This window comes from Canis aureus, chromosome 24, assembly GCF_053574225.1.
Source record: "Canis aureus isolate CA01 chromosome 24, VMU_Caureus_v.1.0, whole genome shotgun sequence".
Lineage (NCBI taxonomy): Eukaryota > Metazoa > Chordata > Mammalia > Carnivora > Canidae > Canis > Canis aureus.
In genome coordinates, this window is record NC_135634.1 from 16134039 (window position 1) to 16255934 (window position 121896).

The 121896-nt window shown below is 40.3% G+C and overlaps 1 protein-coding gene across 3 annotated transcripts; it reads left to right on the forward strand.

The window, feature by feature from the left end:
• Positions 1–30256: 30256 nt before the first annotated feature.
• On the forward strand, positions 30257–120181 carry SACS (sacsin molecular chaperone). 3 transcript variants are annotated; one of them, XM_077868391.1, is made up of 11 exons: positions 30257–30387; positions 40922–41446; positions 72667–72817; positions 76942–77029; positions 77979–78064; positions 86204–86315; positions 91212–91358; positions 93660–95142; positions 95771–95862; positions 103258–103284; positions 107295–120181. In XM_077868391.1, exons 2-11 carry the CDS (start codon positions 41427–41429, stop codon positions 118850–118852), a joined length of 13764 nt encoding a protein of 4587 aa, XP_077724517.1. In that variant the 5' UTR covers positions 30257–30387; positions 40922–41426; the 3' UTR covers positions 118853–120181. The 3 variants fall into 3 exon arrangements, with proteins under 3 accessions (XP_077724517.1, XP_077724519.1, XP_077724518.1); XM_077868393.1 differs by lacking the exon at positions 103258–103284; XM_077868392.1 differs by lacking the exons at positions 30257–30387; positions 40922–41446 and adding an exon at positions 72428–72564.
• Positions 120182–121896: the final 1715 nt, after the last annotated feature.

The window sequence follows — 121896 nt, forward strand, 5'->3', positions numbered from 1 at the left end:
GCTTGAGAATCAAGAGCACTAATGTCTGAAGGCGAGAGAAGATAAAACATCTGCAGAAAGCAAATTCACCCTTCCTCTGTCTGTCTTCTCTTCAGGCCCTCTGTGGTGTGGATGATGCCCACCCACACTGATGAGGACATCTTCTTCACTCAGACTACCAATTCAAATGCTAATCTCTTCTGGAAATACCTTCTCACACACTCAGATGTAATCTCCTACCAGTTTATCTGGGCATCCCTCAGGCTGGTCAAGTGGACACATACATTGAATCATCACAATCGTGTTTGCAAGAGAAATGAGAAGGGAGAGGACCACAGAAATCTTGTCAAATGAATCTTGTTTGAAGGAAAGGAGGCTATTTTGCTAGAAATAGGAACTACTCAAGTTAGACATCATATCTGTGTTCAAATATATGAAGGTGTATTACAGGAAAGAGAAATTAGATGTGCAGTATTATTTCATAGGCTAGACCTTAGACCAATGGTTCTCTGGAAAGAATAGAACCATACTATTGGTTCTATGGAAATTTGAAACTAGAAACCACCTCTTGCCACTACTTACCAGTTATGTGACCTTGGCTAAGCCATGCAACTTCTCTGAGCCTCAATTTCTTCATTTGTAAAGAAGCAACAATCTCAATAATAACTCATTCTTGCAGAGGATTAAATGAGAGTTTATTTGTGATTGTACTTTGCAGATTGTACTACTTAACAACTTTGGCGTAATAATGGAGGAGTCAGATTTCTGTTCAATTTACGAAGAGGGTCTCAAGAGTCAGGATAGCTGCCTTGGGAGGAGACCAGACTTTCTAAGCTGGTTGAAGTTCACTGGAAAACTCTGGCAGAGATGTTGTAGAGAGGTATCAAGCAATGCATGAATCCTCAACCAGATTATCATGAAGGTTCCTCTCATCCCAGGGAGTCTATGATTCTGTTGAAGGAAAGCATTGTGTGAACCCCAATATGTGGCCTGCGATGAAGATTCAGGAAATTAGGGTGAATAATTTTAAAAAGAGCTGTAATTTTATCGTCCTGGCAACATTTTGTGTTATTAGACAGTGTCCATACTCTTTATAAGAAGGCCTGCTTTATGTCTGAAAAACACCCATTGACCTGCCATTCTGCCTAAAATGTTACTTTTTATTTTGAAGATGCATTTCAGGCAGTAAATGTAAGTGAGAAAAGTAGGTTGGATGAACATTGTGGTGAACAGAAACCAATGCAACCCATTTAAAGAGGCATACCTGCTTCTCAGCCCGGGCTACTTGTCGACCATCAGAACATGGGTCATGTGTTCTCAGATCTTCCCAATTGTCAAGAGAAGGCAGAAATCTGGACTGTAAGTGAAATCTTCCAAGTTTTAAATGTTGATAAATATTTTTAATGTTGAAATTATTTATTAAATACCATGCTGGCCAAAAAAACAAAGGTCAAACGGAACTGGAGGAGTAGTAGAAGGAATGGTCAAACCTCTGTGTAAGGCCACTTGGAAAGTGACCTTTTTCTGGTACCACCGTTAAGACCACATTTATTGCAGACACATCACATCACAAATGCCACTTAATCTTCTTGTTAACTGGTGAGGAAGGCACTATTAATACAGGAAATATTTAACCTTGATGAAATATAAGTTATATGTCAGTAATAACATATTACAGATGAGGAAAACGAAATTCAGAGCAGTGAGGAACTTGCTCAGGGTCAGGTAGATAGGATTTGAATCCAAGTCTGTTGGATTCCAGTCTGTTCTGCTCACTAGACCTTTTTCCTTCCTCAATCTTCTAGCAAAAGGAAATCATTGTATTTGTAAATTGCTTAAAATGTAATTAAATGCTTTTATCTCACATTTTCTCAGTACTAACCTTTGAATTATGTAGACTCATGATCATTTCTAAATAGTACTAAATAACACTAAAACTTTAAGTTCCCTTACCTCATTGGTGGTTTAGCTACATCATGGTGTCATCCATTCCCTGAAAAAAGATAAGGCAAAGCACTCAGAGAAAGGCTGCATCACATTCAGAGATGCCCCTATTTTTAAAATAATACCTGCGAGTTTTCTCTCTTGTAGGTAAGTTGCTAATATTGTTGTAATTTCGTGGGATGATTGGTGTGAGGTTAAGGATTCAGAGCTAGAAAGACTAATTGTCCTATTATGTTGAGAAAGGAGAGCTACAGAAGATCTTTGAAGTTACCATGTGGATAAAACCTGTGTGAGGAAAGGTGATAAAATTTATTTTCCGAAACAGTTTCCAAACCTACGAAGAACAGCATTTATTACGTTTTGAAACAGAGGATGGAGTCTGGATTCTTCACAGCTTGCCCAAGGGTTTACTACATACTGATGCCAATTTTTGAGCTGATGCCATTTCTGCTTTTCTTGTAAGAGACAATTGTGGCATGTTACATGCTTTCAGTCTTTCTATTAGAAACAAAATGTAGGGGCATCTGGATGGCTTAGCCAGCTGAGTGTCTGCCTTCGGGTCAGGTCATGATCCCAGGGTCCTGGGATCGAACCCCAGTTTGGGCTCCCTGCTCAGTCTGCTTCTCCCTCTCCCTTTGCCACTTCCCCTGCTCATTCTCTCTCTCTCTCAAAAAATTAGTAAAAACTTTTTTTTTAAAAGAAAGAAAATGTATATATAGGATTTAGTTGCATGTGTTGTTTCTGCGTGCCTAACATGCTCATCTTCATCTGGACTTCACAATGGCCTTTATCCCAGAATTCTTGTCCCATGACTAATGCTGGGCCTTTATCCCAGAATTCTTGTCCCATGACTAAGACCAGGTTAGAGTGGGGCTATGGCTGCATTATTCTGAGTTACAATAGCATGGGGAATCTGAAAACAGCCACTGTGCCCTCGTAAAAACATGGGTAATGGGTTCAGTTATTTAGGTATTCTAGGAATTTTCAGAGTCATGCTGGATTTCTCCATGCTAAATTTTACTCACTAAGCTGGTGTGTACATGCATGTTGCCACTCTAGAAGGTAAAAAAAATTCTTAAAAGAATACTGGAGCTCTTCCAGAATCATTTGGGCAACCACAGGTCATGGGTTTCTTAGTACCCATGGAACAATTTTAATAGCATCAACTGTCAACTTCCTTGTCATTCAGGGTTCTAAATTTTTTTTAAAGATCTTATTTATTTATTCATGAGAGACAGAGAGAGAGAGAGAGAGAGAGAGAGGCAGAGACACAGGCAGAGGGAGAAGCAGGCTCCATGCAGGGAGCCTGACGCGGGATTCGATCCTGGGTCTCCAGGATCACGCCCTAGGCTGAAGGCAGGCACTAAACCGCTGAGCCACCCGAGCTGCCCTCAGGGCTCTTATACAACAACATAATCATACCATGAAATGTGATTTCACTATTAAACACTATACATTTAAAGCATATGTAATAACCTGGAGACATATTTTTGAATAGTCAATACAAAAATGTCAATTCAAATTGAAATTGAGTCAAGTGTCTTTCGGTTGCAGTATCACTGACCCAATCCAGATAAAAGGGGCTTCAAGTGTGTTTCAGAAATCTCAAGAGAATCAAAATGCAGGAATCAAGGACAGATAGATTTCTTGGAAATTCAATCTGGAAGATTACTGAGCATAAGGCTCCTTTCTTGGGCTACTGGATTCTCCTCTTGAGCCTTCTCCCTGCATGCTGTTCCCTATTTCTCTCTCATGCTAACCTCCTCTCCTCATAGTTTCTATTGTCTAGAACTTCAGTGTGCATATAGCCCAAAGCATTTTCTTAGCTTCTATTATATCTCATATCTCTTCATCTCAACTTCATTGCTCACTGCTTCAGCTCTCGGTCTCCCAATTTCAAATTCCTAGACTGATTGGCTCAGCTTGTCTTTGCAAGTCAGACCACATCTTGTAGGTCCTTAGTCTAAGAACAGGCTATTTTTAATTTTATTTTTTTAAAAAAAGATTTTATTTATTTGAGAGAGAGAGAGGGAGCACATGAGAGCACAAGTGGGGTGGGGAGGGACGAAAAGAGAAGGAGAAGCAGACTCCCTGTTGAGTGGGGAGCCCAATGTGGGGCTTAATCCCAGAACCCTGAGATCATGACCTGAGCCAAAGGCAGACACTTAATTGACTGTGCCATCCAGATGCCCCTAAAGTGGCCTTTTAAAAAAGGGAATAATAGGTTTGCTTGTTGGTCTTTAAGATTACGACCAACAACAAAACCAAAAAGATACTAGAGAGTGCCATGGAAAGCTAGATATCAAGACAACAAGAGAGGGTCCCAGAGAGTGACACTTAAATTATAATCTGTTCAGACCATGCTATGGAAGATTCCTCCTCTTTCAGCTTGCCTGTAAATACCTGTTACTGATATCTTAATGTGATTTAGTTAATCCATCATTACTTTAGTGTTTTCCCTGAAAGAAAGTAGTACAAAGTTCTGGAATACTCTGACTTGGCATAGACCAAATTTGGTTGGCAGAAGAGAATAATCAACTGCTTGATCTGGAATACAGAGCTTGAGCAGAGGTTGCAAGACTGACTGGAGAAACACCAACCGTACAGTAGACCTCTTATCCATGGGGCCTATGTTCCAAGACCCCCAGCAGATGCTTGAACCTGTGGATGAGACTGAACCCTATATATACTATCTTTTTCTTATGTATATATACAGAACTATGATAAGGTTTAATTTATAAGCTAGGCATATTAAAAATCAACAATAATAATAACTAATAATAAAATAGAATAATTGTAATGATGTACTGCAATACAAGTTATATGAATGTGGTCTTTCTCAAATTATCCTATTGTACTCTACTCACCCTTCTTCTTGTGATGGTGTGAGGTGATAAGATGTCTACATGATGAAATGAAGGGAAGTGGATGACAGGCATTGTGATCTAGTGTTAGGCTACTGCTGACCTCTGACCCTACATCACAGGAGGATCATCCGCTTCCAGACTGTGGTTGGCTGCAGGTGACCAAAACCATGGAAGGCTAAGGTATGGATAAGGGGGTGACTACTGTGTGCTGGTGAGTATTTAACAACTAGCTTCCTGAAGGTGCATGTTCATAGTATCTATCCATTTTCACGGTGTAAACACTCCCATTATGGCTGATTTCGAGCTACCAACGAGATATCACTGGACATGGGCCTGGGGAGGAGATGTATGCAACTACCTCCAGCATCCCACAGGGTCACACAGTGGGGCCCTGGATACTGAGCAGACAGCAAGAAGGCATTAGGCACCAGAAAGGCATGAGGAGGTACCTCTAAATGCAGTCCAGGTGCCTCTCTCTCCACAAAGCCTTCAGTGTTTGTTTTCCTATCTTAACCAACTAGGAAATCAGACACAAAACCTAATTAGGGGATGTAACATCGTGATTGGCAGTTGTAGGCTTCCATGAGAGATTAAAAAAATTAGGTAAGGGGATGAGTCACGTGTAGGTCCAAGAGTGTGGGCTTCCTGAACATCCTTCCTATGAGGTGAAGACGCCATCTTTGTATGGCTCAGCCTGGTAGGTCATAGAAAAATAGGCCTGGAGGTATGAGGCCTCTGAGCTCAGGCTCAGCCTATATCTCCTTGGTGGGCTGTATCCTCCTGTACCCTCACCTCAGCAAGCAGAAGAGTTACATATGAAAATGTTGGATTGCCTTCTTGGTGGGTAAGCATCTTTTAATCCTGAGAAAGTTGAGAATGAAATGAAGAAATATTTAAGGGAATGAAATCCATCAATCGTGTGGTATTTATAGTTGAATGTTGGAAAATACATTGTGTATGTTTGGCATTTTAAGGATTTGTAGCATTTAAAAGAAATTTGTTATTGAAGCAATTAGATTAGCCTTATAATTCTATTAAAAATATATCATTGACTAGTTCACTTTGACTTACTATTTTATACTGAAGTCTTACTAAAATGATATACATCTAGGATAACTTTAGAATCATTACCTTTGAAAATTTATTAGCTTTGTAGGAGCAATTTAAGTACTAAAGAAGATTTTGTTTATTAAATTATAGCCCTTAAAAAAGTGATTTCACATTTATAAATAAGTTTGAACTATTTATGGCAATCTCAATAAATTGTTAGAGTTCCTTTTGCTACAATAATGCTATTAATGACTGTAGAATAAGCTTTGGATGTTGGATTAAAAACTAAAGGAAAATCAAAATTTAAAATTTGTAATTTTAATGAAATTAATGTTATTTTTTAGAATGAAAAAGATATTTGAGTAATATTTTGAGGCACAAAAGCTGCTTTCCCGAATTTCATACTCTCTTTCATTTCACCTGAGTTCTATAGGCAGAGTCATGATCTCCTTCTGTGTCCTGTTCCCCGAGCACTTGGTAACACACCCAGTTGTGTACACACCACAGTCACTGCCCGTCTATGAGCTTCTCCTGAGGGGGTATGCTCCTCTGGGGTATGGGCCGTTCTTATTTCTCTTTCTATTCTCAGAACCCACTGCAGCCTTGGCATTAGGTAGGCAGGTCTTAGGCAGCTTGGGCTTCTATAGCAAATGCCACACACTGGAGTCTTAAATACCAGAAATGTATTTCTCACAGTTATTGAGGCTGAAAATCTGGGATCAGGGTGCCAGGTCAGTTTCAGTTTTGGAGATGGCAGCCTTCATGGTGTGTTCTTACATGGCCAAGAGAGAGATTGTTTCTCTCACATCTCTTCTTATAAGAGTACTAATCCTGTCATGAAGATGGAGCTTTCATGACCTAATTACTTCTCAAAGCTACCTGCCCACCAAATATCACACAGGAGATTAGGGCTTCAATGTATGAATTTTGTGGGACACAAACATTCAGTCCATAGCAGGGAACCTTCAGAAATGTTCATTAAAGTGATAAATAGAAGGGAGAAGGCTGAGCTGGGGGAAGGACATGGCCCAGGATGAACACGGGGCAGGCTGTGGGAGAGGGGCCAGGGGTCGGCCTCATGCTGGCTTTCCCACCTGGCCTCTTACATGCTTCTCTCACATGATCCTGCAGCTGTTTGTGTGTTCTAGAGCTGAGCTCCATGTTGTCACCCATTGCTCTTCTCCACATTCCAAACACTCATTCATGGGGAGGTTATACCAACACTTGTCCCATTGTCATTTGAAGAGGGATTCACTGAATTATGTCACATGTCACCCGTGAGTTGAGGCAGCTGTTTCTGGGCCTTCAGAAGTCACTGTTTCCTGGACAAGGTAGCCTGTGTTGAGCAACAGCTGCTGTGTTCATTGTTTCACAGGGAGCATGGCTAGCCATCAATCTGTGGGCAGAAGCTATTTCTTTTTATTAACAAACAGACTTGAGAGCCAAATAGGCGGCTTTACAGATAAAAGGAAATTTAGAGTCTTGAGAGGCTGTGTCTTTTTCATCTCTAATTCCACCTCGAAGCATCTATCACCATATAGACATGTGATTAAATGTTTAAACAGATGTGAGGATGAATGAATGAGAAAGAAAGGTGTTCCATAAGGGGAGGAGAATGGCTTCTGTAGAAGCCAGCAGTGAGCATGGTAGCAGATGACCCTTTTATCTGTGTGCAAGAGTGCTTCTGTTTCAAGGAGCTTCATAATCTCAGGTTTGAGTAAGAGGTACCACCTACCTCAGATCCTGTCTCCTGTCCATGGGGATTGGTCAGACCAACCTAGGAGCCCAGGTGGGGAATGTCTCTCTCATTGGATCTTCCAGTGAAGAGAATTAGCCTGACTAAAGAGAGCAACAGAAACAAAAGACAAAGAGAGAGTCCTTGTGGCATTTTAAGCTCTTGTTTCTGTACTCCTGAAGCCAAAATTTGCCCTTTTTGCCTAAACTAGTTTGAGTAGTTTTCTGAAAACCAATGGAACGACGATGGTGCTTATAATAGTGCATGTATTGAGTGCTTTCTGCGTGCTAGGCACTTTCCTAATCCCAAAAATTGTGAACCCATTTTGTGTTCACAAAAAATCTTACAAAGGAAGTTTATTATTGTTGAATTTTTCAGATGAAGAATCAGGACAAGCTAATTTACATGTTCTAGTTCATGGAGCTGAGAAGAGATGGGTCTGGAGTTGGCTCAGGTGATTGACTCGAAAACAAGCTACTCCACCTGTGCCAAACTATTTCTCTGTGTGCTAGAGCCTGATGATGATGATGATGATGATGATGATGGACACCGTGCCTCCCTCCACCCCCCATTATGTTGGGAGCAGCTTTTAGCTCACCAGTGGTGGTGGGTGGGGGGTGTTGCTGGGAAGTCCCAAGTATAAGCAGTTATCAAGCTGGAAAAGGTGGGAGTGTGCCAAACTTACAGTGGCCTTTATGTTTGTATTAATTGTTGTTTTTTGTAACATTCTTGGTTTGGGGGGATTTTTCTTGATCATTTCTGGGTCTTCAGCTAGGTTAGGCTAGGCCTAGGGAAGAAGAAGGACAATAATCTGGAATGAACCAGAGACAGGGGGACATCCAAAGAGTCCTAGGCTTGGCAGAGTCCAGATGTTCATGGTGCCTCACACATTTGTATACTGATTCACAGTTGACAAGTGCATTTTGTTTCACTTCATAATTATTACTGTTATCATACAAAAAGGTTGGTTGATATCTGAATGCCTATGAATATATGCCTAATATAGCACAAAGTTTATTAGAAACATAAAAAACCCTAACACACCTAGAGTGAGAAGGAGAGAGAGAGACTTTTAAGCAGGCTCTACGCTTAACATGGAGCCCCACATGGGGCTAGACGTGGGGCTCGATCTTATGACCCCGAGAACATGACCTGAGTCAAAATCAAGAGTTGGAGGCTTGACTGATGAGCTGCCCAGATGCCCCCCACCTTGCAATGTGCATTTTAGATAAAGAACTATGCAGTACAAGAGACATGCCATTCTGTTTGTACAATTGATTTTTGTGTGTGCATGCAATTATTTAAGTGGAAATGGAATTTTGATATAAATGATTTAAAAGCTGCTTTTATTCTTACTTGTTGAATGCCTATGATGAATCTGTCCTGGACATGGTGATATGGTCCCTGAATCCATTTCTGGGTTGGGGTGGGAAAGGGAGGGCCAGGTCACTGAGGAGCTAAGGAAGCAGAGAGTGGGCACCTGCATGGTCTTGGCAGAGCTGGAGATGATTTCCCAGACCAATAGTCTCCAGAGACCCATTTGTTCCTGTAAGGGTTGATGTGTGACCTGTAGATGAGACCAAGATGCGGTAAGAGGGGAGCGTAAAGAAGAGAGCAGTTATGAGAGAACGTATTTAAGAGAGCCGAGGCAGGACGTTTAGAAGCAGGAGAAGACGTTAGTGTGGCCAGATGTAAGCAAGTGAGTGTGCTCAGACTTGAGGCTGGAGAGGCATGTTTGACAGTGTGCAGAGCTAGAATTCCTCACAAGTGAAAAGAAAAATGCAGCATCTGTCACTCAAGGGTCTGTAGACCTATTAATGTAGATTCTTGTTGGGTAAGAATTGCCCTGATGACAGTTTTCAGCCACTCATACAGAATTAGGTCCCTGTCTATACTCCCATGGCAGACACCCCAATGGTCCCTCTATAATATATCATTATCACCTTGTATTTTAAACTTTAACATGCCTGGCTCCCCCCACTAGACTGTAATCCTTTCAATGTAGCAATGCATCTCTTCCCTCACTAACCCCAAGACTTGGTGCAGCACCTGGCATATTGAAGGTCCTCATATAGTTGGGTGAATGTTGCTGTTAAAGCATTGTTCATGCAAGTATTATTAACAATGTGTTGTTTGTATTTAAAGACAACACTACATATCATCTAACCATGAGCTTTACATGCATCAACATCTCTGAGCCTTTGTTTATTACGTTGGAAAAAAGAGATTAAAGAAATTCCTGTATCAGAGTTCTGTGAGCTTTCTAACCATGAATCTTTATGGCTTATCTTAGAATCTTAACTGCTTCTTCATGGCATGCTGTCTTTCAAGGCATCATCTACTCAATGCTCTTGGCTTGATCTTGAGGTCCTAAGTGCTCCTATGGCATGCAATAGTTTTATAAATGAAATAAATTGCTTCAATAAAGGCTCGAACTCCAACCCTGGCTGTATGCGAAAATGCTTTAATCAACTCATAGTCAGTTGTATTATTATAAAGTAATTTTTGCATTTATACAAAAGTGAATTAACATGCCTAGAAAACCCATAGAGTTTTATAGCTTTGCCTAGAAAAATAAAACAGACCACTCAATTTCCATAATTAATCAGATAACTGATACTTATATAATTAGAAATTAATTAATTAATTAGAAAATATTGTGATAGGGATCCCTGGGTGGCGCAGCGGTTTGGCGCCTGCTTGTGGCCCAGGGCGCGATCCTGGAGACCCGGGATCGAATCCCACATCAGGCTCCCGGTGCATGGAGCCTGCTTCTCCCTCTGCCTATGTCTCTGCCTCTCTCTCTCTCTCTGTGACTATCATAAATAAATAAAAAAAAAAAAAAAAAAAAGAAAATATTGTGATAGAATGGGAAGGTTTTCTTCCTTTTGGGAATTGACTAACAAACAGTCCTTGGTCTGGTTTCATACATGGAGAGTTGTTGTCATTTTGTTTCTAAAATTATTCTATCAGAGGAAAAAGTGGTATTTAAACATGAATGATTTTACAATAAACAGCACGAGCTAGAGAAGAGGTAAATTATGGAAGCAATATTGATAGGAAAACTTTGGCTTGCTAGTGTTCTAAATGGACGTGGCCTTTGTTGCTTATGCTGGAAGTTTGATTCTTCATTGGTGGGAAGGATAACTGGAGAGATAAAAATTTCTGTGATGTTGGCCAGTAATATAGAATCAACAGTAATGATAAGAACAACAACATGTATGACAATAATGGTAAATAGTACCCTAAGAATATTAAAAGCAGCTCGCACAAGCACTGTGATAAGGGCATGGGTAGGAGTCAGGTAATACACATTTGAAATATGGCTTGGCCCCTCAATGGTCGTTACATTAGGTAAATTACTTAAATTCTCTGTGCAATGCTTTTCTTACCTGTAAAATGATACCTGTGTTCAAAAGTTGTACTAAGGAATAAAATTTAAATGAAAATGAGCAAAGCATTGGCTCATAAGAGACTAGTAAGTATTGCTAGTAGCTATTATGGCTATTATGTTCAAAATGTTAATGTGAGGAGTAATATATTCCACATCTTTGTTGATATTGTGCAGAGACATGTGACTGAATCATCAAGGTGTCTTGGGACAGATGTGTGCACTGGATCAGGCCCTCTTGGGAAGAAACATGTACTCTTGGTCTTGGTATACCAGATGGCATGCTTTTAGGAGGAGTCTGGAAATCAGAGAGAAAGAAAGGGTAAGTTTTAAGAAGGACAGTGCAGCAAGACATGGTATTGGAGGCAGGGAGGCTACAAACACAAGACAGGGAGTGAGAGGAACCTAGCCAAGGCAGTGGTGGTGAGGAGCCATGCTAAGCTTTCCATCTGAAGACAGGGAGCAATGTGGGCCCAGTTAGTAATAGCTAACCCATGATGGGCATACAAACCATTCTATGGGCATTTCAAGTGCTATTCTGCATGTTTCATAGGCATTATGTTGCTTGATTTTCATACTGGCCTTAGAGATGGGAATCTTCAATATCACCCTGTTACATTTGTACCCAGGGCTTAATTTTTAGAGGTGACCAAGTAACAACAGAGAGATTGATGCCACTGAAAGAAACTTTATACCTCACAGTTTCCAAGTGGAGGGGCATGCGATACCACATGCCACATAGAGAAGTACCAGTGTCAAGAGGCAGAGTATGAAGGAGAAAGCATGGCTCACAGGCTTTAGCACGGTTTCTATGAGGATGAGAAGGAATGTATAAGGAAATGGAGTCAGATTTGAGCAGATTTAGATTTGGATACCTTCAGAAATTTTGGTAGGCCTTGTTCTATAGAGGTGGCCTCCACTTGTCTGGTACCTGGCCCTTGGGTGATATGGGCCAGGGAAATACTGGCTTGGTGTGAGAGAGTCAGATAAAGGAGATGTTTGTGAATACCAGCTTTGGAATGGTTGGTTTGCATACGAAAGGGATGCTTTCAGTGAAGTTGCTTGCTAACTCTAGGAATTAGCTAGCCCTAGAAGGGGCAGTCACCCCCCTGGCCAGCAAGGTCCCCAAGACGTGAAAGGATCATAAAATATGATTGATATATCCCCCTTGACAGATAGGGAAATTCTGACACAGAGAAGGTAAGCAACTTGTAAAAGACCACACAGCTATGTGATGAAGCTGCACATTCAATCAATGCACATTCAAAAAAGAACAGTCTCTTTGCTTAACCACTATGATAACTTGCTCCAGTTAATGTTGATCTTTCTAAAAGTGGTAAAGTGGAAGAGTTCACTTAGTAGGGCAAACAGTTCTTTATTTTTATTTTTTTAAAGGTTTTATTTATTTATTCATGAGAGACACACAGAGAGAGGCAGAGACACAGGCAGAGGGTGTAGGACTCAATCCCAGACCCCGGGGATCACACCTTGGGCTGAAGGCAGACGCTCAACTGCTGAGCCACCCAGGCATCCCCAAACCATTCTTTATAAACCAGTAAAGTTTTCAGGAGGAGGGGTTTTGAGATATCTTATTTTTTTAGTTTATTTTTTAATTGAAGTATAATTGACATGCAATATCCTGTTAGTTTCAGGTGTCCAACATAGTGATCTAATGTTTTCATATACCATGAAATGATTACCAAAATAAGTCTAGTTATCATCACATCACGGAAAGTTATTACAATATTCCCTGTGCTGTTTATCACATCCTTATGACTTATTTTATAACTGGAAGGTCAGCCTCCTTCCAAGCCCCTTCACCTATTTCACCTGCCCCATATATCACGGCGTTACAGAAACTGGGGGCCACTTTCTGAGGTTTCCATGAAGGCATAGTGTGCTACTGCAACCTGACTAAATACATTTCACCGTCATGATCCAAGGAAAAATGCCATCATCATGCACCAGGATGCTTTCCAGAATTCAAGAGGGCACGTTTGACTCCAGATGTCATCCTGATTAATGGGGAGCAGGTGGCATGACAGGCTAGGCGAGCGTTCATCTCCCACAGTGGTTTAGATTCTGGCTGGCCTGAAGCAGAGAGATGGTCTCTGATGACCTTCCAAGGTTCACTAGGGGCATGACGTAATTTTTGCTAGTGTCCCTGTCTCCTGGATCTGTAGCCTCCTCCTAGTCTACACACATGAACTGGTGAGAGTAACTTCTGCCTTTTTCAAGTTGGATGGGCTGGTGTGGCATTCATTGTACATATCTCCTCGACTTGCTCAAAATCTTTCAAAATCTGTCATTAAGGGGAAATGTATATTTAGATGCAAATTCACAAACAATAATGCTCTCTCCTCTTTGTGAAAAATAAAATTTACCATTGTTTTCCTGGATCAAAAAATACATATATTTTGATTTCCTATGCTTTTATTCATTTGCTCTTATGAAAGGAAAAGACAAACCAAGCTCACAAATAAGTCATTTGCTGGGACGCCTGGGTGGCTCAGTGGTTGAGCATCTGCCTTCAGCCCAAGGCATGATCCTGGGGTGCTGGGATCAAATCCCACATCGGGCTCCGGCATGGAGCCTGCTTCTCCCTCTGCCTGTGTCTCTGCCTCTCTCTCTCTGTCTCTCATGAATAAATAACTAAAATCTTTAAAAAAAAAAAAAAACAACGGTCAGCCATTTGCTTCACATGTGTTGTGGCATCATTTAGGACACATATGCACATATTTCTTGGGCAGCCATCACATGCTGGGCAGTATATTAAAATGCCTTATTTTATATCTTGTTTGTAGATGCATTAGCTCATTGAATTCACATAATAACCTGCTGAGGTAGGCAAGATAGACTTTATGGTGAGTATTGTTTTTGTCTGATCAGCCACATTTCTTGTTCTGCAAATAAGAGAAAACTCACAGAAATCAGCTTGCCCTAGTGAGATCTCAAGTGTTTTTCCCACGTTAAGTAGAGGTCTAGGGGAGGCAGTGGTTGGCACTGGTTTGGCAGCTCAGTGACTCCATTCAGTGTGTAGCTGTCTCCAGTTTTCTGCACTGCCTTCCTCGCTGGGTTGGCTCTTGTCACCAGCCTCACTGCTGCCAACTTGCAACCTCTTGTCTAAATTCTACACAGAGAGCCCTGGCAGGAGTTGACTGTCTGACCCTTCGTCCTGGCAACAACTTTTTATTTTTATCTCTGAAAATAAAAATGTTATGTTGTCTATGGATCTGGGGTATCAGTGACACAGGACTGTTACCACTGTGAGGCCAAAGTGAGAGAAGAAAAACTATCTTTTCCGTTTTTTGGGTTGAAAAGTCAACTCTAGTAAGAGATGAAAAGAACCTGAAGATTGTTTTTATGTTCACTTTTCAACTTACACCTTTGTCAGATTTTACTTGACACATCCTCTCTATTCTTAACCAAGTTTTTCTCGGTCTTGGATTCTAGGTCTGCTGCTCTGGGGACAATGAGTGACGGAGGTTATGGTCAGAACTTTCGGTGGGAGCAATCTCTCTGGAGTGGCTACTGTCCCCAGTTATTTAACCAAATGCCAACCTAGTTCATGCTCTGAGGGTATGTTGCAGATGTGATAAGAGTCCAAAGTCAGCTGACGTTAAGTAAGGGAGCATCATCCTAGATAATTGGGATGGGCCTGATCAACCAGGCCTTAAGAGCTGAGCTGAGAAAGAAGGAAGTCAACCTGAGGACAGCAGTGTCTGTGTGTGCCAAGGGCTCCAGCCTGCCCTCCACATTTCAGACTGTCCCAGCAGGCCCCTATGATTGCACAAGCCCATGCATTCCAACAAATCTCATTGTCTCCTATGGGACTGGCTGAACCCTGACTCATACAGATGCCATTACTCAATGTCTTGAAAGCTATACAAGCCCACACTTTCCAACCTGACAGTGTTTGTTCTTATGCAGTGTATTAGTATCCTAGGGCTACTGTTAAAATTACCACAGACTTTGTGACTTAAAGCAGCAGACATTTATTTTCTCATGCAGAAGTCAATATGGGAAGGCCAGAAGTTTTGGAGGCCAAAAGTCCCAATCCTGGTGTCGGCAGAGATACAACCCCTCTGAAGGCTCTGGGGAAATCCTTCCTTGCCTCTTCTACCTGTTAGTGGCTCTGGGTGTTCCTTCTTCATAGATCCTTGCTCCCATCTTTGCTTTTGTCTTCCCAGGGATTTTCCTCTGTGTCTGTCTCCTCATCTTCTGTCTCTTATAAGGGCACTTGTCATTAGATTTAGGGTCCACCCAAATAATTCAAGATGATCTCAGTTTAAGATCCTAAATTATACCTGCAAGATCCCTTTTCCAAGTAAGGTGACTTTCACAGATTCTGGAAAATACAGACTTTTTTTTTTTCCAGGGAGGAGGGAGTCATCATTCAACTCATGTCATGCAGTTTTCAGTTTCGGTCAATTTCCTAATGACTCTGCAATCGTAAAAAGAATGGAATCTGATATTTGTGACTTAATCGACCTAAATTTAACTTCATTCTGTTCTTCACAATTGCAAATTCTTCCCTGTTCTTCCACGGGTCCTGGCTCACTTCACCACTGTCATAGCATGACTATACTCTGCAGTCTTCGCATGTCTCTTGGGATCTTGTGATCCCTTTGTGTCCTGCTGCTACCGCCACCCAGGCCTCCCCCGATGAGGATGAACAGGGGCTGGCATCTCCTTCCATCACAGCCCTGCCCTACTTCCCTCCACAACTGTCCAGTGAGTCAGTGTACGTTGAATACTACCTCTCCTCCTTCATCCTATCTTCTTCTCCAATGAAGTTACAGCGTCAAGAATTGTTAGTAAGTTAAATATTCAGAAAATATCTGGAGTGCCTTGAGGATCACTTCTACTTGTTGATGTGCTTAAATGAAATTCAAATACAATTTCAAAGTCTTCAAAGTCAAATACTACTTCAAAGAATAATATAGAATATTACTATAGATTTTTTGGAGGGGATTGGCACAGTGCATTCTAACATGTATCACTCCCTTTGAAGGATGCTCAAAAATCTTACTTCTTGTCCCCACCATCTTGCATTCCATGACCCTTCATCTCCTCTCTTCTTTCTTTCCCTTCCTCTTTCTCCATGTAGGGTGGCATCCTACAATTTGGTATTAAAAGTGTCCACTTAATTTCACCAAGTACTGCTGTAATTGATTCACTCACTTATTCACCTGTTTGTTCATTCAGCAAGAATTGGTTGAATTTTTACCATGTGCCAAGCACTATTACCCAGGTTCTGAAGATGCAAGACCACATCTCCTTTTTCCAGGTTCATCTGTGGATGGACACTTGGGCCACTTCCATGCTCTGGCTATTGTAAATAATGCTGCAATAAACATAGAGTGCATATATCTTTTTGAATTAGTGTTTTTGTTTTCTTTAGATAAATAAATACTCACTAGTGGAATTTCTGGATCATATGATAATTCTATTTTTAATTTTTTTGAGGAACCTCCGTGCTGTTCTCCACAGTGGCTTCACCAATTTACATTCCCACCAATGATACACAAGAGTTCCTTTTCTACCATGTCCTCACCAACACTTGGTATTTCCAGTCTTCTTGATTCTAGCCATTCTGACAAGTGTAAAGGGATATCTCATTGTGGTTTTGATTTGCATTTCTCTGATTAGTGATATTGAGGAACTTCTCATGTGGTATATAAATGGAATGTTGCTCAGCCATAGAAAAGAATGAACTCTTGCCATTTGCAACAACATGGATAGATCTAGAGGGTATAAGTCACAGAAAAACAGGGAAAAAACAGGGTATAAGTCAGAGAAAGACAAAAATATGGTTGCACTCATATGTGCAATTTAAAAAACAAAACAAATGAACAAACAAAGGAAAAAAAGACAGACAAAAAACAGACTCTTAAGTACAGAGAACTAACTGGTAGTTACCAGAGGGGAGAAGAGGGGGATGGAGGAAATAGGTGATGGGGATTAAGGAGGGTGTTTATCATAATAAGCACTGAGTAATATATAGAATTGCTAAATCACTGTTGTATATTGTACACCAGAAACTAATATAATCCTGTATGTTAACTATACTTCAATTCAAAAAAGAAAAGAAAAGGAAAAGATCTGCATTTGAGTTGGTAGTACAATGCCAATGATAGTGGTGTCATATTCCTTGGTTTCTTGAGTATATGCTACACTTAGGCAGATGTTATCATTGGGGAAGCTGGTAAAGTGTATGCAGGAGCTCTCTACCGTTTTTTTGCAGCTTCCTGTGATTCATAAATAAATTCAAAACATGAAGTTATTTTTTCAAAAGATCTAAAATGGATAAGATGGTCTCTTATAGAGCTGACATTAAGACGGACATGCACAGCATACGCGTAAACAAACATACACACAGGGTCTAGCAGTGAGTGTGTTGAGGCATTTCATTGCCCTTAGTTCTCTGGTGGGGTTCTGGGTAGACTATTTTGTTTTTTTGTTTTTTTGTTTTTTGTTTTTTTTTTGTTTTTGTTTTTCTTTAGATTTTATTTATTTATTCATAGAGATGCAGGGAGAGAAAGAGAGGCAGAGACACAGGCAGAGGGAGAAGCAGGCTCCATGCAGGAGCCTGACCTGGGACCCGATCCTGGGTCTCCAGGATCACGCCCGGGGCTGCAGGCGGCGCTAAACCGCTGCGCCCCCGGGGCTGCCCTGGGTTGATTATTTTGCTGGGATTTTAATATATTTGTGTTTGTCAAGAGCATGTACCAGGAAAGACCAGCTGATCCTGACCAACAGGCAGAAACGAAAATTATTGGAAGATACTGGGCAGCTCATTGCACTGTTGGAAAGACTCAGGAAACAGGCAGGAACCAAGGACTGCTGTGGAGAGGAGGGGTGCAAGAGCCAGGGTTTCATCACAGGAAACCACTTCCTCAACAATCCCCGAGTGCAGGAAGCTAGCTGCGTGCACTGAGGGACTCCCAACCAGCCTTATGGAGAGGTCCATCTGGGCAGGACCTGAGGCCTTCAGGATGTGAAAGAGCATGCCTGGGGGCTCCATGTTGTTTTTTTTTTTTAAGATGTATTTATTTATTTATTCATGATAGACAGAGAGAGAGAGAGCGAGAGAGAGCGAGAGAGAGAGAGAGAGAGAGAGGCAGAGACACAGGCAGAGGGAGAAGCAGGCTCCATGCCGGGAGCCCCACGTGGGACTTGATCCTGGGACTCCAGGATTGCGCCATGGGCCAAAGGCAGGCGCTAAACCGCTGAGCTACCCAGGGATCCCCTCCATGTTTATAGTTTGCAAAAAGAAATGTATTCTTCTTACATAATGTTACTATTGGTCATACAACCAGAATGACACACCTTTTGTAAAGGGAGACAAACCAAACTCTCTCATATAATCACTCAGACCCAGGTTCTGTATGTCTGGCTGATATACTTTCTTCTGTAAAGTCTCTTAAACTCATTTTATCATCTGCACATTGTAGATTTAATTGTAAGGTCCATTATTACCAACATCCTATGTCTTAATACTAAATATGGGTAGAGTGATAGTCCCTGTTTCTGCGACAGCAGAGTTTCCTTCTTTGCTGCCTATCCTGGATTCCCTTTGTCTTTAGCCAGCACCTCTGACAGCTGGGATTATTCTTTCCTCCTTTGAGTTATTCATACCTTTGTTTTTGAGGGATCTGAGCCTGCTTGTGTAGGATAGAAGTCTTTCATTACCCTTTATGGTTTTGCAATCAATGGGAGGAGATGCCCTCAGGTATCACTAGGTTCTACCCTTAGCTTCCCTCCTTCCCCTCCTCCCTGCCCCCACACAGCAGGGACACCATTTTCCTGAAAAATGGAGGGAAAGACATGTAATTTATCCACTTCTTATAGCAGTCTACTATCAACTTCTACCTTAAAGCTGCTACATTGAGAAACAGACATCTAGGTGCGCCATTTAATGTTATAAAGAGGACCACTTACATAATTAATGGCAGAAAATAGCCACATTTTCAGAATGCTTGGCGGGAGAAAATCAAGGACCGTATTGGAAAAGATGAAAATCAACAATGAACAAGTGAAAAGCAGCAACATAAAAACAAAATATACCCAGTTCTGACTCTAGGAAAGCTGTTGGTGCTTCTTCTGTTCTTTACATTCTGCAGCCCCCACAGCCTGCTCCCTATTTTTATTCCATGTCATCAGTGACCATTTGTTCAGAAGTGGGTTTCAAGGGTCATTTGTCATTCTTGGTTTTTTTACCTCCTCCCAACTACCAGCATATAACATAATTAGAAACAAGTTGAAGATTTAAAAAATTACGGAAACTATTTTGCAAGACCGTATGCAATTACATCTGGAAACGTTCATCACTGGAAGTGTTAGCTCGGTTTAAAAACAACAACAAAAGGAATAGTGTAGTGTGTTTCAGGTAAATCTGGACAATAGAGTAACCTCTATTGTGAATACCTAACATTGTCTATTTCGCTACATGGTGGTGGTGGTGGTGGTGGTGGTGTGTGTGTGGTGCATCCTGGAGGAATACAAGAAAAATGTCCTGGACTAGGAATCACAAGGTAGAGCTCCAAGTAGAGCTCTTTGGATATTTATTTGACACTTAATAACCATGTTACTCTTAGGAAGTCACTCCTTTTCTCTGTACCTCATTTTTATGTCCATAATATTAAAAGATTTGTGATCGTCTGATTCTACAACAGTGAGCCTGAAGAAGCCTAAAGTGAGGTATATAAAGATTTCTCAAAAACGTGCAATCAAAAGTTATCCTCTTTCTGAGTCAGCAATTTTTTAGTGAAAGGTGGAAAATCCAATTATGTGACTTAAGACCTAACTAAGGATGAAGTGGGAAGTGTTTATGATGTGGCTGTGAAATATGGAAGTGGCTTCCAGGAATAGTCAACCAGCTTTACCAGAGAGGGCCACCCACACTCCAGAGGAGAGGCTGGTGGGAGAGAGAGGCCAAGAAGGAGTCGATTGGTCATGATGGCCGTTCAGCTGGTAGTGACTCAGTTCAGTCAGCTGGTCAGGAGTCTGCAGTGGGAAGACAGAGAGCCTAAATAGATCTTGAATGTCTTACTTCAATGGGGTGTCCACTGCAGGGAAAGAGAATGGAAATATTCCAGAAACAATCTGTTAGAGAAGAGCTTGAGGCTTGAGGCACTCAGAAATGACTCAGCATTCCAAATCCAGTGGGCAGAGATGGTGGCTGAGGGTGGTGGGTGCTGTTTACACAGACGAGGGTCAGAGCCCTGGCTCTATGTGTTCTTGCAAACTGGGCAAGCTTGTTAATACTTCCGATGATAGAGCAGCAAGCGCACTGTCAGCTGTTAGGAAGCAGCTGGGCTGGGTCCACACATTTGGTTGTGTTGCATTCACCTTGTGAAATGTCATGTGGTAAAAATTAAATCGCCTACAAAGTCCAAATCCAGCTCCAACTGTGTAGTTATTGGCAGTTCCTATTTTTTTTGACTCTTAAAGCATGGAATGGCCAACATCTGAGGAGAAAGCCGTCCTGCAGAATGCTCTAGGGGAAGCCTGGTTTGGTCTGAAATACTGACCCCATTCACCCTATAGTGAAGACTTTGTTCAATTAGCCCCCAGCATACTAGCCTTGCTGCCGAACAAAAATATGTGCCCCCACAGTCTCATGCATGATTCAGTTTTGTTTTACAAGCCTTCCAGCAGACCATGTGTTTGTTTTACTTTCCTGGCTCTGCTCCTCTTGGTGGATGTTCTGGATAAGTGGCTTGATGGCTCCCAGGCCCGGTTCACATCCCATGTGTGACAGAAGGTCTGAATACAAGCTCCCTCGGCCAGGGAACCATCACCATACACTCTAGTGATTAGCTTTGTACAGCTGCAGACACCAAAGAGCCAATACCCTGTGGTGAATATGGTTAATATAAATGCCCAGGGAGCCTGGGCACACATGGTACAAGGCACAGAACTGCCTGAGCCTCAGAAGATCACTTGATAACACCATGCCAGGAAGGTCAGGACCAAGACTGAGACATTTTCTTAAGTTTATGTCTTATAAGTTTATAAGTTTATGTCTTATACGTTTATAAGTTTATGTCTTATAAATCAGCCTGTTGATTTTATAGTTTGTGCCAAACCATTCTCAACCAATTTATTGGTTGTTGTCTTACTGGACATGAGTAAAAAGAACCCTTCAGGTAGCATATCAGATAGGAACCTGGACCTGGTAGGCTCCTGATGACAAAGATAGTTCAGGACAATTATGGTCACAAACATGGTGGCCATAAGCAGATTGGCACTTGGATGCCGTCTCTTCCTGGGACCTCAGGCCACAGCAAGCTGACCTGAGTGGGGATGGCCAAGCAACTGTCAGAGGAGGCATACAGTTCTGCAGAGGCTGTGGATCTCATAAATCATTATTCTGTTTCTATAGATATGAATTCCTTAGCCTATCTGCTTTATTTTTTAAAAAGCAACTTTTTCATCCACAAAATTGTATAGTGAAAATATTAAGGAAGATTTTTCTCCATCATCTGACCACCTTAACAACTATTTTGATTATTTGCAGTTAATTCTCATATATATTCCATGGAATCACAATTGTGGTACACTTACCTCATGTATTTTCTCCCCTGCATAACTTATTGTGAACATTTTCTGTTTCTACTAAGATCAGCTTCACGAAGTCCCACTGGATCCCATGCTCCTAGTTTAAGGATCTGTTGTGAACATCTTGAAATTCTTCATAATTTTGAGCAAGGTGACTGATGTTTTTATTTGATTGTGGGACCTGTAAGTTATATAGCTGGTCCTAGGTTCTCTTTTTATTTTATTTTTATGACTATATAATTTTGTAATTTACCCTATGTTCATTTAAGGTGTGCAGAATACAAATGATGCTGCAAAAATATCTTCATATCTATAGAGTTTTGTTTTGTTAAATTAATCAAGATAAATTCTAGCTGTGGGCTTCATGGACCACAGCACATACATCTTTATGTCTCATATTACTATATTCTGATATGATATCTACATTTCTCCATATTCCTTATAAAAATAAGTATTACACAGCCTACTTCTTTTAAGCCAGTAATGAGGATTACTCGGCTTCAGGCCTCTTGAAGAGAGCCCTGCCCTTGTCTCTCTTCTTGCCCAGCCCTGGGTGTGACAGGAGATGCCAGCATGTTACTCCTTACTGAGAATGGGGGTGGCAATTACAGAGACCTTGGAATGAATCATTCCAGACATCAGCTTCTTCATCTACTTGGGGAGTAATACCTACCCCGAAGGACTATTTTTGTGAAGACCAAGCATTAGAGTAATCAGTGCCTGGAACTCTGCAGATGCAAAATAAATATGAGGTTCTGTTCCTGCTTAAAATCAGTTTCCACTGCTTACTGGCTCAGGCACCCAAGAAACCAAAGGTCTGGAGTTTCAAGCCCCCACCCCATTTTTTATTCTTTTCCAAACTTATATAGATGCATATCACAAAAATCAGCTCTGACTCTTTTTATTTAGTATTCTTTGTAGTTTGTACTTTGTTACACTTTCCACTTTTGGCCCCTTTTCTGAAAACTCTGTATCTGTTTCTTTTTCAAATTTATTTTAATTTTTAAATTTTTTAGGTTGTTTTTCATTTTTTAATTTAAATTCATCTAATTAACAAACAATGTATAATTAGTTTCAGAGGTAGAATTCAGTGACTTATCAGTCTTATATAACACCCCATGCTCATTACATCATGTGCCCTCCTTAATGCCCATCACCCAGTTACCCCATCCCCCCACCTCCCCTTCCATATATGTTTAAGTGAAAAGTTTCCTTATTCATAACTTAAAATGTACAGGTGTTTAAGTAAAAGTATATGGTTGTATATGGTTGTATATCTATAGAAAAGTGACTCTAAGCAAGGCCACTGATTGTGAAATGGAAAGTGAAAAATGTATCAGAATGAGAAAGAAATCAATATACTAAATCAATAAACCAATAGTATCAGTATTATTATAATAGAGGATTAAGCTTTGCTCTGAACTTCCCAAGAACAAAGGCAAAAAGGCAAACGCATATATATATATATAATTTTTTTAAAAGATTTTATTTATTTATTCATAGAGACAGAGAGAGAGAGAGAGAGGCAGAAACACAGGCAGAGGGAGAAGCAGGCTCCACGCAGAGAGCTTGATGCGGGACTTGATCCCGGGTCTCCAGAATCACGCCCTGGGCTGCCCTATATATATATATAATTGCTACAGCTCACAAGAGGCAGTGCTTCTTCTAGTGGATAGTCTTTCTAATAAATTCTCAAATAGATTTGTCACATGGGCAAGGATACTTATTTATCACTGTCCGGTCCACAGGAATTACTCAATAAACATGTTGAACAAATGAATATGAAACTTTATATTGCTGGCATTGAACACCATGGAAAAACAGCAAACCTATAATCTCTTCCTAATATTTATGAGAGAGCTGAACCAAGTGCTGTGCTAAAAGCTTTATATATATGTATATATAAAAGCTCATTTATTCTGCACAAACACCTACTAGGTTTTATTAACATCCCTATTTTACATTCGAAGAAGCTGAGGCACGAAGACAGCAAGTCATGTTTCTAGGGCCCACAGTGGGAAGTGGGAAGCCAGGGCTTGAGCATAGATGGCACATCCACTCACTCCTTCTGCCACGCTGTGCCACATCGTGGCGTGCGGCCCGTCCACTGTGGGCAGTCTAGCACCTTCAGGAAGTCCTTTGTGACTTCTCACACCATATAAATCCTGAGAAACACCTGGGATGCTCACCTAAACATAAATGTGGTTATTCTTACCACCTGCTGGTGGCAATATCAACTGGTGAAGTCTTTCTGGAGGTCAATTTGGCAACTCTTGTGTAAGATGCTTTAAACATGTCCATCCTCTTTGGTCCAGTATTAACTTCAAAGAATGTGGCATAAAGAAACTATCCCAAATGCATAAAGATTATAGCTGCAACTGGATATATCTGAAATATCCAATGGTGGGGAAATCAATTTAAAAAAACAGTTTGATACAACTGAGATGAGATAATACACCTCCATTAAAAATTGTCTTTTAAAAAGACACTTAAATACATCGAAAAATGTTCATATTCATAGTGTTTTGTTATGTAAGAGAAAATATAGTCTTAAATGGTAAGTATATTGTGGCTCTAATTTTGCAGAAGGCATACCTCTGGTGGAAGTTTAAACCAATACAAACCCTTTATTTTTTATTTAAAGATTTTATTTATTTGAGAGAGAGAGAGAGAGAATGTTAGCAAGGGGAGGGGCAGAAAGAGGAAGAGGGAGACAGACTTTCCACTGAGCAGACTTACCCCGTAGTCATGGGGCTCAATCCCAGGCCCCTAGTGTGATGACCTGAGCTGAAGACAGATGCTTAACCGACTGAGCCACCTAGGTGCTCCCAATACAAGCACTTTAAATGCTAGAGTCATTAGACAGTATATATTAAAATTTAGGGGTGCCTGGGTGGCTCAGTCGGCTAAGCATCCAACTCTTGATTTTGCTCAGGTCGTGATCTCAGGGTTGTGAGATCAAGTCCCGAGTTGGGTTCCATGCTGCGCATGGAGCCTGCTTAAGATTTTCTCTCTCCCTCTGTGACTCCCCACTTGCACTTTCACTCTCTTTAAAATAAGAACTAAATAACTAAATAACTAAAATAAAAGTTAAAGCCTATGACCTAGCAATTCCACTCCATGTTACCTGAGTCCCATGGACATAAAGAGACAAGTACAGTTTTATTTTTTAATAATACAAATTGGAAGTCACCTTAATATCTATCAGAATGGAAGGGTTAAATACACTGTGATGTGTCCTAACTATGGAATAGTATTTGATAGTTAGAGAGAATGGAGTACTGGCATGGAAATATAAGAATATTTGCTGATAGGGATCCCTGGGTGGCGCAGCGGTTTGGCGCCTGCCTTTGGCCCAGGGCGCGATCCTGGAGACCCGGGATCGAATCCCACGTCGGGCTCCCGGTGCATGGAGCCTGCTTCTCTCTCTGCCTGTGTCTCTGCCTCTCTCTCTCTCTGTAACTATCATAAATAAATAAAAAATTTAAAAAAAAAGAATATTTGCTGATAGATTATTAGGTACAAAAAGCAAGTTGCAGGAAGGAAAGTATAATTTATGTTCTTTTGAAATGCAATACAGTATGTTGCTATGTCCGTTTGAGTATGCATTACTGAAAAGATTTACTCTGGAAGGGGACATATGGTAATGATTACTTATTCCGAGACGAGAAATGGAGGATGGGCAGGTTATAATGGAAAGTTGGTATTAGCTGTAGTGTTCAAATCATGTCCAAACAGAATGCAATTATATGTGACCTGTGCAATTAAAAAAAAACTAATTTTGAGTATTAAAGAAAAAAAGAAAAATATATGAAAACGTTGAGTGACTTTTTTTTGATGTTTTTTTTTAGTTATTATTGAATCTCACTAAATTAGGAATTGTTGCTCTGGATCTAAACCTGAAAATTCTGTATTTTCTAACTCTGGCATATGATGAGTGTCTGATAGATAACTTTTGGTTGAATTCTTTCTCTGTCTAAAGTAGCACCTCTCTAGGGCACCTGTGTGGCTCAATTGGATAAACCGTCTGCCTTTGGCTCAGGTCATGATCCCGGGGGAGTCTGCTTCTCCCTGGCCCTCTGCCTGCCCTGCCCCCACGCGCGCACACACACACACACACACACACACACACACACACACACAAACATACACACACACTCTCAAATAATTACATAAAGTCTTTAAAAAAAAATAAAGTAGCACCTCCCAGCACCATTAGTACCTTCTTCTTACAGGACTTAATTTCCTTGGTAACGTTTATCTTACCACTTGGCATACAGGTTTGTTTGTGTCTATTTGGTCTCTGGTCATTGCAGTGTAAGCTCCTCATGGCAGGGCCCCTGCCTGTTTGGTTTTCTACCATTTATTTACTGCAACAGGTGGCAAAGGGCCTTGTACATAGAAGCCACATGATAAATTAATAAATTGTTGTGGATGCACACATACGCCTAGGAAATGACATGGAATGATCTATACCCACTGAAACACCAACCGCATTTATTTGCTTGTTTTCTGAATGGCAGGATGGTTGATTTTTACACATTTAAAATGCATTGATTTTCAAGGTTTTCTTTTTTAAATGTGGGAGCAGGGAGGCTCATCTGAGACAATTCCTACTTGTTTAGACTCTGTTCTGTGGTCTCAGTGAAGTTTGGGTTATTGATGATAGTATTCCTTTTCTTGTGAGTTGATGATCCTGTAAATTGGTATGGAATTGTTTTTAGGTGGCCAGGGTGGCTTTAAGCATCACCTTAAAAATTAATTGTTATTTTGCCTGCACTGCATCCTGTGGCAGAATTGGGTACGTTGTAATTAAGATGCACCTGTCTGTTGATGCTTCATTGTAATATTGTTACATCGTGAAGCAAAGACAAAGGAGCACCACCTTGCCTTTGTACAGAAAGCTACTTCCTTGGACGCTATGTGGTGTGGTGTGGTGTTGGTCTACATGTCTGTGTGACTGTGCTTCAGAAAGCTTGTTTTTTCTGGACCATCACAGGACTGGAAAATTGCAGGGAGTGTTGTCACAGCCAAGCTCTAGGCACTGACTTCTTAGAAAAAATTTAGGGAACCAGCGGCAGGTCTGCAATTGTAGCAAGGGAGAAGGATCCCTCTTCTTCCATCCTTCTGTGTTCTGCAGACAGGACTCTGGAAATTGAACTGACAAAAGACAGATTAACAAAATTAAAGCACATCGATTTTTAATAATGTGAGCAACATGCATTAATACCAGAGAAACTCAACGACGAGCTGTAGCTCAAAGGGATAGTTAGAACCATCAGCATGTGACTCTTGTTTTCAGCACAGGTCATGATCTTGGAGTCCTAGGATGGAGTCGCACGTGTTCAGCATGGAGTCGGCTTGAGATTCTCTCTCTCCCCCTTTGCCCCTCCCCCTGCTTCCTCACTCACGTTTTTTCTTTCTCAAATAAATAAATACAATTTTTTTAAAGATGCTATTTATTTATTCATGAGAGACACAGAGACAGGTAGAGACATAGGCAGAGGGAGAAGCAGGCTCTCAGCAGGGAGCCGAATGCAGGACTTGATCCCAGGACCCTGAAATCATGCCCTGAGCCAAAGGCAGACACTCAACCAATTTACAACATGGTAGATGCGTTTACTCTGACTGCCTATATGTAGTGAGGAGCCACAATGCTTATGAGGTCATTTTTCTGTTAATTGTTACCTTCTACCTTCCATATTTTCATAACCCAGAGCCTGTGTGTCCTCTCTAGGACATGTCATAGGATCATTTTGCTGCTGTGATTTAGAAATATAGTTGGGGATTTTCTGAAATTCTTGAGTTGAGTTTACATAGGTAGCTTTAAAGGGCAAGTGTCTGGCTCTCACTTCCAAAATTACTTCTCAAATTGGGAAGGTGACTTAAAACAGAAAAAATACTATAAAAATTTAATAACTTCTATAATTTGGATACCTGATCTACGCCAAGAACTGTGTGTGCCTATATTGGAAGGTGATATTGCCATTTCACAGAAGGCGAAACTAGAGGTTAAAAAGCATAGATGCTTTCTGCCTAGACATTTACTGGTTTATAGGGATCAAATCTATGGCTGCCCCACTAAATTGCTAAAAGCAGTTATTGTGATCGAGAGACTGCTGGCTTTATACACAGGTGAGTTAACAGAATCTGTGATGAAGATATCAAGTCTAAGACTAGGTTATGAGTAGATGCTGAAATTGAGCGGACATCTCTCAGATTGAACAATGGCCAGTTCTGAGTTGATAAAAATCTGACACTCATACAGCTTTATGGAAAAAAAGGCCACATGGGCTCCCGGCTATATGATGGGGCTGGAAAGGAAGAGTGGGCCATGGTGCGAGCCATCCAGGAGTCATCCAGGAGAGGAAGCTGGGAGTCATCCAGGAGAGGAGGCCAGAGAGTTGGTGGTGCCAGCTCTTTAAAAGTCCCAGATGAGTGACAAAGACTTATCCCTCTAGTTAAGTTTTCATGATTCTGGGTGGGGGTTTGGGGGGGGGTATTAGATAATACTTTCTCACACCATTTGCTTGGGGTCGCTTAAGGTGAGGGACGATGCGCTGACCTCTAAACTGTGTACATCAACAGTCAATCTTTGGCTGCAACATGGAAGATTTGCGATTCCCTAATTATCTAGATACTTTAGGTTTCTTACCATTTTTAGGACAAAGTCTAAATCTTTTGACAACAATGTTCAAAACCATCAATAGAACCACAGATTTAAGTGAACCTGTACAGTTTCTTGAGTGTGCGAGTGTGGGTGGAACCACACATGCATGTGCAAATCCTTGTGACAACACAAGAGCAGGCCATGCACAGTGTTCATGAGGACCTGAAGTGTTAACCTCTGCATCATCTGGCCATTTCTACATAACCAATATGTCACTGGGTAGTTTTGTGCAGTATGAGTAGGTAGGCAAAATGGTATAATCTTTCTGAAAATAATGTACATCAATCTAAAAGAACAACAATAGGGAAGTAGTTAGATATGCTATGGTATAACGCTAAGAAGGGTTTTCATGCAGGCATTAAAAAGTATGTCCTCAAAGAATGAAAGAGGAAAATATTTTCAATATAATGTTAAGTGGGAGAACCAGATATAAAACATACAATGTGTGTGATGTATATATATCAAATACCAAAGACTAAAAACAGCTATTTCAGATGGTATGTTTATGGGTTATATTTCTCATATTTTCTAAAATAAACACATTGTCTTTCTAATTAGCATAAAACAGTACTGTAATTATTATTTTGTGCCTGCTGCTTGCATCCCAGCATGGCTACCTTGAATGTTACAAAATGATCTCATTAGGGACCCATTTTCCTTGGAAGGTGGAGGAATGGGGAACTATAGATACTTATAGTTTATAACATTTGCCCTCCTAGGGTTCTAACAGTTCCAAGTTGTTAGTATGCAGATGATCACATTCTGTGAACAAGAAACTGAGGATTGGCCTTGCAGTGCCCTGTGCCTACCTGAGTGCCAGCTCTCCACAGATGTGTGCTTAATTAATTTGATGATGACTGAGATGGTGCTGTTAGAATTGAGACACCTGTGGAGGGGAACGCTCACCTCATGGGGCATACCATTCGGGCTAGACTGCTGGTGGCCCATGCATCCCTGGGGTGAGAATCAGATAACAGGTACTCAGGATGCTATTTCTCCCTTGTTGTTATTTAGTGATTTTTTTGGAATAAGACATTTCCCTACTCTTTTCTAGGACGTTATATATGTGCATCTGAATTGGTGAGTCTAGGACACCAAGGAAATTAGATTTGGAGTCTTAAGTAGCAGCCCTATGGGGGCCCATGCTGTGGAGAGGCAGGTGGCAGTGCTGCTGAACTGGATGCTGACATGTTGGGTCTCCCTTGGCCTTCTCTGGAAAGATTGGTTTAGCCTTTTGAGGTCTGGAGTTTGCAGAGCTGAATTAGGTATTGTGCTCAGATGTAAAGCAACCAGGAGTTTCAAAGCTCCAGTAGTTCTAGATAAGCCTCTGTTCTAGGTTTCTATTGACGTAGGCAGTTCTGCTAGAAGGCTGTGAGGAATATGGTGCACCCAAGGGCCGCAGGGGAAGGGCTATTTACAAAAACAGGCTCTCTTGGTATTTCACGTCCTCCATGTGTAGGAAGCAAGAAGATAGAACTCTAATTTATTGTTACAGTACTTTTATTACTAAACTGACAGTAACAATGAAAACTTAGAACATTTTACAACTCTGACATTTCACAATTCACAAAACATTTTAGGTAAATGATCTTTTTTTAAACCTTGGGAACATCATACCTAAATCCAAATAAAATACAAAAAGTGCTTTGTGAGCTCTTAACCTGCAATGCAAACATAGCATGTTACTCTATTTTATCAGCGAGTGCGTGGCTGATGTTTTTGTATTTAATTCTAGTAAATTACAGGATTTCCAGAGCATTACCTGGTCACAACTCCTCATTTGCAAAGGGCTAAATGAGACCCACGAGTGACTTGTCTGAGGACACACGGCTAGTGATAAACAGAACCGGTCTTCTGTTTGCCATGCCTCCTTCCTAAAATTAATCTTTGCAACTTCATGAGAGTGGAAACTGCACCTGCTGTTCTTTTGCACCACCAGCCTGAGCAACTGTGCTGTATGTACTCTGCAGCATTATTCAAACCTGAGGTGGATGATGGTCCCTATCTCTTTAAAAAGAAAAAAAAAAAAAAAAAAAAGGCTGCTGGCGGGGCGGGGTGGCTGCTGACTGCGGCAGAGGCATCCAGTCCCCGGACCCAGTGCGGCTGCGGTGGCAGTCACTAGCTGGAACCTGCTGATGGGACAAAAGGAAAACAAAGGGTCCGAGGTGGACGCTGACAGCTACCGGTAAGTATTTGAGGATGCAGCTAGACACCCAACGGGAAGGGAAGAGGAAGGAGCTTAGGGAAATGAACGGGCCTGCAGTTTGATTGGTTCCCCAATCCTCTGAGAGCCGGGCTGCAGCCAGGTCGGTCAGTCACTGCAGTTGTTTGCGGAGATCATTGCCCCCTCTGCTCCGATACCCGCCTTCCGTGGAAGATAGAGAATCTCCTTTCACGTGAGGGGCAGCTGTGAGTAATAGGTTCTTGTAAAAATGCACAGTTTGGGCTGGCAGCCTGTGGGTTTGTGGGTGAGGCGCCAGCTGCCTTGTTACTAGAGAGATCGCTGTGGTCGAGATGCTCAGACCACCCGGCTTTGTCATTTTAATTTCCACCCTGGGTTGCAGTGTGGGTCACAATGGCTCTATTGCTGTAGCACCGAGTGTGGGATTAAGAGCCCTGTTGAATAACAAAGTGGGATTCTCAAAGTGGCTTATCGTTTAATTTATAGTGATTGTCCTCATTTCAAACAGCACACCCTTAAATGATTCCGCAGATGATAGTTATACAATGATATTTGAAAATCCTGTTTTTTAGTTAAAAGTGTTTTGTTATTCAATTTTATTCGAATAAGTGATCATTACATTCTTAGAAAGAGTAGCTCCGTTTTAACAACAGGAATCTCTGTCTTGTTCTTTTTTTTCTTGAAACAAGGTTAATACTTAAGTAAAGACTGCTGGATGTGTTTCGAACATGACAATCGTTTTGGCTTTAATTTTATCCTTCTCTGTGTAATTAAGAGTGAATGCAGGTTAATTCCATGTGTTTCCCAAGCACGAGCTGCCCTAAAGTTATATGGAAGGGGAGCTCTTTATTTCTCCACCAATGCAGATAAAATAGTTGACATTTAGTCCCATTATATTTGTCACAAGAAAAGTGGATCTCCTATATTGTTTTTTTTTAAGCTATCCATTGATAACCAGGGACGTAGCAAATTAAAGTGTGATTATTATGTCCTGGTGGTTTTGGTTATGACTAACCAGCTTTCTTTCCCTAACCCTGACTCCAGGTCTTTCTTCATCCTTTCTTTACCTTCTCTGGCCTGTGGGCTGGCCAATTACCCCTTCTTTTTTTCTGGAGATGAGGCCCCTTCGATCTCCCTTTCAAACATACCAAGCTGGATGCTCCATATTTCCATCTTTTCCTTGTACCTTGCTCGGTTTGTAAGATCCTTTCTATAATTAAGACGATGTTTTCTGTCCTTCCCATGATAGGAAGAAAAGCCCAATCATAGCTTTTTGGGACTAAAGTTTGCTTGCCTCCGAAGCATCTGGGGTATTGCTGCTTTATGCTGGATTTGTTCTCAGAAGCTTTAGGTTCTGATCTCATTCATCTCTGCCACATCTTAGATCTGCAACCACTGAAAACTCACTTGACTTCTCTGAGTCTCAGTTCCTTCCTACGGTAGAGAAGTTGGCAGTTGTTTTCCACACTACTGTCATGGGGTGGGAATGAGGTATTGCAAATGAAGGCACCAGCACAGAACTTGGCACAATGTTGCTATTTAGCAGGAGTTTTGACTTTTCCCATTCAGTCTCCCCACCTTCCTATCCTCCCACCCATGGGGAGGAAGACTGAAGTGGTGTCTTGTACCATTTCCCTAAAGGAAGGAATTGTGAAATGATCTTTTGACCAACTGCATCTCAATACTTACTAAGGATCTCTTATGTATAAAAGTAACACTGGTGCTTCCATGTTGCCACAAGACTGTTCTATTGGAGAAGGGAAAGCCAACTGTCTTAGTACAGCTCCCATTAAATCCTTTATGATGGCAGAAGCCATTATGATATTGACTGTCCTGCTGTGAGGCCAAGTGAGGACCGCTAAATGTGATTGACACAAAGGATGCCAAATTGGAAACCAGAACGATTCCCGTTGCTATTCTGATCTTGGACAACCTGGAGAGTAATTTGCTTTTTGTATTGCCAATCCTATTACTATTTTAATTTCTATTTTATGTGCTTTCCTCCTTTCTCCTCGCCACCTTTCCTTTCCTTAAATTCTACACTTAGCACATTGTGTCTGACTTGAACACCTAGGATGGAGCCACTGTGCTGATACCTAAAGAGGAACATAATGAAATTGGAAGAAGCACTAGGTGGGAATCAAGGGGTGTGGTGCTAGCTCCGCCTTGGCTTCTCTTTGCGCTATCTAGAAAGTCATTTACCCTCATATCTGAGACAGGAGATATAGAGTAGATACTCTTTGAGTTTCCTTCAAGTGCTGGGTACATAGTTAATATAGCCTGTCTCAGGAGTACCCTTGGTTTATAACAATTATTTGTTCAACTAATGTGTCTGCATTGCCACATTATGTCTGTTGTCATTCTCACCATAACCTCCTGGAATAGGCAATACCATTTTGCAGATCATAAAATATAAGGTTAAGAGAGAGGAGAGCCCCAACTATTTCTTATTTGTAAAAAGGGGAGGTTGACTAGATGATATCCATGTTCACTTTTCTTGCTTTGTGAGTCCTCAGACTGCGAACCTGAGCTCTAGTTTCCTTACCTTGGTGTCTCTCCTCTCGTGGCATTTAGACTTTATGGTGACATGAAGCCCAAGCTACACCAGTTCTTGCTTTTGTAAGGGGGCATGTATGGTCTAGTTATAGTAACATTGCATCCAGACAAACATTTGATTTAAATATTCTGCTCTGGATTAGAAAATGAGAAAATAGGAACTCTGCAGTCCACATATTCCTTTTCATGTGTCCTGAAACTATAGCATTTCTAAAAAGTCAAAGATATCTAAATAATGTTATGGGTGATCACTTAAACTTCATAGATCTTCTTATTTCATTTAAGTAGTAAGTACTAAGGAGGCATATGTATTTGAAATTTTTAGGTGTCTGGAATTTGTGCACTTATTTACATAGTAGTAAAGGTTTAGCCATTTTTCCTTGTTTTTAATGTGATGATAAATTTAATCACTAAAAAAGTCCTAATAGGATACCAGATAAATTATAGGCAATATTGCACAAAATAAACATATACTAAAAACAAAATTTGTTATTTAGTTGAAATTCAAACTTAACTAGGCATATTTTTATTTGCTAAATCTAGCAACTCAGTATAAACAGAACCTTGATAAATTAGATAATCATTTACTTTGAGCATAAAGATTAATTTGTTGGTTTTTAAGCTTAACAGAAATTAAATCCAGTCTTTATCAGTTTTTCATAATATGCAAACATCTCCCTAGTTTTATGTATTAATGCTTTTATTAAATGATTAAGCTAAGTGACCATTCTAAGAAAATATTGATCCTGAAGAGTGTATTGTGTCCAATGTACCTCATATTCCCTAGGGGCCTTGCTAAAGAATGAAAAAAATCCAAGATTTTAAATATGTTTGTTTGGAGTCAGGTAAATTTGGTTTTGAAAAGTGACTGTACATCATACTAGTTCTGATATTTCACCTCCTGGAACTTTAGTTCTCTCCTTCTTAAATGGGACTGACTATAGGCTAATAAACCCTACCACCAATTTGATCCAAGATATGCTATAAAAATATGTGGTTTTTTATTACCTGGAAATTGACCAAAGTGACTAAAGTACTCAATCTTTATTGAATAACTTCTGTATCCATGGCCCAGAGTCTGACTGAGTAGGAGATGAACAAGCCATTCTTGAGGAGCATTCAGCAAAGTAGAGGAGGAGGATTTGTATAACACAGAGGAGACTTGGAATATTGAGAGAGTAATTTATATTGTTTTCTTATTAAATCTGAAATATAATATCTTCTCTGTTGTACATTTTACATGGAAATCTTTAATTATACCATACATACACATGCATACACACACCCAACCAATTAAGTATCATTCATCTCTAACTTTATTTTTGGTGCTTTGCAAAGTACATTGATGTGCACCTTCAATTACAGGGATGTATATTAGCGGCCAAAGAAATGGCTGTAGAGACCATGACCTTTCCCATAGCAGATTGTGCCAATACTGTTCTGCCATTAGTGACATTTGTAATTCTTGCTATGTCTTAGCATCTTAATTTTGCCCTATTGATTTATAGGGTGAATAATCTGACTTCTCCATTTTGCAAAGATGCCATTTTAAAGTCTTTGCTGACTCATGTTTTGTTCTGACATTAAGGAGGGCAAGACAGTTTTTTTCTGAGGGTAATTCCACTGGAGGCTTTCTGTGGGCCTGAAGTCTGTCTGTATTGGGCTCCCTGTTTTTGTAATGTTAGGGACTTTCAAGGGTAAATTTTTACTGCATCACAGAGGATTTAGCTCCCTATGAGAAAGTAATGTTGATTTTTAAATCCCATTTTCAGACAAATGTGTATGCCATTCTCAGGAGATTGCTATATGGGCAATTCTAGCTCTATTCTTTGCTATAAATGGGTTGAAAGCCTGTTTCTAGGGAAACGAAAGCTATTAAGGTAGGTAAAGCTGCAGAGAGTGGTGCCTGTGAATCCTGACAGTACTGAGAGGAGTAGAAAGGGGGAAGGACCATCCCTGATATCCTTGCTTCTTCCCGACCTTGGACCCCTTCCTCCCCCTCTGTGAGAAGGGGTTTTTACTATCAATGCAGAAAGCATGCAGTTCTGCAATTTAATAGACATACAAACCAAAAAAGAAGTGACATCGTATTGAGGATAACATTTTGGGGGTAGCTCCTTATTATATTTTTATCTCATCTCTGCAGGAGAGAACTTTCTTCTCATTCACGTAGGTGGCAGTCAGGCATCTGTATTCTATTTCCTGGGAAGTTTCTCTTGTCCTCTTTCTTTCTGGTGAAGTCTACTTTCTTCCACCTTAGAGATCCTTTCGTCTTCCCGCACTCCTCCCTGCCTACTTGCCAAAGGACAGCTTTTGGCTGAGGGGACCGTCACCTCCTATTTACACCAGGGTCATGATTTACTCCTTGAGTCTCTGGGCTGTTTCTGTTTCAAGTAGCATAACTCAAAGAGAGTTTCAACTCAGTGAGTTTTTTTCCTCCTCCTTAAATGGGATCATACACGGTGCCAAATTCACCTGCTATAGGGAAAACCCAGGTTGCCAAAATAGGGTGTTTTTGCCAGGGAGGCGAAGAGGTCACTGAATGGCACACTGTGCCCTATATGGGCAGCAGCTTCAGGTTTCCAAGCCAAATGAACGGACTCCACAGCTGGCAGGGCTGGATGTCCAAGCCCCATTCTCAAATGACAAGTTATAGAGCACCGATTGTTTGTGGCCCCAATGAGTGAGACAAGGACCTGAATCTGTGGTCAGAAAATATTCTGAATGCGTTTTATGTCACTTCATGTGTTAAAGAATATTGCATGAACACGAAGAGTGACATCCAATACTTGCAGAAACTAAGCACTGCAGTTTGCTAAGCACTTTTAGACATAGTGCAGGGTAGTCTTTATGATGAATCTACATTATCAGATGAAAGCATTATCAGATAAAGATTTCTATACAAGAGAAGCATTAGACATACAAGTATAAAAATCCTATGTAATGTTAATCTTGCAATCAGTAAGGAACAAAAAGCATTTCTGTAGTTTAAAATAATGAATGTGAAATAAAAGTATATATTTAATTACAGGCAGGGATGTGTTCATATATCTGCATATTTAAAATGTTAAATTATGGCACACCAAGAAATAGATGTTTGTTGAATTGAATAAAGGGGTGTGTATGTGTGTGTGTGCAATCATGAAATGAGACTAAAAAAGACATATATATATTTCCTATATATTTTGATCTTGGATTAGTACAAAGTAATCATGAGAATACAGAAAAGAATATATAATAAATGCTTTGTGAATGTTGATGCACTCCATATATTTCAGTATCATTATGTGAGAAGCAGTCTAGTTTATTGGAGAAACCTCTTGAACTATAAGGTTCTAGAGCTTGTATTGGAGCTGTGTCACTTCCTTACAGTGTGACCTTGCAGTATCCTTATGGCCCCAAGAGACACTGTGATGGTATGTGATGGTCCGTTCAACATCGCCACTGCAGAGCATGGTTTTACAAAGATTAATATCTCTGTAAACTAACATTTCCATATTTATATACTAACATTTACATTTGCTACAGACAGCCCTGGGGACTTTTGTCAACCTTGTACCCTTCTATTCTATATTCTCTTGTGGCTTGGGCGCATGCTTTAACTTTCTTGAGCTTCAATCTCTTAACCTGTAAAAAGGGGAAACTATCTGGTCTACCTCTTTGATCAAATAGTCTTGTGGATTGCATGACACCGTATATGGAATTGTAAAGGACTAGAGAAATGTAAGGTACTGTCATTTAAATGACATACACAGGATTTCTAATTGATTAAGAAGGGCTTACTGGTACCATATGGATCTTTGGAACTTTGAGGAATACTTTGGAATGCTTAGGGAGTAGGTTCTCACAGAGTATTTCACAAGGTGGAGGACTATTATATGATAATAAATGAAAGATATTAAAAACTATTTTAAGCAAGGATGTCATTATATACTCTTCAATGTTTTATAAACCTATTTTCAATATTATTCCATGTATGAGACACAATTTATAGCACAAAGTGAATTTTTATTATCTTTAAATGGAAATACTGTGCATACAAAAGAATATATATAAATTAGAACACTTTGCCTGCCTTTTTTTTTTTTTTTTAGATCATTTCCTTTTTTATTTTCAAGAGTTCTTTATGTATTCTGGACACAAACTTTTGTCAATTATCTGTATGGCAAATATGTCTGCTGATTTTTGTAGCTTGCCTTAGGTGACCAGAAGTATTGATTTTAATGTGGTTTGACTGTAATCATCTTTTGTCTTATGGTTAGTGCCTTCTATTTGTTCTTTAAAGAATTCTTTACTTTGAAGTCATAAAGATACTGTGTTATATTTCTTTCTAAAGACTTTAAGGTTTGATTTTCTCATTTATGTGTGGCATTGATATTTGTGTACCATGGGAGGTACAGATATGTTTTGTTTTTATGTAGATAACCAACTGTCCCAGTAACATTTTCTGAATGGTCTGCTTTCCCAACTGAATTCTCTAAACACTTCTTCATGTATCAGGTTTCCGTGAATGCAGGGCTCTGTTGCTAAGCTTTTATTCTAATTGTTCCTGTGTGAATGCCCTATTAACTTAGTTATAATAGTTTTACATTAAGATTCAATATTTAGGGGTGCCTGGGTGCCTCAGTTGCTAGGCATCTGTCTTTGGCTTGGGTCCTCATCCCAGGATCCTGGGATTGAGCCCTGAGTTGGGCTCTCTGCTCACCCAGGGAGTTTATTTCTCCCTCCCTCTCTGTCCTTTCCCCTGCTCATGCTCTCTCTTTCAAATAAATAAATAAATAAAATCTTTTAAAAAAGTTTTATAAAGAAAGATTCAATGTCTAGAAAAGCAAGTCTTTCCCCTTACTCTTCTGAAGGAGTGTCTTTTTAAAAATATTCTTGTCCTTTTGTTCTTCCACAAAACTTGTCCAGCTTTATTTTAAAAACTTACTGGGTCTTTGGTCAGAATTCCTTTGAATGAAAAGATCAATTTGAGGAGAGTTGACATTTCAATGATATGGAGCCTTTTTTGTCATCATGTGCATTATCTCTGTTTTTATAAGGGCCTCTTATATGTTTATATGACACAGCTATCAGTCTAAAATGTTGTCAAAGAAGAAAGTGTATTAACATGACATGACATTTTCTTGATGAACCTGTGGTAGGGAAAACTGTGTCCTCGTCTAGCAGCTCCTTAATTCTCTCTAGTAATAAAATTTTCAATTTTAATATTGCCTCTTTAATTAACATCTAGCCCACAACTTAGAATTCCAAAAACCATTATTCCCTTTTGGACACTGGAAACTTTGTACATGTGCATCTCCTCAGGACTTGTCTTCTCTAATTGTTCTGAAATTACCCCTGTGAAGAGGTGTAGCATAGGCAGTATGGTTGATACTGTCTGTTTTTATGTTTTCTGGGAGAATCTGTAAGATATTAGAGTTAGCTGTTTGGTGAACATTTGGTGCAGCTCACCAATGAAACTGGCCAGCCTCCTGCTTTCCCTATGAGGAGAGTTTCCATATTAGTGATGGAATCTATTGCATAGGATGGACTTAGTTCTTAAATTAGTTGTGTCGAGGGATCAGGAGAAAGACTGTATCTTGGCTTTGGTGATATATTGCTCAAAGTCGTCATATCCTGCTAGCATTGATAGAAATAAATGTACTTGATGATAGTACTTTCATTAGGGTTCAGAGTTTTATAGGAAAAACAATTCAAAGATTGTTTTTTATGATGGATGTATTATTGTCCATCTGTAGGAAGGTTATAGTGATTTATACAACAGGGTTCTACATTGTGTAGCCATTTTACTAAACATGTCAGGTGATGTAAAGCTAACATTTCAGAATGTGTTTTTTAAAAGATATCAACAAATTGGAAATAGAGATGGAAACTCATTCAATGAGGTTAATAAGCATGAATGTGCAGTGTTCCACTGAAATCAATGGTTCTGTTTCTCTCTAATGCTCCCATGGAAGCAGAACATCATGAGCAGAGAAATTGTGCTGAAGGCAAGGGCCTGGAGGGTCTCTATTCAAGTATAACTAATCCTGGATTTCCTTTGGAATTTCATATTTTATTTTTTAAAGATTTTATTTATTTATTCACGAGAGAGAGAGAGAGAGAGAGAGAGGCAGAGACACAGGCAGAGGGAGAAGCAGGCTCCATGCAGGGAGCCCGACGTGGGACTGGATCCCAGGTATCCAGGATCATGCCCTGGGCTAAAGGCAGTGCTAAACCCCTAAGCCACCTGGGCTGCCCTATCATAAATATTTATATAAAACCTGTGTCTGTTCTATGACACGTTTATACTTTATAACTATACTTAGAATGACAATTGACAAAATCTTTTTTATTTAGAAAGACATAATTTGGATGAATTTCTATTCTCAGAATTTGTTTATGAGTTAGATCATAGAATGAATCATAGAATTTTACAGGTGTTAATAACTTGGAACGCTTATTCCAACCCCTTGTTTCACAGATAAAGAAATTGACTCTTATCTTCCACTTTATTACACATAACTTCTCTTAATCTGAACATTTCAAATTGAAGAGTCTAATTTTTGAAATTCATTGTCATAGGCTTTCATTTTCATGCTACATAATTTCTTAATTTAATTTCAATTCTTTATTTTTAAAATTAAATTAAATTTTAATTCTTTAATTATAAATTTCAATCTAGAATTTCTCTAATCCTTTTTTTTTTAAGATTTTATTTATTTATTCATGAGAGACATAGAGAGAAGGAAAAAGACACAGGCAGAGAGAGAAGCAGGCTCCATACAGGGAGCCCAATGTGGGATTTGATCCTGGGAGTCCCGGATCAGGCCCTGGGCGAAAGGGAAGCGCTCAACCACTGAACCACCCAGGCATCCCAAGAATTTCTCTAATTCTTTACCCAAGGCAGTCAAATTTCATTACACATGATTTTATGTGAAAGAATAATCAAGATTTTGGATTGGCTTGTTTTGATTAATCTCACTCCTGATGTCTGGTCACATTTTTATTATAACAAGTTACTGAGGAAGTGATTTCAGGAAATCACGCACTGATTACAGTGCATTTTGAGTTATTTTCCTGGGTTTTCATGAAGCCGAGAATCTATAGTGTTATAAGTCTAGCTTAGTTTACTATCTCTAAATTACATTTGTCTGCAATGAAATATCACTGGTAACAAAAGTAGAATAGGCATTCAGGAGCTGGTTTTGCAGCTTCCAGTGTGTGAGTGCCTAGCTGAGCGAGCCTGAACACTGTTCCTCACTTTACTGCGCCCAAGTTTCTTCAACAGTCTAACTATTCTCTCTCGCTCTGTCCACTTCAAAGAATTGTTTAAGTGTGATACTAAGAGAGTGTCTTGAAAATTATCAAGTGCTTATACGCATGAGAATGTATAAATGGGTAGAAAATTCAATCTCCTGTGTCCTTCTGGCTTATCACTGTTGTCAAAGCGTGTCACTTATTTTCCTAGTTTTTTTTTTTTTCTTAAAATATTAGACTGTTGGTAGTCACTAGGGGTTGCTGAGAATATTACAAAAAGACTTTCTGATAGTTACATTTTATTTTTTTTTCCTGATGTAGATGTTTCACTTTCAAACATGAGCTCTATTATATGTAAAGTCATAGCTTTGGATTTAAAGGCATGGTTTCTGAAAAAGGGCACTCATCTAAAGTACGTATTTCACTTGAAAGAAGCCAGGGAAATGGAGAAATGGGAAGAAATGTGTAGGGAGTGAGAACAGGAAACTAAATTAAATAGATATGTTTTTTTATTTATAGAGTCCACCATGTCTAGTTACATGTGTGTGTTTGTTGGTTGTGAGGTAAGGGATAAATGCCATGCGATTTGGCAGGGCTCTAGTGCAACCAGCAGTTTATAATTAGAAAGTCGCTGGAAATAAGAACCGTGGCTGTCTTCCACAAGGAATTACATTTTTAGTGCATTTACTCAGAGTACTTTTTCCCTACTCCCTCTAACCTTCCTTGGTTTTTCTTCCAGGATCCAAAAGTGATGTGGCAATGCAGGCATTACCAGAGCAAGCAGAAGGGCTCTTGCCGGTGAGTGTTTTATATCTGGTGAGATGAGGGTGAGAAACACGGAGCCCAAGAGCTTCTGCAACATTTTTCCTCACCACCTTCAGAAAGAAAAACAGAAGATTCCCAGATGAAAATTGCTACTTTCTGCTGTGGAGAAAAGCCAAACACCGTTACCTACTTGATACTAGTTTACCTTAAGAACTTCTGTGGGTTGCCAGATCAGAAGGCATAACCCAAAGAGGCAACCACTTTTGGACTGGAGAGTCTTACTTGAAGGAAGACAACAAGACGTAACAATGCTCCCGGGCATCAGATGATGGGTGGTGGACACTGAGGGGAAGATGGGCTTCTCACCGGCCACGCAGAGCTGAGCTCGGAGTATACACTGAAAGGAAATACAAACGAAAGACTTAGAAAACAGAAAAATAGTTTCATGATTTTCACAGACACATATTCCAGAAGTAATAATGGAGACCACGGATAATAGGTAAATGAGTTCATGTTTTAAGTGACAACGATTGGCATTGATATTTTAAGGCTTATTGGGTTTTCCCAAATGAAACATAGATAGGCAAAAACAGATGAAAGCTTTCTAGAGATGAGAGGGAGTCAACTATAGATATTTCAGCTGTAACGGGAATGATGGCTGTAGCAATTCAAGCCAAGGTTGGAAATCATTCCTTACCTTTGTCCAGATGGTTTTTGGATTTTCTGTCTTCTGGTGTGGCTGTTGTAATGGATGGTTGATTAGATGCCCCATCCCCATTTTCTCTTTCCTCAAGTGTATATGCTAGTGCCTCCTACTGGCCATGGGATTATTTGGAAAATATGAAATAAAAAACTGAAGTACCTGAAATTTTATCAAATGACCTGGGAAAGGAAAGAGAGAGAGAGAGACAGAGAGAGAGAGAGATATGGAGAGAGAGAGCAGTGAACTTTGGTAAGAATAAAGTTTACTCCTTTCCTCAAATTTAGTTGTTATTTTGTAAGAACCATACAAGCTTGAGGTTTGAAGCAAAAATATAATGTTTACAATTACCCCTTAAATTTCTATGTGTTTTTTTCTTAAGCATATGACAAAACACTCTTTCATTGATTTTGAATGCTGTATTCAAATAGTATGCTCAATAAATAAAATTTTAGTGCCATAGAGACCAGGTAAGCCTTCACATCTTGTACCCTAATGATATCAACAGATGAAAAGACTTTTCAAATTTGCCTTTCAGATTTGGCTTGTTGAAAAAAACCCCAGTGTTTGCTTTTATTTTTCAGAAATTTCCAAAATAAAAATTTTTAAATGTTGAATTCACTAGACAGAGGAGGTAAGTGTAACTTTTTCAATAGAACTTGCCTCTTAGCAAATGAGGATTACTTTTGTGACTGGTTTGTACTTAAATATGCGAATGCACACAAGTGTTGAGATCACTTAATGGATTTAATTTTTATTGGCCAATTGGAATATTTGACTGTTTTTTAGTATAATAAGAAGACATCTAGAGCATCTAAGATAATATTACTGATGTTAAATTTTTTAAACATGAGAGAAACATACGTGTCACCATACATGCTATCTCACAGTATTTTTGAAGATTTTTCTTTTTTTTACCTTTTAAAGTGCTTCTATATTATGCCTTCTCAGTTGTGAAAGTAGGTGTTTTTCAAACTAAAGGTAAATTCATTTTCATACTACTTGGCAATTGACTGATTTGTTAGACATAATGTCATTTTAAAATTTATTTTATTTTTTTAAAGATTTTATTTATTTTTTGAGAGAGAGTGTGTGTGAGAGAGAGAGAGAGAGAAGGACAGAGGGAGAGAGAGAGAAGCAGACTCCCTACTGAGTGGGGAGCCTGACATGGGGCTCAATCTTGGGACTCCAAGATCATGACCTGAGCTGAAGGCAGGCATTTAACTGACTGAACTACCCAGGCGCCCCTATAAATTTATTTTAAAGAGTGATGTTTATGTAGAATCACTGATACTGTCACTAAAGTATAACTTTTCAACAATCAGGATTGATTTGAAGTAGCTAACAGATGTTGAAAAAATGACAGATTCTGGCTGATAAACTTTTAATTTAATTTAATTTAATTTATTTGAGAGAGAGAGAGAGAGAGAGAGAGAAACATAAGCAGGGAGGAGGGGCAGGGGCAGAGAGAGAGAAACAGACTCCCTGCTGAACAGGGAGCCTGACATGGGGCTGGATCACAGGACCCTGAGATCATGATGTGAGTTGAAGGCAAATGCTTAACCGAGTAAGCCATCTAGGAACCTCTGGCTGATAAATTCTATTTATAGCTTTAAAAAAGTATATTAGCATTGAGTGTGTCTTTGCAGATTCTGTAGTCTTTGGGTACTGTAGGATATTCTCCGAACTGATATATTTATTTACTTAAAGCTTATTTACTTATTTACTTAAAGCCAAAATGCCGGTGACTGGATATAGCAACGTGTGTGACTACACAGAGTGGAATACGTGGGTTGAGGGCCAAAACATCAATCTTAAGGTCATTTTTCTAAGTACACACTTTTATTAAGGCATTTAAAACCTATCTTATTAAGACCATAAATCTATAAAGCTTGATTGCCTGGCTTCTTTGATCCTGGGACAAGATAATAATTTTTATAGGTGAAAAAGATCCAGCTGGGGCTTCTTGAGCTCTGGGGCATAGTATCTTGAGTTCTAAGGGGTATGTGTATGTGGTGGGGCTCATGCAGTCATGGCATCAATAGTTCAGGCCCTTCCTAGGGTATTGGCTTTATGTAGATGTTTTGGGAAAAGAAGTTAGATTGTCTATCTAATAGGCAGTATCAAGCGTTACGCTAAAATAAAGGCAGATGTATTATTGGATATGCCATCTGGATATTTAATTATTTATTTTTAAAGATTTTATTTATTTATTCATTAGACACACACACACATACACAGAGAGAGAGAGAGAGAGAGAGGCAAAGACACAGGCAGAGGGAGAAGCAGACTCCACGCAGGGAGCCCCACGTGGGACTCAATCCTGGGTCTGATAAAATGTAACTGATGTTAAATTTTTTAAACATGAGAGAAACATACGTGTCACCATACATGCTATCTCACAGTATTTTTGAAGATTTTTCTTTTTTTTACCTTTTAAAGTGCTTCTTAGCTAGCTGCTATGAAGGCAGCGCTAAACCACTAAACCACTGAACCACCCGGGCTGCCCTCCATCTGGATATTTAAACTAAAAGTTGAGACTTAATCTCAATTGTTGAAGGATGCTTTGGGATTGGTTCTCTCTCTATGGCCATCAGGAAGACTCTGGAGCTTCAGTATGTGCCAGTGTAAAAGCAGAATCCAGGATGTGGAAGGGCGGACCAGATTTGGAGAAATTGTCCTACACGATGCCTAGGAAACAGTTCTAGTTACAGTGTGCTAAGGAGCTTCACTTATTTGGTATTGATTCAGGCTGGTGGTGATGTCTGAGATCCTTTCTTATGGGTCTTGTTTGATAGATAAGAAAGCTGAAATTATGTGACTTGCTCAAACTCATAGGGTTAGTTAAAGAAAATTTTTTTTCTGACACTTGTTAAAATGGTTAGGAAGACTTCATTCAAGACTATTGAAGGGGTGTCAAGAGCATTGCAACAGGGGAGAGAGATTGTGCTCAAATCTGAATACAGCAAAGATGACTAAGGATTTATAGCCAATGAGCAGAGTGTGGAGACCAGGGGATGTAATATTAATAGAAGGAGATACCCAGTGTAGGGGGATTCTTGCTAAACCATCTTGATAGAATTCTTGCTGAAGGCTGGCAGGGTGATTGGGTATCAGGGGTAGGGATTATGGAATTTGGTTAAATACTGAGGGTAATTGGATGTTAAAAGTAGGGAGATTTTTGCTAAACTGATTTAGCAGGATTCTTGCTAAAGCTGGGTTAGGCAGGTCAAAGACAGAGCTTAAGGGCAAGGCCTCATTGAAAAGAAGGCTCAAAGGTGTCTCCTAAAGTTTGGTCATGGAGAGAGCCCAGGTTCAAGCAGGTTCAAGACCTGTGACTGGTCCTGCCTCTCCCATCTTCCTCCAGAATCTACCCAATGTGTCTGGCTCCACTGACCTGGGGATTACAGGGCAGCCCTTTCAGTTAGGATCCTCCAAATAAATCTCTGTTCTTAAAATTAATCATTCAGCTAACATGTATGGAGCATTTATTATGTGCCTGGGGATATATCAGGGAATTCAACTGATACAGATACTGACTTTTGTGACTCTTACATTCTATCAGGGAAAGACAGAAAATAAGTAGTACATAATTAAGTTATATGGTATCTTGTATGATGGAACAAAAGGAATGGTAAGCCAAAGAAAGGAGGTGGGAGTCTGATGGGGTATAGGAACATGTGTCTCAATTTTAAATAGGAAGGTCAGGATGGTACTCATGAAAAAGATTAAATTTGAGCAAACACTTGAAAGAGAGGAAGGAATAATAATAATTATGAAGGAGAAGAATGTTCCAGACAGAGGAATTCATGCAAAGTGCCTAGGTAGGAGCTGCCTGGCATGTTACAAGAATAGGGAGGTGGTGGGCATGCTGGAGGGAAGTGAATGAAGGCCAGCTGACGATGTGGTTGAAGAGGTACCTGGGCACCAGGTCATCGTGAAGCCAACTGGGAATCCATTGCAGGGTTTTAAGGAGTGACATTCTCTGACATGTGTTTAAAGCAGCCCACTAGCTGCTATGAAGAGGGCCAGGTGTAGAAGTGAGGAGCCCATTATGAGTTGTGACAATCTAGATGAAAGATGATGATGACTCTGGGCAGGATGGAAGGGTGTTGGACGTACCTCTTCACTGATGGCTCTGTGGTGGTTCACACATGTGTTTGTCAGTATCTTCACCAAGGTTGTGAGAACATCATTAGTATCTGACTGTGTGGGAATGTTGAATACACTTAAGATGAATATCAACAACCTGATTATGATGACTGTTATGCCATTTTCCCAAAAATGATCAATTCCCTAATTCCTCACCTGACACTAACTACCAAAAGTTAGCATAGACCCTTGAGGTTAAGGGCTCAGTCCTGCAAGACTGCCCCACTTGAGGGTCCAGCTACAAATGGGATCTCCAGGTTACCCAACTACAGATTCAGGGATTACCATGGTGCCTTTCCTCGGGTTCAGTAATTCACTACAACGACTCTGAACTCAGACTGCTTTACTCATGATTATGGTTTATTGTAAAGGATATGACTCAGTAACCCCCAAGTGGAAGAGATGTATCAGGCAAGATTTGGGGGTAAGGAGTATGCAGTTTCCGGAGCCCTCCTATCACCTTGATGTGTTCACCAGTTGGGGGGCTCCCTTAGCCTTGTTGTTTCAGAGTTTTTATTGGAGTTTGATTCTGTAGGCATGACTGATTGAACTCAGGCTCCAGCCCCTCTCCCTTCTCTGGAGGTCAGGGGGATGCAGCTAAAAGTACCAGTCCTCTAATCACATCACTAATTCCTCTATCTCTAACCACTGATCCTGAAGCTACCTAGAAGCCCTGCCCTGAGTCACCTCATCAGTATACTAAAGACACTACTATCCTCAGGAAATTTAAAAGCTCTGTGCCCCTGGGGCACCTGGGTGGCTCAGTTGGTTGTCTGCTTTCAGTTCAAGTCATGATCTCAGGATCCTGGGATTGAGTCTGCTGTCAGGCTCCCTGCTCAGCAGTAGTCTACTTCTCCCTCTGCCCCTCCCTGCTGCTTGTGCTCTCTCTCATTCACTCTCTGTCTCTCAAATAAAATAAAATAAAATAAAATAAAATAAAAAATAAAAGCCCCCTGTGGCAAGCCCAAGAAGATATATTATATTTAATTACACACACACACACACACACACAGACACACACACACACACACATATATATGTATATAATTTTTTTTTTTTTTTTACGGGAGCATACTAGGAGTAAGAAAGATTCAGATGGGAAAGCAGAGTCCAGGCTTCAGGATAGCAGGCAAAGAAGCTGAGTCCAAGTATGTGAAACTAAGCCCAGACAGGGAAGAGCAAGTAGGCAGTAATGGGCCAGGAAAACAAGCCAGACCTTGTACTTCTCATGAGGGGCAGGAGTGGATTTAGGCTCGAAGCCATGGGTCTAATGGCAGTGACCCAGAACCAGAGCCAGGGTGATAGGGGTCCAAAGAAAGAACAAGTGGATTAGTAATTATTCCACACTCCTTAGTTTCTGTAGTTCATGAGTCTAAATAAAGTCAGTTAATATTTACATCCATATCTCTATGGCTCAAGCCTTCACCCGTTTGACAAGACTTTAACCCCCATGCTCCACTAGTCTGCTTAAATTCTTCCCCAGCTATTTCTGGGTATCCTCAAGGTGGTGATGTCTTATATGGGCTCAGGAATAAATTTGCTCATGTTCTTTCCTCTTGAGCCTCTAAGTCAAGGAGATTGTCAAGGCCTCTGAAAGCTGTTGTTTTGGTAAGTCCCCCATACCCAGTGGACACCCTGAGCCCAAAACCATTCTGAAACCTGGGGATAGGGCAGTAAAGGGAGATGAATGGCTTCTCCTCAAGCCTGTGCCAAATTTGTTTTCTGGGAGGGAAGCAGCACTGCATGGACTAAGTCTTGTCCCATGTTTCATAAACATTGTGCCTGAGTTTCTGTCCTCATAGGCTCAAAACCAGTCCCTTATATACCAGGCAGAAAGGGGAGAATGGGTCCTGTCCTGCCGCCTCTACATCTCCTCCCTCTCTCTTCTCCTTAGATACCTCTGCATCCAAACAAAACAAACTCAGAACAAATATCCTTCCACCTCCTTTCAGAGAAAACAAATTGTGTAATGGAAAGAGTATCAACGTTTGAGCCAGATATACTTGGTTTGAAACTTGGCTTTGCTATTTACTAGTTATGTGGTCTTGAATATGTTCCTTTTTCTTAATAGAGGGATCATAATGCCTACAATAATGTTAGGTTAGAGATCGTGAAGTTAAAACATAGTAGCTGACCCAGAATGCCCAAGAAAAGGTATCACTTGTTACAGTTACTTCTGTTAAGCAGCAAAAATTCAACTGAATAATTTAAAAAATCAAATTGACTTTGTTGAACGATTCATGAACCAGGCAGCCTCCCATCTAGCAGATAGAGAAGAAGTCCATCAGGCTGCAGGAAAGGAAAACATTTTAAAGGTAGAGAGGGAGTGGATAAAGGAAATTATTAGCAAAGAACGCATTGTTTGAGGCAAGGTCACCCTCCTAAGGGGAACAGAAGGGGTCTATCAATATATTTCCTAGTGCTGGCCAGGAAATTCCGTGTTGACTGGTTAAAGGTTACATTCTGGTGGAGGGTGAAACTGCACTTCGGTTAGGTATTAAGTCTTGGTTTGCCAATGTGATGCCCTTAACATAAGTGACTCCATTTTGGGTCTGGTGTTTTCATTTCAATACTCCATTATTGAGAAACTAGCACAAAGCCTAGCCATGTGCGATGGCTTCCACCAGCAAGTGTTACGGGGTGGTGCTGCCTACTGCCATCCCAGCTAACGAGCAGTTGTAAACTGGTCTGTCTTACCCTTCTTGGCTGGTTGCAGGGATTTTCCTTTCTACCATCCTTTCTATCATCCCCTCAACATCTCCAAGTGTGTCAAGATCTGCTCAGGAAGGGCCTTATCCAGTGTCTGGTCAACCAATAGGAAACACAAGATGCAAAGGCAGGGGCTGGCGATAATCTTGGTGAACACCATATAGTATATTTAGGGAAGGAATCATCAAAAGGCAGCAAGATGATTTGGGACAGTTGGTGATCCTCACCGAGTATTAATGAAAAGGCCAACTTGGTTTCCCTGTAGTTTCCTGCCATGGGCTCTGTAGCAATTCCCATTTTCCTGGTTCCTGGGGGAGGGAAAACAGCCTGCATGTGTGATTTTAAGCCCTTCTGTGTAATATACACAGGCTAGAGTTTGGTCTGCAACAGGTGACTCACCATTGCTGTCAGTTTCAGAGCAGTAAGAAATCCATCTTCAATGACCAGGGGAAGGGATTTGGTGAGGGAAGGAGAAAAAGACATACTGATGAATGCTTTGCTGTATTTGCCCATCAGGCACGCTGCTGTTTCTCAAAATAGTTAAGTCTGATTCAGTTTCTCCTTCATGGGTAGAACAGGCAATCATGCTGTGGTGAGCGGGCTATAGATGGGGTCCCCACAGTCAATTTAGGATAAGCCAAAGGTATATGGAAAATGAAAAAGAATCAGTTGCCAAGGAAGCTGGCAAATGAGGCAGTTACCTCCCAAGACCTGAGGGACTAAGGTAGAAGCAGTTGCCTAAATCTTTAAGGACAAAGCATAACTTGGGGCAACACCTCTTGAGAAGGGCAGTGACCTTTTGTTGAAAGACACAGACCATGGTGAGGCTATGTGATGGGTGTTGGGGGAATGAATTCTGTGACATCACTCTCATCTCTCACTTCCCCCTCTGTTGAGGCTGCTGTTGGTCAACTGAACCTGCAGCAAAAGTCTCCTGAGGCCCTCCTGATGCAGTCCAGACAGGTCGGTTGAGGTGAGCAAGGTGGAGAGTGGACCTGAGGGGCAGAGTGATATTTAGTATATGTGGAAAGAATCCTGGGCTTTCACCCTCTTTACCCACGATTGGCAGAAATCCTATGCCTGGTCTTCATACCCCTTTGCCCCCCTTAAAAATATCATGAAAAATTTTAGGCATACGTAGAAGAAACTGTTAAGTCATTGTACCTATATACTCGTTATGCAGATTAAATACTAATTGAAATTATGCCCAATTTGTTCATACCTTTCTCTTTGTTTCAACATGGTAAAGCAAATCCTACCCACTCTATTTTGTGCTGGGGGGGTGCAGCTGTGCAGTGGCATTCTGAAGGACCCCGAAGGCTTTTCCACTCTCAACAGATGTGTGTTGAAGGAAGGAGTTCTGCAATCACCTAAAGCTATTGGAAAGGAGAAGGGGAAGCAGTAACAGCCATAGAAATATATTTGTTATTTAACATTTATAGGTACTGGAATCATTACCCATTAAACACTACTTAGGATGGTCCTCTTCACTGAAAAATCAACTGATAGGTTTTTCTTGAGAAAAATATAAAGTTAATTTATTACCCAGTATAAAACATTAGGGTTTTATTTTTTTATTTAAATACAATTTGCCAACATATAGTACATCATTAGTTTCAGATGTAGTTTTCAATGATTCATTAGTTGCCTATAATACCGAATGCTCATCCCATCACGAGACTCCTTAATGCCTGTCACCCAGTTACCCCATCCTCTCACCCTCCTCCCCTTCTGCAACCCTTTGTTTGTTTCCCAGGTAGAAGTCTCTCATGGTTTGTCTTCCTCTCTAATTTTCCCCCACTCAGTCCCCCTTCCCTTATGGTCCCTTTCACTATTTCTTATTATTCCACATGTGAGTGAAACCTTACGATGATTATCCTTCTCCAATTGACTTATTTCACTCAGCATAATAACCTCCAGTTCCATCCACATCGAAGTAAATGGTACGTATTCATCCTTTCTGATGGCTGAGTAATATTCTATTGTGTGTATGTATGTGTGTGTTTGTGCATGTATGTGTATCACATCTTTTTTTATCCATTCATCTGTTAAAGGACATCTCAGCTGCTTCCACAGGTTTTAAATGATATCATTTACTGAGCCTCCAAGAGGAAAAAAATTTCAAGTAGGAATGATAACTTAGAGTCAAATTGACATGATATATTTTTTAAAATTCAGCAGTAGGAAAAATGTTTTATATATGAATCCTTAATATAAATTATTGTAACTTCTAATTTGTTATGATTGAAAGCCACAGCCATAAGAAAAATAGTGCAGAATCAAAACACTAATTCTTTTCAGAGCTAAACACAGTTTGAAGCCTACAGCATCTCCTAGACCAAGTAAATAGGTTCTGTATAAAATCTGTCATAGAATGTATAGAAAAAAAATCCCTTGAAAAATCTTTGAAAATAAAAAAAAAAAAACAGAAAAGCTTTATAAAAGTGGTTGTATATTATTGTGACCTCTAGCATAGGTAGGTACAGCCAAATAATTTGATGTTTTGACATAAATTAACCTGGTCTCTCCTCCCCAAAAGAATAAAAAAACAAGAGAAAGGAACTGCCTCTTCTCATGTTGCAAGAAAATCCTGGCTAAATGCAGAGTCGAAGGAACAGACTTCAGACACTGTAATTTATTCTTTCTTTTAATCTGTATAGTGAAGAATGGTAGCAAACATGTTCTTTAAAGAGAATGATGCACTACAGAGCCCTTGTACATATTTACTGTCTTTTTTCCTTTTTTAATTAGGGAAGTCTTAGCTCAAAACTTCAGTTGAGTTACAGAAAGAGAGGACAAGTTTACAAGGACAACATGTGCTTTGCAGACATTGTGTTAAGTGCAGTGGCAACTGATTGTTTCTCTCTGCCCACTGACCAGTCACTGAAAAAAGGCAAACATGTCTACATTTTGCTACTTAATGGTACCTTATCATCATATTCTTTGGGTCCATAGGTCCAGTCCCAGTAAAAGCTTATTTTCTATTCTGGAACAGGTAATTATCAGTTTGTGTTTTGGAAGTAAGGACCATGGATATTACCAATTTACTTAAACTTATTTAAGTATTATTATTTAGTGAAGACTGTTCTCAGGGTTAAGTTAAGGATCTTTAGCCAATGTCTTTCATTGGTAAAATGGATTCTCCATGAATCAAGTTGTTTTCTGAATCTCCTCCATCCAGTCAGTTGACTGTCGAAGCCACACCTAGTTGGTAGCACTTCATTTCTACCTTAAGGTCTTTAAAATGGAATAACTAATGTTTTTTAAGTTAATATCTTTCTTATGGGTAGTCATATATTACAAAATGTTAGCTTTAAAATTCATTATTCTCACAATTAAAAGGAATCTTTAAGCTGAAGGAATTTTAAGTTTAAGGAACAAATTAAGTTGCAAGTACATAGTGAGGAAGAACATACTTAGCTGCCTATCAGGGGTCCTCTGCTTCAAAGAGTCTCCCCAGCAGCTGTATCAGCACATCTCAAACCAGCATCCTACACAAATGAATGGTACTTTCACAGATAAGTGAAAAGTTGGGTATTGCCCATATATTAAGACAAAAAAGAAGTGTATAGAGACTCCTGGCTGGCTTAATTGGGAGAACATGTGACCCTCAATCTTGGGGTCATGAGTTTGACCCCCACATAGGATATAGAGATAACTTAAAAAAATGTACAAGGTGAGCAGAGGAACCAGCTGATGTGTAGGAGTCTTTTAGCTCCCGAAGGAAGGCCTTAGAACAGTAAGTGATCAGCAAATGCTAACAACATTGACCATAAAAATTCTTTAGGTTCTGCACAAATTCCAATCACTTCTTCATCCTCTGATCTTTTACAGGCTGAATCCCAATTTCCCTTTGGCTCTGTTGCTTTTTTTTTAACCATTGCTTTTCCAAAAATTAGGTGTTGTGAAGTTCACCTCTTCTCAAGCTGTGAAAAATTTTGGAGTTTGTGATGAAAGATTAGACCAGCTCACAGTTCTATCTAATGACAGTTTACTAATATCTGTCCACTAAGGCAATTATTAAAGAAAAGAAAAAAATGATAAGGACCCACTTTTCTTCTAATTCTTACTTTGTACGGAGGATGCAAAGTGCTTATTAAGGAATGGAATGATTAAGATCACAGCATTCCCATTTTCAGCACTGAAAGTTGTGGGACATAGAATGACATATGAGAGATTGTAAGCAAGAGAGGTTTCAGTAGTCATGAATAAAGAAAATTCATGCCTTCTTCGATCATTCATAAGTGAAAGTTAAGTGTTGAAGTTGTTCAAGGAGATAGAGGTTTCTTCTCATTGGCCTAGCTGGAGGCAGCCTTCTACTCTTCCAGCTGGGTGCTGATTGATTAGTAGGATCTCAGTAGTGTCATTTATCAGGTTCTTCTCATCTCTGAGGTGTTTTATAGATTTATCCCCTGAAATGTGAAGGAGTGTTTCCAACTTCCCATTCATGCACTTCAGAACTTAAATATAAGATCAGTGCTTCCTGGATATGTGATGCAAGTCTGAGGTTCTAGCTTTTCACCAACTCTTCAGAGAAAGAGATCTTATAAGTATCCTGCTTACCCATCTCAGTCCTTGTTCACTCCATAAGCACTGATGAGGTTGTGTGCCAGGCCCTGGGGGTGTGGAAGAGGGATATTGAGACCTGTTTCCTATTCTTAATAGGTTCCCAGTCTCTAGAGGGATACACAGCCATGTAAATACCTGGTTTATGTAGTGTGGGAAGACCTGGGATAGATGGACATGCAAAGCATTATGAGAGAATAAGAAAGGTCACACAAGGCTTATTTGTCATGGACCCATTCCCATTTCTCCTGAAACCATATTGGGTAGAGAAGGAAGATTTCTCAACTGAAGTGGCATTTGAGCTGGGCCACCAAGGATGGGTAATGGGTTTAACATGTAGGGAGGAGGTAGATGCTTCAGGAGGCAACAAAATGTGCGAAAAATGTGCAAAAAAAAAAAAAGTGCAAAAACATGGGCCTACCTGCAGTACTTTGGGGGAATATTCAGGAAGGAGGGGAGGAGACAAGGTTGGGAAAGTGAGCCTGTCTTTAAAGCATTTGAACTTTATCACATGGGTAACTTAAAGTACTGAATATTGTTATGATGGGAAGAGGCTTAGTCCCCCTGCATTTGAAAATAACTCAGTGGCAATATGAAGGATTGACTGAAGCAGAAAGGATTTGGTGCTGAATAGTTAGGGCCCTGATCTCATGGTCTAAGCAAGAGAGAGTAAAGCCTGAACCACTATGAGCATGCAGAAGGAATGGATTCAAGAGATAGTCAGCATGGTGGACCATGGTGGCTGATTGGAGGTATAGGTAGAGGGTTTGCAGAGAAAAACCAGTATTTACTTTTGAGAATATTTATATTATATTCACAATATCTGCAGATTATTTAATCAAAAATGGAAAATATGTAGAAAACAGGAAAGTGACCAAAGGCTTAAATGACAAACACACATAAAATTTTAATTACCAATGAAATTAAAAGTATGTTTTCTGAACTATATTCAATTGCCCTAAGTACTTCTCTAATTGATAAGTTTTAAATGTCAGTTGCTTAGCTATTATACTTATACTATTTATAAGTCAGTTATTTATAAAGAGGATAGAAATAGTAAGCAATCATATGATTTGTTTTAGGTGAACTTAGATTTAGATTTGGGTGAATTCTGAAAAAAGTATACATTTGAATATTAGTTATGCTTTCCTTATTTAAAAATTTTGTCCTTGGTACTTAAGAAATATTAATTTTCATAAGCAGAGAGCAAATAGAAATCTTCTTTTTCAATTTATAACTCTTTAATTTATCCAATGAAATCCTATGAAGAGAAAATTTGAAATGGTTTGAGAAATGAACAAAATGTAGGATTTTAGCAGATTAAGCTTCTATTTAATTGTAGTACTCCTTTAAAGTCTAGTTATTTTGTTTTTTAATGGATCCATTCTCAATTTTCCTTAAGCAACTCCCCTGACCTATTTCTAACTGCATTTTCTTTGTGTCCCCTCCAGTAGAGGTTGCCTGCCAACTACTATAATTGTTCCCCAAGATAGCATGTGTATGCAGCCATTTAGAAGCCCTTCTGTGTGAAGAAGACTGTGGTATGCTCCTCTTTTACTAAAGTGAATAAAAAAATACAGTGTTATTTTTCACAAATCCACACATAATTTTGTAATTTTGTGGATGTGGTTTACATGATTCATATTTTCAAGTTATTATGGCATTGGCTCCGCACAGAGATAAAATAATGTTCACTCTTTGAACTGTTCACTTCAAGTCCAGATATTTAGAAATGGGATACATAAGAAGATGTTTTTTATTTTTCAAAATCATTAGTGAATCTAAGCAAGAAATATTCAAAACAAAGTATGACCAAATAAGTAAGATTTCCATTTCTATTCTAACTGAATAGAAGTGGTTGATTGTAAAATCTCCCCCCTTTTGACTGCATACTTATATCTCTATTCCATAATTCATGCTTGTATATTTATCACATACATTTAGAAGTGTTCTGCAGTGTGTGTGAGAGAGCTTGCATGCGCCTACATCCGGCCAGCCTATAAAATTGCTATGTTTGAAATACAAGACTGTGATCTAGCCCTTAGAAGAGAACCTACCTAGCAGGTGCCTGGATGGCTCAATTGGTTAAGCCTCTGACTTTTTTTTTTTTTTAATTTTTTTTTAAATTTTTATTTATTTATGATAGTCACACACACAGAGAGAGAGAGAGGCAGAGACACAGGCAGAAGGAGAAGCAGGCTCCATGCACCGGGAGCCCGATGTGGGATTCGATCCCGGGTCTCCAGGATCGCGCCCTGGGCCAAAGGCAGGCGCCAAACCGCTGCGCCACCCAGGGATCCCAAGCCTCTGACTTTTGATTTCGACTCAGGTCATGATCTCAGGGTTGTGGGATTGAGCCCTGAGTTGGGCTCTGCACTCATTGAGGAGACTTCTTGAAATTCTTAACTCTCCCTCTGCCCCTTCCCACCTGCTCTCTCACTTTTTCTTTTTCTCTCTGTCTAAAATAGTAAATAAATAAGTCTTTAAAAAAGAAAAAGAGAGAGAAAACCTAGGACACTGTTCACTCTCATCCCTGAGGCATGCTGACCATGCATGGGTTTTAGAATCTTAAGCAAAATGTTTCCCCCCTACTCAATTCTGAAGAGCAGCACAGAATAAGGGGAATTGAGCAGAGATCTAAGTTCCAATGTTGACACTTGCCATTTCTGAGGAAACCTCAGATAGATTATGTATGTTTTCTGGGTCCCGGGTCCTGACTTTTAAGTGTGAGTGAGAATGTCTTCATAGGTTCATTGGAGAACTAATTGTTATAGTGGTTGTAAAGGATTCGACATGTAGTTGGTGGTCAGTGTATAAAAATGAGAATTGTTCTAGTTGTTGTGACATATTTTGTTGGAGTGAGCCCCAAATTTGTCTCTCTCTGGAGCCACAGAAGTATTTATACATGAAAACCATTCCCGTATTTGTATAGTATAAGAGGAGTCATTTTTTTTTCCTCCAGGATAAACATCTCTAGTTCCATCAACAACAACCCCATATGGGGATGTGGGCAGTGATTAAAGACTCAGGTTTTGAGTTTGCTGAGAGTGGGGTTAGATCTTGACCCTGTGTGTAAACCTGGGCAGTTTTGGCCTTTCTGAATCTTACATCATCCATAGGAATAAAAATGCCTCATAGGGTTTTCATGAAGATTAAATACAAAGCATTTGGTGCCTCATAAATTATTAATGGCAGTAATTATTATTAGGCATTGTTTTGAGTGTCTTGCCATCTCCATTGCTGCTTAAAAGAAGTGATTGTGATATGATTTCAGAGGGAGTCAGAGGACTAAACTTCCCAAAATATGAACCCAAGCCCCATACAGAAGCAGAAATGAAAATCTCCTGTTAAAATACAAATATACTTGGGAGAATGGTATTGGCTGTGGAGAATACCCTTTCATTGCCTTCCTGTGTGAAGAAGCATGCAACGATCAAAGGACCATACCATAGCCACTGAGAATAGTTAACCTGGTCTGCACTGTCCTTCCTAAGGAAGGTCCAAAGAGATAGAAAGACAAATTCTCTCTCTAAACACACACAAACACACGAAGACGAAAGAGAAGGGAATGCCAGGGCCACTTTGGAGGGAGACTCTGTTCACACACAGGAAGGGTGAAGAGGAGCTAATGTGTGCCCTAGTTGGGCAGGAGAACCACCACCAAGGCCTTAGATAGATCTGCCTGAAAGCTGAGCAATGCAATATGCTTGGGGGTAAAGGTAATGGGGGAAGAAAAGAAAAAGCAGCTTTCATTCCACATATAAAATCAGCTAGGAATGCAGTCTCTTGCCTGATTGGCTCGTGAAGCCATGGTGTGGGTCCAGGAAAACTGTTAATGGAAGACATGCCTTGGCATTCATAGCGACTAATGGCTTAGGTAGGTTTTCTTTATTTTAGCACTTTTCCTTTTATACGAAAATTATGTTGATTATGTTTGCATGTTGTTCCATTCTCCAGGTTTCTTACAGGCAGTAGGATTGTTACTATCACTAGCATCTTTGATTTGGTAGAGTGACTGCACAAAGAACATGCACAGTTAATGTTTACCAACCTCTCAGAGCTGGGGAAGCGGTGGAGAAAAGGGTAGGGGACATCAGGGTGAGGTGACTGAGATAAGAGGGTTCAAGAGTACCCAAGACACCTGATTCTTGTTTGTTTGTTTTTTTCCTGGCATTGATTTTTGACTGTTCAGATGCCCATATAAGAGAGAAGGGTGAAGGAAGAGACTGGGAGGGGGTAAGAAAAAAAAAGAACATGGAGGATGACATCTTGCAATTCCTGCCTAGTTGCTGTTCCACAAGGTGATGCTCCCCCAGGGCAGGAACTGTGTTCCTTTATCACTGTACCAGTGCCCAGCACACAGTGGTGCTATACATTTTTTATATGAAAAATGATCATCTCCTTGGTCAGTGACTGCCCCATTTCACCTGACAATAACCTGACAGTCCGTCCAGTTATACAGGTGAAAATGTGAGCTCCGGAATAGTGACAATCCCCCCAGCTGGCAGGTGTGAGAATTGGGGGGGGGGTCCACACCCTCAATTCACTATCACATGAGGGGCAGAGGATGGAGAAGGGCAGAAGGTGAAAATAAAGGAAAATAAAGGACAGATAGAAGGAAGATGAATTGATGGGAAGAATAACAGTAGCCAGGAGAAGCAGAAAATAGGTAGAAATATACTATGGTATTGGTATGTTCCTACTATTTCCTTTTTTATGTTCAGTGTTATTTCTACTTATTCAGTGTTATGATGAGATAGGTTTATATCTGAGTTTCCTACTATTGTATCTACACCTGAGACTCTACTCAAACTTTCTATTTGTTAGCAAGCAGCAGATTTATTTTGATGTACACACTGTTCCAGCCAGCTCGTTATCTCCATGTTTCTATAAAATATTCCAAGAGAGGAGGTTTAATCGAAGGTCACCATAAATGGAAGAGCAATTCAGAATTCAGAGGAATTCACATGTGGTTTAGCCTTCCTTGAAATGGCTAATACAGCTCATGATGTCTCACCTTTATAATATCCAGAGGGCTGAGTCATTTTTTTCCTTTCTAATGCGAAGTCCCGTTGGATTAGTCAATTGATATATGTAAGCATGGCTACATTTAAAGCTCCCACTGGTTAATTTTGCTTTGGCAAAGCTGTTTTTGAATAATCTAGGATTTTTGGCAACCAACCAAATCAGTGCTTATTAAAATTAACAGTAAATTCACAAGCGTCATGTAAGTCCGTGCAAGCCTATTTTCTCATAATTTTTACAGCAGTTTAGGGAATTCATAGTACTCTTGTTGGAAGCAGAAAAGGCAGGAATGTTAATTCAGAAACATGACATCATTTCCCAAAGCACGTTCAGTGTAACTAAAAATAAAAAGTTAAGCAATTGTGTCTATATTAGCACAAAGAGAAGGGAAGTTTTGTGATTTGTCTGACTTACTGGTTATTAAATGTGGCCTGTTGGATAAATTTTGCCATGAGCCACCTGCATTTCTGGTTGAAGACCTCGTTTTCCTTGTTTTTTTTTTTTTTTTTTTTTTTAATAAACCTTTAAGACTTTATTTATTTATTTATTTATTTATTTATTTATTTATTTATTTATGATAGACATAGAGAGAGGGAGAGAGAGAGGCAGAGACACAGGAGGAGGGAGAAGCAGGCTCCATGCCAGGAGCCCAACGGGGGGACTCGATCCCCGGACTCCAGGATCGCGCCTTGGGCCAAAGGCAGGCGCTAAACTGATGAGCCACCCAGAGATCCCCTCATTTTCCTTTAAAGAGGTTACTCTGCATAAGACTTTGAAGGTGGAGCTCAGGTCCCCAGTGGGGTGCCCCACTGTCAGCAAGCTTGGGAAGGAGAGGAAGATGGGACCAGTGATCAAGGAGGTAGAAACCAGGCTCACAGCCATGGTGTCTTGGGAAGCATCAGGCTTCCTGAAGAAGGTTGAATCTGAAGGCAGAGTGGACACTGAGGGAGGAAGGAGATCACACGCAAAGGCAACATGATTGGGATCCGGGGGTTAATTTGAGAAGAGTGGAGCATGGCATGCAAGGGGTGGTGGGAGGTGGGGAAAGTAAATGGAGGTCAGGGAGAGATCACCATGAAAAGTAGGACTTGGATGTTCTGATAAGGAGTTTGCATTTGTCTTATTTGTGTATGTATTTGGGACAAAGCCATTAGTTGTGACCATTCTGGAAAACGGCTGAGAACACCTTAAGAAGATAGTGAAATAGACCACTGGACTCACCAGAAAAGTCAAGGTAGCCACATTAAAAATTTTTGTGCCCAGAGGGAATCAACACATGGTGGTATGGTGACATATTCACATCAACTGCAATGTTATTATCATTTTTCTTTTTAAGATGTAATTCGCACACCATGCTGTTCACCATTTTAACGGATCCAGTTCAATGGCTTTTAAGGATGTTCACCAGGATATGTCACTATTCCAGAATATTTTCATCATCCCCCAAAGAAGCCCATTAGCAGTTACTCCTCACTGTCCCTTCTCCCTAGCCTCAGCAAGCAGCAGTCTACTTTCTGTCTCCTTGGATTTACCTACTCTGGACATTTCATACAAATGGAAGCCCATAATGTGTGGTCTTGAGTGCTTGACTCATTTAACTTAGGATACTATTTCCAAGGCTTGGGTAGTCACAAGATGGAGAGATGTGGTACTGAGATGGGTTTTGTAGGGGGATGCAAACCAGGGGTGGAGGGGTCACACTGAGGCAGTTATGGTAAATGTTGTAGTACCAGGGAGGAAAGAGCATGATTTAGTGATACACCCACTGTAGGGGGGTGTCAACATGCTCAAGAGCTTTGGGACTTATGACCTTAGGCAGGACATGGCACAGGGGCAAGAGAATGACGTGTCTGGAGGTGGGAAGGGACTCTTGAGGCCTCCTCTGAGGGAGGATTTGGGGAGGGCACAGCAGTCATGATGCAATTCTAGTGATGTCTGGTACAACAAAACTGAAGTCTCTTGTGCAGAGGTATATTCTTAGGAACATCTCTCAATAAGACTCATCGGAATGTAGGTTCTTTTTTTTTTATTTTTTATTTTTTATTTTTTATTTTTTTTAAATTTTTTTTTTTTTTTTTTTTTTTTATTTATGATAGTCACAGAGAGAGAGAGAGAGAGAGAGAGGCAGAGACACAGGCAGAGGGAGAAGCAGGCTCCATGCACTGGGAGCCCGATGTGGGATTCGATCCCGGGTCTCCAGGATCGCGCCCTAGGCCGAAGGCAGGCGCCAAACCGCTGCGCCACCCAGGGATCCCCTTTTTTTTTTTTTAAAGATTTTATTTATTTGAGAGAGTGTGTACATGCAGGAATGGGGGAGGGGCAGAGGGGGAGGGAGAAGCAGACCCCCCACTAAGCAGGGAGCCCATCATGGGGCTCAGTCCCAGGACCCCTGGATCATGACCTGAGCCAAAGGTAGATGCTTAACTGACTGAGCCACCCAGGCACCGCCAGAGTGTAGGTTCTTAATCTTAAACACCAGACACAGGTTTTTTTTGAATATTTGAGCTGTGGGTTCTCACCAAGATTTAAGAATCTTCATTAAGGAAGTACAATGTGACTGTGACCTTGTTCTCCCCATCTCCTGGTGGTTGCTTGTCCTGGGAAGGAGGCCAAAGTGGCAGGATCTGTTCTGTTAAGTGACCTGCTGGTGGGGTCAGTTGGCACCTGCAGACTGAATATAGGACACGAGGTCACAGGCTCCACGGAGCAAAGCGGAGAGCCACCTGCCAGGGGGCTGAAGCCAGGGGACAACCAACATCTAGAGGGCATAGTCAGAGCTGTGGCTGCAGTGAGCCTGGCAGTGCTGGAGCCCTGGGGTTAGAGGCTGGAAACCAAGATTGGAACAAGCTGGGAGGGATATGGACCTCAGGTATCAGCATGGAGTCCAGGATGCCAGCAGAGTGAGCATGCATCCATTCATGCATTCAACAGTATTTCTTGAGTACCTGTGGCATGCCAGACCCCATCCCATGCTGGGAAGAGAGCAGTGAACTCAACAGACAGTGGCTTTGCTCTCATGGAGTAGAGCTAGATGTTGTACAAATAAGTAACCAAGTATGTATCAGATGGTCATAGGTTCTATTAGAGAGGGATTAGGTAATTTAAAGGGGGGGGCACATTGGGAATGTTGCTGTTTTACAGGGTGGTTGGGAAGGCCTCCTGAGAAAGATGACGTTTGACATGTATGCAGACATAATGGAGGTGAGAGAGTGAAAAATGCCATCTGGATTAAGATCATGCCAAACGGGGAACAGCAAGTGCAAAGACCCTGAGCCAGGGGAATGTGTTTTGATGTTCAGGACTGAAGGGTGCCAAGCGTAGCTGTGGTAGAATGAGCTAGAGGGAGGTGAGGCAGGGACCAGGGAGCCAATGATTGAGGAGGATATAAGCCCTGGGACACAGGGCATTTGACCACTGATGCCTTATATGCTAAGGACCCTGACTTTTCCTCTGAGTGACATGGGAAGCCATTGGTACAGGAATTTGCATCTTTGGCTCATCATTTTTTCTTGATTTTGCCCCTGTTTTCTGTAGCCACCCTTGCCTTCCCCAAGACCCTGACAGTCACCTGCACTCCTCTTTCATGTTTCTATTACAGTGGGTCACCACTTCATTTCACATGCAATCAGATACTGCTCTCAAAATCGTCAAAACAGAATTGTTTGTGAGCAGTTGTTTCTAGAAGAGCCTACGAGAGGGAAGAAGAGATGGGAATGGTACTGGCCCGAGAAGTCGGGTCGTGGGAGGGCACAGGGAGGTAGAGAAGGAAGTGTGGGGATGCCGTAAGCATAAAGAGAAAGCCAGTGGGACACCAACAAGCCTGACGGAGGAGAAATACTTACCATGTTCTTTCAAGGTCTGAGAGACTCCGATGGAAGTGATGCAGGGGGCTTATCAAACATGGCAAGGTCAGTAACTCAGGAGTAAGGAAGAGAACAAGGCCAAAGGGAAGAAGGCTCTAGAGATAAGCATGGAGACGTGTGGCTTTTTCTCCTAGCTGAGATAAAAGTGTTACTAATGATACCATCTAGCATCCGGTTCTGCCTGGATGTTGTGGGTCTGGGTGCTCCCTGCCACCTCTCTCACCCCATTGCTGTGCATATCCTGCCATAATTGCACAGGGCCTTTTAGGATGTGCAGATGAGCGGGAATGGGGAAATGTCCTCATTTAATTTGTGCAGAATGTCTCCAGGCACAGACAGTTGAAAATCCCGCTCCCATTAGTAATAATAGTTTATTATAATTCAGATGCATAAAGACTCATAGTGTGTTAAAAGACAGTTGCCTTCTACATGCCCAAACATACATGCTCATGATAGTACACACTAACCTGGTGCACACACCAGCGGCTTGTAGAGATATAAACAAAAATGGAGGGTTTCCCCTTAAGGCAATAGTACTCATTGAATGAATTTTTAAAAAAAATTTATTTATTCATGGGAGGCACACACAGAGAGAGAGGCAGAGACATAGGGAGAGGGAGAAGCAGGCTCCATGCAGGGAGCCCGACGTGGGACTTGATCCTGGATCCTGGGATCACAACCTGAGCTGAAGGCAGGCGCCCAAACGCTGAGCCACCAAAGCGTCCCTTATTGAATGAATTTTAAACCAATATTAAACAAGATATTCATCGGTTGGAAGAATACCTCAATTAAATAGGTAGTTTAATTGACTTCATTTTCTTCAAATTTTTACTTAAATTCTAATTAGTTAACATATAGTGTAATATTGTTTTTGGGAGAAGAATCTAGTGATTCATCACTTACAGATAACACCCAGTGCTCATCGTAACAAGTGCCCTCTTTAATGCCCATCACTGTCTAGCCCATCCCCCCCACCTCCCTTCCATCAACCTTGTTTATTCTCTCTTGTTAAGAGTGTCTTATGGTTTGCTTCCCTCCCTTTTTTTCCCCCTTCCCATATGTTCACCTGTTTTTTTCTCAGATTCCGCATATGAGTGAAATCATATGGTATTTGTCTTTCTCCACCTGACTCATTTCATTTGGCATAATATAGTCTAGCTCTAACCATGTCATTGCAAATGGCAAGATTTCATTCTTTTTGATGGCTAAGTGATATTGCATTGCATGTGTACACACCACATCTTCTTGATCCTTTCATCAGTCAATGGACATTTGGGTTTTTTCCATAGTTTGGCAATGTTTGATAATGCTGCTATAAACATTGGAGCTTCTTTGAATCTATATTTTTGGATCCTTTGGATAAATACCTAGTAGTGCAGTTGCTGGATCACAGGGAACTTCTATTGTTAACATTTTGAGGAACCTCCATACTGTTCTCCAGAGTGGCTGCACTAGTCTGCATTCCCACCTGCAGAATGTGCAGAGGGATCCCCTTTCTCCACATCCTCACCAACTTTGACAGGTGTGAGGTGATATCTCATCATGGTTTTGATTTGTATTTCCCTGATGATGAGTGATGTTGAGCTTGTTTCCATGTGTCTGTTAGCCATCTGGATGTTTAACTGGGAAAAATGTCTAATTATGTCTTCTCCCCATTTCTTAACTGGATTATTTTATTTATTTTTTTTTGGCGGGTATTGAGTTTGATAAGTTCTTTATAGATTTTGGATGCTAACCCTTTATCAAATACATCATTTGCAAATATTTTCTCCCACTCTGTAGGCTGTTTAGTTTTGTTGATAGCTTTCTTCACTGTGTAGAAGATTTTTACCTTGATGAAGTCCCAATGGTTCATTGTTGCTTTTGTTTCCCTTTCCTCTGGCAATGGGTCTAGTAAAAAGTTGCTATGGCTCAGGTCAGAGAGGTTGCTGCCTGTGTTCTCCTCTAGGATTCTGATGGTTTCCTGTCTCACTTTTAGATCCGTTTTGAATTTAGGTATGGTATAAAAAAGTGGTCCAGTTTCATTTTTCTGCATGTGGCTGTTCAGTTATCTCAACACCATTTGTTGAAGAGACTATCTTATTTCCATTGGATATTCTTTGCTGTTTTGTTGAGGATTAGTTGACCATACAGCTGTGGGTCTGCTTTCTAGGTTTTCTATTCTTTTCCATTGATCTCTGTGTCTGTTCTTGATCATATGGTTCTTATCTTCTCTTTTATTAATGTGGTTGAGATATTCTATTTAGAAATTTGTAGTGGATAGAATACATAGGATTCTGATGAGTACTCTTTAAATTTTAAATACTTTAAGCAGAATTATAGTAATAAGGTGAGGTGAGTTAAGGAGAATGAACTAGACTAGCAAATTTTGTTTTTTATGGAGAAGAAATCTTATCCTTACAGTTCACCTTTGGGAAAGGGATATGTTTCCTCGATCACCAGCATCGTCCTAGGGCATCCTTCTGGGTGTTTTCTCACTTTGCGTATTTGGTTCCATTCTCAGATGACATTAAGATAAATAGCACCCCAGCCCATGTCATGCTCCATTCCTTGCCCACCATATTTCATCAGAGGACTTATTTCTGCTTTGCATATTATTTGTCTCTATTTATTTTCTGCCTCCCCATTATGAAAATATGAGCCTCATAGGAGCTAGGTGTTGTTTTGTTTAATTACTAATTCTGGTATACTGTGGTATCTGAACTTTGAATTAATGAATGCATAATTATATATATATATACATCTCACATATATATATTTGTTGATTCACATGTTATTCATATTTTTCTTCTCTTGGGCTTTATGAAAACACAATTTGAATTATTCTGATGGCTAGTGTGTATCTAAGGTAACAAAGTGCTAAAATAAAGTGCTTCCACCTTAATTTTAACAGTGATATTGTATACCAAATTGTTTGCAGACAGACCCTCTTTCATATATGTAATTACAAAGAGCCTCAGAGCATAAACTGTGAGGGAAACCCCTCCCCCCCTTAGCCTGAGTACAGAGAGAAGTTCGGTAGAGGTTATCTGGAGAGAGATGTTGCCAAGTGGACAGGATTAGAGGGGTTTACCTCCTTTACACCAAGCCTGGTGAACCACACAGAGAACTTGGAACTGGGGTGGAGGCCAGTTCAGGCCTGGGGCACAAGCACTCTGAGGCAGCAGGAGGGAGGTGACTGTGTTGGCATTGGCCTGCACTGCCTAAGCTTGCTGGGCAAGGGACGTGAGAGAATTTTCCATAGAACACATCTGAACTAAGTGCAAGAGCATCAGGTTGGGCTTCTTCAATAGAGTTGCTTGAGGTGGGGCGAGAACAACAAGTAGGGGGTGACGTGGAATTCTTTAAGGTTGTAGAAAGGGTCATGAGTGATTGCTCAGTGTAGAAATGCTTTTACCTCATAGCTGAGGTCCTCAGGGACAGGACTTTCCAGAGACTTCCGCAGGAGAAGTGGTGAGCTGACTTCACCTGCCAGACCTACAGGGCTCAAAGCCACCCAGCCAAGGAACCACCCATCCTCCTGCCTTTCCTGCCTCCACAGCTTTGGCCTGTGTGGGGTCGAACTGCAACTCTTTGGAGGAACAGGGAGAGAACAGAGACTGTCCCCACCCACTCCTGGAAAGCAGGCAGCCTTTGACTATAGGACTTTGTGTAGTGTGGTGATGGGAACATCAAGGAGAAGCTGACTTTTGTTGAATGTTTTGCCTGGACTTTATTCCAGTTAGAGAATTGAAACTATACTTTGTAACTTAAAGTGACCTCAGGACTGTCATTATATAAAAAAGAGCAGAAAAATCATAGGATTTACCCAAATCCCATCCCAAGGCAAAGAAAGATTACTTGCGTGAAATATTTCCCCCGAACTATTCTTTGGAAAAATTGTCTTGATATGTTACTAATCAGGCTTTAAAAAACTAATTAGGGTGCCTGGGTGGCTCAGTTGCTAAGTGTCTGCCATCAATTTGGGTCATAATCCCAGGGTCCTGGGATCAAGCCCTGCATCGGGCTCCCTACTCAGTGGGGAGTCTACTTCTCTCTCTACCTCTGTGATCTGTCTCATTCTCTCTCAAATAAATAAACGAAAATCTTTAGAAAAAAACCTAACTTGTTGCATTTTTTTCATTCTTTTTTTTTAAAGATTTTATTTATTTATTAATGAGACATACACACACACAGAGAGAGAGAGAGAGAGAAAGAGGCAGAGACACAGGCAGAGGGAGAAGCAGGGTCCATGCAGGGAGTCCGACATGGGGCTCCATCCTGGGTCTCTAGGATCAGGCCCTGGGCTGAAGGTGGCGCTAAACCGCTAAACCACCAAACCACCCAGGCCCACCCCTGTTGCATTGTTTTCTAATATTTCTGTGGACGCTTTAAAAATAAATTTTCCATGTATATGAGAGCAATATCATAGATAGTGTCCTAGGCTGATCAGACAGTCACTCAAAAATCCCTATCCTCTTGCTATAAACTTCTATTTTAGAGGCTTGGTTTTCCCTGCCTTCCTTGCGGCTCAGGGTGGCCAATGATACAGAAATAGAAGTCTGCTGGGAAAATTCTTGTTTTTCTGATAAAGCAGGTGGAACTGTTTTCTCCCCTTCCCCCTTCCTCTTACACTGAATACAGAGATATTAGAGGTTTCTTAGCCATTTTCTGACAAGGGGAGAAAGTCCTAAAACATTACTGAAATGCAAGTCTTGACATTGTCAAAGAATGGCATTCCTCCTGACTTCCTGACCTGTGGGAAAAACAAACCTTTATCAGTTTAACTACTGCTAGTCAGGTAATCAGAACCCAAAACCAAACCAAACCTTGTTGACTGATATTAGGAGTGAAGTTGCTATTTATCTGTATGCAACTTTAACTCTCAAACATCTTAGCAACATTTATTGAAGATTACTCTGTACTAGGCCCTTGAGATACAAAGAGAAATGCAAAGGTGTTCCCTTTGCAATGAATAAAAATTAATAATAGTTAAAAATGTGAGATGTGTAATACCAATGGTAAATATACAATGTACACATTAGATAGAATTGGCCCAGAAGAGTCAGGGAAAGCTGGGAGAGGTGGTCATTCTTGGAAAAGGACTTAGGAATTTATTTGATGGAAAGTGATGGGAAGGGGACTGCAAGTAGGTGAGGACAATGCGGGCAGGGTACACGGGGGGAGCTAGGCAATGTGAGGTGATTGTATTCTCTGAATATTATAGTTTAATATGAATAGTGCATGGGCTCTGGAGTTGGACTACAGATCCTGGCTCTCTTCCTGGCTCTCCCACTTAGAGCTCTGGAGCTACAAGTAAAATGTTTAGTTTCATTTTCCATATCTGAAAATTAAGATTTTATGTACTTCATGGGGTTGTTGGCAAGATCTGATGGGTTAAATCACATAAGGATTTTAGTCAGTGCCTGGCACAGTGTAAGTATTCTGTAAGGGTTACATATTATTATTATTATTATTAATTTTTTGGGGGGAGTTACATATTATTATAAGCTGGTCATGGAGACAGACCATGGGGTGGCCTCAGAAGAATCTGAGAAGGTTGACCAGGACTTGGTTGTGATGGGCCTTATAAATCATGCATAATAACTTGAACTTGATTCTATAATCATCAGGAAATTCTTGCAGGTTCTGGAGCATTGAGTCAACATGGGCTTCCTAGTTGTCAAATCCTACAGGCACTTTACCTATGTGAGACTTGGCACTCCTAATTCCTTTTTTGAAGGTTTTTACTTAATCTTACAGATACCATTTTTTAAAAATTTTGTTCCTTTTTTTTAAAAAATTTTTATTTATTTATGATAGTCACACACACACACACACAGAGGCAGAGACATAGGCAGAGGGAGAAGCAGGCTCCATGCACCGGGAGCCCGACGTGGGATTCAATCCTGGGTCTCCAGGATCGCGCCCTGGGCCAAAGGCAGGTGCCAAACCACTGCGCCACCCAGGGATCCCTGTTCCTGTTTTAAGTCTTGTCTTCTTCCAAGTCATCCTCACTCCTGCCACCTAAGGAATCTTTATAGAGTGTAATTATGATCGCCTGACCTGATTAAAATCTGAAAGTGCCACCTACATAACTCTGAATGTAGCATAAAGGATACTTCATGGCCATATTCCCACAAACTGCTCTAGGATCATATTTCCTGCACTTTTATATGTAAAATATAATCCTAATTTAATCCTACTCTCTGATCCTATCATATGGAGCTACTTGTAATCCCTCAGCTTTACTGCTATTTTTTTTTTTTTTACTCTATTTTTTTTGTAGGTGCTATTTGCTCTCCATGAGAGATTTTTTTTTTCCTCTTTCTGTTTGGCTTATGATTTTTACTCATTTTTTAGGATTTTACTGTCCTAAAGCATGCCCATGATATCCTCATCTTATTTTCAGGCTAAACAGCCTTGTGCTGACTCATTAAACAAAGGAATAATGACTTGTCATTCTTTTGTCTTTATATAACTGGCAAACATTCTCCAGAAGGACTAATTTATTGTTTCCCTCTGATCAGAGACATGCTATTAGGCACATTCCATTTCATAAAATCATGAAGTGTTGTTTCAGGGGAAATTAACTCTCAGCCTTGCACTATGCTTCCAAACTGCTGTCGATGTGGTGGGAATGAACTAGAATAAAGGAAGCCCAGTTACTATTTAAGACTTTTTCATTCGATTGGACTGGTGTTTTGGTTGTTACCCTGGGTAGGGTTTTCAATTACTAAGGTGAGTCATTTGAAGGACTGAATGAGACTGGAGAATTTTTATGATCTAGGAGTGATAGGGAGGCTAGGGCTCAGCTGGCTCTGTCATCCAGGGCAAGGGAAAGAAAGAAGCACCAGGGAAAATTAAAACATGGCTCATGAGAAGAAATTACATCGTTTTCTGCTGTTGTCCTGCTGAGTCTGGCTTGTGCAATAAAATGATCTTATTTTGCTCATCTCTACAACTGAAATAGGCTCAAAGGGTGGTCCCATGACTTCTTGTTTTTTAGAGTCTGGACTCATTCATTCTAAAAGAAGAAACTAAAGTTTTGGCTTCTTGCTGTTCTGCATTTTATAACATGCTCCTACAGAAGAGGTTAAGGCTCAGCTACACGTTGATTAGAATACATCACTTTTGCAAATTTCTTTCTCATCTTAAACAGTGGTAAAAGTTCATGAACAAAGATATTTATTGGTCTGTGCACTTCCGAAAAATTAAAATACCCCCGCAAGTATCAGTAGGGTTGAGTAGCCTAAGACATTTCTTCTCAGTGGAAAATTAGGCAGTTATTAGAAATACAATTTATTCAGTGAGAAAAATGTTGAAAAAATGTCTATGTACTGTAGTTGAAAAGATACTATGTACCTGTAGTATTATTATAATCTCATAAAAAACCCTTAAATTAATGGCAATGGATAAAAATGTTGTTTGTATTGGGGTGTTAGAATTATGTATAATGTTTGAGCTCCTACCTACTTTTCTGTATTTTCCAGATATTTAGTCTTTTTTCCTCCCTTTCTTTCAGCCCCCACTTCCTTTATTTAATTCTTCCCTTGCATGCTTCCTTTTTTCCTTCCTTTAATCTTTCCTTCCTTTCCTCATAGTTATTGAGCACCTATTCTGTATTAGAACTGTGTTCAGGCTCTGGGAAGCCATCAGCAAACAGCAAAGACATCAATTTCAACTTTGATTTTGCAGTGGGATGATGGGTCGGGAGGAGAGAAGTTGAGGAGGGGCAACCCAGGGAGGAGGGAATGATACCCAATCCAGGTCAAAGGTGATGGGTACAGGGGCTGCAATGATTGCTCCGTCCCCCTTTTTTCTTGAACGACCTCATTCTGGATAACTTTATTTTCCTGTGTTTCATCCTGTCCTCTTTTCACATGTCAGTTCTTAGAAAGGAGTTCTATGGCCATCTCAGCTTTTCCTCTCTTATCTTATCCTGCCCCAGCTTCCTCTCTCCACTTTTAAATAGTACTTATCCCTACTTGGCTGACATCATAGGATGAATTTATATATTGTCTATTTGTTTATTGTTGTCTTCCGGATTCCCTAGAGTGCAAGCATGAGATGGGGACTTTGCTTTGTTGTCATTTAGAAATGTATCCTTCTAGGGAATAGGAGAGGTTTAGTAAATAGTATCTGAATGACTAAACAAATGATTTCCAAATCTATCTTTTTTTTAAAATATTTTATTTATTTATTCATAGAGACACAGAGAGAGAATGAGAGGGAGAAGCAGGCTCCATGCAGAGAGCCCGACATGGGACTCGATCCAGGGTCTCCAGGATCATGCCCTGGGCTGCAGGCGGCGCTAAACCGCTGCGCCACCGGGCTGCCCCCAAATCTATCTTTAGCCTTGACATCTCTTTTGAATTCCAGATTTACTTGCATTTCCCATGCAGAATAATCCTTTATTTTTTAAGATTTTATTTATTTATTCATGAGAGACACAGAGAAAGAGAGGCAGAGACACAGGCAGAGGGAGAAGCAGGCTGCTCGTGGGGAGCCTGATGCAAGACTGAATCCCAGGACCCCGGGATCACGATCTGAGCCACCTAGGTGCCCCTGCCTCACTACTTGTGAAATCCTCTCCATCAGGATCATTCCTTTCTCTTATGGCTTCACCTCTGCACCACATCATGTTTGCCTGGCCCCCTAGGAGAGAGCATAAGGAAAGCAGGTGGACTTGGAGGTTATTGAAGGATTTAGGTGTGGAGGATCTCTCCTGGCGGAGTTGTGCTGTGCCATGTCAGAAGAGTGAGAGCTCATTCTTTCTACCTGCTGATATTGTAATGCATTTGCATGTATAGTCTTGTCTGATTGAAAAAGTAAATATTCGTCCATTAGGGTTTTCTGGCCTGATCTTATATTGAATTAGCTATTCTCTAATTGATTGTGCCAAGTGGGGAAAGAGCTGCAATGATCTACAGACTTTCCCTTCTAAATACTGTTATAGGAGGGATGGAATAGATGTATAGGTACTCTATTACTACTGATATCAACTTCTAAGTAATATTTTTTATGGAGGGGGGAGTAATAATTGAAAAAAAACAGCAATTAATATCATTTTTTGGGCTAACACCAAAATTAAGTCTATTCCAGGTATTTAAGCAAGAAACACAAGTTTACTTGTTCAGGACATAGCCTTTGAATTTTATTAATAGATGTTGCCCCCCCCCCCTTCTTGCAATGCTTCTCATCTATACCTATGAGAAATCAGAGGAAAAGACATTTTCTGCAGCTTCATTCTGCAATGTGCACTTTTTTAAAAATTTTTATTTATTTATGATAGTCACACAGAGAGAGAGAGGCAGAGACATAGGCAGAGGGAGAAGCAGGCTCCATGCACCGGGAGCCCAATGTGGGATTCGATCCCGGGTCTCCAGGATCGCGCCCTGGGCCAAAGGCAGGCGCCAAACCGCTGTGCCACCCAGGGATCCTTGCAATGTGCACTTTTAAGTTACAAGGCAACGTTTGCTACTCTTGGGTGATGCCATCAACTTTAAGGCTCTGGTTTCTGATCTCAAAGAGCTTGCAGGCGTGATGGGAAAACACTGAGGCGACCACCGACAAAAGATAATGTTGCCCGAATAAGTTACGTGCATCTTAACATGTCACGGGATCTGTTCCTGTGTGTTCTTGTGTTCTCATCTATTACTTTCTTACTGGCTCTCCTTCCTCTGGCAAACTGAACCACTCACTGATCCTACTTCTGTCCTTTAAAAACAAACGGGAGACCGTGAAAGACACTTGTGTTCTGCAATCCCCACGTTTCCCCGCTGTGCCTACCTAAGAAGTCACCATAAATCTTATTTGGAGATGTTTCCAGGGATTGAAAGGCATCAGAGGCGAAGGAGACGTAGGCCCTAGGAATGTCCAGCTCTGCCTTTCACGGTACTGTTGAGGTCCGCCGGGGAAAATACACGTCTTCTCTGTGTGTGTGTGTTCTGCATATACAATTAAGTGTTTCAGGTCCTCCTGGGCCCCGCCCCGCGCGCTTGCAGACCGGCGCGCCAGCCTGCAGACGCGGGCGGGGGCGGGGCCCGCGGGAGGGGCGGGGTCTGCTGACGCGGGCGGGGGCGTGGCCCGCGGGCGGGACGTGGCCTGCAGACGCGGGCGGGGGCGTGGCCCGCGGGCGGGGCGGGGTCTGCTGACGCGGGCGGGGGCGTGGCCCGCGGGAGGGGCGGGGTCTGCTGACGCGGGCGGGGGCGTGGCCCGCGGGCGGGGCGGGGTCTGCTGACGCGGGCGGGGGCGTGGCCCGCGGGCGGGGCGGGGCCTGCTGACGCGGGTGGGGCGGGGCGGGTGGACCGCGCGGCTAACGGTCCCGGCGGGCGCGTGCCCGCGGGCGGCGCCTCCAGGGGCTCCGCTGGCTGGGAGCGCGCCGCCGCTGCTCGCCCTGGCCCCGCCCCGCCCCGCCCCGCCCCGCGGCCGCGGCTTCCTCTCGCGTTTCCAGCCCGGCCCGTGCCGCGGCTCGCGGGGCTGTGGCTGAGCCCGGCCGGGGCGGCGCCCGCCTGCGCCATGAGGATCCCGCGCTGCCGGCCCGCGCCGGGGCTCTGGGTGCGGCGGCGGCGGCCGTGAGCGGGCGCGGCGCTGGGCGAGGACGCAGGCGATGGGGGACCGGTAACGCTGCCGGGGCGGGGGCGGGGGCGGGCCGGGCCGGGCCGGGCCGGGGCGCTCGGCCCCACGTGGCCCCCTCTGAAGGTTCCTTTGCCTCTCGCGCAGGTGGCTGCGGGTGACCGTCCTCCCCGGCTGCGTGGGCTGCAGGACCGTGGCGGCTCGGGCGTCCTGGACCGTGCGCGACCTCAAGGAGCGCATCCTGGCGGAGACGGGCTTCCCGGCGTCGGAGCAGCGGCTGTGGCTGGGCGGCAGGGAGGTAGGGCCGCCGGCCGCCGTCCGTGCTCGGGCTTGCAGCGCGGCCCCTCGCTCTCCGCAGGCTCCCGGCCCGGGGACTGAACGGGCTCCATCCGGTGCCGCGGGAGGCAGACGCTCCTGCAGTGCTCACCCTGGGGGTGATGCTCGGGAAGCAACAGGAGCATCACCGTTGGTTGTAACTCACCATTCCAGCGTTTGTGGCCCCCTGCCCGCCCCCTGCCCGCCCTTTTGTCTGAATCTTCACTTCCTGAAATGAAGATACTTTTTCTGATGGGCGTTACAGCCGAGAGGGTTTTCGTTGTTGTTGTTTACTTGTCTTGAAGCGACTTAGCCATTGCTCTTTTTTTTTTTTTTTCCCCCTGATTGTGTCGTACGTTTCGCTGGGATTAATTTCAGCTTTAATGTCTTAGAGGTTTCCCCTTAGTTTTGAATCACAGACATGTAGGGTTGAAAGGATCTTCAGACTATATTATAGAAGCTATTATTTTGAGGAGTGCATTCCCATGAAAACGTCTGAGCTGAAAACGAATGAGATCAAAACCTCGGAAGATGGGAGTATTTCATATTGTCCTATATATTTTTAAGATGACTGAAAAAACAAATTTTCTCAAAGGAGGAGTTAAATGGGGGCATTTTACCGAAAATTAACATACTCCGCATTTTCTGAAAAGTAGCTTACTCTTTTATCTGAATAAATTTCTTCACTTCTAATGTGCTGAAAGATCATTTCCAGTATTTAAAGGAGGTAAACATGTTAAGTATATATGGAACACTGAGCCATGCAGAATGACGTTTCAGGTGTTGGATTTATACCCACTACAAACTGATGAAGTACTTGATCCCTGTGACTTTTAATCCCTCAGTGTAATCCTGACCTTCTATGTACCTGGGTCCACACCATGGGCTCTTGAGCACTTAGACACAGGTTTCTAGATAAACTGCTCTTCTGTTCCTCCACAGCTCAACCCTCCTTGCCAGCTTCCCCAGGTGTTTGGTGGCATGCAGACAGTGACTTGATTGAAGACTGTGGACAGAATTGAGGAGCAAAACTTGTCATCCTTACCTCTTTTTCTGGGCCCCCCTCTGTCTCTTTGCCTTGCTGTGTCTACTCTTCTGGTTCTGTACCCCCTTTTTTAGTTACTCCTCTGGGTCTACTCTGTCATCCTGTCCCTTAACATGTGGTCATACTGTCAGGCTTCTTTGTGGCTGGGTCGTCATCAGAAGTGTTTTTGGAGATGTCTGTGCAGAGCATTGATAGTGGATGGTGAATGTGGCTGTGGTGCATCAAGTGTTTCAGACTGAGTGGGGGTGGGTGGGTCGAGGTCTGGTTAGGACACTTGTGCTGTCTTGAGCTAGGGATGTTCTAGACTCTTGACTATAGAGGGGAAACCGAAAGGAAAGAATGTATGGGAGACTTTATAAAAGGTATGCTGGTTGCAGTTTGGCACCAGATGGATGTGCACATGTGTGCGTGTGTGCAGTGTAGTGGGGGTAGATGTAGAGTAAGACAAGAGGGTCTTGCCAATGTTGTTCACAAGCCTTGAGTCAGACCCAGAGATAATGGAATTCTAAATATGTCAGGGTGGGCAGGACACAGAAACTGTTGACGGCTCCTTGTCAACTCACTGGTTTTGGTTGGTATTGGACAGAGTAAGCAGAAGGCGCTTACTCAGCCCTCTGTCTTTCTGGGTCACCTATGCTCCTCCTTCTCCTTGTCTCTCTTTTGCTTTCCCTGGCCTAGAAGTGGAATTTGTAAGTTCTTCACTGTACCTCTGGTCTCATGAAGAGACTGAGCTATTAGTGATAGCTGTGCATTTTCCTGATCCAAATGTGGTCGAACCTCAAAGCAGGAGGTTTGAAGTATTACTTAACTTCCTGTCTCTTAATTGATCAAAAATGTCCTTTCTGTCAACTCTGGAACCTTAGGACCTCCTTGTGCCCTTGACCCCTGAACAAGGGAAGAAGTGTCAGGGTGGGGGTGGAGGGGATCCAGTTGTAATTAATATTGTATTGTTCGCTTAGTAAATTGGAAAGACTTATTGTTTCATAGTAAATGAAAATGAGCATCTCTGAGGTTTTTGAGGGAGGTTAAGGCTGGCATGGACAGAGATCCAGATGTTCAAATCCTTTAATAATCACTCTGTTTTAAAACAAATGTACAGATACTTAAATGGGTAACTTTTAAGATTTCATTGCTTCTGGAGATGAATAGGACTGTGTTACTTTGCTTGGTTGGAGTGATTTAGGTTCTGGGAAGGAGAGAGGCCCTAGCAAAATCCCTGAATCTTGGCAGACTCAGGAGGAGAAAGCTGATAGCACTGCTGAGGTCAGTTATCTGTGCTGCTTGATTTCTCTTTGGGAGAATCACTTCCCTATACATAGGCCGCTGATCACCGTCCACCAAAAGCATTCATTGACTCACATAGCCAGTTCTCTTTTTACTAACATGATTCTACTCTGTGTCTTCTTCCCTTTCAAGTCGTCTTTAAGACCTGAAGGCTACTTCCTGCATTAAAATTTCCTTCCATCCTGCCTTTCTTCATTCAGATGTACCTTAGCTATTACTAAATTGGACTAGTAATACTTGGCTTATGCATGGCTATCTTTTAGTAATTAATCAGTTAACTAACAGAATGAACCAAGATGACATCCAACTGGACACTGGGAACACTTGATAGTTTATATTTACCTCTGTGCTTCTTGTCCCCAGCCCGTGTGCCTGTTTCTTTTCCTGTAGCCCTTAGTGTTTATTATTCTGTTACCTGTTTTTGTAGTCTTTTTAATAGTTTTCCTAAGTGTGTGTATATATGTGTATACATAATATACACCTGTGTGCATATATATCCACATATGTGTATGTGTATGTCTATAACCTAAATATATAACCTGCATGTTATACTGTTTACTTTTAGTTATTTATGAACTTTATAAGAAGCTTGTTATTCCATATGTAGTAAACCTAGAATTAGCTTTTTTTCACTCAATATTATGTTATGAATATTCACCCAAAGTTATGTGTAGTGTAGTTAGTCCATTTTTCATTACTGTTTGATATTCTACTCTATTAATATGTTCCAGAATTAGGGTTGCTGCTAAAAGTTTGGTGGTTAACAACACAAAGTAATTACTGTACTTTTCAGGGTTTTTTTCAGACTTGCTTTAAGATTCAATGGGAATATGCATATGAAAGTGCTTTATAAGCTGGAAACTATAACAAAGTGCTCAGATTTGTATTTTAGAGATGGGGACTAGAATGAAGATGATACACAGAAAAAAGGAGACATAAAAAATGCAAGAAATACTGGGAGTCTGAGCATTGGAAATGGAGGAAGAGCAAGTCAGGTCTGAGAGAAATTGGGGATAGGCATGCTAGACCCTGGAGGGTAACTGGACATGTGGTTTGCAGAGAGAGAGAACTTCTCCCCACCTGTTCCCTCTAAAGTGAAAAGGTAGAAGGTACCACTGTTAACTGAGATACAGAGTAAAAGATGAGAGGTAAGGGTTTGGAAGGAAATGCAGTGAGGCCACTTTTGACAGGTTGAGCTTTAGCAACCTGGAGGGATGGATATCAGTGTGGGGTGGGTGGCAGACCCTTGGAGATTTTGAATGTTTGATAGGGTGAATGATGTCATTCACACACACCCTGTTGAGGAGTGTAAGTTATGAAGGCGATTCTGCAGCTGAACTTTTGAGTAATGTTTTGCAGACCGTTGACCTGTAAGAGACCGTTCCGTAGTAGCATGTGAGTGACCACTGGGGAGACAGTTGATCTGGCTTTGGCTCTGCCTGGGACACTTTGGAAATGGAAAAGAATGATGTTGATGAGCCTGGTTCATCATACAAATTTTAAGTTATTTTAAAGCAGATCTTTATTTGTAATTATTTAAGGAAAAGATCCTTTAGGTTTAAGTTAAAATCCTATAGGTTAAGAAAAATCCTTTAAGTTAAATAAGATGTTTGACTAAATTTCCGTCCTTTGAAATACTCACTTCTGCAGAGCAACTTCTTTCCTGATAAGTACAGTTAAGCATTATTTCTTAAGTGTAAAACAAAATTGAGATAGTTTTGAATGTACTGTTTTAGGACCAATATTACTTTTCATACATGTTTTTTTCTTTTTTTCAGTTATCTGACTGGATCAAGATTGGAGATCTGACTTTAAAAAATCGTCATCTTTTTGTAAACCTTCAATCAAGAGGCTTGAAAGGGGGAGGTATTACATTGACTTTACCAGGAGCACATGCCATTTTTAGTTGCATAAAGATTATGTTTTAAAAGTGAATGAAAATATATTCCACGGGAGGTGATGAGGGGGTATCAGAGCTGGAGTAAAAAGGGTGGATGGAACTAGTGAATTATAAGAATGCATGGAGTATCACATCCTGTGGTGCAGAGTCCTACTGGGGCTTGGTCCTGGTGGCTGCTGTGCCAGAATGATGCAGATGAATTTGTAGTGATGATTTCATTATTTTAAGCACAGAGTTTTTTTTTTTTTTTTAATGATACGGAGTTGGGTTTTTTTTGTTTTGTTTTGTTTTTTGTTTTGTTTTTTTCTGTGCATCTGAAAAGTTGACTTTTCTTTCCCCATCCTCTCTGTACTTTCCTATCACCAGCTATCTGGAGGCAACCTGATCAGTCAGTTCTAAGAATCTCTGTTAGGAAATGCTTAAATGTATTTGAACTAGACAGCCACTGGGACAGTGACTATGGCGATCTCAGAACAATCAGAGAACATTGGTTGAATTTGAGAATATTAACAATGCCATAATAGACACCTATCTCTGGCTCATTGTTTAGTGGCAAAGTACACAAAATATGCCATTTACTTCATTTGCTTTGGAAAATGGCAACAATCCCTGCCCTCCCCATGCTCTTTATTTTTGAATTACTAATCTTTTGTGATATATAGTCTATGGACTATATAGACTTTGAACTTTTTTAAAACTGGAATTTTATAGCTCAGTTAAAAATCTTGAGATTCAGTAAATTGAGTCTGCTGTGCTTTCTACTGAATCTGTTTAGTCAGGTAGATTTTTGTACCTGAGTGCTGCAGTATAAAATGTATGTAGTCATCACTTGTATAATTTTACTATGTCTTGGAACCAAATAACACGTTGGATTTTTTTTTCTAAGTAATTTTTTAAATGTGTCCTATATTTTAGGTCGATTTGGTCAGACAACTCCACCACTTGTTGACTTTCTCAAGGACATTTTAAGAAGATATCCAGAAGGAGGACAGATTCTTAAGGTAGGACATGTGTTGTGTGCCTTTACATGTGTGAATTTACTTTGATAAAAATGAGACAGATTAAAATGAATTGGAAGTTCTAGAAGTGTTTAACTTTTAAAAAATTGTGTCTAGATTTAAATAGCTGTATCTGTTTCCCTCTGTGCCTGCGTGTATATGCTGGATAGGATGGGTTGAGAATGCAGCCATTGTAAACACGGGAGGTTTCAGAGGCAGAGGAACTCACTAAGTCGCTGTGTGCTGTGAGCGAGCGAACACAGTGTTGCTCTAGGAACACTTTGTAATTTTATGTAAGTGTATAGTGTAAAGTTATAAACATTATGTGAAACATCATGCAGAGCCTGTAAAAACCAACCAGTTGACCAAATGAACAAAATAATGCAAGACTCACATGCAGAAATCATGAACACATTTGACCTCTGGTTTTAGAGGTTTGCTTTTTAGGAGAATTTATTTAATAGGGTAATGATTTTAGTTATATGTTTCTCTTTGCAATATATATTTTTTTAGTTTGAATATACTCCTCAAAAACTTAAAAAAGTCCAAAAAACTGAACAATCATAAAAGAAAGCAATAGAAGATATAGCAAAATCAGGTTTTGTGTTTAAGCTTAATGAGAAAGCTCCTCAGTTAATTGTCAAAGTAGATCAACTATCATGCATTTTTCTTCTTGTTAATTTTTGTAGTGTTTATTGCCTTTAATATCTTGGCCCTCATATTTTCTAGTTTGGATGCTAAGTTTTTAGAGTAAGGATTAGGCGTGTTTAATTGAATTTAAGTAGTCATGCTCTGATAGGCACTGATTGGGGGGCATTGCTCCATCATTCGTGATTTTATTTTTTTGGTTTTATTTTTATTAATTTTTTTTGGTTTCAGGAGTAGAATTTACTGATTCATCATCACTTATATATAAGATCCAGTGCTCATCCTAACAGGTGCCTTCCTTAATACCCAGCACCCATTTAGCCCATCCACCATTCAGTTCCTTCCATCAATCTTGTTTGTTCTCTATCATTGAGTCTTTTATGATTTGTTCTCTTTTTTTCTTTTCCCACACATTCATCTATTTTGTTTCTTAAATTCCATATATGAGTGAAATCATACAGTATTTGTCTTTCTCTGCCTGACTTGTTTCACTTAGCGTAATACACTCTAGCTCCATCTTTGGCATTGTAAATGGAAAGATTTCCTTCTTTATGCTGGCTGAGTAATATACCATTGTGTATATATATGCCCCATATCTTCTTTATCCATTCATCAGTCGATGAACACTCTCTCCATAGTTTGGCTGTTTTTGATAATGCTGCTATAAACAGTGGGGTGAATCTGTATTTTTTGTATCCTTTGGGAAATTCCTAGTAGTGCAATGGCTGCCTCTAGGGTAGTTAAAATTTTAACTTTTTGAGGAACCTCCACGCTGTTTTCCAGAGTGGCCACACCACTTTGCACTCCCACCAAGAGTGTAAGGGGGTTTCCCTTTATCATCCTTGCCAACTTCTCATTTTCTGAGCTGTTCATTTTAGCCATTCTGACAGGTGTGAGGTGGTATCTCATCATGGGCTTTTTTAAAGATTTTATTTATTTATTCATGAAAGACACAGAGAGAGGCAGAGACATAGGCAGAGGGAGAAGTCGGCTCCTCACAGGGAACCTGATGTAGGACTCAGTCCTTGGACCTCTGGGTCACGCTCTGAGCCAAAGGCAGATAGATGCTCAACCACTGAGCCACCCAGTTGTCCCTAATTGTGGTTTGATTTGTATTTCCCTAATGATGAGTGATGTTGAATATGTTTTCATGTGTCTGTTAGCCATCTGGACAAAAATGTCTAATTATGTCTTCTGCCCCTTTCTTACCTGGGTTGTTTTTTGGGTGTTGAGTTTGGTAAGTTCTTTATAGATTTTGGATACTAGCTCTTTATCTCATAGGTCATTTGCATTTCCCATTCCATATGTTGCCTTTTAGTTTTGCTGATTGTTTCCTTCGCTGTGCAGAAGCGTTTTATTTTGATGAAGTCCTGACAATTCATTTTTACTTTTGTTTCCCTTGCCTCTGGTGACATATCTATAAGTTGCTACAGCTGAGATCAAAAGGGTTGCTGCCTGTGTTCTCTGCTAGGATTTTGATGGTTTCCTGTCTCACTTTTAGGTCTTTGATCCATTTCAAATTTATTTTTGGATATGATGTAAGAAAGTGGTCCAGTTTCATTTTTCTGTATGTGGCTGTTCAGTTACCCCAGCACCATTTGTTGAAGAGACTGTTTTATTTCCATTGGATATTCTTTGCTTTTTTGTTGGGGATTAGTTGACCATATAGCTGTGGGTCCACTTTCTGGGTTTTCTGCTCTGTTTCATTGATCTCTGTGTCTGTTTTTGTGCCAGTGTCATACCATTTTGATGATCACAGCTTTGTAATAGTGCTCGGAGTTCAGAATCATGTTGCCTCCTGCTTTGCTTTTCTTTTTCAATATTACTTTGGCTATTTGGGGTGTTTTGTGGTTCCATATAAATTTTAGGATTGTTCCAGCTTTGTGAAAAATGCTGATGGTGGGGCTCCTGGGTGGCTCAGTTGGTTTAGTGTCTGAGTTTCAGCTCAGGCCACACTCTCAGGGTTATGAGATCAAGCCCTGCATCGGGCTCCGTGGCCGATGAGGATTCTGCTTGAGATTTTTCTCCCTCTCCCTTAACACCCCTCTCTCTGCTCACATGCGCACACATACTCTCTCTAAAATAAACACATCTTAAAAAAAGGCTGGTGGAATTTTGATAGGGATTGCATTAAATGTGTAGATAGCTTTGGGTGATAGAGACATTTTAACAATGTATGTTCTCTCAATCCATGAGCATGGATTTTTTCCCCCATTTCTCTGTGTCATCTTCAGTTTCTTTCATAAGTATTCTATGGTTTTCAGAGTACAGATCTTTTACGTCTTTGGTTAGGTTTGCTCCTAGGTATCTTACAGTTTTGGTGCAATTGTAAATGGGATCAATTCCTTAATTTCTCTTTCTGCTGCTTCATTATTGCTGTATAGAAATACATCAGATTTGCTTACATTGATTTTTATATCCTGTGACTTAGCTAAATTCACACATTAGTTCTAGCAATTTTTTGGTGGAGTCTTTTGGGTTTCCTACATAGAGAATCCTGTTGTTTGCAGATAGTGAACATTTGGCTTCTTCCTTGTCAGTTTGGATGCCTTTTATTTCTTTGTATTGTCTGATTGCTGAGGCTAAGACTTCCACTACTACGTTAAATAGTAATGGTGAAAGTGGACATCCCTGCCTTGTTCCTGACTGTAGAGGAAAAGCTGTCAGTTTTTTACCCATTGAGGATGATATTAGCTGTGGGTTTTTTGTATATGAGCTTGATGATGTTGAGGTGTGTTCCCTCTATCCTTACTTTGTTGAGGGTTTTTATCAAGAATGAATGCTGTATTTTGTCAAATGCATTTCTGCATCTATTAAGGAGGTCATATGGTTCTTATCCTTTCTTTTATTAATGTAGTGTGTCATATTGATTGATTTGTAAATATTAAACCAGCCCTGCAGCCCAGGAATAAATCCCTATTGGTTGTGGAGAATGATTCTTTTAATGTACTGTGAGATCCTATTAGCTAGCATCTTGTTGAGAATTTTTGCATCCATGTTCATCAGGGATATTGACTTTTAATTCTTTTTAATGAGGTCTTTGGTTTTAATCAAGGTAAACTCTGGCTTCAGAGTTTGGAAGTTTTCCTTCCATTTGTATTTTTTTGAACAGTTTAAAAACAATAGGTATTAACTCTTATTTAAATATCTGATAGAATTCCTTTGGGAAGCCGTCTGGCCCTGGACTTTCGTTTTTTGGGAGATTTTTGATTATTGATTTCAATTTCTTTGCTGGTTATGGGTCTGCTCAAATTTTCTATTTCTTTTGCAGTTTTGGTAGTTTGTACGTTTCTAGGAATTTGTCCGTTTCTTCTAGATTGCTGAGTTTGTTGGCACATAATTTTTCATAATATTCTCATAATTGTTTCTATTTCTGTGGTGTTGGTTCTCATCTCTCCTCTTTCATTTGTGGTTTTATTTATTTGGGCCCTTTCTCTTTGCTTTTGATAAGTCTGGCTAAGGGTTTATCAATTTTATTAATTCCTCCAAAGAACCAGCTCTTAGTTTCATTGATCTGTTTTTTTGTTTGTTTCTTTCTATATCATTTCTCTCTGCTTTAATCTTTATTATTTCCCTTCTTCTGTATTTAGGCTTTATTTGCTGTTGTTTGCTACTTCCTTTACACTAAAGTTAGGATGTGTGAGATTTTTCTTGCTTCTTGAGGAAGGCCTGTATTGCAATTTACTTCCCTTTTAGAACTGTGTTTGCTGTATCCCAAAGGTTCTGGACTGTCATTTTTTTTTTTTTTTAATTTTTATTTATTTACGAGAGACAAGAGAGAGCGAGCGGCAGAGACATAGGCAGAGAGAGGCAGTCTCCATGCAGGAGCCTGACGTGGGACTTGATCCCAGGACTCTAGGATCACACCCTGGGCCAAAGGCAGGCACTCAACCGCTGAGCCACCCAGGCATCCCTGGACTGTCATGTTTTAATTTTCATTTGCTTTTGTGTATTTTTAAATTTCTCCTTTAATTTTCTGGGTAATCTATTCATTCTTTAGTGGGATGTTCTTTAGTCCCATTTGTGATCTTTCCAAATTTTTTCTTGTGGTTGACTTCAGGTTTCATAGCATTGTGGTCTGAAAATATGCATGGGATGATCTCAGTCTTTTTCTACTGGTTGCAGCCTGATTTGTGACCTAGTATGTGATTTGTTCTGGAGAATGTTGCATATGCACTCAAAAAGAATGTGCATTCTGTTGCTATAGGATGAAATGCTTTGAATACATCTGTTAAGTCCCATCTGGTCTAGCATGTCATTCATAGCCACTGTTTTCTTGTTGATTTTCTGCTTAGATGATCTGTCCATTGATACAAGTGAGGTCTTAAAGTCCTCTTACTGTCATTGTATTATTATCAGCGAGTTCCTTTATGTTTGTTATTAATTGATTTATGTGTTTGGGTGCTTCCAAGTTGAGGGCATAAATATATACAGTTGTTAGATCCTCTTGATGGATAGACCCCTTAATTATGATATAATGCTCTTCTTCATCTTTTGTTACAGTCTTTAGTTTAAAATCTAGTTTATCTGATAAAAGTATCTACTTTGGCTATCTTTTGGCAGCCATTAGTGAGGTAGGTGTTTCTCTACCCCCTCACTTTCAGTCTGTAGGTGTCTTTAGGTTTAAAATGAGTCTCTTACAGGCAGCATATAGATGGGTCTTGTTTTTTGGTCCATGCTGGTACCCTGGGTCTTTTGATGGGAGCATTTACTTCATTTATATTCAGAGCGATTATTGACAGTAATTAATTTAGTGCCATTGTATTATTGGTAAAGTTGTTTCTGGAGATTTTCTCTGTTCCTTTCTAGTCTTTGTTGCTTTTGGTCTTTCTTTCCCACTTGAAGAGTCCCCTTTAATATTTCTTGCAGGGCTGGTTTAGTAGTCATGAACTTGTTTAGTTTTTGTTTGTCTAGGAAACTCTTCCTCTCTCCTATTCTGAATGAGAGCTGGATAGAGAATTCTGGGCTGCGTGTTTTTGCCATTCAGCAAATTGAATATACCACTGTCTTCTGGCCTGCCAGGTTTTTGGGGAGAGATCTGTGGTAAACCTGATCTGTTTCGCCTTATAAGTTAAGGACTTTTTTCCTCTTCTTTTAGGATTCTTTCTTTGTTTTGTGAATTTGATTAGGATTTTAATAATGACAGTAAATTGGAGCAATTTAAGTTCACATTTCAGAATAGGCATCAGTGGTTCACAGAAGGTTAGTTTGAAAACTTTTTTGCAAGGTTAATACCTTGGGACAGTAAAGATGGGAAGAGTGTGGTTATTGTGTTGTTGGGGTGACAGAGGTGAATGGAATATTTTTCTTTCTTTCTTCTTTTCTTAAGATTTTATTTATTTATTCATGAGAGTCAGGGAGAGAGAGAGGCAGAGATATAGGCAGAGGGAGAAGCAGGCTCTTCACAAGGAGCTTGATGCAGGACTTGATCCCAGATCCTGGGATCACACCCTGAGCTGAAGGTAGATGCTCAACCGCTGAACCACCCAGGCATCCCAAGAATACATTTTCAATGAAGATTTAGTTGGTGGTAATGGGAGTCGGGGCTCATCAGTTCATAAGTGAGTGAGTGAGGGCTGTGGGGATACAGGGCAATGGTCTGAGTGAGATCTTTGTACACCTTACAGTTAGGTAGCAAGCAGCTGATAGTCCTCCCAGGGTGTGTACTGTGTGTGCTGTGTGCGAGCCAGCTCAATATAATCTTGTTCTGTGGATACTGTAGTAGAATTCAGCCCTTGTAGGTTTAATTAATAGGAATCTTAGAAATACCTAGACCTAAATACCACTACCTTTCCGGATGTTTGTGGAAACAGGTCCACAGATATTTTACTGACTTGCCCAAAGTCATGTGCAAATTGGCACATTTATTGCCTCTTCTCAGAGTCAGTTTGAAAGCTATCCCTTGAGAAACAAGTATACTATCTTGTTTTTTGTTCAGCTGGAAACTGATAGTTGGGGTCTGAGACTTAGGATTTTATGTTCCATTTTCTTCATAACTGCTCCCTAAAATGCACATAAATCACAAATAGATACTCAAATGAAAACAAGATCCAACCTCGAAAGTCCTATCATTTTATAGGTAACATTGTGTTTTGCTACCCATTTAATTCTTTCTTCTGTCTTTTATATTATAAAGTCCTAATGTAAGTAAAATTGCTAATTTTTAGGAATTCTTTTAGACTAAATGCGATAGGGATTGGTCTTAAAAATCTTTTGAGAGATAGGCAGATGTATAAATAGCAGTTTGTAGCTGATGATGTAGATAAGGGCGTGGTTCAAAATTTCTTGTTCCAGGTTCAATAGCAGATGGGCTAGGACTCCTCAGCCTTTCAGTGTGCACTGGGTCAACTAACACCATACCATATCTCAAAACTAGCTCTCCACTTCTGCTCTGTCCCCTCACTCAGTCTTCTGTTGTCTCAGGGCCTGTGGGCACTGTGTCCCTTTCCTGTCTGGTAAAGGTTTTGCTGTTGGCATTGCCGTAGGATCAGTATAAGTTCTCCTCACTTCTTATCTGTCTTCACTGCTCCCTCCCCTCATTTAGGGTGAATAATACAAGGTGAATATAACCATTTGATTTGGTTTGATCTAAGTCAGAGCTCATCCAGGCAGTTGCCTTACTAAATTTAATCAAGGCCCAGAATAAGCAAGAAATATTTTCTTGAGTTCATTTCAAGTTTGATGATGATGGCATTGGCTTTAAGAGTTGGACTCTTATTTCAGAGTCTGGTGCTCCCTTCAAATGAACCAGCGCCCAACATGTTGTTGGTAGGCATGCCAAAGTGATAGGGCTTGTGAGACTGTGAGGATGTTTTTGCAGTTGCCAATGGGCGTGATTTTGCAGTTTGCTCTTTTCTTTCTATGTTGCGGAGGTGCGACCACTCATCCACCAAACAAATAACATTACTATCTTCTTTATGAGAAAGGAATGAGTCAGTTCTGACTGTGCAGACGCTTTCGGCTCTAGTACAGGGGAAAGACAGGTTCATCTCTCAACTTCTCAAGAATGCAGAATACTAGTGGGTACATTAAGACTGGTACATTTTTCCTAAGAGAAAGTTATCTTGGTTAGGAAGTGATAAATCGAAGTCTGTGTTTAGTCACTGCTTTGAGAATAAAGTACCTGTCCCAGAAAGAGAACAGTCTGCGCAGCTCTCGGAAATGGAATAATTTCTTTTGAATAAAGGCTTTGGGTAGATCATAAATAAGAGAGTTATAAATAGTCTCAGGATTTGTATTTGGAACTAGGAGATAGCAAGTCAAAAATCACATTTTAGGTGTATGATCAGAGAAAGACTCACAAGCTCTCAACCATATTCTCGATGCCTATGACAATTACTTGCAGTCATATCCCCACTGCATTTAAAGGTAATGATGCCAATAGTGAGTTTCTGTTACTTAAATACAATTACTTTTTAAATGTTATGGGTAAATTCAAAGATGGGTGGTGGATTACTGTATTATTAAATTTTTTTTGATATATTTCTTGATTAGGAACTAATTCAGAATGCAGAAGATGCGGGGGCCACGGAAGTTAAATTTTTATACGATGAAACTCAGTATGGAACGGAGACTCTTTGGTCAAAAGATATGGCACAATATCAGGGTAAGAGTCAATAATTAAGGACAAGTTTCATTTTTTGTGTTAACAGGTGATTTTTAGTGATTTACAGTACTCTGATACAGTCCGACTGCCATTTACTTGTCCCGCACTTCTTGGCATACTTAGTTCCACTTTTTCAGATGCATTTCTCTGCTTTTGATGGGTAGGAGTCCAAGTCAGTATCTTTAGAGAACAAAGTAAAAATCTTGAAACTCAAAGTAACAATGTAAATGCATGGGCCTCTCATTCTATTCAGTGAACTTGTGAGTTATATCATTAGGAGGACAGAAGGACACCCTTTCCACAAATATGCCACTTCTCTACATTTAGAAGGAAGTATTCTTTTCTACTTTTACGGTACCCTTGAGCTGTTTTGATGTGGGGTGGGAAGAAGGATTGAAGGAGATGAGGGAATAAGGATGATGAAAGGAAAGACAGTAAGAACCATGACCAGTAAACTGCTGGTTCCTTAGTCCTACTCTGACGTGCTGTGTTCAAAAAAATGTCTGTAACTGAGTGCAATGTAAAAGTCAATAGGATGATACACACGATACATACGACTACATGTGATTATATATAAGAGAATGACTACATATGATAGAAGATCATTGAAAATAAGGATTGGTTCAGATGTTCCTGAATAATACTTGTAAAGAGGTGTAAGTCATATATTTTTGAAAAGATGTTTTATGATTTAGGAGAGTAATCAACATTAATTGTTAAATACTTAAACGTTATCTATTTAACATTATAGCTGATACATTCATTCTTTAGTCAGATTTGTGATAGCCAAGTCACACTTGTTTGTTGTGTGAAGACAGGTTAGGTGAAGACAGACCTAATGCACCAGGAGGCTGCATTGTAGCCCTGACCCCTCCTGTCTTGGTGATGGGGGCAGGCTGTCTCTCTGCCATCGTTCAGTTTTATAATGAGAGGAGTACTAAGCCAGGAGTCCTGGTTCTAGGCTTCCCTGATTTATTGTAACCATCGTTGAAAGATACCAGGTGTGGATAGGAGGATCCTGGTCCTGCACAGGCCCTCCACAAGGCATGTCTCCACTGGGCACCGATTTACCTGCCCTCACTCTGATCCTCATATTTACTTATCATGATTAAATGGGTGGCCTGGCCCCCGCTTAATTTCAGTCTGCTCTCCTATACATGGTAATAAGAATAAAATCTGCCTCCAAGTTATTTTTTGGATAAATGAGCTCATTTGTGTGATACTTTTATGTTTGGTGTCACACTGATATTATGTGTATACCATAGAGTCATAAAGGTGACAGTGTGAGGAGATCCTAGAAATGTTTTGCATCAAACTCCTTCCTAAAGTCTATGATTTTTTGTTTCTAGCCTTGACTTCACTTCTTTTTTTTAAAAAAATATTTTAAACAAGATTATTTAACTGAATTTGTGAATAAGTGCAGTTGACCCTGGAAAATTGTAGGGGTAAGGGGTGCCAACCCCCGTGCAGTCAAAAATCTATGTGTAACTTCTGATTCCCCTAAAACTTAACTACCAACAGCCTACTGTTGACCAGAAGCATCTTATCCATAACATAGTAACCCGTAGTTTGTATACTATATGTATTATATACTATATTCTTACAATATGCTAAACTAGAGGAAAGAAAATGCAAAAAAAAATCATTAAAGAGAAAGAAAACACATTTATAACACTTATCAAAGAAAATTGTTGTGTAATCCACGCAATTCAAACCCGTGTTCAAGGGTTGGCTGTATTTAGAGAGAGTCTCTTCAAAGTATTTTCAGATGAACTGATTTAAAATGAACCTGGACACATAAAAGTAGTGAGAAATGATCTTTTATAGCTTTATGTAACATGAGGACCCTATACGCTCTTGCATATTTGAGATTGTCCTTCTCTTACGTTCAGATGTCAGTGTTCAGATGTCAGTGTTGTGTTAGCTGGTATCATCTTAGATCTTAGTTTTGTTTCCCTTTATTGATACTTAGTTATGCAGAAGAGAACTTTTCAGTTCACCTTGTTTTTGTTCTTTTTTATATAATCAGATGACAAAAGGCTCAGTCTGTCAAATTGAAATGCATAGGAATGAGGAGATCGCACCCATTTTCACACAATAAGGATTTCAGAGATGTGGTTAATGAAGAGACATAGTGAAGGAAGTGTGGAGAAGTCTTGGACTCCCAGCACCTCCCCTAGGTCCATTCATGCTGTGTGGGACACAGCTGGGCCTACAGTTAGCAGAGGTGGACTCTGAGTGATGCATGCAGGCCTTCTCCTGCACAAAAGGAGCTGTTTTAATCATAAAAAAGTTCATGTTTTTCTCTGATAATTAAATAGCTTGTGACTTTTTCAGGGAGTTCTGTCTCATAAATCTATAAATTCCAGGTTTACTTAAAATAAGGAGGTTCTGTAAGTACCCACTAGGCTCCCCTGCTAGCAGGTAGTGTTAGTGTGTTTGCCCAGAGATCTGTCATAAGCATTTATACAAGGAGATTTGGCTGGGTTCTCTCTCTCTCCCTATTCCCTTTTAAAAGGAGAAAGTAGATTGCGGGCCTGCTGCTAACCTTTCCTTCCTTCCTACATAACTTTTGTTTGAGAAAATTTTCTGAAGAGATTTATTTTGTTACTTCACTCTCAGAATCCAGAGGCACCCTTTCAATCAGGGTGGATTAGGATATTTTGGAATTGATCTGCAAGGTGGAGGTGGAGATTCAGTGAGATTCAAGATTAAATCTCCAGGATGAGTATGATTCCAGGATGAGTATAATCAGATAATTCCATGATTAAAATCGTGGACTAAGAACTGGATTATACCTGCTAGACGCAGGAGCCAGTGAACAGCGAAGCATCTAGCTGACTCGCCCAGTTGTCTGCTGGTTGAGGTGGGCTCGTCGGAGCGCCACCTGGTTCAGACACTGACTAGCCCCTGTGTAAGGCATGCTCCAGAAGCCAGTGTACAGGGCAGTTCCATGATAGTTCCTGGCAGTTCCGGGTGACGGGTGGTTGTCACCTGTCTCCTTCCTGCTAGGAGCTCACTGACGGTGTTGGACGGGAGACGGTTTTGGTGCGTCAGTAAGGCTTGGAGAAGGAGGATGTGAGGAGGAAATTCTTATTTATGAGAAGTACTACTTTGTTTGAATTTGTAAGAACCTGCATCTATTGTTTTGTAATTTGACAAATGTTTTGTAAAAGCAGCTGGGCAGCAAAGGGTTTTCGGGTTGACAGTGGGAAGGAAGGGAGGTCTTCCTTCAGGCGGGTAGCTCTGCTCTGCTCCTGGCAATGTTAGTGGCGTGTTCGCTGCTGGATTTCTGATTCCCTTCCGTAGCCCTTCCAGTTACACAGGTTCTCTCCAGATTCTGGTCTCGGTGTTCGGCGTTGTGAGTTTCTGTGGTTCCCGTTTCTGTGTCTTCATAGGTATTTTTAGTGGAGGTTTGGAGTTGGCAGGACCAGACACTGTTCACCAGATGCCACTCTCGACTGGCTGTCGTTGGCTATCATTGGCTAATAGGATACTTACTGTATTAAGATTCCTGTAGTAATATCTTGCTAATTGTAAGTACTCACCGCGTTGGGTACCACCCATGACTCCAACAGGAACAGGATCTGACCGTTCAGGCGTTGACTCTGTGCTAGGTGTTGTGCTTGGCCCTCCTTTGTACTGTGTCATTTGAGCTCCCACACTTCTTCGCAACGCAGTACTGTTCTCCTTACTTTATAGATGAGCAGACGAGGAGACTGAGCCTTCAAGACTTCCTTTCGCCTGAAGTGATGCAGGTGGTAACGGTAGAGCTGGGTCTGAAATCCAGCGTCTGTTTCAGCTACCACATGCTCCTCCTCGGAAAGGCCTCGCAGTCTGGGCGACTCTCCTGTCCATTCTTACACTATTTGACACACAGCACCAGGCCATTTTTGTAAAACAGGCAGGGGCCAGTGTCCCCGTATCTGAGCTCGAATTTATAGGCGAGTGAAGAGAAGCTTCTGGGGGAGCTGGGAGGGCTCTCTTTGTTCATGTGGGTGAGAGTTCCACAGGTTTCTTCACTTTGTAAGAATTCATCGAGCTGTACACTTAGGATCTTTGCACTTCATTGTATGTTATATTTCAGTAACTCTTTAAAAGAACAGTGTTTTAAATATGATGAATTACTATAATTAAACATATTCAAAGAATGTTAGAGATTCTGAAGTTTCAAAAGGGTGTTTTAAAAGTATTTTGAATTATCAATTCACATTTTAAATTCAAATATTTTGAGTTTTAATGATGACTTTTTAAAGGAATGTTTTGGAGACAGGGTAGTATTATTCCAAAGTGCTGATTTTAAAATCTGTCACATTAATGATTGTTTTAGTTATACAGGTAATGGCTTGTACAGAAAAAATCCAGAGGCTGACAAAAACAAGTTGATTGTTTATTATTATTATTCAGGATTATTTTTCTCCATATGAAATAATACATTAATAAGGTTTTTTAAAATAGCAAGTCTCCTTAGTACATTTATAGGTTATTCCATTTACAAAAAAAAATTAAATATGCCATTTAGGAATAAATTTTGTATAGTAATAGTATACTGTGATTAATTTCCTTGTTTGCTCTGTGGTTTGGATGTCTAAGGATCATAGCATCCTTAATTTTTCCTTTTTGGAGTTTTGGCCAGCAATATTTTTTTCTTTCTGCTAGCGATTTTTACCATTAAGTTTGTGTTTTTATTTTTATTATGAAAATTGGAATTATAGTGTAAAATCCGGTAATTCTATTCACTTCTCTTATCTTCTACGGAATAAGCAGTTTTATGTAGGGGAAGCTCTTGAAAGAGGACTGAATGCCATGGCTTACTTCTTTCTGAATACCTGCGTGTGTATTTTACTTTTAAAAATTTTTTATTATGTTTCTATGCATGTGCATTTTAACACCCAGGGCCAGCTCTGTATGTATACAACAATGCAGTTTTCACTCCAGAGGACTGGCATGGCATTCAGGAAATAGCAAGAAGTAGGAAAAAGGACGACCCCCTGAAGGTTGGAAGATTTGGAATTGGATTTAATTCTGTCTATCATATAACAGGTATAGTATTTGGTTTTTCAGTCATGGTTGTGAAAATTATTTTAACCTGTCTTTTGTAATTTATTTGGTTAACTTTGGAGATGATACTGTTTTAAAAGGCATCTTTTTCAAATTCTCTGGCAGCAGCAAGGAGTATGCCAGTGAAATACCAATGTGTTTTGAGTTTTCTAAAGTTGCCATGGTCAGCATACCAAAGTTTCCTCATGTGATGCTAAAAGTTAATGTCATGATCTGGTGGGCTCAGTGTAATAGTATATATTAATCCATTTTATATGAGATTTGAAACGTAGCTCTTGAAATGCCTACACAAATTGTTTCTGCTCTAAAAAATTTTACACTGAATATCTTTGAGTCAGACAAACTGATTTTCACAGATTTTCTTGTACATATCTTTAAATACTAGGAGATTAAAGAGAAAGTATAATGCTCAGTAGTATTGAATAACAAAGTGAAGATCTTTGATTCTGGTTTCTCAACAATTTCCTCATAAAAATTTTGCTCTTTTTAAACTTTTGAGTATTGTAAAGATTACTTTTAAATCATGCTTGTTTCTAGAAAGAATATGAGGAGTCTGGTTCAGAGTTACATAAGAAGTGCTTGAAACTCTTCCTGTAGATATCTCTAAGATGGCTATTCTTCCAGAGTCAAAGCAACCAGTATTTACCATAGTTTGTGATAAAAAGTTTTTTGTGGAATTGGCACTTGGCTGTGGTTTAGTTTCAAACTCTGCATTTTGAACTTGCAAAAGAGAGACTGAGCTAGCTGGCAGAGCTATAGCTATAGCTTGGGTGACCATATAGTTTATTGTTCAAACTGGGACACCTGTCAGAGTGGAAGAGGGTGGATGGTATCATTCCCTAACAGCTGACCTGAATTGGGGCTGTCCTTGGCAAGTGGGACATTGAGTCACCCCCATTATAAGGTTGGTTTTAGTAAGCCTATATTTTTATTGCATTTACATTATTATAGTATATTGTATAACACAAATATATTAAATTTATGTCACAATTATACATGAACGTTAACGTTGATGTGTTCAACCATTTTCGAGTTACCCCTCAGGTGTGTGACATGTGGAAGTTTTAAAATTTTATAGGGGCATGCTTGTGAGTTGCCTAAACGTGGAGACTGTTGTGCAGGAATGATTTTGTAGTCAGAGAGTCTAGCTGACTGTGAACGTCTGCATATCTCTGGATGTTCCTTGCTTGAGAATGAGCATGTTGATGTCGGACAGTATTAACTGGAGTGCTGTTCTATAATCTGAGAATTTGCAAAGGTCATGCGTTATGCTTTACAACCATCAGGAGTCTCTGACATAATTTCAGTGAAAATTATTTTAATAATTTTGGAGTGCAGACACGATGTAAAGGGAGTGTAGCCCAGAGTGCCATCCCACCACATTGTTGATCGATTGAGTGGCTGGGTTGGTGGATGTCACATTTCCTACTTAAAATATCTGAAATTTTAGGGGTCCGTGGTTGTGACGGCTCTGCCTTATGTGGATAACCTTAAATATTAAAGGTGCTAAAGGTGCATGAAGCTTTGATGCTAAAGTCAGCATGTGAGGCAAAACCTGTCAAAACTTATAAGGACTTGAAGTCCTTATGAAGGCACCATGGTGAAGAATTTCTCTAAGTAGAGAGCACCTGACACATCTAGTTTCTCTGCCAGTGTCTCCGTATTCTGTCTGTGGTTGAGAAATAAGCGAAATAGTTGCTCTTGGCTTTAGGAGCCATACTATACAAAAAATGTGTCTTGAGCAGCACTGGGTTTAGGTTCTGCATGGTGAGGTGTGCTCAGTGTGAGAAGCACAGGGGTGGAGGCCACCTGGGGGGCTTGTGAACACTCACTCCAGGGCCTTTGCTAACTGAGTTACATGGTGGGCAGAGTCACCTGTGCTGTGATTTCTCTCCCCCTCTTTTCAGAGAATCTGAGTAAAATTTTTATTTTGAGCATAGGATGCAACTCTTTTGTATAGTTGTGTTCAGGTGGCTGTGGAGGCTGAGTACAAATATACAGATACCCTTTACATATTTAATAGTTTAGTAGGTATTTCACAGTAATCATTTCAGGTTTCTCTGCCTGGTACTGACTGATTCAAAAGCGAAATTACTATATTTCATATGCAGAGAATTACATTTCTGAAGCTAAATTTAGTTTGTTATTAGATAAATCTGTGTTAAAGTCACTTTATGGTTTATGCTTTTCCACATATGATATCTTGATAGTAGCTATGCATCATAGTTACAGCTGTCCATTAAATTTCAGCATCAATCATGACTGTTGAATTTTTCTTTACAGATGTTCCTTGTATCTTTAGTGGTGATCAGATTGGGATGCTAGATCCTCATCAAACGCTTTTTGGTCCACATGAATCAGGCCAATGTTGGAATCTCAAAGATGACAGCAAAGAAATTAGTGAACTTTCGGACCAGTTTGCGCCATTTATTGGCATTTTTGGAAGCACCAAGGAAACGTTTGTAAATGCCAATTTTCCAGGAACGTTTTTCCGTTTCCCTCTTCGCCTACAGCCCTCCCAGCTTAGTAGTAACCTCTACAATAAGCAGAAGGTTCTTGAGTTGTTTGACTCCTTCAGGGCAGATGCAGACACAGTGCTGCTCTTCCTGAAGAGTGTGCAGGATGTCTCCTTACATGTCCGAGAGGCCGATGGAACTGAGAAACTGGTGTTTAGGGTGACTGCTAGTGAAAATAAGGCCCTGAAACATGAGCGGCCCAATTCTGTAAAGATCCTGGAAACTGCAATAAGTAACTATTGTAGAAAGATTCCAAGCAATAGCATCACCTGTGTCACATATCACATAAACATAGTTTTAGAAGATGAGAGCACTAAGGACGCGCAGAAAACATCGTGGCTGGTCTGTAACAGTGTGGGCGGGCGAGGGATTAGCGGTAAACTTGATTCTCTAGCTGATGAACTGAAGTTTGTCCCAATCATTGGAATAGCCATGTCTTTATCGAGAGATGATGAAGAAAAAGGAGCAACAGCTGATTTCTCAGGAAAAGCCTTCTGTTTTCTGCCTTTGCCGCCAGGTGAGGAGAGCAAAACAGGCCTTCCCGTTCATATCAGTGGGTTCTTTGGCCTGACTGACAATCGCAGAAGCATCAAGTGGCGAGAGCTGGACCAGTGGAGAGACCCTGCAGCCCTGTGGAATGAGTTTCTTGTCATGACTGTTGTCCCTAAAGCCTATGCGACTCTCATCTTAGATTCCATAAAACGTCTGGAGACCGAAAGGAGCTCCGATTTTCCCTTGTCAGTTGACCTCATCTATAAGCTTTGGCCTGATGTGAGCAAGGTCAGGGTGCACTGGCAGCCGGTGTTAGAGCCTCTGTTTAACGAGCTGTTCCAGAACGCAGTCATGTATTCCCTTAGCAACCAGTGGGTCAAGTTGGAGCAGGCTTACTTCTCGGAACTGGACGAAAGTTGGGAATGCACGAAAAGTGTGCTCAGCTACCTCCAGAGCTCAGGGAAGCATATTGTCAAGGTTCCCGCCAACCTCGCTGCTGCCGTTCAGCTCGCTGCCTCCAGTGCCAAACCTGTGAGGAAGGTGACTCCCGCCTGGGTGCGGCAGGTTTTGAGGAAGTCTGCGCACCCCGGTGGTGCCCAAGACAAGCTTCACCTTCTGGAATTCGTGCTTTCTGACCAGGCCTATAGTGAACTTCTGGGCTTAGAGCTGCTGCCTTTACAAAATGGAAATTTTGTGCCCTTCTCCTCATCCGTATCAGATCAAGATGTTATTTATATTACCTCAGAAGACTATCCAAGGTAGAGCTCATGCTTCTGCAGTGCTCGTTCCCTTGAGGGCCCCTCCCCGCTTCCTCTCTCCCCCTCCCTCCCTCTCCTTTATTGTGAAATCCATTGTTCATCCATGTAGATGTTGTAGTCAGGAAGACTTTTGCAGAAATCCTTTGTTAAACTATGGTAAGGCACATTTTTACATCCTAAAGTGAAAAAGCATTGAAATGTTGGTCAGCCAGAAACGTACTGAACAGGTGTTTCTCTTGGAAATCTCAGTAACAGGACCCTGAAAACAATGGTTATAAAGTACTAATGATAACGAAGTAAGATGTGTCTATAATGAATTATTTTGATGACATTTAATGAGGATAGTACATTAATTTAACTGAGGATGTGTATGTCATCTCAGAAAATAAAGGTGATTTTATCTAAGATGTTTAGACTACTTGGACTTGGATATGGTGCATGAGGCCACCATATTTTAAAGTGAAGCCTAAGTAATATTCAATCAAAAAAGTATTATAGTGTGATTTGGTATGTGCATTATAATTCTATGTAAAATAGAACATTTAACTGACTTGAAATTACAAAATTGAATTACTTTACCTTAGAATCGTTAGAAGGTTATAATTGCTGTGTTCCTTTCACTTTTTAGGTCCCTTTTCCCAGGTCTTGAAGGAAGGTTCATTTTGGATAGCTTGAAGCCTCACCTCATCGCTGCTTTAAAGGAAGCTGCCCAAACCCGAGGTATTATAGTTGTTCTGTTGTTTTTTTAAATAAACCTATTGCTAAAAATATTAAGTTTTTATAATTTTTCTTTGAAGTTGAGCCAATATGAAATTGCCAAGAGTTTTCCATTCTAGACCTGTAAGTTAGCAATTTCAGTTGGTTCAATCTAACGTAATTGTTAGATTTTAAGGCATTTCAGTACTAGATTCTAAAAGAGTCCAAAAGTCGGGTATTGTATTTCAGAACCTCTTCTGTCATGGGAGGGTGGTGTACACATATGGTAATTTCTTACACAACTTTTAATGCTTTCCCATTTCCTTTCTCACATGCACACCTAAGTCTCCCATTTTGTAGCCCGGATAGTAGTAGCACAGATGTTGTTGATTGGGTTGCATAGAGACGAAGAGGAAAGTTTGATTCCAGGTCAGAAGCTCATGTGTGTGGGGAGCTTTGGTCTTGCACCTGCCAGCTTTGTGTCACCCGTACCACCCTGTCCTCAGAGTTCTTGTGACCATGCTGGGTCGGCTCCAGGTCTGCACTGCCTCCAGCTGCAGACACATGAAAGTGTCAGGAAAGGGGACTCTTGAGGTCTTGGCAAAGGATGTCCTTTATTGAGAATTCTTTTTAGGGAGAGACAGAGTGATTTGGGAGAAAAAAATCACCATGGTTCTCAGTTTAATAGTATCTTTCAACTTTTGTGAGCATCCTTGCCCTTATTAAACCATTGCTTGAGCTCTTTCTTTCTAAGTCAGATATTGCCCTGAAAAATTCTGGGTTTGTCCCATTGTTTAAGGTTAGAAAGCACATTTTTTGTGGCATTGTCTTTTATTGCATCTGCTCTTTTCTTCTGAAGGAAAATGACTAAAGGAAAGTTGCTGGTCATTGTACATCTTGACTCATTTAAATAAAAGTGAAAGGAGTTGGGATGGGGGAAGCGAGCTAAGGATGAGCCCAGGCGAGACCCAAGGAAGAGGAATCTGCAGTGCTGTTACCATAAGGATCTATAACTGTGAGCAAGGAATTGGATGTGGATCTTTCCACTATCCAGATTATTCACTGAATTGGGAATGGTCATCTTCAAAGCCTTTGAGGGAGTCTAAACTTGGATTCCTATAACCCTACTGTTCTTTTCTCCAAAGTTTTAGAAATCCTTATTTTTCAGAATCTGTATGACAGTCTCTTTTAAAAACTGCACATTGCAATATAATGTACATACAGAAGAGTACATGTCATAAATGTAGGTTCAGTGCACTTAAGATTTTATTTATTCATGAAAGACACAGAGAGGCAGAGACACAGGCAGAGGGAAAGCAGGCTCCCTGCAAAGAGGCCAGTGTGGGACTATCCCAGGACCCTGGGATTACGCCCTGAGCTGAAGGTAGACGCTCAATTGCTGAGCCACCCAGGTGCCCCTCAGTGCAGTTTTATAAACCAAATACATGTAGATCAAAACCCAGAAGATTGCCCACACCCATACTCTGCCTCTCTGGTCCTAACCACTCCCACCGTGATCCTGGAGTCTAGTAGCACAGATTAGCTCAGCTAGTTACTGTGCTTTCTGAAAGGGGAAATCATGCGATATGTGCCGTGTCTGTTTCTCTGACTTCCTCTTATGTTTGTGAGATCCATCCAGGGTAGCTGAGTTATAGATCATTCTTTCTCATTGTGTGTTATATTACTTTCTTTTGGAGAGAATGTTTTTGTTAAGGGCTAGTAGTTTCTCAGGTGGATATGGATTTGGAAATCAGCCCAGTTATTCAAGTTTTTTAGAACCAAATCAGGTGAAAAGGGTACAAATCCAACAGAATAATACTGCTTTAACTGGAAACTTTTTAGATACCATGTGGCACAGGGCATGGCCACAACCTGCCTGTTCATCCTTAAGTGGGAGTACCTGTTGTTATATTTTTGGGGAAGAGTTAAGTTTATACATTTACTGACATAATTTGACATTTTTGTAAAGTTGTGTCTTTGTACTTTGGGTATCTACTTTGGATTCTGATTTGTTTTTTGGAATTATACCATAAGCACTGTTTTTTCTCTGGTTCTTTGTTAATTTTCTCTGGACTGTTACACTAGATGGGACATGTTGACTGTTTTTGCTTGTCACCCATAATGTATAGCTTGGTTCTCCCAGACATTATCTTCAAGGTCACTTTTCTTTATCTCAGTTAAAGTGTATGCTACCATTCTCATGATTATTAAGTAATCCTAACCTCTGGCCTTTTCAGTATTTTATCTGGCCCATGGGTGATAGGTGCCTGCCTCCTGGGCATCTTCCCTATTATTTTTGTACAATTAGTTCCAGGCAAAAAGTAATTTTTCATACTAGTTTGTTGCCTTTAACAGTTTTAACGTTTGGGGGGTATTATGATGTAGAGCCTGATGAGGATCCAGTAAGTTAAACCCTTGCTTTGTTTTTCTGAGAGCTGAGTTGGTAAAGAGATGCCCTGAGAGGAGTCCAGCAGATAAACGTCACAGATCACCTCTGACGTCCTGATAATTCTGGTAGTGGAGATCATGGCTGGGGACAGTGGCTTGCTTCTGCCCTTGATCCAGAATCATCCAGATCAGCTCACTGGTCTATGCACAGGCCGCGTGGAAGACTCCAGGCTGTCCTACATGGGTCCTGCCCTGCACAGCGCAGTGTGGGGGAGAACCCCCCCGCCCCCCAGGCTTCCTAGAAACGTGCAGATTCTTTTTCTGAAGTTACCAGTCAGATCAGTCATTCCGCTGTCGGATGGCGTGGGGCAAATGGAGGGGATGAGTGAGTGTTGGAGGGGAGAGGCCGTGTCATTTTTATAGAGCTCCCTTCATGTGGTGGGGAGCATCACACATGTACAACATTTGAGTTTGTATTTAGTATTTTAATTTTTTACCCTATATAATGGTTATGTGGCTGTTTTGCTGACATACAGACTGTGGACTTCTGTTTATTCACTATCAGTAACAAGTGGTTGCCTGGTTTTGAAAGTGCTGTTGCATGGAATTGTAACATGAGGTATTTTTTCTCTGCAGTGGGTGCTTCTCTGACTCCAGAGCTCTGATAGAATCTGTCTCATTTGATAGTGGTACTTGTATCACATTTAGAGTCCTGAGCTAAATATTGAGTAACTGCTTTTGCTTTCACCGTTTGCCTCTACTGCCCCTTTGCTGTTAGCATGAAACATGTTTCTGTGTATCCCATTTTGGGGAAAACAGAACAGACTTGACTTTGATTACCTTTCTTGTATTCTGTCCTGGTCCATGGTCCAGCTTCTAGAAAGAATAGGATATGCCTATGGTCTGTACCTCCTCCTCATCTGTTAGCACGGCAGATGAGCCTTTGCTTCTGCTAGATTTCCAATAAAATTGCCAGGCTGAGGTCACCAGTTAATGACTTTTTTATTGTTAAATCCAGTGGACTTATGTGGTTGCTTTTACCTAATCTCCGTGAAGCTTAGAGGATGCTGCTCATGTCCTTTCTGAGCTCCTTGGCTTCATGACACCATTCTCTTTTAGTGTCTTTATGCTTCTTTGCCTGCTTCCTGGAGTTATTTGTGAATCCCTACTCCTGAATTTACCCCTTGAATATGGACTAGTGTGGGGGCTCTTAGCTCTTCCATTTCGCTCTCACTCTGTCTCCCCACACAGCCCACACCCCTGCCACCATACCTGAGGAAGGACTGCCACATCTCCAGTTGCCACCCCAGTGATGAGAGGGGCACTGTGGTATAGTGGTTACATGCCTGGTTCACACCTGATTCCTCCACTGTGTGACTTTGGATAAATTAGCCAACCTCTCTGAGCCCTGTTTTCTAATCAGTAACATGGTAATATAATAACCTCCTTCATGAGAGTCTAGGTGAGGCCCTCAAGATTTAATGACATCAAATGCAAGATTGCTTTATTACAAAGTTAATGAAATGAGATACGAGATGAATCAAGGATGGCAGGCAGTCACAACTTTCTAATTGAGTTTGGTCCAGTTTTGCAGTATTGCAGCAGGGCAGATCATTGGAAGGTGTTGTCGTGGTACATTACTCATCCTGGTCATTACTTGGGCAATCGCGTGGTACAGATGTCATATAAGGATACTGATGAAGTGGCTGCTGTTATCATTTTGCACTTGGAGCTCTATGAGTATCTCAGAATCAACATTTTCCTGACTTGAGTCCTTGTCCTATCCTGAAATCTCTTTGCCCTGCTTCCTGGCTCTCTCTTCTTTGGCTGTCACCATTGTAGCATAGGTCCCTCCTCACAGATTCCTCACCCTTCACTGGGTCATGTCCCTCCCCTGCTCGGCATTCCCAGTGGACGCGGATTCTTTCAGGATGGACCTAGTATTGTTTGTGTTGGCAACAGGGCTTTCCCTGATTGTAAACTTGCCATCTCGTTGGCTTTGGTTCATTTACTGTCCCCCTCCTAAGCACTTGTAGTTGGATGAACTTACCACTCCATTTGTCTCCTGAGAGCAAAGACACTTGTCACCACCACATAGTGCAGGGATTGCTTTAAGGTGGATGCTTGGTGATTGTCTTTACCTGAAGGAAAGTTTTCTCACATCTGTATTTTTGTATGTGGTGTTCCCTTAGCTTAGAACACTCTCTCCACCCTCCTCTTTGCCACTCTGACTTGTGTTCATCCTTGACTCTTCAGCCCACACGTGTCCTCTAAGAAGCTGCCTTTCACGTGGGCTGCCCTACGCCCACCCTGGCCTTGCACCTCTGCGGTAGATATCTCTGCTGGGCTCAGGGAGCTCGGTACATAGTCCATTTAGTCCTCTCTCCTTGATCAGGATCATAATTTTATTGGGCTAGACTGTAAAATCCTTGAGAGCAGGGACCATCCCTTATTTTGTTTTTGTATTTCCAGTGCCTGCTTGACAAGTCTGGTTGGACATGTTCATGATTCCACATGCTGGGCTTTGGATGTTGTTGCAGGGGACAGGGGCGCAAAGATGAAAAGGCAATTAAATCCCTGGGATTGTGCCTGTGATTTACTCTTTCCTTTCCAGATGAGTATCTTCTGTCCTCTTACTTGCTTTTCATAATTGTGAGATAATCGAGTGTATGTTGTCATCGTCATTTGAGTTATTTGTTAAGTTACTTGAGTAAATGCTTAACTATCAGAATTTGGAGAAGAGTTAGAAGAGCAGGTAGGTGGGTTTTGGAGGAAATAAATAGAAAAAAAAGCTAAATCAGACAAATGGTAAGAGTGCCTGCTAGGTTAGGTTAGCACCAAGATCCTATTTATATTCAAAATATTTTTTGTATTTACTTATTACATATGGTGTCACACCTTGCTCTGTTTCATGATCAAGACTCCCAGTAAACATTTGTCGGAGGTTCCCCTGTGTATACCAGGCATCCTCCTGGGTGGAGACAATGTGATGAAGAATAAAAGTGGAAGGAACTCACAGTCCAGTGGGGACAGCAATGTGAATAATACCTCCATTTAGTGGGATGGCTTCTGTGTCAGATGCTGGGAAGAGAGTCAGTATGAAGAGGGGTGGCAGCTTGAGGGACCTCACAGAGGAACTGGCCCAGCTTCTGTCTCAGACATTTAGAGGAAAGACCGCAAACATCACATCTGGAGAGACAGCTTGTATGCCTTGTCCACGTTGACGCTACTTTGTGAGGATTTACAGTACTCATTGCAGAGACAATCTCATAGAAGTGTGCAGAAATATTCAGCAGAAGTAGCAATGTCAGGTGCCAACCTCAGGCATATAGATTAGCAACATCCCAGAGATTTGGAGGCAGGATTTGTACCATGAGAATGTCTGGGTTACTACACTCACAGCTCACTGTCAGGCAGAAGGGCCCTGTTTTAAGAAGTCTCCCAGTCCCCCTCCCCGCAGGTGGCCAGCATGTCTCACCTTGAATATGGGGGTAACCTTGAAAGTCTCCCCACACCCATTCTTGCTTCTCTAGTTAATAGAGTGATAGTATGGTTACGATTATCTTTCCAAAATACGTTCTCACTTCTTACCTGAAAATCTGGCAAAGGCTTCCCCTTTTTCCTTGGAACAAAGACCAAATCCTAAACATTTCATATGAGGCCCTTCATTATGTGGCTCCATTTTCTGGGTGTTATAAAGATGCCTGGTACATGGAAAGGGTATATCAGTGTTTGATATTATTGTGATTATTATCAATATTCTCTCTTATTGTCTCCATTGATCTTTCTCATATTTGGGGGACAGGCTGTTCTTTTCCTCCTGTAGGTGTGGTGTACATGGTTTCCTCTACCCCCTCCCCCAGTCTTGCTCCCTCAGGCTCGGCTGTCTCATTCATGGCCAGTGTGTCCTTGTGGCACACTATGCTCCTTGTAGCATTTGTACCATACCTGTATACCTGTTTAATCATTTATAATAATTTATCTAATACCCATCTTGCCTGTTAGACTATGAGACGTAGTTTAAGGTCATGTGTCTTGTTTATTTCTCTGTCTCTAGTGCTCAGTCAATACTGACTGACAAAATGCCTCTAAAGTAATTGGAAGAATGTTCAGATTAGAAGAGCTTAAATTCCTTTGGTAAGAGCATGGTCTCTGTGTTAGCTGCCAAGTGTAGCCTAAGTTACCCAAATTCATAAATGTTCACAGAGCCGTGGACATGTACTTGAGCCAAGAAATGGCTTGCTTTGGGCAGAGGGAGGTGTTCGATGGCCATGGAGAATTCTTTGAAGTTTGGATTATTGGTGGTTACCATAAGCAAACTGTGGAAATATATGATAAAACCTCCCTTTTTTTAAAATCATAGAGTCAAAATTATATTTACTTTATGGAGATAACTCCAAAAATTATATACTTACTTTATAGAGGTACTACCAATTTATGGAGTGATTTACCTTATAAGTTAGATGTCTTCTCTTTCTTAGTTATTTTTTAAGAGGGGGAGGGACGAAGAGAGGGAGAGAGAAAATCTCAAGCAGGCTCCACACCCAGAATGGGGCCTGAGGTGGGGCTCAATCTCATGACCCTGAGAGCGTGACCTGAGCCAAAATCCAGAGTTGGATTTACTTAGCCACCCAGGTGCCCCTTCCCTTTCTTAATTCTTACCTGAAATATCCAAATATCACGTGATACTCATCTGTGCATAAAGCACATTGGGAGCTTATTAAATGACTTTATTTATGCTATGGAAATGTAATTTATCCATACAAGTTCATATTCCTTTCTTTGCTTTCTTTCTGAACGAAGATTTCCCACCCTTTATATAGTTGAATTTAGTGTGCATTGAAATACATTTAAAGTCTTAAATGTATATTTTGCTTTATTTGGAGTTCTGTTTATGGCTTTTCTTTTACATAGTCATGTGTAAGATTCCATAGACAGTGTTATCTTAAGATGTAGAATGATTTCTGTAGCCATCATGTGAAATTGTGACAATTCTGGCTTTTTCTAAGATTGGATTTAATTATATTCTAGCACAACAACTTCTCTGGGGATATTCAGGTATGGTAACTGACTAAATGTTGTGTTTATTTGTAGCCTGATGTTTTTGTTCATTTGATTCTTTGAATCCTGTTTTTTTATTTACCAAAGTAGCTAGAAATTATGTTATCAATTTTTTTTTTCTGGTGCTGATAACTATTAAAGGAGAGAGGAAACTATACCAATCTAGGTATGTAGGTCGTGGTTGTACATACCACAATAAAACCATATTTAAGTGACTTGGAAACATTCATTTCATAAAACATTTGGTCTCAACTGAAAGAATTATGCTGAAATTTGTATTTTAAGCTGCGGGTTTTAATGGGAAAGTGTGAATGAATGCACCTCTCTTATAAGATACACATAAATATCAAGATTAGAAAGTATAGAGGGGAACCAGTTCTACGATCTGTGGCCCTGAAGGGAGGAAGTCCTGTGGTATCCACAGTGGCATTGGGCTGACGTGGTGAAGTTGGGAATGGCAACACAGCCCACTCCTTGGCCCGTTGAGGAGAGTGAGGTGGCTAACACAGCCTTCATTAGGAAAAATAGGCTGATTGTACTTACAGTGCCTGCTGTGTCCTTTTATGGATTTCTTTTTAATAAAAATTTTTGACTCAGCTGGTATTATTTTCCCCTAGTTCATGTTTCACTTGGAAAATTAGAGGATGCAAGATTTGCTTTACAGAAATTGTTTTTGTGGTAAATATTATTTTTGGAGTCGATCAGCTTTGAAGTAAGCTGTACCTATACTCAAATTAGTCAAGAAACCAAGTCATTGCTATATTGATGATTCCTATTAATATTAAATTTGGTTTCCAGCTTGTCCACAGCTACTCTTACTGTATATTTTTAAACCTTAGTATAGCTTATACTTCTAAGGCATAATCAAAGAGGGAAACAAAATAGTAGTAGAAGTAGGCTGCGTAGTTGTCATATGCCCTGGGGGTGCTCTGGGTAATGGCAGTGACCTCTCCATTTGTCGTGGCCTCCCCGCTTCTAGATGAACACTAGGGACAGTAGGAAGACAGAATGCCGCTGTGGACTTCTTGAGAAGAAATTTGGTCACCAGTGGATTTTTGAACCACATTGGCAGGCTCCACGTTAGAGTGGATATTTCTGCTGGATGCCCACAGAACTTGCAGTGCTGCCACCAGACCTGCCCAGTGCGCCCAATGGAGTGCTTGGAGGGCAGACGCGCACTTTCCTGTCCTCTCTTGGTTCCTTTCCTTTCCCATCTTTCTTTCTGTTGCTCGGAAGATTTGACTCATCTGTAGCTTACCATTGAATGGACTTTCACCCTGTCACCCAAGTATTTAGAGAGAAATTTGATATCTCTACCTAGTAGAGTGTTGTCAGACCTCATCACCCATTGAAGCTGCCACTGCTCCTTTCTGTACAAGAAAAATGTAAAGAACTGTTGCTGTACTTATGGCCTCAGATGCCCAGAGTCAGCTGGCCATGACTCTGAAGGAGTCTGGTCAAGTGTAATGAGCCCCCAGTCAGTGAAATTCAAGACTGAGATTTCTTGGTTAAGTAAATGTTGATGTAGTCTATAATATCCTATCTTCATCTGTGTCAAAAATCAATCTCAAAGTTAGTACTGAATATAAACTTGAGAATAAAATACAAGCAAAAAATACAGCATAGTCTTTGAAGAGCGATTCAGTGTGTTGATGTCATTGTTTTGAAAAGATTGATAGTAAAAACTACTCTTAGAAGAGTTATTTCTAAAAACAACAACAAAAAGAGTTATTTCTGAAATAACTTATTATCTCTTATTATGTTTAGTAATAGTTTAGCTAAAACATTTCTCTCCAGGAACACTTCCGATACTGTAGAGTTGACCTCTTTTGATGGTGTTGATGATTTTCAAGGCAAGACCAACAAAAACACAGTCCTTTATTAAAATGCTACAAAAATTATTTTCCAATATTGTTAGAGGTGCTTTACCATATCAATGGCTTTCTAACCTAAGAGGTGAAGATTTTTTTTCTGTGTTAACATTTATACTTTAGGGTGAAAAGCTATAAAGGCTTAAATACAAACTAAATAGACATTAGGACTTCAGATTGAATCCATCTAAGTACTTTAGAATTATGTCGTAATTTCATTTTCTCTCTCCTTTATTTTCTCTTATGTTTTTTCAGTTGAGCATGACTGGTGTATTAGTTGCATGTTATATGTGGTGTGGGTGTTTTCTTGGCATTTTATTTATACATTAATATTAGATAATTTTCCTGAAGGTGGGTATATGTTTTTTAGGATACTAGACAGGATTATCTACAAAATGCACGTCATGTGGCAATTATTAACATAGAGAACAGTGTGGTGCACATTTAATGTTTTTATTTTTGTTTTCAGAGTGTTCAGATTTTTAATTTCTAACTCTATTTTGTCTCTTTGGTATAATACCCTTGCCTTACTTATGATTTAGATATTCTATTAATTCCAATTCAGTAAACATTTTCATGGAACATTGTTAAAACTTAATTATAATAAATTATATTTTAATGGAACTCCGAGGTCAAAGAGACTATACTAGTTAGACTACCGACAAGATTTTATGATTTCTTAAATGTTACTACTTGATTTACCCTAAACCACACATGTAGAAACTGAAGATATTCAGAATTTGGGTATTGACATCTTTCAAAAGTTGTAAAATTTTGCCCTTAAGTTTCTGTAGCAGTAATTTAAAAATGTATTATTGTAGCATGAGAGATCAGTTTTCTTGGTAGAAGGTAAAGTCATCTTTCTGATGCATAAGACTATGGAATAAGGGTGTCCTTTCTTGTTTAAAAAATAGTGATGTGTAAAAGTTTCAAGGGGCTTGAAGTGTGCCTTCTTTTATAATTTTTTTAAATTAGTCTTTTAAGAGTCTAGAAATTCTGTGTACATAGGAAAGAAATTGTTAGTTTTCTTCAAATTCAGTAAGATTGAATCCAATGTTACTGAATTTGAGATGCTTTTTATTTCTCTATATAGACTAACACATACCTATTGGTATATGGTGTTATTGAAGAATCTTTTCCTATTGGTATTTTTAAAATACTTTGAAACACAAATGGCACTTAGAAATAATGTTATTTTTTGTAGCAGTAGTTAAAAATTAGCAAAAATCTTTTTCCCTAGACAAAATCTTAGTCTCCTCATTTATAAAACATCTAGAAGTGGAGCGGCATGGTGGGACAAGCCCTGCCTTCTCAGAAGTGCCTAGCTGCTCCTATTCCTTGTCTCTGAGGCATTTCTGCAAAATCCCAGGGCTCTGAAGAGCACATGCTAATAAATAAGGAATAAGGAGCTAGGTAAAAGCTACTTTGGAAAAGTTGTGAATATGGTCCATACTTGGGCATGTAAATGAAGCAGTTTTGGGACTTCATTCCCCATCCTTTTTCCAGAGAATTCAGGCCCCACAAAGATTAAGTGACACTTACCTTACATATCTTGTTAGTGGGTGAAAGTTGGTAAGTTTCCTTGCTGCCTCAGCTTCAGAGAGTTTTGGTCATCAGAGATTGGGACTCTAGTCTTATGCTCCTCTCTTCATCCTATGTCGCTATGTTTCCATCCTGGAAATACGAAGAAAGGAAGTTCATATTGGGTTTTGTTGATGCATTCCTTACCCTTATATAGAATGGCACTTATTTAAGCTTTATCCACATTTTCTTTGGTGCTTTTTTATTTGTGGACAGATGGCCACTAAAAATTCCTTCCCATGTTGATGCCATTTGTAGAATATCAGAGGATAATTTTTAAAATAAATGTAAATGCATTTTATATATTTATTTAAAATAAGCTCTTTCCAAAGAGAATTATTTCTCCCATAGGTCATTATAAATATAGATGAATATGTAGATTCTCTGTCATTACTTAAAAATTACTTAGCCAAGGTATGCTGAATGTTTTAATTTTTACAGTGTACTTAAAACCTTCTAAAAATGGTTTGGTAGTACTACTTAATCTGCAAGAATAGAAAGCTAAGTTACAGTAGAGTTATATGTATTTATAACATTTCTGTATATGATTTACAGGAAGACCATGTACTCAGCTGCAGCTTCTAAATCCAGAACGATTTGCACGTCTTATCAAAGAAGTAATGAATACATTCTGGCCTGGCAGAGAGTTGATTGTTCAGTGGTACCCATTTGATGAAGACAAAAATCACCCATCTGTTTCATGGCTTAAGATGGTTTGGAAGAATCTCTATATACATTTTTCAGAGGATTTGACTTTATTTGATGAGATGCCACTTATCCCCAGAACTACACTAGAAGAAGGTCAGACGTGTATGGAGCTCATTAGACTCAGGATTCCATCATTAGTCGTTTTAGATGATGAATCTGAAGCACAGCTTCCTGAATTTTTAGCAGACATTGTACAAAAGCTTGGAGGAATTGTCCTTAAAAAATTAGATGCCTCCATACAGCATCCACTTATTAAAAAATACATTCATTCACCATTACCAAGTGCTGTTCTGCAGATAATGGAGAAGATGCCACTGCAGAAATTGTGCAATCAGATAGCTTCGCTCCTTCCCACACACAAAGATGCCCTGAGGAAGTTTTTAGCTAGTTTAACTGATAGCAGTGAAAAGGAGAAAAGAATAATTCAGGAATTGCCAATATTCAAGCGAATTAACCATTTATCTGATCAGGGCATTTCCTCTTACACGAAACTAAAAGGTTGTAAGGTCTTGCACCATACTGCCAAACTTGCACCAGATCTGCGACTCTCTATTTCAGTAATAGATAGTAGTGATGAAGCTACTATTCGCTTGGCAAACATGTTGAAAATAGAGAAGTTAAAGACCACTCATTGCATAAAGCTCATTTTAAGAGATATTGAAAATGCATTCTATTCACACGATGAGGTAACACACCTTATGTTATGGATCCTTGAGAATCTGTCCTCTCTTAAAAATGAGAACCCAAATGTGCTGGACTGGTTAATGCCATTAAAATTCATTCAGATATCACAGGAACAGATGGTGTCAGCTGGTGAACTTTTTGATCCTGATATAGAAGTACTAAAGGACCTTTTTTACAATGAAGAGGAAACTTGTTTCCCCCCTTCAGTTTTTACCTCACCAGATATTCTTCACTCTTTAAGACAGATTGGTTTAAAAAACGAAGCCAGTCTCAAAGAGAATGATGTTGTGCAAGTAGCAAAAAAAATTGAAGACTTACAGGTCAGTTCTTGCCCAAACCAGGACATTCTTCTAAAGAAAGCCAAAACACTCTTAATGGTTTTAAACAAGAATCATATGCTGTTGCAGTCATCTGAAGGAAAGATGACTCTGAAGAAAATAAAATGGGTTCCAGCTTGCAAAGAAAGGCCACCAAACTATCCAGGCTCTTTAGTCTGGAAGGGAGACGTCTGTAACCTTTGTGCGCCACCAGATATGTGTGACGGAGCCCATGCAATTCTGGTCGGCTCGTCACTTCCTCTTGTTGAGAGTGTTCATATTAACTTGGAGAAGGCTTTAGGGATCTTCACCAAACCTAGCATCAGTGCTGTCTTAAAACACTTTAAAATTGTTGTTGATTGGTATACTTCAAAAACCTTTAGTGATGAAGACTACTATCAATTTCAGCATATTTTGCTTGAAATTTATGGATTCATGCATGATCATTTGAATGAAGGAAAGGATGCTTTCAGAGCCTTAAAATTTCCATGGGTTTGGACTGGCAAGAAATTTTGTCCCCTTGCCCAAGCTGTGATAAAACCATTTCATGATCTTGACCTTCAGCCATATTTGCATAGTGTCCCTAAAACCATGGCAAAATTCCATCAACTGTTTAAGGTCTGTGGTTCAATAGAGGAGTTGACATCAGATCATATTTCCATGGTCATTCAGAAGGTGTATCTCAAAAGTGACCAAGATCTCAGTGATCAAGAAAGCAAACAAAATCTTCATCTTATGTTGAATATCATCAGATGGCTATACAGCAATCAGATTCCAGCAAGCCCCAACACGCCCGTTCCTATACATCATAGCAAAAATCCTTCCAAACTTATCATGAAGCCAATACATGAGTGCTGTTACTGTGACATCAAAGTTGATGACCTCAATGACTTACTGGAAGATTCAGTGGAACCAATCATTCTGGTGCACGAGGACATACCCATGAAAACCGCAGAATGGCTGAAAGTTCCATGCCTTAGCACAAGACTGATCAATCCTGAAAACATGGGATTTGAGCAGTCAGGTCAGAGGGAACCACTTACTGTAAGAATTAAAAATATTCTGGAAGAATATCCTTCAGTGTCCGATATTTTCAAAGAGCTACTTCAAAACGCTGATGATGCAAATGCAACCGAATGCAGTTTCATGATTGATATGCGAAGAAATATGGACATTCGAGAGAATCTGCTGGACCCAGGCATGGCAGCTTGCCATGGACCTGCTCTGTGGTCATTCAATAATTCTCAGTTCTCAGATTCAGATTTTGTGAACATCACCAGGTTAGGAGAATCTTTAAAGAGGGAAGAGGTTGACAAAGTTGGAAAATTTGGTCTTGGATTTAATTCTGTGTACCATATCACCGACATTCCCATCATTATGAGTCGAGAATTCATGATAATGTTCGATCCAAACATAAACCATATTAGTAAACACATTAAAGACAAATCTAATCCTGGGATCAAAATTAACTGGAGTAAACAACAAAAAAGACTCAGGAAATTTCCTAATCAGTTCAAACCATTCATAGATGTTTTTGGCTGTCAGTTACCTTTGACTGTAGAAGCACCTTACAGCTACAGTGGAACTCTTTTCCGACTGTCCTTTAGAACGCAACAGGAAGCGAAAGTGAGTGAAGTTAGTAGTACCTGCTATAATACAGCAGATATTTACTCTCTTGTGGATGAATTTAGTCTCTGTGGACACAGGCTTATCATTTTCACTCAGAGTGTGACCTCAATGTATTTGAAGTACTTGAAAATTGAGGAAACCAACCCCAGCTTGGCACAAGATACAGTAATAATTAAAAAAAAACCCTGTCCTTCCAAAGCATTGAGTGCTCCTGTCTTAAGTGTTTTAAAAGAAGCTGCTAGGCTCATGAAGACTTGCAGCAGTAGTAATAAAAAGCTTCCTGCGGATGCGCCAAAGTCATCTTGCATTCTTCAGATCACCGTTGAAGAATTTCACCATGTGTTCAGAAGGATTGCTGATTTACAGTCACCACTTTTCAGAGGTCCAGAGGATGACCTAACTGCCCTCTTTGAAATGGCTAAGTCTGGCCAATCGAAAAAGCCATCAGATGAGTTGCCACAAAAAACAGTAGAGTGTACCACATGGCTTATATGTACCTGCATGGATACAGGAGAGGCTCTGAAGTTTTCCCTGAATGAAAATGGACGAAGACTAGGGCTGGTTCCTTGTGGGGCAGTGGGAGTTCTGCTGTCTGAAATCCAGGATCAGAAGTGGGCTGTAAAACCACATGTGGGAGAAGTATTTTGCTATTTACCCTTACGAATAAAAACAGGATTGCCAGTTCACATCAATGGGTGTTTTGCTGTTACTTCAAATAGAAAAGAAATCTGGAAGACGGACACAAAAGGACGATGGAATACCACCTTCATGAGGCACGTTATTGTGAAAGCTTACTTGGAGGCACTCAGTGTCCTCCGTGACCTGGCCACAAATGGGGAGCTAATGGACTATACTTACTACTCAGTGTGGCCTGATCCTGAATTAGTCCATGATGATTTTTCTGTAATTTGCCAAGGATTTTATGAAGATATAGCTCATGGAAAAGGGAAAGAATTGACCAGAGTCTTCTCTGATGGATCCATGTGGGTTTCCATGAAGAATGTGAGATTTCTAGATGACTCAATACTTAAAAGAAAAGATGTTGGTCCAGCAGCCTTCAAGATATTTTTGAAATACCTCAAGAAGACCGGGTCAAAAAACCTTTGTGCTGTTGAACTTCCTTCTTCAGTAAAATCAGGATTTGAAGAAGCTGGCTGTAAACAGATACTGCTTGAAAATACATTTTCAGAGAAACAATTTTTCTATGAAGTGTTTTTCCCAAATATTCAAGAAATTGAAGCAGAGCTCAGAGATCCTTTAATGAATTTTGTTCTAAATGAAAAAATTGATGAGTTCTCAGGAATTCTTCGTGTTACACCATGTATTCCTTGCTCTTTGGAGGGGCATCCTTTGGTTTTACCATCAAGATTAATACACCCTGAAGGACGAGTTGCAAAGTTATTTGATATTAAAGATGGGCGGTTTCCTTATGGTTCTACTCAGGATTATCTTAATCCTATTATTTTGATTAAGCTGGTTCAGTTAGGTATGGCAAAAGATGACATTTTATGGGATGACATGCTGGAACGGGCACAGTCCGTGGCTGAAATTAATAAAAGTGATCATGCTGCTGCTTGTCTAAGAAGTAGTATCCTGTTAAGCCTCATTGATGAAAAACTAAAAATAAGGGATCCTAGAGCAAAGGATTTTGCTGCAAGATATCAAACAATCCCCTTCCTTCCATTTCTCACAAAGCCGGCAGGATTTTCTTTGGACTGGAAAGGTAACAGTTTTAAGCCTGAAACCATGTTTGCAGCAATTGACCTTTATACAGCCGAGCATCAGGATATAGTTTGTCTCTTGCAACCAATTCTAAATGAAAACTCACATTCCTTCAGAGGATGTGGTTCAGTGTCATTGGCTGTGAAGGAGTTTTTGGGATTACTAAGGAAGCCAACAGTTGATCTGGTTGTGAACCAATTGAAAGAAGTTGCAAAATCAGTTGATGATGGGGTTACATTGTACCAGGAGAACATCACCAATGCTTGCTACAAATACCTTCATGATGCAATGATGCAAAATGAAATGATTAAGATATCGATTATTGAAAAATTAAAACCCTTTAGCTTCATTCTAGTTGAGAATGCATATGTTGACTCAGAAAAAGTTTCTTTTCATTTGAATTTTGAAGCAGCACCATACCTTTATCAGCTGCCTAATAAGTACAAAAATAATTTTCGTGAACTTTTTGAAAGTGTGGGTGTGAGGCAGTCATTTACTGTTGAAGATTTTGCTCTTGTTTTGGAATCTATTGATCAAGAGAAAGGAACAAAGCAAATAACAGAAGAGAATTTTCAGCTTTGCCGGCGAATAATTAGTGAGGGAATATGGAGTCTTATTAGAGAAAAGAAACAAGAATTTTGTGAGAAAAATTATGGCAAAATATTACTGCCAGATACTAATCTCAAGCTTCTCCCTGCTAAATCTTTATGCTACAATGACTGCCCCTGGATTAAAGTAAAGGACACCACTGTAAAATACTGTCATGCTGATATACCCAGGGAAGTAGCTGTAAAACTAGGAGCAGTCCCAAAGCGACATAAAGCCTTAGAGAGGTATGCATCCAACATCTGTTTTACAACACTTGGCACGGAATTTGGGCAGAAAGAAAAATTGACCAGCAGAATTAAGAGTATCCTTAATGCCTATCCTTCAGAAAAGGAAATGTTGAAGGAGCTTCTTCAAAATGCTGATGATGCAAAGGCCACAGAAATCTGTTTTGTGTTTGATCCTAGACAGCATCCAGTTGATAGAATATTTGATGATAAGTGGGCTCCACTGCAAGGGCCAGCACTTTGTGTGTACAATAACCAACCTTTTACAGAAGATGATGTCAGAGGAATTCAGAATCTTGGAAAAGGCACCAAAGAAGGAAATCCTTGTAAAACTGGACAGTATGGAATAGGATTCAATTCTGTGTATCATATTACAGACTGCCCTTCTTTTATTTCTGGCAATGACATCTTATGTATTTTTGATCCTCATGCCAGATATGCACCAGGAGCCACATCTGTTAGTCCTGGACGCATGTTTAGAGATTTGGATGCAGATTTTAGGACACAGTTCTCAGATGTTCTGGATCTTTATTTGGGAACCCACTTTAAATTGGACAATTGTACAATGTTTAGATTTCCTCTTCGTAATGCAGAAATGGCAAAAGTTTCAGAAATTTCTTCAGTTCCATCATCAGACAGAATGGTCCAGAATCTTTTGGACAAATTGCGGTCAGATGGGGCAGAACTTTTAATGTTTCTTAATCACATGGAAAAGATTTCTATTTGTGAAATAGATAAAGGGACTGGAGCTCTGAATGTGCTGTATTCTGTAAAGGGCAAAATCACGGATGGGGACAGATTGAAAAGGAAGCAGTTTCATGCATCTGTAATCGATAGTGTTACTAAAAAGAGACAGCTCAAAGACATACCAGTTCAACAGATAACCTATACTATGGATACAGAAGACTCCGAAGGAAATCTTACAACATGGCTAATCTGTAATAGGTCAGGTTTTTCAAGTATGGAAAAAGTGTCTAAGAGTGTTATATCAGCTCACAAGAATCAAGATATCACTCTGTTTCCACGTGGGGGAGTAGCTGCTTGCATTACTCACAACTATAAAAAGCCCCACAGGGCCTTCTGTTTCTTGCCCCTCTCTTTAGAGACGGGATTACCATTTCATGTGAATGGCCACTTTGCTCTAGATTCAGCCAGAAGAAATCTGTGGCGGGATGATAATGGAGTTGGTGTTCGTAGTGACTGGAATAACAGTTTAATGACAGCATTAATAGCGCCTGCATATGTTGAATTACTAATCCAGCTGAAAAAGCGCTATTTTCCTGGTTCTGACCCAACATTATCAGTTTTACAGAACACGCCTATTCATGTAGTAAAAGATACTTTAAAGAAGTTTTTATCATTTTTCCCAGTTAACAGGCTTGACCTACAACCAGATTTATATTGTCTGGTGAAAGCCCTTTACAGTTGCATTCATGAAGACATGAAACGTCTTCTGCCTGTTGTACGGGCTCCCAATATTGACGGCTCTGATTTACACTCTGCAGTTATAATTACTTGGATTAATATGTCTACTTCCAATAAAACCAGACCGTTTTTTGACAACTTACTGCAGGATGAATTACAGCACCTTAAAAATGCAGACTATAACATTACAACCCGCAAGACAGTAGCAGAGAATGTCTACAGACTGAAACATTTGCTTTTAGAAATCGGTTTCAACTTGGTCTATAACTGTGATGAAACTGCGAATCTATACCACTGTCTTATAGATGCAGATATTCCTGTCAGTTATGTCACTCCTGCTGATGTTAGGTCCTTTTTAATGACATTTTCATCTCCTGACACTAACTGCCATATTGGGAAGCTGCCTTGCCGTCTCCAGCAGACTAACCTAAAGCTTTTTCATAGTTTAAAACTTCTAGTGGATTATTGTTTTAAGGATGCAGAAGAAAATGAAATTGAAGTGGAAGGACTGCCCCTTCTCATTACGCTGGACAGCGTTTTGCAGACATTTGATGCAAAACGACCCAAGTTTCTGACAACATACCATGAATTGATTCCATCTCGCAAAGACTTGTTCATGAATACATTATATTTGAAATACAGTAATATTTTATTGAACTGTAAGGTTGCAAAAGTGTTTGACATTTCTAGCTTTGCTGATCTGTTATCCTCTGTGTTGCCTCGTGAATACAAGACCAAAAATTGTACAAAGTGGAAGGACAATTTTGCAAGTGAGTCTTGGCTTAAGAATGCATGGCATTTTATTAGCGAGTCTGTAAATGTGAAAGAAGATCAGGAGGAAACACAACCAACATTTGACATTGTCGTTGAAACCCTAAAGGACTGGGCATTGCTTCCAGGAACAAAGTTTACCGTTTCAGCCAATCAGCTTGTAGTTCCTGAAGGTGATGTTCTGCTTCCTTTGAGTCTCATGCACATTGCAGTTTTTCCAAATGCCCAGAGTGATAAAGTTTTTCATGCTCTAATGAAAGCTGGCTGCATTCAACTTGCATTGAACAAAATCTGCTCCAAAGACAGTGCATTTGTTCCTCTGTTGTCATGTCACACGGCAAACATAGAGAGCCCCACAAGCATTTTAAAGGCTGTACATTATATGGTTCAAACTTCAACATTTAGGGCTGAAAAATTAGTAGAAAATGACTTTGAAGCACTTTTGATGTATTTCAACTGCAATTTGAGTCACTTGATGTCCCAAGATGACATAAAAATTTTGAAATCACTTCCATGCTACAAATCCATCAGTGGTCGCTACATGAGCATCGCAAAATTTGGAACGTGCTATGTACTCACAAAAAGTATCCCTTCAGCTGAAGTGGAAAAATGGACACAATCGTCATTGTCTGCATTTCTTGAAGAAAAAATACACCTAAAAGAACTATATGAGGTGCTTGGCTGTGTACCTGTAGATGATCTTGAGGTATATTTGAAACACCTTTTACCAAAAATTGAAAATCTCTCTTATGATGCAAAATTAGAGCATTTAATCTATCTTAAGAATAGATTATCAAGCATTGAGGAATTGTCAGAAATCAAGGAACAACTTTTTGAAAAACTGGAAAGTTTACTGATAATCCACGATGCCAACAGTCGACTAAAGCAAGCAAAACATTTCTATGATAGAACGGTGAGAGTTTTTGAAGTTATGCTTCCTGAAAAGCTGTTTATTCCTAAGGACTTCTTTAAAAAATTGGAACAACTTATAAAGCCCAAAAATCAAGCCACATTCATGACCTCCTGGGTGGAATTCTTACGAAACATTGGCCTGAAATACATACTTTCTCAGCAGCAGTTGCTACAGTTTGCTAAGGAAATCAGTGTGAGAGCTAATACAGAAAACTGGTCTAAGGAAACATTGCAAAATACGGTTGATATCCTCCTCCATCATATATTCCAAGAACGAATGGATTTGTTATCTGGAAATTTTCTGAAAGAACTTTCTTTAATACCATTCTTGTGTCCTGAGCGGGCCCCTGCTGAATTCATTAGGTTTCATCCTCAATACCAAGAGGTCAATGGAACACTTCCTCTCATAAAGTTCAATGGAGCACAAGTAAACCCCAAATTCAAGCAGTGTGATGTGCTCCAACTCTTATGGACATCCTGCCCTATTCTTCCAGAGAAAGCCACACCCTTGAGCATCAGAGAACAAGAAGGTAGTGACCTTGGTCCACAGGAACAGCTTGAGCAAGTTTTAAGTATGCTTAATGTGAACCTGGATCCTCCTCTCGATAAGGTCATTAATAACTGCAGAAACATATGCAACATAACCACTTTGGATGAAGAGATGGTAAAAACCAGAGCAAAGGTCTTAAGGAGCATATATGAATTTCTCAGTGCAGAAAAAAGGGAGTTTCGGTTTCAGCTGCGTGGGGTGGCTTTCGTGATGGTAGAAGATGGTTGGAAACTCCTGAAGCCTGAGGAGGTAGTGATAAATCTAGAATATGAATCTGATTTTAAACCTTATTTATATAAGCTACCTTTAGAACTGGGCACATTTCACCAGTTGTTCAAACATCTGGGTACTGAAGATATTATTTCAACAAAGCAGTATTTTGAAGTTTTGAGCCGCATATTCAAAAATTCTGAAGGAAAACAGTTAGATCCTAATGAAATGCGCACAGTTAAGAGAGTAGTTTCTGGCTTGTTTAAGAGTCTGCAGAATGATTCAGTCAAGGTGAGGAGTGATCTGGAGAATGTACGAGACCTCGCACTTTATCTTCCAAGCCAGGATGGCAGACTAGTAAAGTCGAGCATCTTAGTTTTTGATGATGCACCGCATTACAAAAGTAGAATCCAGGGGAATATTGGTGTGCAGATGTTGGTTGATCTTAGCCAGTGCTACTTGGGGAAGGACCATGGCTTTCATACTAAATTGATAATGCTCTTTCCTCAAAAACTTAGACCTCGTTTACTGAGCAGTATACTTGAAGAGCAGTTAGATGAAGAGACTCCCAAAGTTTGTCAGTTTGGAGCATTGTGTTCTCTTCAGGGCAGATTGCAGTTACTCTTGTCTTCTGAACAGTTCATCACAGGACTAATTAGAATTATGAAGCATGAAAATGATAATGCTTTCCTGGCCAATGAAGAAAAAGCCATAAGACTTTGCAAAGCCCTAAGAGAAGGATTGAAAGTGTCCTGTTTTGAAAAGCTTCAAACAACATTAAGAGTTAAAGGTTTTAATCCTATTCCCCACAGTAGAAGTGAAACTTTTGCTTTTCTGAAGAGATTTGGTAATGCAGTCATTCTGCTGTACATACAGCACTCAGACAGTAAGGACATTAATTTTTTGTTAGCATTGGCAATGACACTGAAATCAGCAACGGACAATTTGATTTCTGACACTTCATATTTAATTGCTATGCTAGGATGCAATGATATTTACAGGATCAGTGAGAAGCTTGATAGTTTAGGAGTAAAATATGACTCTTCAGAACCATCAAAACTGGAACTTCCAATGCCTGGTACCCCAATACCTGCCGAAATCCATTATACTCTGCTTATGGATCCAATGAATGTTTTTTACCCAGGAGAGTATGTTGGGTACCTTGTTGATGCTGAAGGTGGTGATATCTATGGATCATACCAGCCAACCTATACATATGCAATTATTGTACAAGAAGTTGAAAGAGAAGATGCTGATAATTCTAGTTTTCTGGGAAAGATATATCAGATTGATATTGGGTATAGTGAATATAAAATAGTTAGCTCACTCGATCTGTATAAGTTTTCAAGGCCTGAGGAAAGCTCTCAAAGCAGAGATAGTGCCCCTTCTACACCAACCAGCCCTACTGAGTTCCTAGCCCCTGGTCTACGAAGCATTCCTCCTCTTTTCTCCGGTAGAGAGAGCCAGAAGACCTCGTCTTCAAAACATCATTCCCCTAAAAAGCTCAAGGTGAATTCTTTACCAGAAATCTTAAAAGAAGTCACATCAGTGGTGGAGCAAGCTTGGAAACTTCCAGAATCTGAAAGAAAAAAGATTATTAGGCGGTTGTATTTGAAATGGCACCCTGACAAAAATCCAGAGAATCATGACATTGCCAATGAAGTGTTTAAACACTTGCAGAATGAAATCAATAGGCTAGAGAAACAGGCTTTTCTAGATCAGAATGCAGACAGAGCCTCGAGGCGGACATTTTCAACCTCAGCATCCCGATTTCAGTCAGACAAGTACTCATTTCAAAGATTTTATACTTCATGGAATCAAGAGGCGACGAGCCACAAATCTGAAAGGCAACAACAGAATAAAGAAAAAAGCACACCTGCAGCTGGACAGACCTACTCTCAAAGGTTCTTTGTTCCTCCCACTTTTAAGTCAGTTGGTAATCCAGTTGAAGCACGGAGATGGTTAAGACAAGCTAGAGCGAATTTTTCAGCTGCCAGGAATGACCTTCATAAAAATGCCAATGAGTGGGTGTGCTTTAAGTGTCACCTCTCTACCAAACTAGCTTTGATCGCCGCTGACTATGCTGTGAGAGGGAAGTCCGATAAAGATGTAAAGCCAACTGCACTTGCACAAAAAATAGAGGAATACAGTCAACAACTTGAAGGATTGACAAATGATGTCCACACATTGGAGGCTTATGGTGTGGACAGTTTAAAAACAAGATACCCCGACTTACTTCCTTTCCCACAGATCCCAAATGACAGGTTCACCTCTGAGGTTGCCATGAGGGTGATGGAATGTACAGCCTGTATCATCATAAAACTTGAAAATTTTATACAACAAAAAGTGTGAAGGTATTTAAAAAAAAAAAAAAAGAGCTAGACCTGGACTGTGTTGTAGCACAAATATGAATTGCTGAACTTCCTTATGCTTCATTGCCAGTTATTTAAGAATTGCAAAGCACATTGCAGATCGTTGGGAAGAACTTCGGAGTTGTTGTTAAACATCAGTATCCCTTAACTGAATCTAAAAGAGAACAGTTTTGAAGATGGCAACTGCAGAATTGCTAGGTGTATTTGAATGGCTGGGATGGCACATTACTGAGCTGCACTTTATGTAACCAAAGCTTAGCAGTTTGTTGGATAAGAGTCTGTGTATGTCTGTGATGAGGATGGAGTTACTTTTCTGTTTTTAACATGGTGTTTTTGAAGGAGCTCATGAAACACTGGACATATCATTGGTTTAAACAAATAAGGGGAATTAAGTCTTTGATCACTTCTTTAATCGGATCCTCTTTTGGATGCATTATTATCAGCTGGCTCTGATTATGAATTTGTTGCAATTTTACATCTTATATACTCAGTACATTTAAAAAATGGTACAATATTTTAATCCTGAATATTACTTGATTAAGAGTATGCAGATAGTACTTCTTAGGGTGCACTGAGTGCACTTTACATCTTTATTTTAAATGGTTTTCTACACCTTATGTTTACAGGCTTCCTTTTTCATGAAGGTAACGTATGGAAAACTCAACATGGTGGCAGTTCTTATCACCAGATGTTGATATTGCGTCCAAGAACTGCTTACCAAAACATTTGTCAACTGTTAGAACATTTGCTTTCTGTTTGTTTGTACATATTTTCCAAAAATATAATTTATATGGCGTGATTGAACGGGATGCAATCTTTTGTTGTCTAAAGGTGCTGCAGTTAAAAAAAATATCTTCTTTCAACATGGCACTTAGTGGAATTTTTTGGATTTTACTTTGAAAACATTTAAAAAGTGTAAAACCATTGTGACAATATCTAGTAGTTTATAAAAGAGGAATCATCAGCTTGCATTTTCCCCATGAATGATTCAGAACTGACAATTGATTTTCATCCTGTTTGAGTGTCCTCCTATACTGTACTTATTTCGGCATAGTTCTTTTGCAGAATGTAAAAAAAAAGGTAATGATAATTAGTTTTATTATATAAGCGTGCTGGCTGTAAATGATGCTAGATATAATATTTTATGCAATTAAGGGCTTATGGAACATACTAAAACTTTTTTACTTTTATGGTAATAAGGAATGTTTGTGCCTCCATTATTGTATTGCTTCTGGATGTGAAGCTATGTAATTATTTCTGCTGTTATATTAAGTGCCATACTTTTAATAAAGCAGATGTACATATGAAATTATCGTAACTGGTATTTCCTGAAAATCAAACTTAGTATCTTCCTTTATAATGTTTTGAGGTATACTTATTGGCAGTATTTAGAATTTTTTATTTTTATACTGGAATTTTAGTATGTTCTTTGTTTAATGACTGAATATGAAGTACTTGATGTATACTGTGTTTATTAGGTGCTCATTGGTTTAGTTAATACTTTTATTTTTCCTTTTTATGGAATACGATTAGCTGATACATATGGTACAGTATATATATAGATATATAGATAGATATGCATATATATGTACACACACATATATAGACGTATTTGGCTGCAGGTACATTAGGTATTGTGGCTCTTCCATAGGTAGAGGCTGACTTGATATTTACCTTACCTCAGGAGGGGGCTGCACGTCTGGGGCTAATTTACTCTTGAGCCCTAAACAGAAGATGTTCATCTTTATACCTGACGCATAGGTTTTCAAAGCTAGGCAGACCAGGGCTAGAGTTTCTGTTCTGGTGCTTAACCAAATTCTGGGTCTTCAGGTTTCTGGGACATCTTCAGAAGTGCTTGCTACCTTGAAACGCAGATTCAGCACTTGGAATATATTTTGTTTTTTGATATTAAACTTTATACAGAAAACTTTGGCCGTTGTGCTAGTTGAGCTAGTTGGAGTTGTTGGTTTTTGTTTTGTTTTGTTTTCTATACTTGTAAAAAAAAAAAAAAATACAGGTTCACAGTCCTTGATATACAACCCTTGGATCTAGATGTATTTCAGAATTTGGATTTTAGCAGGTTAATACATTCCCATGAGGGTTGGTAGCACTCCTAAACACATTAATATTTCTGCAGTGAAGCCTGTGAATACTTGCACTGACTTGAATACCTAAGCTTAATATGTAACCTCACCTAAATTCAGGTCAGATCTCACCACCAGTAGTTTGCTGCAGACGTATTTGGAAGATGTTCATATTTTTGGAGCTTTCTAGATTTTGAAATTCAGGGTAAGGAATTTCTGACATGAACTAATTTTGTATTTTATTTGTTTATGCTTTCCCTTTCTGCTTTTCTTATTAAAAGGAAAATGGAAACTTGGTGCATGTGTGGAGAAGCTGCTCTGAGTAGCACACAGTCTAGCAAGGATTTGGGACAGGCCTTCCTGCAGTCAGGAGCAGGTGCTGTGCTGCCTGGTGAGCAAGGGACAGAAGCCTCCCCCCACAGGTTGGCAGAACTGTTCTCAGCCTCCACAAGGACACTCAGCGAGAACCTGTGCAGCCCAGATAGTTTAAAAAGCAACGGGGAGTGGGAGGCCAGGCAGTGCCGAGAGCCGCAGGATGACATCGGCAAAGTGTTCCATTAGCGCTTAATAAAGAGAAGACGTCATGGGCCTGATGTGCAGGTGTGGGGGATTTGCTGCCCTTGGTGCCAGATGACATGTTCTGTACTTGACGAGTTCTGTAGATCTCAAGGACAGCATTTGCAGTGCTGGTAGAAAAGAGTAATTAATAGATTTTAATTAGCCGTGTATTATTTGAGGTTCTATGAGAAACAGAACCAGCAGGAGACGTACAGATGGACACATGGAGAGATCTCTTTCCAGGAAGGGACCCGTGATTGTGGGGGCTGACAGGTGCAGAATCCAGAGGGCAGGAGGCTGCCACGGCTGCACACACTTGGGCAGAGCGGAAGTGCAGCCTACCCCTGGGATATCCGCATGGTTTGGCTTCCAAAGGCTTTTT

Coding starts and splice junctions, on each gene's coding strand:
- SACS (XM_077868391.1), top strand. CDS start 41,427: ATGGAGACCACGGATAATAG. Junction 41,447..72,666: donor ATGGAGACCACGGATAATAG/GTAAATGAGTTC, acceptor CCTCTCGCGCAG/GTGGCTGCGGGTGACCGTCC. Junction 72,818..76,941: donor TGTGGCTGGGCGGCAGGGAG/GTAGGGCCGCCG, acceptor TCTTTTTTTCAG/TTATCTGACTGGATCAAGAT.